This window comes from Garra rufa, chromosome 19 (genome assembly GCF_049309525.1).
Source record: "Garra rufa chromosome 19, GarRuf1.0, whole genome shotgun sequence".
Taxonomy (NCBI): Eukaryota; Metazoa; Chordata; class Actinopteri; order Cypriniformes; family Cyprinidae; genus Garra; species Garra rufa.
This window is the reverse complement of record NC_133379.1, coordinates 20368798-20496728: the sequence shown is the minus strand read 5'-3', so window position 1 is coordinate 20496728 and position 127931 is coordinate 20368798. Positions and strand designations below refer to the sequence as shown.

The 127931-nt window shown below is 36.7% G+C and overlaps 2 protein-coding genes across 2 annotated transcripts; both read right to left on the bottom strand.

Moving 5' to 3' along the window:
- Nucleotides 1–6: 6 nt before the first annotated feature.
- On the bottom strand, nt 7–5318 carry nipal4 (NIPA like domain containing 4). Its single transcript, XM_073824939.1, has 6 exons — nt 5088–5318; nt 4071–4334; nt 3733–3789; nt 3571–3661; nt 866–1026; nt 7–784 (listed from the first exon to the last, which is right to left on the bottom strand). Exons 1-6 carry the CDS (start codon nt 5125–5127, stop codon nt 183–185), a joined length of 1215 nt encoding a protein of 404 aa, XP_073681040.1. The 5' UTR covers nt 5128–5318; the 3' UTR covers nt 7–182.
- A 7097-nt stretch (nt 5319–12415) lies between these two features.
- gria1b (glutamate receptor, ionotropic, AMPA 1b) lies at nt 12416–119390 on the bottom strand. The gene is made up of 16 exons (XM_073825138.1): nt 119078–119390; nt 118794–118928; nt 95218–95457; nt 62896–63080; nt 59018–59071; nt 56365–56523; nt 55898–56065; nt 52411–52515; nt 51950–52060; nt 48181–48387; nt 45400–45866; nt 30155–30353; nt 28344–28591; nt 24027–24141; nt 20416–20550; nt 12416–17034 (listed from the first exon to the last, which is right to left on the bottom strand). Exons 1-16 carry the CDS (start codon nt 119205–119207, stop codon nt 16876–16878), a joined length of 2817 nt encoding a protein of 938 aa, XP_073681239.1. The 5' UTR covers nt 119208–119390; the 3' UTR covers nt 12416–16875.
- Nucleotides 119391–127931: the final 8541 nt, after the last annotated feature.

The following is a 127931-nucleotide window of genomic DNA, read 5'->3' as shown; positions in this document are numbered from 1 at the left end:
AGTTCTTTAAACATTTCCAAGGTTGCTTAAAGTTCATTTAAGCAAAAATAATATATCTGCGTCATCGCCATACTCAGCAGCAGCCAATCCAAATTACTGCATCATAGTACAACAGCCTTCAGCAGAGGAAATCTGAAGATTTTACTAAACTGTATATTCTGCAAATGAGATCTGAAACTATCTCAGCTGATGATGAAGACTCTGGGCCCTTCCTCTCTCATTGGCGGCAGGGTCTCTATGTTCTCTATGAGGATGTGCTTGTCCTCCCTCTTTGACGGGCTCTCTGCCTGACAAAGGTTGCTTCTTAGATCTTCAAAAGTCACGTTCAAGTCTTTGAAGAGATGTAACATGCTCACCCCAATCACAATCACCAAGAAGCCCCCGATGGTGCCCACCACATCCACTCCTGACATGGCTCCCCATTCTTTAAAGAGAATCACGGAGGTGCTTAGGACCACGGTGGTGAAGAAGACGTAGTAGATGGGGTACACCAAGAGCGTATTGAAGGTGTCCAGCGACTTGTTGAGATAGTTGACCTGGATTATAACGGATCCAATTAGGGTCAGCAAAAGAACCCAGGTGAGAGGATGACGGACCACTGAGAGGTCGGAGAACATGGTGCGGATTGCAATGCCGAGACCCTTGACAGAGGAAACGGTGAATGCACCGAGCAGAGAGCAGATGCTGATGTAGACCAATATGTTGGTTTGACCAAAGCGAGGAGAGGCGTAGATGATAAGGACTGTACAAGTGACCAGCAAAATGCTGGCAAACACCAGAAAACCTTTAGGAGGTAGAGAAAAAGCTGTTGTTATCCATTACAACATGTTTTCGGTTCTATAACTAAAGGTATTGTAACACTAACCAGGATCTAGCAGTTTCTCCGTCATTTCTGTAAGCGTGGTCACCTCTTCCTCTTCAGGTGCATGTATAACCATTATAGTGCTTCCGAGTATGCTGAGCATGCAGCCAAGTTTTCCTAGCAGATTCATTGTTTCTCCAAACAAGTGGGAGGACAGTACTGCACTGAGAAGAGTAAATAAACATTAACATTAGTACCTTTCCATTTAGTTCTAATGAAAACACTGGAAGAAACAACAAAAAGCCATAAATATCAACGCACTTGTATTGAGAAACGGACTAAATCTATGATCTCATGACTTCAGCAGATAAGGGTGAATAAGTGCATGAGCTATTCTTGGTATATGTTTATAATAATCATATCACGATGAATTGACTGTTTGTTATTGAAATGATCAATTGACGTGTTCTTTGAACATAAAATGAAATTTAAAATGACATTTTCCAAAAAATAATTTGGGCCTCTGTTGAGACTATATTAACCCTTAAATGGTTTTGTTTGCTGGGGGAGACATTTTGGCAGGGGGAAAAAGAAGTTTTAAAGTTATTTTTTAAATAAATTAATACTTTTATTCAGCAAGGATGCATTAAATTAATCAAAAGTGAGAGTAAAGACTTTTATAACGTTCAAAAGATTTCGATTTCAAATAAATGCAGTTCTTTTGAACCTTCTATTCATCGAAGAATCCAGAAAAAAATGATAGTTTTAGCAAAAAAATATTGGAGGATTAGTTCACTCCTGAATTAAAATTTCCTGATAATTTATTCACCAACATGTCATCCAAAATGTTCAAGTCTTTCTTTCTTCAGTCGTAAAGAAATTAAGGTTTTTGAGGAAAACATTCCAGGTTTTTTCTCTATATAGTGGACTTCAATAGGGATTAACAGGTTGAAGGTCCAAATTGTAGTTTTAATGCAGCTTCAAAGGACTCTACACAATCCAAGCCAAGGAATAAGGGTCTTATCTGAAACAATCGGTCATTTTCTAAAAATAAAGGTAAAACTTTAGAATAGGTAACACCTATTAACTATTAACTACGACTTACTAGCATGCATATTACTAGAATATTGGCCATTTATTAGTACTAATTAAGCACATATTAATGCCTTATTCTACATCCCTAATCCTACCCAATACCTAAACCTAACCACTACTTTACTAACTATTAATAAGCAGCAAATTAGGAATTTTTTTGAGGGAAAAGTCGTAGTTAATAGTTAATAGGTGTTACCTATTCTAAAGTGTGACCAAAATTAATAAATAAAAATATATATGTATATGGGCCATTCTACAAACTTGGTGCAAACTGCTGTCCCCACAACCAAAAAACACATTTAAAAAGCATTTAAGTATTCAAATCTTATATGTTTACTAAGGAGGTGGCTGTCCCAAATCCTAACCCCTAAATATAAACTTATAAAAATGAAATTGAAATCATTTTTGTAATTTTTTTTTCTATTGTTTTTAAACGTATCTTTTTGATTCTTTTTAAAAAGTGAACTTAAATAAGTACATATACACACATACATACATATATATATATATATATATATATATATATATATATATATATATATATATGTGTGTGTGTGTGTGTGTGTGTGTGTATGTGTATGTGTGTACAGCTGTTCAAAACTGCTTACTAACCATGTCCTGGTTAGCATCTTTGAGCTAGCTTCAAAAGCATCTAAAATTTAGTGGAGTTTCGGTAGTGACAAAAGGGAACACATATTCCTTTATTTAGGGGAAATAAACAACATTTTAGTACAGTTATGTAAATTTTTGGTATTATAGTATGTTTTAGTATGCAAGTTAAAATTCTGTGATGTGGTTACTACCAAAGCATTACTGTAACTGACGAAAATGTGCTGTCAATACCAAAACATGGAATATTTTGTCAAAAATAAAGTATACTGAATTATCAACTAAGATGTTATGATAGTTTGTGGTGCAATGCATATTCAGACTAATGAATCCTCAACTTTGAAATGAATATGATTAACTTTTTGACTTTTACAAAGAAAAAATAGATTAAAAATACAACAAATCTCAGAAATTACACTTGAAATATTGTTCAAAATGTAATTGTTATTAATTTACCTCTTTTTTTTATAAAATAGCAAAAAAATATATACATGTTCACAATGTAGATGGTGAATATAACCCTTCTAATTAAATTATTACTACTGTGTATAGTGACAAATTAGGGGAGAGGACAAATATTCCAAAACTTCCTGAAAATACTATATGATTACTACTAGAAATGTGTACATTATTACTTGAATATTATACAATTTGCATACATCAATCATTTTCCTAGATAAGACCCTTATTCCTTGGCTGGGATTGTGTAGAGTCCTTTGAAGCTGCATTGAAACTACAATTTGGACCTTTAACCCACTGATCCCCATTGAAGTTCACTACATGGACAAAAATATTCTTCTTAACATCTGAATCCCACAAGTCTGAGTACAGCACTGTACAGCATGCTGTAGCATTATTTGGAATCTTATCTTGGCCCGATAACTCAAATGTCAAATGTGCTTTAACTACGTAAAACGTATTGCAATTCCGGATGTTTAACATCACAGTCATAAATATTTCAAAATATGCTAGTCCTCTCGCTCACATGCTTGTGAAGTTTACACAGCATTGTGTGGAGCAAACGAGCAAACGTTGGTGAGGGTAAATAAGGGTGGTGCCGTTACCTGATAAGAACACTGAGAGCTCCTAAAGGGGTCACCACTGTGGCTGGAGCAAACATGTACGCAGTGAAATTTGCCGCTTCACCTCCACCCACTGTAAAAAAATACAGGATGTTATCCAAGTCTGTCAGAGTCAACGAAAGATGATTGACAGATTGCACTTACTTGTTAAAAGGCCTCCCCACCACAGCCAGTCCTTCAGGTAGCCATGACCTCCCTCAGCTAAACAAGCAAGCATTTTGACATTTTCAGTTTGTTAAAAAACACAAAACAGAGTCTGCTGATGATTCAAACAAAGAAGGAACCAGTTTCAACTCATTTCACAATTGTTAATCACTCAAGTAAAATAAGTGGCATTTAATCCAATTACCTTCAGGAACAAAACCAGTCACTCAACATACTTAATATTAAAGTGTAAACATTATATAAGGTTTATTACATCAGAATTTGATGGTACATTTGAAGTCTTTGTATTATGTAAATACTGATGTAAATCACCTTACCTGCTCTCGTCTCTCCAGTACTGGCCAAACGCAGCAACGCCTTTTTCTTCAGGATAATGCTTCCTCCTATTAGGAAAGCTGAAAGCACCGCCAGCGTCAGGCCCGTCCAGAAATTGTAGTTGCTCCATTTGTTGATGGTTAGAGCTGCTGTGTTGACTGTAGCGTTTATATTGGAGTTGTCTACACCTAAAGACGTGTTGCCAACACCCGTGTCAAACACACAAATAGAGGCGGACGTGGGACAGAAGATTCGTATTACTGAACCTGATCACAAGAAAAAAAAGAGGAACAACATGTTACAACAATAGGTTAAATTGCAAAGAGTTTTTGTTGTTTAAAACTAAAAATGCCATCTAGAAATGTACACATAATGACATGAAACAGCTAAATCAACATTGCTTAAACAGCATTTCATCACTGACAGATTGGCAAAAAAGGGCAATGAACTTATCACTGCAGGCTGTCATTTTATTACTTTGTATTCAACATTTTAATATATATACTTGTTATTCAAATGATTTACATTTTAGTAGATTGAAAAATAGACTTATAAAAGATATGACAACAGCTACACAACTTGGTACATAAATTAATTTGAATAATATCAACTTTCACGACCATTATCTAATTTCTAAAGCACCTATGTTTATAAATCACATTTTAAAGACAGTTTACATAGTGTTTTAAAGGGAACAATGGAACCAAAGGTACAGGCATAAACAATCTGTCACTGACTGAAAGACTGACATCATACAATGAGTGTTTGTCCTTTAAACAAATATGTTAGCATATGTTAATAAACATTATGTCATTCATATACTCTCCAAATGAGAACACACTGAACTACTATAATGTGCAACTATTACAAATAGCATATGTTATTTAAATCTTAAGTCTCAAGCAGTTTTCACATTACATCCACAAAAAACACTAACACGTAATGAAATCATATTGTAATTTAAGTTATAGGCTTCTACTGACAATAGTCGCTAAAAAAAACAACAACAACAAACTTACCATTGATGCATGAATCGGACGGCAGGTGTATGTCTTTCATTGTTTCACCCACTATTTAAACGAAGGGTTAGAATTACCGAAATAAAGCCATTTAAAAACGAAACATATTGTACGAGAATAAACTACGAGGTAAACATGTCTTTTAATTTGAATATGCCAGGCACCATCCGCGCCCGCGTAACTTCACAGCCCTAATGAACCACAGCAGAGGAAGATACGATACCTGAGTTGCGCGCGCACGTAAAAACGGCCACGAGCAAAGCAGGTATCTACTGCCACGCCCGAGCAGCGCCTAGTTGACACAGGCACGAGCCGCAGTTGCCAATAGAGATACACAGTAATGGCCTTCCTCGTAATACAATAAGCAGAACTCAAACACGGGTAAAACTTCCTATTTAAACATGACATTTCGATTGAGGGGGGAGGACGTGGTGTTACTGTGACAAGCTGGCTTTAAAACTACGTTTTAGGCCTATTGTAGGACACATGCTATATATTAAATTGAAACATAGATCCATAGATAAATAGCCCATTATATTTGATAAAATATCAATTTTATATTTCTCGGAACAGCAGATACCTGATACTGCTGTGGCTGACATAAGTTTCTCCAGAAAGCTGGAGAACCAGTTTGGCTTATAACGGGTTTGTGCAGAGATGAATAAGAAAGGCTTGCTTATATTGGCTGTAAAGTGTTTGTATATTAAAATAGGCAGTTTAGCAGGCTTACTATTTTGATTACTGCATGGGCTTATGCTCATTAAACTTTAATCTCCCTCAGTGATATCTGATATGTTGTTGTTTGTTGTTTTGCAGCTACTGTATGTTCTCCATTTCATTTGGAGAAGGATCATGATGTGCTTGATCGATTCTTTTATGAGAAAGGAGAACTTTGAGACACATTAGTTGTTGTATATGCAAATCACTTTGAACATTTTTTGTCACCATAACATTTTAATAACCTGACCTGTTGGAACAAGATTTGTAAGCAGTTATTCTGTTGCGCTCGGGTGTGTCAAAATCAGTTTTTAAATAGAGCACCTGGGGCCATCGCAGACTGCCTGGAGACTGGTAACCTAGAGCAAGTGTGCTCACATAAGACTCCCTTGACAATGGCTACATCACAAGCTCCACTGAATTTCATGAAGAGATTACAGTGTAAATGCAGGGTTAAACATTAGGTTATATGTATCTTGCGGACGTAAAATAAAATAAAATAAATAAATAAAATTATATATTCAATAAATAAAATATATATAGACTGCCGTTCAATGTTCCATTTATTTGATCAAAAATACAGAATAAGTATGAAATATTATTGCAATTTACAATAACAGTTTTCAATTTTAATATACTTTAAAATATAATTTATTTCTGTGATGCAAAGCTGAATTTTCATCAGCTATTACTCCAGTCTTCAGTGTCACATAACCCCTCAGAAATACAAAATAGAAATCTTTTCTAACAATATAAGTCTTTACTATTAATTTAACACATCCTTGCTGAATAAAAGTATTAATTTCTTAATTTAATTTCTCAAAAATACAGAAAAAAGTAATATTGTGAAATAATTACAGTTTTAAATAATGGTTTTCTATATTAATATATTTTAAAATAGAATTTATTCCTGTGATGCAAGCTGAATTTTTATCAGCCATTACTTCAGTTTTCAGTGTCACATAGTTCTTCAAAAATCATTCTAATATGCTGATTTATTACTTTTATTACCAATGTTGGAAACAGTTGTGCTGCTTAATATTTTTTTTTGAACCAGTCATTCTCTTTTCAGAATTCCTGATGAATAAAAGGTTAAAAAGAACAGCATTTATTCACAATATAAATCTTTTCTAACAATAGAAGTCTGTGCTATCACTTTTTATTAATTTAACACATCCTTGGTGAAAGTGTAAAGTATTATCTTTCAAAAAAGAAAAAATAAATTTACTGACCCCAAACTTTTAGATGGTAATTTATATTGTTACAAAAGATTTCTCTTTTAAATAAATACTTTTCTATTCAACTTTTTATTTGTTAAAGAATCCTGGAAAAATATATCACAGGTTCCAACAAAATATTAAGCAGCACAAAAGTTTCCAGCATTGATAATAAATCAGCATATTAGAATGATTTCTGAAGGATCATGTGACACTGAAGACATGAATAATGATGCTGAAAATGTAGCTTTGTATCACAGGAATAAATTACATTTTAAAATACATTCACATACGAAACAGTTATTTTAAATTAAAATAATATTTCACAATATTCGTTTTTTTTTTTCTGTATTTTTAATCAAATAAACCTTGATGAGCAGAAAAGTCTTCTTTAAAAAGCATTAAAATCTTACTGATCCCAAACGTTTGAGCAGCAGAATATACATTTTATTGAAATAATTTCAAATTATTTGAAATGAGATACAGGAATGAATATATAGACTACATCAGGGATCCTCAAATCTTACCCTGGAGGTCCAATGCACTGCAGAGTTTAGCTCTAACCCTAATTAAACACACCTGAGAATGCTAATCAAGGTCTTCAGGATCATTAGAGAATCACAGGTAGGTGAGTTTGATCAGGGTTGGAGCTAAACTCTGCAGCACATTGGACCTCCAGGGTAAGATTTGAGGAACCCTGGACTACATGAATACTGCAGTTGTCAAATAAAATAAAATAAAAGTTGCCCCGTTACAAAAATAAATAAATAAATATGACCCAGGACCACAAAAAAGGGTCAGATTTATATATAATCTGAAAGCTGAATAAATAAGCTTTCCATTGATGTATGGTTTGTTAAAATAGGACGATTTTTGAGATACAACCATTTAAAAATCTGGAATCTGCGGGTGCAAAAAATCTAAATATTGAAAAAAAAAAAAATCGCCTTTAAAGTTGTCCAAATTAAGTCCTTAGCAATGCGTATTACTAATCAAAAAGTATGTTTTGATTTATTTATATTAGGAAATTTACAAAATATATTCATGGAACATGATCTTTATTTAAATACTTACTTAATATAAAAGAAAAATCGATAATTTTGACCCATACAATGTACTTTTGGCTATTACTACAGATATACCTGTGCTACTTATGACTGGTCTTGTGGCCCAGGGTCACAAATAAGTGAAATAAATAAATAAATAAATAAATAAATGAGTACCTCAAAAGACTACACAATACGGAATAATTCTACAAATGGCCAGTTGATGTCACTGCAGGCTAATGAACAGAAAAGCTTCAACACGGCTGTTCAACTGTCGCCGAAAAGAAAATCACCTGAAGTCAAACCAGGTGATAAAGTTGGCTTATTTTTCAGAGATTTCCTTCAAACGATCCATTTTAAAGGTCACAGAGTAAAATAGGACTTTTGTTTTGTTCTGCCGGTCCATCTAAACAAAATCTCCAATGTGATTATATGGATAAAAGAAGACATTATACATTCATTAGAATCCAGACAGGGCTAAAGAGGGTCAAATAAACAACGTTCACCTTGTTAGAGTTAAAAGGGCCAACACAGTTCAGTTTCATTCTGCACTTGTAGATTCAATCAAATCAATACTACAAATAACAGATGCGTCATGTGTCATAAAGTTGTCCGTGTCATACCTTTCCCATCCTGCCCATCTATTCATACTCATGCAAATGTCAGATTAGCCAACTGAAAGACAGATGAGAATGGAAAAAAAACATGTCACTCATAGCAATACACTGCTTTAATTTGCCTGCGCATGTTCTACTTTAAAGATGGCTTTTGTTCAGTGTGTGCGTTGCACTAATTACCATGATCATTCAAAACGGAGCACTACTCTTGCTTGCAGCCTCCCACACAAGCTCTGAAAAACAATTCATACAGCCACACAGAGAGATGATGTTGGTTCCCCAGCACAGCTACACTTTTATAGGACAGACAGGTAGTAAACATCATTTCAATAACAGAACAGCGCGGGATGAGGTTATTATTAGCAGGTCAGATGCCAATGTCAATCAGCACGAATTAACATCATTAATGACAAGGGCACTAGCCAAATTATGGTCATTATGATTGTCACAGATATCAGACCTCAGCATGTGTGTCATCCATTGAAGGTGTTATGTGAATTGCATACAGCAGTGTTAGATGTTATAATTAAGTCTTTCTCTTTAAAGGCAATGCATCCAGAGTGATTATTAGCAAACACGCAGGACGCTTTGATATTAGCATTCACGTTTTTATTTCCACTTAGCTCGCAATAAAACAATTCAAAGGCAATCTGGCTTGTTTGAATATGAAAGCGGGAGAAGTAAATTATGAAAAACAGCTTACGGACAAAAGTTGATAACAATGAGGCTCTTTCTCAAGTTAAGGCATGGAAGTGCTAGGGTTGGCATGGCAACTGTTTTAGGATAACTGAAAAAGAAATGGGTATTGGGAGTTTTTTTGCTTACAGAATGAAGTTTTGAGTGATGTCAGTCTGGTTTAAAACAGATATGTGTCCATTGTGATACAGATATTTAAAATGGCAGTTAAACTGCCCGCTGTTCTTCTGAAAAGTCCTTCAGGTCCCATAAATTATTTGGTTTTTCAGCATCTCTGTGTATTTGAACCCTTTCCAACAATGACTGTATGATTTTGAGATCCATCTTTTCACACTGAGGACAACTGAGGGACTCATATGCAACTATTACAGAAGGTTCAAATGCTCACTGGTGCTTCAGAAAGAAAACATGATGTATTAAGAGTTGAATTTGAAGTTGAATTTGTCTTCTGGGGAACATGTAAGTATCCTCTGTAGCTTCTAAAGGGCAGTGCTAAAATAAATAAATAAATTATATTTAGGTAAAAAAAGAAAAATGTACACATCCTCATTCTATTCAAAAGTTTACACCCCGGGCTCTTAATGCATCGTTTTAAAGCATCAGTGAGTGTTTACCTTCTGTAATAGTTGTATATGAGTCCCTCAGTTGTCCTCAGTGTGAAAGGATGCATCTCAAAATCATACAGTCATTGTTGGAAAGGGTTCAAATGCACAAAAATGCTGAAAAAGCAAAGAATCTGGACCCTTTAAGTCTTTTCTGAAGAACAGCAGGCAGTTTAATTGTTCAGGACAAGCAAGGGACCCATGAACAACTATTACTAAACAAACAAACAAACAAACAAACAAAACAGCTGTGGATCATTCAGGTAACAACACAGTATTAAGAATCAAGTGTATGAAAACTTTTGAACAGGGTAATTTTTATAAATTCAATTATGATTTTGTCTTGTATATTTTTATAAAATCACAAAAGACTGAAGCAGCAAATCGGAAGTAGCTTTTTCTTTTTCTACATTATTTTAAAAGAGATCAAACACTAAGCTTTGTACTAATCTCTTAGGATCTTTTCTTTTTTTTTGCAAACAGTGATTCACTTCACTGCAGTATGTGTTCTGTATAAATTAACCAACTTGGTTCTGGCATCTAGCTTTCAGCATTTACAAGTTTTTGTCTTAATTTTGACACATAAGAATGTTGTTAACCAAACAATTGGTCCTTCGCAGTAAGTTTGAGTGACAGGCTATGTGACTAATCTGCTGAATCTGCTAAATTCGTCCGACAACCAAACCAGACAGGAGACTAGATTAATGTTAGCAGACTTGAACTTGAAAAATGCTGTGTTTTGGCATCTTTCCGCAGTTGAAATACAATACCAGTCAATTGTTTTTATAGAATACTCTTCTGCTCACCAAGCCTGCATTTATTTGATCTGAAGTACAGCAAAAACAGTACAATTTTGAAATATTTTTACTATTTAAAATAACTGTTTTCTATTCAAATATATTTTAAAATGTCATTTACTCCTGTGATTTCAAAGCTGAATTTTTAACATCATTACTCAAGTCACATGATCCTTCAGAAATCATTCTAATATTTTGATTTGCTGCTCAAAAACATTTTTTATTATGTTGAAAACAGCTGAGTAGATTTTTTTTCAGGTTTTTTTGATGAATAGGAAGTTTAGAAGAACAGTATTTATCGGAAATAGAAATCATTTGTAACATTATAAATGTCTTTATCATCTTTTTTGACCAATTTAAAGCATCCATGCTAAATAAAAGTATTAATTTTTATAATTTCTTTCTTTAAAAAAAAGCTTTTTTCCCCCAAGCTTTTGAATGGCATACCGTATATTGTATTATGTTACAAAAGCTTTTTTATTTCAGATCTTTGGATCTTTCTATTCATCAAAGAATCCTGAAAAAATTTACTCAACTGTTTTAAATATTGATAATAATAATAATAATAAATAACAACAATAATAATAACAATAAGCGTTTTTTGAACAGCAAATCAGCATATTATAATGATTTCTGAAGGATCATGTGACACTGAAGACTGACGTAATGATGCTAGAAATATAGCTTTGATCACAGGAATAAATTACATTTTAAAATATATTCAAATAGAAAGCAGTTATTTAAAATAGTAAAAATATTTCACAAAATTACTGCTTTTGCTGTATTTTAGATCAAATAAATACAGGCTTGGTCAGCAGAAGAGACTTCTTTAAAAAAACATAAAAAAAATTACTGTCCAATAACTTTCTTCTGATGTTCATTCATATTTATTTTGAGCTTTAACTAGTAAAAATGAAAAGATGATTGGTTCACGCGATCTGTCACGTCACATTAAAGAGCAATAAAATGTATTTATTGTTTGAATTTCTTACAAAAATGGCAAAATTTGAAAGCTGAGACTTTCTATAGTAATTTTGGTATGGCTTCCAGCAACTGTTTGTTTACCAACAAGAAACTCAAACAGGTTTGGAACAACTTGAGGCTGAGCAAATGATGACAGAATTTTCATTTTTGGATGAACAACCCTTTTGACCAAACAGAATTGCAATTCAAAAAATTTGGGAACCTCAATATTACCCTAAACACAAAACTTTCGAGCTTCAGCTCTCAGAGATGAATGTCTTCCTGTAGGCACACAATTAGCCGAGTTCAGATAGCACCGAGTTTCCGAACACTTTGCAAATGCACGAAAGCCTCTGGCACTTTGTAAGTCTTGAGCGTGAGCTATTTCTCTGCTGGAAGTGAGTGAGTGAAAGGCCAGGCCTATGGGGGAAACAGAAGGAAGAGAACAAATGTGGCATTTATCGAGATCAATACAGCGCTTTGAGAGCCAACAGAGCTCAAACAAGATGTTCTGTATCAGCGCCGCTCAGTTGTGGGCATGAATTCATCTGATGACGCTGAGAAGAAACACAGAAGATGCATCATCCATTCTTAAAACAAATGCTCAACTAGTTAAGAACAAAGAACAGATAGACACATACGTCAAAAGCAGAAATTTTGATAGGAAACAAAAAGCGTTCAAGTAAGAAAAGGTTTATTTCCGAATACTCCTTGTCAACACGTTGATTTCTTGCTGTTACATCTTGCTGCTGTTTTTAAAAGGTATTTTGTGAGGTGAAAGTGAAAAAGAGGAGATTTTTTTCATAAGTAGGGCTGTCAATGCAAGTGATTAAATAAAAGTAACAGATTTAATCAGACAAATCCATTGCAAAATGAGTTAGCGGACTTAGGAAAAAATGAAAAAATAAAACATTATACTGACTTACAGACAATATATAAATCACATTGTGTAATGTCTATTTAAAGCTGTCATGCCACAATAATGTGTTTTTATAAATAAATTATTAATTCGTTTTAAATGTTTTATTTCTTTCTCAGCAAACATGGATGTACAGTATTCAATTAATTCGACAAATTAATCACGTATGTTATTCGTGATTCACTCGATTTAGTCGATTGACAGCCCTATTTAAGACTAAAAGTGCAAAACCAATCAAAGAAACATCTAAAATACAGAATTTCACTTTAAATACAAGACCAGGAAGAATTCAAAATATAATAAACGAAACGAATAACCCATCGAATGGAAAACAAAGGCCACAAAGCACCGTTTTGTCAGCACAAATGTTCCACGTCATGTTATGTTTGATTCTCTCTATTTTGTACAAATGAAGTCGGCAATAAAAAGGACAGACGATGTGCGAACCGCTGAAGGTTCACTGGCAAAGTATCGAGCAAGGATACAAAGAGAGAAAAGCTCACCACAGAGCCTCAGCGGTGAGAGAAAGTTCTCCTGAATGGCTGAATGAAGATCTTGTGCTTGGAGTATTGACATTCAGTTTTACCTCTGTGCTCCTTTATAGTTTTTGATGACCAATCCATCAGAGTTCATCACTTCCTATGTGATCTACCACTTCTCGTCCTGTTCTGCGCTTGAATCAGTGCGTCCAGTCCTGATGCGGCACCTCCAAATTAAAAAAATTGAGTCTTAGTTTGCGATATATCATCATTTGTTATTGACATCATTTGTTTCCTGTCTATGTATCCAAAAGTGGGATCATTTTATTAGAGCATAAAGCAACGACTGAAGCAACAAGCAAACATCGCCACCGAGCTTTGTTCCTCTCGAATGGATTAGAGTCAGGCTATTAAATCACCCTATTAATCTCACAGCATGAGCAATTTATGTAGTTGTCCGTGTGTCGGCTATTAGCCAGATTTCCATAAAATACTATTCATGGAATTGGTGTTTACACGACGATATTTGACAATGACAATATTATAAACAGAAGTATTAGGGCTCCTAAGTAGACAATCTCCTGGGTGCTCATGCTGCCCTTGAATTTGTTGATATTGTCACATCTGTGTACACCGACCTCACTAGCGGTTGAGTGTGGGAAAGATGTAATATACATATCATGAGCTACTTCAACATAAAAAAGCATGTTATGTAAACCAAGAAAGGAAGACAGAACGGAAGTGGCAAAACGCAAAAAGTGAAGCTGCGTGTGTAGTCTATACCCTCTTTTTTTCTCTCTCTGACGTCTTTAACTCTCAGACTCTATCGAGCAGCATGGACGGGGAAGCGGTGATTGATCCAAAGTGTTGGTAAGTGAAGGGTGAGACTGTGAGCTACAGCAGTAACAATGACAAGACTGGTAATCAGCCTCTCCGAACCTATGGAAGAACTCACCTTCCCTAGAGAGGCTTGCCAATCAAACTGGTTGGAAAGGAAGACATTTGTAGACTGTGCAATGAAGCTGACATACTGATGTAGCATACTTGCTTGCTTTTCATTTGAAGACATCAAACAAACATTCATTCTGTTCATAATTGTTGGTGAAGGTGAAAAAAGATAGTTGATCCAAATAATATAATTCTGTCATCATTTACTCACCCTCATATTGTTCCAAACCTGTATGGTTTTCTTATATTTGTGGAATATAAAAGAAGGTACTTTGAAGAATGTCAGAAAAATGTCAGAATTACGAGTATGTATCATGCAATTGCTCAAAAAAAGTCAGAATTGCGAGATGTAAACTCACAATTGCGAGAAAAAAAGTTGAAAAAAGTCAGAATTGCAAGATGTAAACTCGCAATTGTGAGAAATAAAGTCAGAATTGCAAGATAAACATAATTCATAAGAGACTTCATTTTTCAGATTTGCGAGTTTATATCTCACAATTCTGAGAAAAAAAGTTAGAATTGCGAGTTTGTATCTTACAATTCTGACTTTTTTTCCTCAGAATTGAAGATATTGTAAGATATAAACTCAAAATTCAGAATTTTTGAGTTGCGTGATATAAACAATTAAATAAAAAAATAAAGAAATAAAGTCAGAATTGCGAGTTTAAAATTCATAACTGACTTCATCTTTTAGAATTGCAGGTTAATATCTCAATTCTGAGAAAAAATAAATAGATAAAAAAGTCAGAATTGCGAGTTTTGTATCACGCAATTTCTCTAAATAGTCAGAATTGCGAGATTAAAAACTCACAATTTGTAACTGATGTATATCTCTCACAATTCTGAGAAAAAATAAATAGATAATTAAAAATTAATTTAGAAATAGCTTCAGAATTGCGAGATAAAAACTTGCCATTCAGAGTTGACTTCATTTTTCAGAGTTACAACTTTATATCTCAAAATTCTGAGAAAAAAAGTCAGAATTGCGAGTTTGTATCATGCAATTGCTCGAAAAAAGTCAGAATTGCGAGATGGAAACTCGCAATTGCAAGAAATTGCTAAATAAAAACTCATAATTTACTTAATTTTTCAGAATTGCAAGTTTGTATCTCGCAATTCTGACTTTATTTCTCAGAATTGTAACTGGCTTGATTTTTCAAAATTGTGAGTTTATATCACGCAATTGCTTGAAAAAAAATCACAAACTCACAGTTGTGAGAAATAAAGTCAGAATTGCGAGTTTGTATCACGAAGTTGCTTGAAAAAAAAGTCAGAATTGCAAGAAATAAAGTCAGAATTGTGAGTTTGTAACAAGCAATTGCAAATTGTGAGATGTAAACAATTGCTCAAAAAAAGTAAAAATTGCGAGTTTATCAAGCAACTGCTCGAAAAAAGTCAGAATTGCGAGACGTAAACTCACAATTGTTCGAAAAAAGTCAGAATTGCGAGTTTGTATCACGCAATTGCTCAAAAAAAGTCAGAACTGTGAAATGTGAAAACTATAGTCAGAATTGCTAAATAAAAACTCACAATTCGTAAATGAATTTTTTCATTTTTCTTATTTGTTATTCAGTGGTGCAAAGCGACTTCCATACAATAAAGATTAAAACATTGGGGAAAAAATTGCATGGGGGGAGAAAAAGAGACATTTTTCAAAATATCTTCTTTTTGCATTCCACAAAAAAGGTCATACACATTTGGAACAGCAAGTGGGTGAGTAAATGATTATAGAATTTCCAACTTTGGGTGAACTATCCCTTTTAAAATACTTTATGTATTACCAGATTAATATGCAACTATATAGTAAGCACTTAATAGTCAACATCCTAACTCACCCAACCTTTGAGTTTAGTCTATTTGTCCAACCAATGGCAGACAGAAGCCATTCATTTTCAGTTCACCCAAAAAGGAAAATTCGCTAAGAATGAACTCACCCTCAGGCCATTCAAGATGTAGTTGAGTTTGTTTATCATCGGAACAGATTTGGAGAAATTTAGCATTCCATCACCTGCTCTCTAATGGATAATCACAACATAATCCGCACCACTCCGGTCCATCAATAAATGCAGCTTTTCACTTTACAAGACATTAATTGATGGACTGGAGTCAATGTGGATTTCTTGTGGATTAATGTTGTTTTTATCAGCTCTTATTCTGACGGCACCCATTCATTGCAGATGATCCATTGGTGAGCAAGTGATGGAATGCTAAATTTCTCCAAATCTGTTCTGATGAAGAAACAAACTCATCCAGAGTCCATGTTGGACAGCCAATTTTCATTTTTGCATGAACCATTTCTTTAACTATCTGAACAATGATGGTTGAAAAATACTTGATTTTGACACATGAGAGATGTGTGTCGAAGATATATCATAAGACAGATACAAATAAATAAAAAAAATAATAAAATAAGCGCAATCGGAAACTGTTATTCGGGGGAAACGAGACACTGAAAAAACATTGCAGTTCAACTCTCAGTAATTTATGAGATTGAGGGGAAACCTCTCAGTTTTGTCAAAAATGATGCTCATACAAAAACACCTCACGCATGGTCTCCTTATTGCACCGGAGAAGTTCCAAAACCAAACAAAAACACATCTTAATATTAGAAAAGTAATTTTCCTCCCTCCTTATCTAATTTGATTTGGAGCCCAGAGTGTGTCCATGAATCCATTTGGCAGTACTTCAGTGGCAGGTGAGCTGTGCGCTGCAGTGTCTCTCACGTCCTCTCCTACGCTTTCCATCGGTCTCCTGATGTCCCCTGATCTCGAAGAAGCTGATGGCCGTTTACATCCCAGTAGTGCTAAGGCCCATAGCAGCCGCCTGGCCCATACATGGCAGAGTCTGTGCCGCTTTAGGGAAGTCATGCGCCATCACGCGTCCGTTCTCACCTCCGCTGCCCATCCTAGTCAGCGTGGAGCTGAGCATGGCTGCATCAATGATTTGCTAGGAGAAAAGAAACACAAAGAAGCTGCTCAGACACACTGGTGCACGTGCGGTGCGCTTCTGAAGCCGGCTAACTCCACGCACCAGCTCTGACCTCAATTACGCGTAAACACATTTCATTTGATCTGAGGATTTGCTTCAGCCAGTGCAGGCAATGATTCATGATAAGAAATGGTGAAAAATAACAGCCATCAAGTGCGGCAGTGATGAGACCAGTGCCACACTAACTCGAAGCCACTCTCTCATGTAGCAATTTTACATAATGAAACCCTGTAGGCTTGAAACTGGAGCTAATGGTGCGGATGTTGGCTTGTACATCCTTGACGAATAAATGATTTAAATCCAGCACACTTCAGTGGATTGCTGGGGATTATGTTGCTCGGGCTGATGCAGACTAATTGGCCTGCAAGCAACAACGATTTGTTGCTCTGATATTCTAAATGTGGCTGTTCTGTGATTGTAATGTCTTAACACTTGAAGAATGAGGAGAGAAGAGTGGCATGTCGCTGAAGAAGAAGTTGTGACACAAAATACATGGTGAAAATACTTGGCAGTGTAACACTCAAAGAAATAGTTCACCCAAAAATGAGAATTTGCTAAAATTTACTCACCCTCAGGCCATCCAAGATGTAGAGGAGTATGTTTTTTTCATCGGAACAGATTTGGAGAGATTTAGCATTACATAATTCGCTCAGTGAATGTGTGCTGTCAGAATAATAGTGCAAACAGCTCATAAAAACATCACAATAATCCACTAATTGACATAACTCAAGTCCACCAAGTAGGATCTTCTCAAGCAAAAAGCTGCATGTTTATAATAAAACAAATCCATCATTAATTTTTTAAAGAATTAGTTCACTCTAGAACAAAAAGTTCCTGATAATTTACTCACCCTTATGTCATCTAAGATGATGTCTTTTTTCAGAAAATATTCCAGGATTTTTCTTCATATAGTGGACTTCAATGGGGATCAGTGGGTTGAAGGTCCAAATTGCTGTTTTATTGCAGCTTCAAAGAGCTCCAGCCAAGGAATGAGGGTCTTATCTAGCGAAACCACATGTGATCTTTCCAACGTGATGTGTGAAGTCATAGAGCATTTTATGGTTAAAGAATATATACATTTCTATTTTTTTTTTTGTAGAAAATTATCGATCGTTTTGCTAGATAAGACCTTTATTTCTTGGCAAGGATCGTGTAGAGCCCTTTGAAGCTGGATTGAAACTGCAATTTGGATCTTCATCCTATTTATTCCCATTGAAGTCCACGATATGGAGAAAAATCCTGGAATGTTTTCCTCAAAAACCTTCATTTCTTTTTGACTGAAGAAAGAAAGACATGAACATCTTGAACATTATCAGTAAATTTGAATTCAGGAGTGAACTAAACCTTTAACCTCAAATAAGTCCTCTATCCTCTTAAAATAAGTCCATAATATTGCTTTTTCCAGTGAAAAAGTCATCCCATGTGAATCAGGATATGCACCGTTCGTTTGCAAGCAGACTCATATCAGAATTGGATTTGTTTCTTACAAACATACAGCTTTTAAATAAATAAGACATTAATTGATGGACTAGAGTCATGTGGATGTCTTGTGGATAATGGTGATGTTTTTATGAGCTGAACTCTAATTCTGAGAATATGTTGGCACCCATTCACTGCAGATTATCCACAGTAATGCAAAAACAAATTTCCAAATCCAAACAAATTTATCTACATCTTGGAATACCTAAGGGTATGGAAGCCTGTTTCCGCCACTGAATTAAACTTTTTAAAAAAGGTAATTGCGACTTTTTATCTTACAATTCTGAGTTTTTTTTCTCAGAATTGCATGATATAAACTAAAAATAAAGAAAAACTCTCAATTCTGACATATAAACTCGCAATTGAGTTATAAAGTCCAGTTTTGAGGGGAAAAAAGACTGATATGTTTTTCGAATTGCGAGTTTATATCTTACAATTCTGACTTAATAACTCGCAACTGCATGTTATAAAGTCAGAATTGCGAGTTTGTAACTTGCACTTCTGAGAAAAAAAGTTAGAATTGCAGGATATAAACTCGCAATTCTAAGAAAAAAAGAATGGTGATAATTCTGACAAAAAAGTCAGACTTGCAAGTTTGTATCATGCAATTTTGAGAAAAAAAGCCAGAATTGTGAGATGTAAACTCGCAATTGCAAGAAAAAAAATCAGAATTGTGATGGTGGTGATCCTTGGATTCTTTTTTACCTCTCTCACTATCCTCCTGGCCAGAACAGGTGTCACTTTTGGCTTCCGACCACGTCCTCTGAGATTTTTCACAGTGCAGGACGTCTTGTATTTTTTTAATAATACTTTGCACTGTAGCCGCTGGAACTTCAAAACATTTAGATATGGTCTTATAGCCCTTTCCTGACTTGTGAGCAGCCACAATACGCAGCCACAGGTCCTCAGTGAGCTCCTTTGTCTTAGCCATGACTGTCCACAAACCAACAGCAGAGAGCTTCTGTTTTTAACCTGTTAAGTTGATTAAAACAGCTGTTCCCAATGAATCAGGGTAATTAGGATGCTTTAGAACAGCTTGGACTATTTGGAATAGAACTTTGGATTGTCCCATAGACTGTGACAGTTTCCAAAGGGTATGAATAATTTTGGACATGCCACTTTTTGTTTAAATGTAAATAAAAGCTGAGAAATATTTTTTTTCCACAATGATGCCTCTTGTACATCGTCTTATTATCTTTTGGGAGAAGCCTGTGTCATTTCTGGTCAAAACAACTTGCTGGTTGAATAAAAGTAACTTTAAGTCAGAATTTGCCAGGGGTAGGAATAATTTTGGGCTTGACTGTATATTTATAAAATATATATATTTTTTATGTTCCACAGAAGAAAGAAAGTCTTATTAGGTGTATTTCGAGTCACACTCCAAAACTTCCTGTTCCAATATGAAATATCAACACATTTTTTTTGCTGTTCCTGGACGCTGTCTGAAAAAAATATTTAGGCAACACCATGTGTTTCATAAACCATGTCTTAAAAATTACTTCTCAGATTCCCTTTGAAGGACCTTAAATGAAAATTATGAGTCACCACATGGGTTTGTGGGTAATTAAATCTATATAAGTCGCTGTATTCTTAATTTTGTAAGCATGCGAGAGCAATGCGCTCCAGGATTAGAGAGAGGCGCAGTGTGTGGTATGATGTTTACACCCACCCACAATTACCTCTTAAATGCCAACACGTTGCTCTGCCAGATCCCCCAGAGGAAGTGAGGTCAGTATACGATAGCAGTTATAAAACATTATAAGTGCCAAACACAAAGCCCATAATGCGGACAGATCTAAATATTGCGCTATACTGGGCTGTAGATGCTGAACATTGTGGATTATCATGGTTTTTACACACCTTCATCCTTCGAGACTCGATTCTGGATTTGTAACAGAACTCAACCAGGGCCACCAGCATGGCCAGCCCAAGTCCTCCAATCAGAATGTAGAAAACTCCAGCCACATTACTGAGGCTCAGAGCGCTGGTTTTATCCTGCAGAGCAGAGATGACAATCAAACACTCGCACTGTGATCTGTCGCACAAACACATAAACACAAATCTACAGGAGAGCAACAAACATAAATTATCTCTTTCTATCACAGCTACTTAATAAACACACACAATAATATTTACAGCTCTAAAACATAATGTACACATAAACAAAATCTAGATACTTATTTATTCACTATATATTTAAATTGATAACTCATAATATTCATTCTGTCACAGTATATAAATGACTCAGAACTGCCTAAATCATGCAAATGCATGCATCAGTCGCAAGCTTGGAACAAACAATAATCTTTTCGTAAATTCTGGCTGTCTCTGCATAGTGGTTTAATGTTCAACAAAGCATTATAAGTATATTTAAAAAATAATCAAATATTAATCAAATCAATAAATCTCCCTTTTTGCATTTTAACTATATCTATACCTCTTGTATTAAACATATACTTCTTTATTTAAACCATGCAGGTCTTGATTTCTGTGTTTTAAGGTTTCTCGTCCAAAGGTCATCACTGAGAGCCTTTGGCATCTCTCTCAGTCTCTGGTGGCAGAGACGTCATTTCAGGGGTGGTGGGAGTCAATGACATGCATCTGTTTGGCGACCATATTGAGGTCTCATCCATTGGCATGCACATTGTCTTTGGACAGAGACAGCATTGAAGGACTCTTAAGGGGAAGAGCAATCCAGTTAGAGGGCATTTCATGGCAACGCTTTTCTCTCCAGACTGCCATTTACTCATGCTGAGACAGATGGATGGTTTGTTGTTATAAGGAGGGGTTTAGGAGAAAGCAGATACCATGAAGAGAAAATAACATTAAACTTTTACTGAGCATCTCCACCTTTTAAACCGGTTTGTTTTTGTTTTTGAAATTATATTGATTTTATTTGTAAACAAATGCATTGTCCATAAAACGTATTCATAAAAATCAACTAGAATGCAAGGTGGGAATATCTCTTTTCTTATTACTTCTATTAATTTGTGTAAAAATCTACCATACTAGTGTTCGACCGATATGTGTTTTTCAGGGCCGATGCTGATATTGATTATTACAGATCATGTGAACCGCTAACCGATATTTTTCAACTGATACATGTCTGGTGTAAAAAGGAAGAATTATGTCAAAATTGAGAATAACAAGAGCTCTGACAAAAACTTTCTTTAAATGCTTTTAAAAGTTTTATCTCCAATTTGGTTTTGAAAATGGTAATACCAATAACCATAAAAAAAGCTTAATATCTGCACTGATAATCGGCCAGGCTGATAATCAGTTGACCCCTACATCGAACTAACTTTAGTTAATATGCATCTGAAATGAGCATAATTTCATACTATAATTATAATCGGTACCAATACTGATTATTACAGATCAAGTTGACCAATTTTAAACCGATATTTAATTTAAATGCTTTTAAATTATTTTATCTGCAAATTGGTTTTGAAAATGGCAGATACCGATAACCATAAAAAAGCTTAATGTCAGAGCCAATAATCGGCCAGGCTGATAATCAGTTGACCCCTACACCGGACTAACTGAATATAGTTAATATGCATCTGAAATTAGCATAATTTAATACTATAATTATAATCAGTACTGATGCCGATACCAAACATTACAGATCAAGTAGACAGAAAACCGATATTGTGAACCAATATACTGTATATGTCTGGTGTAAAAATGCAAATTAATGTCAACATTAAGAATAACAAGGGCTCTGACAAAAAAAAACGTTCTTTAAATGCCTTTAAATTATTTTATCTGCAAATTGGTTTTGAAAATGACGATACCGATAATCATAAAAAAAGCTTAATATCTGTGTAGATAATCAATCGATCCCAACACCGGACTAACTGAATTTAGTTAATATGCATCTGAAATTAGCGTAATTTAATACTATAATTATAATTAGTACTGATGCCGATACCAAATATTACAGATCAAGTAGACTGAAAACCGATATTGTGAACCAATATACTGTATATGTCTGGTGTAAAAATGCAAATTAATGTCAACATTAAGAATAACAAGGGCTCTGACAAAAAACTTTCTTTAAATGCCTTTAAATTATTTTATCTGCAAATCGGTTTCGAAAATGACTATACCGATAACCATAAAAAAAGCTTAATATCTGTGCAGATAATCAGTCGATCCCAACGTCGGACTAACTGAATTGAGTTAATATGCATCTGAAATTAGCATAATTCAAAACTATAATTATTTAGATATTTATTAGATTATCTATAATTATAGAACAAGTAGACCAATAACCGATATTATGATATTTAAATGATTTAAAATTATTTTATTTGCAAATTGGTTTTGAAAATGATGATACCGATAACCATAAAAAAGCTTAATATGATAATCAGTCGACTCTTACACCGAACTAACTGAATGTAGAATAATTCAATACTGTAATTATAATATTCTGGTGTAATGTAGTCATTATCATCAATTTTGTGTATTAATATTATATCCGATTAACAGTTTAAAACAAATGCGACTGCTAAAATGTATTTAAAAATGTAAAAATAAATATTCTTAATGTACTCTTTGGGTACCTACCAGAAAAAAAAAAAATACTGAATGGATATGAAAATATAATGAATAAATCCAATTGTGGTGGTTACTTAAAACAATTACATCCCAACACGCTGAATAATAGAATTATATTTTTATATACATTTTATATTTATAAGTGACCTTGCATAATAAATAATAAAGCATAATAATGAATCTCATGAATAGCTGTAATCACAATTACAATAAATTGTAATACTCATCTATTCACTGTTACACCTTTAGAAAGTATACAGCATTAAAACATGAAAAACAAACCTTATAGTGCATTTAGTTATATTATTTATAAAAAGATATAATGCATTATATGATACACCTAAGGTGCATTACAAGGCATAATTAATGCATTAAAACGACTTTTATAATGCTAAATATTATAATATTATTATAATAATAACATCTGAATGCGAACTCAGATTTTTGCTTGCATAAGATGTCAGCTGGTTTTATCCTCAAACTTTTATCCTTAAGTGCATGAACTTATTGATGAATGCATGAGAGGTTTGCAGACAAGTTTTACGCACAAATACGTATGAACGCAGTGAATAAGACGTAATGAGCGAGAAAAGTCAATAATTTAGAAATGCGGCGAGCGACGAACCAAATGCCCATGCAGAAGCACTGAAGTGAGTGAAGAAAAAAAAAAACACGTTGCCTATTTCTATAAATACACCACAAGCATCACGTCTATTTTGTAATGTGGGAAGTAATAAGGGCCAGACAGCAACATGATGACAGAGCGCACAAGTCTCTGGGTAAATGGCAGATTGGAGACAGAGCGTTGGCTGTGGCGCGTGCCTGAGAGAGAAGAGGACAGGGCCTTTAGTAAAGCGCTAAAGCTGGATCTCTAAGTGAGGGAAAGGACCAATGAGTGAACTGACCTTTCTGGCGGAGTCCTTGCTTCCACACTCCCCCTTATCGTACCACCATTTGTTTTTCAGTTTGTCTAAGACGGCTTGCTCATTGAGTTTCAACACCGCTAGGTTTACGGGGATTCTTCAACCAGGAAAATAACATAAATAACATTACCCATGTTATCTTATGTTATTCAGCATTTAAGCAAACATACACCCATAATTATGTTTTGATGTGTTCTAAATGTCTACAGATAAATAGAAAAGAAAAGAAAAAACAGGAAAAAAAAACATAGAACAGCACAGTCACAGAGTTTGAAAACTGTCACTGCCAAAGTGATATGCATTAATACTCCATCTAGCTTTGTGACCTTTCTCCCTACGGCAAGATGTGTATTACTATATCACTTTGGGTAACCGGCAAAAGATCGAAAACACTCGGATTTGCACAATTTCGACTATGGTACTCAAACGACAGGGTTATAATTGACCGCCAATCATTCAAACATCTCAATCGTATTCAATAAACCACTTCCGTTTGGAAAACTGTCAATTAGTGTACAATGCCAGCCAAAGTGTTTGTTAACTGAAGTTGCCGGTTACCCCCCCAAGGTGGTGGTTACCCGCCGGATAGCTCATATTGGGGCTGACCTTGGAATCACCTCCTCCGCTGCCACACTCTCCCTTGTCGTACCACCATTTGTTTTTCAATTTGTCCAACAGGCCCTGCTCGTTCAGTTTTAACACTGCCAGGTTTACTGGGTTTCTTGAAATGATAATAAAATAAGCTGGGTCAGCATTGGTGATATGATACGGCGAGGCAGAGGTTGTGTCAAATAAAAGTGAGTCTATTAAGTCGTAGAGGAAGTGAACAGAACACAGAAAACTGATCTGACTGTGTGCCTGGCTCTGCTGGGCTTGTTGATGTAATATAAGTTGTCTTGTGTTGTGCTAAAGTGTAAAAAAAATGTACTGTGACCAAATTATAAGAGATTTTACCAAGCAAGGCTTGGATTGTGAGTGAGGAGACGGGATGAATTAGCAATGCTCTGGATTTAAGCTCTTTGTCACAGTGTGGTCCGGTAAGAGGATTCCCAGATTAAGTCAATATTACTGTAGATTAGCTCTAGCACGCAATGGTTGTGGTTGAAGGACACTGTATGTTACATATTTTGGGCAATCAAACCCAGAGCATTCTTAATGCGGCCCGTTCTCACTTGTCTCGGTAAAATCTCTGACTTCTTTCTGCACCCCTCGAGACTGGGGGAGAAAGAGGCCGGTGTGCTTATGGATGACTAAAACAAAGCCAGACTTCATCCATGAACATTAATCTGAAATCTGCAGGGTACACAAGACAACAAAGATGTCAGGAGGGATAATGATGGGGGAGACCATCTCAACATCTGAAATGGAGCACATGAGAGGAGATTCTGAGAGAAAGATGGTGAAAAAGTCGATCTGATTTATGTTTATTAGCTTTGGACTGCTGTGTTTTCTACAGTAGGAGTGAAAAATTGTGTTACAGTTTAAAAGGCCTTACTCTAGGAGTTCCCTTTAATGTTTCCCTGTATGTGTGTGTGCCTCATTTTTGTACAGGTTGCATTACATTGATCAAAAGTAACTATTTATTATATTGATACCTGACTATAAATGTGACCCTGGAACACAAAACCAGTCATAAGGGTCCATTTTTTAAATAAGATTTTTACACTATCTGATTTAGCCAAAATATTGAGAAAATTGCCTTTAAAGTTGTCCAAATGAAGTTCTTCACAATGCATATTACTAATCAAAAATTAAGTTTTGATATATTTACGGTAGGAAATTTACAAAACATCTTCATGGAACATGATTTTTTACTCAATATACTAAAGATTTTTGGCATAAAAGAAAAATTGTTCATTTCGACCCATACAATGTATTGTTGGCTATTGCTACAAATATACAAATATATATATTAAGCCTGGTCCAGGGTCACAAATATTATATTTCAAAATATTACTGTTTTTATTCGTGAGCAACAATAGTGTATATATTGTTAAATGGATAATTCCGAAAATGACAATTTCCCTATGATTTACTCACAGTTGGTTTTTAATATAACTCTGACTGTATTTATCTGAAAGAAGAAAGTCATATACACCTAGGATGGATTGAGGGTGAGTAAATCATGGGGTAATTTTCACTTTTGGGTGAACTATGCCTTTAAATTGAGTCTAGATGTTGAAAATAACTCTTGGGAACTGTTTTCTATAGTGTAGTGTTCTATAATATAATGAGATGCAAAAAGTACGAAGAGATATGGTGTTCACACCTAAACATTAAAAATGTTTGTCTTGATGATGGACTCGTAAGACGCAAGAGTACAGTTTTTGCTGATGAGAGTTGATGGTACAGAACATAAACACAGACAATTATAACTAATTTCAGTCAAACACAAAATGAGAGGTTACAGAGGAGAGGCTTCTTTGGAAAATAATAGGCTCAAACTTTCAAGCAAAGACAAAGTCTAATTTTACTTTAGTTAAAGAGATAGTTCACCCAAAAATGAAAATGAACCCATGCTTTACTCACGCACAAGCCATTCTAGGTGTATCTGACTATCTACTTTCAGACGAATATAATCAGAGCTATATTTAAAAATGTTCTGGCTCTTCCAAGCTTTGTAATGGCAGTGAATAGGTGTTGAGATTTTGAAGCTTAAAAAACTGCGTCTATAAACCATAAAGCAACTTTTTGAAGCAAACCAATGCCTTTGTGTAAGAAAACGCTATGCATACATCCTATGTCATCCGTTGGAATGCCACTGTCTTGTGAAGGCACATACGACAGTTAGCGGAAGCTAGAGATTACGATTAATAAAGTTTTAAATATGGCTATTTTCTTACAAAAACACACGATTCAACACCACAGAGCCGTGCGGAGTACTTTTTATGATGGATGGATGCACTTTATTGGACTTCAAAAACTCTACAGCCATTCACTGCAATTATAAAGCTTGGAAGCTGGACATTTTTTTTTTTAAATATAACTCTGATTGTATTCGTCTGGAAGAATAAAGTCATATACACCTAGGATGGCTTGAGGGTGAGTAAATCATGGGGTAATTTTCATTTTTGGGTGAACTATCCCTTTAATTTAGCATTAACAATAATGCATCAATTAATTTTTTTTTAATCTTGTAAATAATAAGATATATATACACTGCAGCTCAAAAGTTTGGGATCAGTAAGACTTGTAATGTTTTTTTAAAGAAGTCTCTTATGCTCATCAAGGCTGCAATTATTTGATCAAAAATACAGGAAAATATAAATATTAATATTAATATACTTTAAAATATAATTTATTCCTGTGATGCAATGCTGAATTTTCATCCGCTGTTACACCAGTTTTAAGTGTCACATGATCCTTCAGAAATCATTCTAATATGCTGATTTATTATTAGAATTATCAATGTTGGAAACAGTTGTGCTGCCAAATATTTTTTGGAACCTGTGATTCTTTTTTTCAGGATTCTTTGATGAATAACAAGTTAAAAAGAAGAGCATTTATTCAAAATATAAATCTTTTCTAACAATGTAAATCTATGCTATCACTTTTTATTAATTTAATACATCCTTGGTGAATAAAAGTATTAATTTCTTTCTTAAAAGAAAGAATAAAAATGTACTGACCCCACACTTTTGAACAGTAGTGTATATTGTTAGAAAACTTTTTTATTTTAAATAAATGTTGTTCTTTTGAACCTTCTATTGATCAAAGAATCCTGAAAAAAGTATCACAGGTTCCAAAGAAATATTAAGCAGAACATCTGTTTTTAGCATTGATAATAAATCAGCAAATTAGAATGATTTCTAAAGGATCATGTGACACTGAAGACCGGAGTAATGATACTAAAAATTTAGCAGGAATAAAATTCCATTTTAAAATATATTCACATATAAAACCGTTATTTTTAAATTGAAATATTATTTCACAATATTACAGTTCATTTCTGTATTTTTGATCAAATAAATGCAGCCTTGATGACCAGAAGAAACATCTTTAAAAATCTTATTGATCCCAAACTTTTGAAGGGCAGTGTATATACAATATAAAAGATATAGCTGAAGTTTGCAAATTTATATATTAAATGCATACTTCTTTGGATACTTGAAATGTCCTAGCCCAGTTTAATATGCAGAGACAACTCTAAGCAATTAGCAGGAGAAACCCAGACACACTTCAGCTGCAAGTCATAATGCCCTCATCTCTCCAGTGTAAACTCTCAGACTTTTAATGAATCATAATCATTGTCAAAAAAGAAAACATTTTTGGTTAAACTATTAGGAGACTCAGATGTACCTCAGGGCAGATCCTTTAGGTGTGGCTACTCCATAGCCCTTTGAGTCCAGGTTTCCGCCCACCTTCATGGTGTCACATGGCTTGCGCTGCTCAATGTATTCGTTCATTGTGGACTCCAGCAGATAAGCATACTTCCCTTTGGACTTCCTCACCCGCACGACGCCTTCGTCTGTCGTCTTCACAAACACAGTAGGCTCTGCAGACTTCATGTAGGACCACATCTTCTCAAATACTGCGATTTTTGATCTCTGAGGATGAGGACAGCAAAGCCATTTATAATGTTACAAAAGATTTCTATTTAAATGTAAGTAGTTCATCCAAAAATAAAAATTCTTTGATTAATTACTCACCCTCATGTTGTTCCAAACACATAAGACCTTCATTCATCTTCTGAATTCAAATAAAAGTGATTTTTGATGAAATCTGAGAGCTTTCTGACCCTGAATAGACAGCAACGGTACAACCACGTTCAAGGCCCAAAAGGTCCCTTACTAAAAAGTATACTTCAAGTTTATTTTATTAAGTATACTTAAGTAAAGTTCATTTTTGAGTATACTTTATGTAGTAAGTATACAAATATCAATGTACTAGTAGTATACTTGCAAGTGTACTATTTCAATACTCCTTGGGACTAAATTGGCCTACTTTCTAGTATATAAGAAACATGAAGTATAGTATCAGTAAACTACTAGTTTAGTAGTTTTATACTGCAAGTATGCTCAGAAATTTTCATGATAATCAAAATGTAGATGGAGTCGATCAACACCCCTAACCTTGACAGTCATAATTACCTCTTCATGGGTCGACATTTTATTCCATAACGTTACACAGTTTGACATATCTATGGTTTTGATGCTGTTTTATGTCTGACGATTGTGTTAGATTACATGTGGAAGCATCCGTTGTTTCGGTTACTTCTTCACTTGTGTTTTGGAAATTCTGTACATCAGATGTGCAATAGCGCCCCTTGTGTATAACAATAAAAACACAGATTCTCAGGGCACAAGTATAGCTTAAATATTTTAGACTAAGTCTAAATGCAAGTCTTTTTTAGAAGTCTAAGTATAAGTCAAGTATACTTAAATGTCATTTAAGTATATTTCTGAGAAGTATATAAAGCACATTTCTCAGAAGTACATAAAAAGTAGACTGAAAGTATACTTTCCTATTTTTTTTGTTTAAAAAAGTATACTAATAGCACACTTGCATATACTTCTTTTTTGTAAGGGGTAGTAAGGACATCGTCAGTCTTTTCTGTTTGAGAAGAAACTGTTGAATAAAGTCGTTATTTTTGTAGCTTCATAACATTACGGTTGAACCGTCACATGTCACATTGACTATTTTATCGATGTACTTGCTACCTTTCTGGGCCTTGAACATGGAAGTTACATTGCTGTCTATGCAGAGTCAGAAAGGATTTCATCAAAAGTATCTTTATTTGTGTTCTGAAGATGAACGAAGGTCTTACAGGTGAATTTAAAGTGGCCAAGGTACCTGATATCATAGTCTTTAGAGAGTAATTTCAGGACGTTCAAAACAATTTTGGTCAATTTTCTCCCTGTATACTCAATGTACAGATAAAATGTGAAAAAAATGTACATTTTATAGCTCACCAGGGAGGCACCCTCATCTTTGTACCTTATCTACTTCTAAAGGGTGCTTATTAATACCTGGAGGCTGAATATTGGTTACTTAAAGTACTGATATGCACATTTTAGTGGAGGATAAGGTTCAAAGCGAAGGCACAATCTTTGAGAATACTGATAAAAGCATAATAGTTTCTATAGCATAGTGAAATACTTTCCTCTTACCCTGAAGAACTCTTTGGTGGATCCTCCATCCAGAGTCCCATAGGCAATCTCTGTTTGCTTAGCCAGATCCTCGGCACTCTCGATGGGTGACACCATCCTTTCCACAGTGAGGAAGGCAGCCAGGTTGGCTGTGTAGGAGGAGATGATAATCAGAGTGAAGAACCACCACACACCTCCAACTATACGACCAGAGAGAGATCTGTGGGGGGGAAAAAGTACAGCATAACAACAAAACAGGTGGTTAATAGCCTGGAATATTGTAGTGATCTTCTCTATCAAATTAGACTCATAATGAAGAGTGATATTTTTAATTTGATTTTAATTTCTAGCTGTGCACAAAGTGGAAAGATAACAATTAATTAATAAATTAATTACTTTATCAGCAGGCATATATATTTAAGAAAGGCCTTCCTAATGGTTAATCTACTTATAAATCTGATCCTGATCAGAGTTTAAACAAAAGTGAAGCCATTTTCAGGCATCAGTATGGCCGAATTTAATTAGCATCAGAACTGTATCATCAAAATGTCTGAAACAACTTATATGAGCTTAATGAAAAGACTGGAGGACTGCTGCGGTTACTAAGAACTTCTTAGAAATAAACTGTGAAATTGTTTCTTTCCTTAAAAGAGAAGCTGGATGCATTAAAACTCAATACACTACAGATATACCCACACGTACTGAGAAAATATGTTTTAAAGCACATTTTAGAAATTACAAGCATTATGAGAGCCTCCGGCATGCAAGAATGATTCGTAGTATTTTAAAAAGACGCCACAGAAATTCAGATTGTTATTTTTCTTTTTGGATATATTCAATGGTGCAATAGCATCAACATCAAAAGTGATTTAAATTGAGAAAACAGCTTGTTCTAATGGATTCAAGTAATGCACAAGTCAGCATTTCTAAGCTGAGTAAGTCAAACGAATGCAGAGAAAATGCCTCCCTGAAGTTGTAAGGCAAAATTAACTTGCTTTTGTAAATAATAATAATAAAAAAATGAATGCATAACGCCTCGTTTTTGTTCACAAGACATGCCCTGGTTTGATCTGTGACTTCTCAATGCATGTCTATTGATCTGAGTGCCTCAAACATTAAAAACCTTTCTCTTCTTTCACCGTTCCCTTTGAACGAAAGTCTTATATTTAATCAAAGGGCCTGTTCTGCTGAGCTTGCACTAAAGTTCTACTTTCCAATACTTGCTGTGCACAATTTCACCCCTTTTCACTTTCAAGGGAAATATATTCTCTTCACAGCTTCCAATGATATTATCAGCTATATTAAAGGCGCCAATAAACCACTCTGAATTTTATAGGGAAGCAAAATGTCTTGCATTATAAAAGGGAAGTTGTTGGAACATTGTTGGAATGTTAATGCATGTTGATATTGAATGTTCAATATACTGTAGATCCGAAACAGAAATGATAGTTCATGCTTACTAATAGGGTCTACATTATTTCGTATTGTCAACTGTGTCATGAAGCTCTAGAGGGTGCAGGCTAATGGGTTGTTAATGCTAATAGATGATATTCACAGCGTTAAAGTACTTGGCACAAGCCGATTGGTTTAAGTTGCATACATAGCCAATGAGCTTGCTGGTTTACATTTAAATGGCTGTTTTAGCATTTACTAGAGCAGTAGCAGCATGCTTTTAGAGTTCCTCTGAAACCCTCCACCTCCCCAGCTCCACTTGTGTAGATCTGCTACTGGTTATTATATATGCTATTTGTGCAGCAGCAGTATGTCCTAAATACTCACTGCATTGCAGCAGCAGCAGCAGCAGCAGCAATAATCTACATCAACAGCAATAACCAACAGCAGCAGCAATTCAGCAGATCTATTCCGCCAAGACCAAATACGTTAACATTGCCATATTACAATGCTAAAATCTTCAGAGTTGTCGTGATAGAACTACAATCTACTTCTATTATCTTAGAAAAAAACAGCAAATCTTCATCATGTCAAGACTCAAGATCACAGAAAAGAAGACAAATTGATGAATTGTTTGTGCAGAAAAACAGTCAGTGTTAAAGGATGTAACGGTATTATCAATATAATGGTATCGCAATATCATTGTGGTCACATGACTATATGAAACGATATGTCTTCTAGGCAAAAGTGTACTTTTTAAAATATATTTAAACTTCTTATTCTAACATAAAATGTCTTTAAAGTTGTATTTTAAGCTATTATGCTTTGGCACAGTATCTGTCAAAGAAACTAAAACCAGAAGCACAAAATGGCTTAATCCCTTCATCGAGTTTTATTTTTCTGCTTGTTTCAAAGCAAAGCGTGTACTTCGTTCAGGTGATCCGCTCGTGATCCAGGGTTTTCCACACCACAGAACAGCTTTTTTTCCCACGCCACAGAATGTGTTTTTGTAAGCCTGTCAAGCAACTAGTAAATTAAAGCATTCCTTTTTAATTTACAAGGGAATATAAAAGAGTTATTTTTCCAAATAAGTAACACCAGTTACTTTTTCCCCCAGTTATTGATTGAAAGTTTTCCTGTCCCCATGTTGAGAGAAATTGGGAGTAAAATGTTAATTTAGTTCTAGAATAACTGTGAACATGCATTAATTCATCTTACTCACAAAAAAAAAAAAAACAGATTCATTAAATACAAATATCTTTTATGTATTTGATCTCATTTTATTAACCAGTATCTTTGCTTCTGACCTTTTACGACCCAATGCAACCATACTAATAAGCAAAAATTATTCAAAATAAAAGTTTTTCTTTTTTTTATTGCTCAAGAGTGTTTAACTTTCTTCTGCGGTCTACTTTACAGACGTGAATTTATTTTTCCTTCAGCCTGAGGCCAAAAATACAACTTTTTATATTAAAAACATACAAGCAAACACTGCTCAGATTTGAAAAGTAACACAAAAGTAACGTAACACATTACTTTCCATAAAAAGTAACTAAGTACCGTAATTAGTTACTTTTTAGGGAGTAACTTGTAACTAATGTAACTAATGAGTAACTAATGTTGTAATACATTACTTTTACAAGTAACTTTCCCCAATACTGTTTCTGGAAATAATTATTGTAATTTCCCTACTGTAGTATAAAGCTACAATATACCTATGAAATATTCATTTTCATTTATTTTACAGTGAAACTTTTTTGCAATATATGGCTATTTCTGTAATAGGAATAACAATCATTTATAATAGTTGTTATTTCTATTATTATATTCTAAATTGTCATGCTTCCTAAATAACCAGTGTGTATGTAATTTAGACTGAGACAGTATACCACAAATAAAAAGAGGGTTGAGTCCCCTTTAAAGTTCAGTCAGTTCACTGAATTTAACTGACTTAAGTTTTCTTAGTTAATAATATGGGTGGGAGCTCTTAATTTTGAACTTTAAAAAAGTCTTTACTTGTCTTTTTTTGAATATTGTAATAAACATTATATCATGGACTTCATATTCAGATATTATCATATTGTGAGATTTTTATATTGTTACATCCCTAGTCAGTATTAAACAGTAATACTGTAAAATAATATTACAAAAATGTACTTTATTCATGTGATGGCAAAGCTAAATTTTCAGCATCACTGCTCCAATCTTTAATGTCACATGACCTTTCAGAAATCATTCTAATATGCTAATTTGATGCTCAAGAAACATCTTTTATTATTATCAATGCTGCAAATAGCTGCTTAATATTAAAAGAGGATAACCACTGTTGAGTAAAAACATGGGTATGCCTCAACTCTCTGCTTTCTTCATCTCAACATGTCTCTCTCTCAATCTATTCTACTCTGCTTATCTTCCTCGCCTCTCTCACCTGTCTCATCTCCCTATTTTCACATCCGCTCAGCTGTAAGAACTGTGATACGAAGTTGACTTTCATTCACTATGTCAAACAGACGAGTGCAGCTGTACGTCCAACTTCATAACCATCAAAGTCAGTAGTGTGTTTGCAAACAAAAAGTATCACCACCAAAAATTCTTGTCTCTGAGTTTTTTGTGGATTTAGGCATCTAGTATAAACAATAATTCAAGCTACAGATATTTATGCATTTGCATTTTGTATCCTTAAAGTAAGAGAGTTTTTCTTCCCATTTTGCCATTTGAACCACATGCAACCACATGAAAAACCATTTGAACACATGCAACTTGCACATTAGAAGAACACCGGCAGTGCTAATCCCCTAATGAATACTCCAAATGAATTATCAAACTAATCCGTAGAATATGGGTCACTCCTACACTGAAAGTGAAGAAAAAGGTTCTCATGGACAAACATTCTTTCAAACACGTCTCCATGGAGACACGACGACTCACAATAGAGCTGTAACAAACTAAAAATAAAAGTCTCCTTGTCGTTCCACATTGTAATTCTGCAAAATGTCCGTTCCCTTACAGAGACTTGGACAGCAGCTGTTGGGAACGTTGTGACATGCTGATCATCTCTTCGTACTCTAGTGTCACAGTTCCGTTAAACACTGCAGAACATTTCCAAACACTCGGGATGGCAAGGTCACCTCGATAGTGGGAAAGGCCTGAGTGAGACTTCACTCCAGGCTTGTATGTATGTGTGTTTGTATTTTGAAATTACACTAATGTGCTTCTGACCTAAATGTGTGACCTTAACGTAATGTGCACGTGACCTGCTAGTGTCATTGCGTATGGAGGTGTTTGTAAACGGGAGAGTATTTTTGTACAGTGGAAAGGGAATCTGGACAAAGTTGAAGTGACAGTCGGAGGCCCGCGGGAGGAAGGGGGCACCACGGCGCCTGGGTTGAACTGTCATGCTCGCTGCAAAGTCTGATGGTCTGACCCCACGCAAACACACACACACACACACACACACACACAAAAAACACACTCCACATTTCAAATATTGCTCCTAAGGCTCACAACATGTATCGCTTCCTCAGGGTTACTACTCGCTTTGTTTCTCTGTCACACACACACACTTCTACATGCTCATATCCTGGAGTGCACTTGGATTATTCTTCAGCAGGTGTGAAGAGACAGATCATCGGCCTCCAGGCTAATTTAAATCATTGGAAAATTCATCTGGCCTTTATGCGACAGCTTTTCTAGGAGTCACATCTACACCGTCCCTCATGTGAGCACTTTTTATACCACTAGATTCGCAGTAATAGTTCAGTGTAGGTCATTCTATCTACTGTAATAAGGGCATTGGGTTTTACTAATGAAAACACCTATGACTAAAATAACTTATACTTTCACTTCATTTTCTAAGGTGTCAGGATTTGGCTGATTAGCATACCCAAGTTAGCTCCTGCTGGTAGATGTTGTAACTACATCTAAAGTAAAAGTATTCTGCTTTTGCTCTTTGCTTACAAAACTTGCCATGTGCTCTGGTGAAATTAAATTTAAAAATATAAAATAAGTAATATATAAATATCAATACAGTATATATTCAATTAATGACAGATGATAGAACAATAAAATGACAGACAGAGAGAAGGATAGACAGAATGACAGACAAAACGACAGATGGAATGATACACAGACAAGACAACAGACAGAAAGATAGATAGACAGAACCATGGGCAGAAAGAATAACAAAGACAGAACAAAAAACAAACAGGACAACAGACAAAATGATAGAACGACAGACAAATAGACAGATAAAACGACAGGCAAAGCAGTAGACAGACAGGATGATAGACAAACAGGATGACAGACAACGATAGACAGCACAATATACAGAAAAAAGACAGACAGAATGTTACACAGAAAGAATGATAGACAGACATAACGAAAAACAGACAGAATGACAGACAGAATTATAGACAGATTTACTGACAGACACAATGTTAGACTGACAGAATGATAAACAGAACGACAGACAGAATAATAGACAAATGGAACAACAGACAGAATAACAGATAAAAAAGAACAATAGACAGGATGACAAACAGAGCGACAGACAGACATGACTAAAGACAGAATGACAGCACAATATACAGACAAAATGACTGACAGAATGATACACAGACAAGACAACAGACAGAATGATAGATAGACAGAACCATGGACAGAAAGAATAACAAAGACAGAACAAAAAACAGACAGGACGACAGACAAAATGATAGAACGACAGACATAATTATAAACAGATAAAGGCAAAGCAATAGACAGACAGGACGACAGACAGAATGTTACACAGAAAGAATGATAGACAGACAGGACCATGACAGACAGAATGATAGAAAGACAGGACAACAGACAGAATGTTACACAACAGACAGAATGTTACACAGAAAGAGTGACAGACAGAACGACAGACAGAATAATAGATAAATAAGAACAATAGACAGAATGACAAACAGAGCTACAGACAGAAATGACTAAAGACAGAATGACAGCACAATATACAGACAAAATGACAGACAGAATGTTTCACAGAAAGAACGATAGACAGACAGTATGATATCAGAATGATAGACAAAGAATGATACACAGAGCGAAAAAGAGAAATACAAATAGACAGAACGACAGACAGACAGGACAACAGACAGAATGATAGATAGAATGATAAACAGACATGACGATAGACAGGGTAACAGAGAAAAAGATAAATAGAGTGACAGACAGACAGACAGACAGACATGACTACAGACAGAATGATAGACAGACAGGATGGCAGACAGAATGACAGACAGACAGGACAAAAAACAGAAAGATAGAACAATGGACAGACATGACGTTAGACAGGGTGACAGAGAGAACAATTAATATGATGACAGACAGATAGGACAACAGACAGAATAATAAATAGATAAATGATAAATGATAGACAGACAGCACAATATGCAGACAGAATGACAGACATAATGTTACACAAAAAAGAATGATAGACAGAATAAACAAAATAATAGATAGACAGGACGACAGACAGAGTGATCGACAGACAGGACAAAACAAACAGAATAATAGACAGACAGAATGATGCACAGACATGACGACAGACAGACAGGCGACAAGGATAATGATAAACAACAAACAGAATGATAGACAGACAGAACCACAGACAGACAGAACAACAGAAAGAACAGAATTATAGAAAAAACAACAGACAGACTGACAAAATGACAGACAGAATAATAGACAAACAAAACAACAGAATGACAGACAGAGAGAACGACAGACAGACAGGATGACAGAAAGAAAGATAGACAGACAGCAAAATATACAGACAAAATTACAGAATGTTACACAGAAACAACGACCACAACAGAATGACAGAAAGATAGAACCATAGACAGGATGACAGAAAGAATGATGGACAGACAGAACGATACAAAGACAGAACAAAAAAACAGACAGAATGATAGACAAAATGATAGAACGACAGACAGAATGATAGACAAAACGATAGACAACAATAGACACAATTATAGACAGACAAAACAACAGACAAAACGTTAGACTGACACAATCATAGACAGAACAACAGATAGACAGGATGACAGACAAAAAGACAGACAGACAGACAACAACAGACAGAATGATATACAGGACCACTGATAGAATGATAGACAGCACAATATACAGACAAAATGACAGAAAGAATATTACACAGAAAGAACGATGGGCAGACAGCACCACAGACAGAATAGACGCTAGACAGCACAATATACAGACAAAACCAAAGACAGAATGTTACACAGAAAGAACTATAGACTGACAGGACCACAGACAGAATGATAGATACACAGAACGATATACACAACGATAGAACAATAAACTGAACAACGGACATATAGTACTTCACTGGTTGTGTTACTTTATCCTTAATTAAAATAATGTAAGATTCAGTGATGCAGAGCAGAGAAATAAATCACATTAATGAAGGAATAACCCAATTAACGCTACAGTGCTCAAGATCTGTGTCTCAAACAAAGAATTTATGCAGATGAACAGACGGTTTCTACTAACAGGTGGCTTTTAGCAGTCAGAATCTAAAAAGACAGTTCACATAAGCACACTGTTTACATAGCCTAGCTGCTGCAACACTCAAATGTGCCATGAAATGCTACAGTGTTGATGCTAGTGGACGTGACAGTGATAGTGAATTATATGCATAGTAAACAGTCTGCAATTCCCACTTGTGGGTGAACCACTAAAAGAGGAGCAGCGATCGTTGAGTCATTAATTCATATACCATCAGAGTCGTGTCATGCTGCTGTGCTTCAGTGATTCTCTGCTCACATTTTGCGGCTTGCTAATCATCTGTGCCATCTCCTCATGACTTCAGACTACGGCATAGCTCGAATCGAGTTAATTGCTTTGATTGCCCGCATGCTTACAGTAGCTTCTCTATTTGCTATCCGTCTCGAGAGACGTCAAAGAGACTTTGTTTTTGGCACCTTTGTAAGAAATGATGAATTAATGAAATCCCTTTATAAGCACCTCATCAGAAACTAATCAGAGAATCAGGCTAGATGAGGTAACAGAGTTTCATGAAGCACTGGCACAGATGAGCTAGAGTGAATAACAATGTGAGCAGTCAGAGCTCTGAGTGGCAGCTCTGACATTTGTCGAGGACAAACAAGTTTCCTGTCAGAGATAAATACTGTAAGCAGCCTGGTGCCTTCTGTCCGGCCCACACAATCCTCATTACCAAAACACTTTTTTAAATAGTGGTTTCCGAGATGGCTGACAAATAGCCTCACATTCCAAAAAGCACAGAGAACAAGCACCTTTATGTACAGTAACATCTTGAGAGAATTAAGATGTTCAAAGTGTTATGGATACAACTACCCACTAATACAAGAAAACATGTCTAAGGCTGTAAATACATTTTTTTAATCACTACTTTTGTCTTTTTAGAGAAAAAAAACATCTAAACATCCTTATCTGCCTGTGCATCTTCTAATATGACCACCTGTTCACAGTTAAAATATTATCATTTTAACTGCATTATCAGTATTATCAAAAGTTTACATCCCCCTTTCAGAATCTGCAAGTTTAAGTTTACATCCCCTTGATTCTTAATACTGTGTTGTTACCTGAATAATCCAAAACTGTGTTTTTTGTTTAGTGGTAGTTGTTGATAAATCCCTTGTTTGTCCTGTATATGCAACTATAACAGAAGGTTCAAACACTCACTGATGCTCCAGAAGGTGAAAACTTTTTGAATTTGAAAATCAGGGTAAATTTAATTTATTTTGTCTTTTGGGAAACATGTAACTACTTTCTGTAGCCTCTGAAGGGCAGTACTAAATGAAAAAATATGATATTTAGGCAAAATAAGAAAAATTTACACATTTCCATGCTTTTCAAAAGTTTTCACGCCCCAGTTCTTAATGCATAGTTTTTCCTTCTAGAGCATCAGTGAGTGTTTAAACCTTCTATAATAGTTGCCCCTCAGTGTGAAAAGATGGCTCTCAAAATCATGCAGTCATTGTTAAAAAGGGTTCAAATACACAAAAATGCTGGAAAAACATTTAGCAGATTCTGAAAGGGGGATGTAAACTTTTGATCTCAACTGTAATTGATATTCAGTACAGATTACTAATTAAAATCTCCTGATAATACCTGATATTTATGTCATATTTACCTGATGTTCATGTCATCAGTCGAAAAGAAGGTTTTTTAATTTTACTTAACAGATAACTTAACAGATAAAATATATAATATAATATAAACATTTGTGGTTAAATTTTTTTTTTCTCACTTTTTAGAAAATGACCAATTGTTTTGTTAGATAAGACCCTTATTCCTTTGTTGGATCGTGTAGAGCCCTTGAAGCTGCATTAAAACTGCAGTTTGGACCTTCAACCCATTGATTTCCATTAAAGTCCACTATATGGAGAAAAATCCTGGAATGTTTTTCTCTAAAACCTTCTTTTCGACTGATGACATGAACATCTTGGTAAATATCAGGTATTATCAGGAAATTTTAATTCTGGAAGTAAACTAATCCTTTAAGGATTAATAATATGTACTGTATATCAATTACAGTTAAAAATCAAAAGTTTACACCCTCCTTTCAGAATCTGCTAAATGTTTTTTCCAGCATTTTTGTGTATTTGAACCATTTTTAATAATGACTGTGATTGTGAGATCCATCTTTTCACACTGAGGCACTCATATGCAACTATTATAAAATGTTTAAACACATAAGAAGGAAAAACTATGCATTAAGAACTGGGGCGTAAAAACTTTTGAAAATAATGGAGATGTGTACATTTTTCTTATTTTGCCTAAATATCATATTTTTTCATTTAGCCTTTAGAGGCTACAGAAAGTAGTTACATGTTTCCCAAAAGACAAAATAAATTAAATTTACCCTGATTTTCAAATTCAAAAAGTTTTCACCTTCTGGAGCATCAGTGAGCATTTGAACCTTCTGTAATAGTTGCATATGAGTCCCTCAGTTGTCCTCAGTGTGAAAAGATGCATCTCAAAATCATACAGTCATTGTTGGAAAGGGTTCAAATACACAAAAATGCTGGAAAACCAAATCATTTGTGGGACCTGAAGAATTTTTCTGAAGAACAGCAGGCAGTTTAACTGTTCAGGACAAACAAGGGACTTATCAACATCTATCACTAAACAAAAAAACACAACTGTGGATCATTCAGCTAACAGCACAGTATTAAGAATCAAGGGGATGTAAACGTTAACTTGCAGATTCTGAAAGGGGGATGTAAACTTTTGACCTCAACTGTAACAAACAAAAAAATTGTAAGAACTCTATAAAATACACATTTGGAGGGCATGAAAGACCGGACGTGTTTCCCTATCACTGTCTGAAGCCCTTGGGTAAAAAGAACATGATGATTCAGCACCACGTCAGTTCAATCTAAGACTTCATAACCATGAAAACCAACTGACCTCCCTCAAACACTGACTGCATATCAAGGACTTCCTAATGATTTCATAACAGCCTCTCGCCTGCCCAGAACTTCAGAATTTCTCCTTTAGCTCAAAGGGGAGAGGTGATGGCGTTTTCCATGGAAGTCCTCAGCTAGCATGGAGAAACACTGTCAGGCTGAGTGCTCCGGTGCAGACAATCACATCTGTCATGGAACGCTCTCTGGCAGTGTAATCTAATTTGAGTGTGTTGCTTGCTTCCCTCAAGCCAAGGATATACATGTCCAAGCAAAATGTCAAACACTAGCAGAGAAGCCAGCACACCCAGAGGCTCAAGGCCAGTCTGCACATAATGAGGCTAGAGGACCCTATCAGGGGTGTCAGCACTCGCCTAACCTATGGTTACACTTTCCTCATGACTAATGCTAGCGACAAAAAAATTGTGTGAACAAGCGCCAGTTCAGTCAAGGAGATGGATTCAAATAAGGTTTTAAATGTGTAGCTTAACAATTATATAGCCTAAAACAAATATAAATATATGTTTGCAGCCATTTAAATTCCAATTTTGCAAAAATATGGTACAGATAACAAAAATAAAGGTATACATTTATATTATGTTGAATCATTTATATTTCTTAATGGTTTTGAAAGTCTCTTATGCTTACTAAGGCTTATTCGATCAACAATACAGTAAAAAATTGTAATATTGTGCAATATTATTACATTTTAAAATAACCTTTTTTTATTTGAACATATTATAAAATGTAAATTATTCCTGTAATAGCAAAAGCAGTTAATGTTGTAGTTCAATGATCATGCAGTTATTGTGTCAAATAAAATAAAATAATAAGTAAAATAAAAAAGTAAAATAAGAAAAATTAAGATAAAATAAAAATGTTAATATATTATACTGTATTATATTATATTATATTATATCAGTTATTGTTGTAGTTCAATGATAATGGAGTTATTGTGTCAAATAAAAGAAAATACAAAAATAAGTAAAATAATAAAACTTAAAATAAAAATAATTTATATTTTATTATATAAGTAAAATAAGATCAAATAAAAAATTAAGATAAAATAAAAATTTAAATTAAATTAAATTAATTTAAATTAAATTGGATCATTAAGATTTCTTAATGGTTTTGAAAGCGGTCGCTTACTAAGGCTGCATTTATTAGATCGACAATACAGTAATAAGAGTAATGTTGTGAAATATTGTAATAATATATTATATTTTTAACATATTGTAAAATGTAAATTATTCCTGCAATGACAAAGCCAGTTATTTTTGTAGTTCAAAAAATAAAAAAAAATTAAAATAAAATAAAAAAATAAATCCTTAACACACAAAACTAAACATTCAAGGACCTTCAGTGAATGGAGGAAGTGAAGCTTTAACTTAATATGCAGGTTAAATTAAATTAAATTACATTAAATTACATTTTTTTTATTTAATTAAAAAATGAAATTTACATTTACAGACTTTCAGGGTAATAAAATAAAATAATAAAGAAAAAAAGAAAAAACAAAGAAAAAACGAAACTAAACTAAACTAAGCTAAACTAAACAAAAATAAATAATAAAATAAAATAAACAAAATCCTTCAACATTCACGGACCTCCAGGGAATGGAGGGAGTGAAGCTTTAACTTAATATGCAGGTTAAATTAAATTACATTAGGGCTGCAACAACGAATCGATAAAATCGATAAAAATCGATTACTAAAAGCGTTGGCAACAAATTTCATAATCGATTCGTTGTGTCGCGCGACGCAGAGACATTTGGTTGTTATTATATATATTTAAAAAAAATTGAGCGCAGAGCGGAGTGGACACATTCGGTCTCTCTCCCGCACTGATGCCAGCAGAGTTCGGCACCTCATATGCTGTGTTTCCATCCAAAAATGCGAATTTAACTTATGCGCAAAACTGGAACATTTGAGCATAAAGCACCGTTTCTACATTATGTATATATGCTGCCCCGATTTGTATCAAACATGTTTGATATTTAAGCCTACTTTGGCTAGCGTACTTTCACAGCAGCCAATGCTCGATCGCAAAACAGCTGCTGTACGGGTCGTTGGATAGTGGAGATGGAGAAAACTACTTCTATAGTTTTTGTAACACTGTCTGTCTGTATAATGTGTCGAAAACATACCACAACCGTGAGGAGAAAGAGGAGCTCTGCTGAGGTGAAATCGTCTCAGTTTTGAATAGGGCTGTGACGGTGGCACGTTGTTTTTTTTATATATAGCCTACACTTCAGTCAGCTAACAAGCAGCCTAAAAACGCTAAAACAAATCAAAGAAATAATATATTTAATTAAGAAAGTAGTCTAAGAGTATTAAATAGGTTATTAAACAAACATTCCTTGTAAAAATGTCCGACAGCTCATCAATTTTTGGCCGACTGAATTTCCAGTCCGACTGTCTTTTTTTCTCTTTCTCTTCCTCATTACACAGCTGCTGATTTTAATAGCAAAGTGATTACATTTATTTTCGTTCCTTTAGTTTATAAAGTTAATTTAGAGATATATTTGGAACACTTTTTGTTTGTTAAATTCAAGTTTTTGTTTTTTAAAGTTATACCTAGCAAACAGCGGCAGACAGATCAAAAGCCTGCTTAATTCATCGCGATTTAAATTAAAATCCATTGATATAAAAAACTTAAAACATATCACAATATTAGTTTAATCATTCAATCAAGATAATTCCAAAGTTTGTGCGGAGAGAAGCGCGCTTTGCAGGACATGGAGACGCCAGTGCAATGTGGAATTTCTTTTTTGCTCATAAAGGTAAGAGTAATTTACCACCCTGGCCGGAACTGTAAAGGGTCTACCTTAGTTTGTGTGTACTCACAGTATCAACAAAATGTGCTCTTAAAGAAAACAAACAGAATACGCTTGATATCTTTGGTTTAAACAGGAGCGCTTCACAATAATTAACCGAAACCCAGGTAATTGCCTCACAAACACAATATCTATAGAAAGCTTTAAATTATTATTTTACTATAAAACGAAATAATTAAAATCGAAAACAAAACTCTTTCATTAGCTAATCCATAAAGATGCATTAGGCATTAATGAGCAGATGGCAGGATCGTCAATTTCATCTTTGCAACACTGAATCAGAAAATACTAGTTTATTAATAAGTAATTCGAATATTTTCTTAATTTTTGCCTTGACACATTCATGGTAATTACTTTTGCTGGGGCTTTGAGGCCAGTTTTGCGTGCATTTGAATGCGGAACTCTTCCAGCTGGTCGCTGCTGATGGCAGGACACTAAACACCGCCATGGCAGAATGAATGTAGCAGAAAGTTAGTCAAGTTATCCCGTTCCAGCGTGCAAAGTCACATGACTTTTTTAATGCGCACTGAGGAATTTAATTTGAGAGGCTTCTTGATGGGAAATGCAGCATGTACACCACAGCAAGCCGCTGTCTTGACAGATGGTAATTTTAGTTTATTTATAGTCTATATATTTGGCAGATGTAAAGCATACATGTGTATGTTTTTTGTGTTAGTCCATTTTTATTTTATTATTATTATTATTATTATAACAGTTCAAGGAGCAACATGTTCGTGCACTTTCTAAAGATTTTAGTTCTGTTTTTGAATAAAGGGTTGTAAATCCCTTGTTTTTTTTTTTTTATCCGATTCATCGATTAATCGAAAAAATAATCGACAGATTAATCGATTATTAAAATAATCGTTAGTTGCAGCCCTAAATTACATTAAATTAAATTACATTTTTTTATTTAATTAAAAAATAAAATTTATATTCACAGACTTTCAGGGTAATAAAATAAAATAATAAAGAAAAAAAGAAAAAACGAAACTAAATTAAACTAAACTAAGCTAAACTAAACAAAGAAAAATAAAATAAAATAAAATAAAATAACAAACAAAATCCTTCAACATTCACAGACCTCCAGGCTTTAACTTAATATAATATAATTAACTTAATAAAATAATAATAATAATAACATTAAAATAAAATGAAAAACTTAAATATATACATGCATGTAATGCACATAATAAATAGTCACAGTACACGCACAAATATTATGTAAACATTAATCACAATTAATTCTGATTAAATTCAGTTAAAAAACTTGTCTGTTTTGGTTATAAAAACCAGTTGATAATCTTATCTTTGCCTTCACTTCAAATTCAACCTCCCTGTTCCTTTCTTAATATATTCTGAGGCATCCTTTTTCAACACGATCTGCATTTCAGATGTAGCTCAGGGATGCTGTACTGCAGCAGACGATTAGGAAGATCATCTTTATTTTACAACCCATTTTCTCCATCGCAGATGTTGTTTGTGGAATATGAGTCAGCCAAACGAAAAAGCAGCAGTGGAAGATGAAAAAAGAAAAATGATAATGATGATGAAAATGGCTTTTTTTCATTTCCACCTACCTTGGTGAGATATCACATCCTTGCTGCATGAAGGCTCCCAGGGAAAACCACAGGCTATTGAAGATCCCAAACTCATTGGTGTGTTCAGGTTGCTTCTCCTGCTTCTCCTCTCGCTGGTTCTGATTCTGGCCGTGCTGATTCGGCGACTGGTTGGGGTCTGGTGACGGAGGTTGGTTCTGGTTCTGGATCTGCTGCTCCGTTCCTTCCTCTTCGTCATCCGCGTGCCACTCGTACGGACTGAAGCGACTCACCAGGAAGAGAACCACACTCACGCCAATGTAGGCAAACACAATGCACATCCAGATCTCGTACGCCAATGGGTCCAGGAAGGAGAAGACGCCTGGTTTGGACTTGGTGGGCTTCTTGATCATAATGGATATACCTAAGCTCATGAAGGGCTTGGAGAAGTCGATGACCTCCTCTCTGACCAAAGTGATGGTGAGGGGGGCGACAGCCACGTCTGCTTTCTACAAGACAGAGATAAAGTGCCTAGTGTGATTTACTGTTGACAATCATGTTTTCTCAGAAAGTGATGCAATCAAACATTCACAATATGTTTTACGAAGCTTTGAGATCCAGTTTGCATACAACAAGGCGGTTCCTCTGTAGGTTTCCAGAGCGCACTGGAATTACAAATCAAGCCCAAACCAACAAAAAGCTTTATCTGCCATTTTAGAAGCAGCTGAACATATAAATAACTTCAAGTATTATGAATCACTACAGAGTCAATGTTGCATCCTCAAGAGAATCCCTCATACGCTATTGCTCTCTATGCATCATATTTTTTTTCTAAGAAGAAGAGAAATCTTACGAACGCCGCTCGACAACACTGAGCTGCGGTGTTCGCATTTAGCCCGATGAAGACAGACTACATCTGACACTGCTTAGCATTCCAAAGCCACTAATGCCGCAGCCTTAGGGTAAAAATGCTTTGAATAAAAAAATTGAGTGTGTATAAAAGCCAACCTCACATGCACCTTATTTTTGCTATTTTGAATTATATCTTGCTAATTGGACTTTGTTAGGACTTTTTGTTTTGTTGCAAAATTTTCAGAGAGTCAGACATTGCACTAACATGCTTTGACAGTAAGGAAAATGTACCCTATAAGTGATAAGAGACAAAAAAACTTTTGTTCAACCTGAGGTTTGGATACACTGTGTCCTGTTCTCTGTTCTGCAGCAGACTTTGCCAGCACTTTGCTATTTATTTCAGAAAAGATTTTTGTCATTGTTACAGATCTAGACCGGACCTCCAAGGAATGGAGGAAGTGAAGCTTTAAGCTAAAGCGGTTGTTAATGTACACTAGAGATATATGAACGTAATATGAAGGTTTCAATAAAATAAAATAAAAGCTTTGTTCTGTGTGATCTGTGTAATCTAAGTGACTGTTTATGTACATTAGTGATAAATCAACTTAATATGCAGGTTTCAATTTATAAATAAAAAATAAAATATTAAATTAAAATTAAATCAATTAAAAAAAAAAAAAATCTTTACGCTAAAGTAACTGGTAATGTACACTAAAGATTCATAAACTTAATATGCAAGTTTCAGTAAAATAAAATAATATTTTTTAAAAATAAAAGAAAAAATAAAAGCTTTAAGCCAAAGTGACTGTTAATGTACACTAAAATCAAATATTAAAAATAAAATTAAATAAATCAATAAAATAAAATAATGAAATAAAAATATAAAATAAAATAAAAAGTTTTAAGCTAAAGTGACTGGTAATGTACACTAAAGATTCATAAACTTAATATGCAAGTTTCAGTAAAATAAAATAATATTAAAAAATAATAAAAGAAAAAAATAAATAAAAGCTTTAAGCCAAAGTGACTGTTAATGTACACTAAAATAAAATAAAATATTAAAAATAAAATAATACAATTAAATTAAATCAATAAATAAAATAATGAAATAAAAATATAAAATAAAATAAAAAGTTTTAAGCTAAAGTGACTATTAATGTACACTAGAGAAAAATTAAATAAATAAAATATAAAAAATACAATAATACAATTAAATTAAATCAATAAAATAAAATAATAAAATAAAAAGCTTTAAGCTAAAGTGACTGTTAATGTACACTAGAGATACATGAACTTAATATGCAGGTTTCAGTAAAATAAATTAAACTAAATTAAATTAAATTAAATTTTTTAAATTTAATTAAATTTAATACAATTATAAAATAAAAGCTTGAAGCTAAAGTGACTGTTAATGTACAATAGAGATACATGAACCTAAAATGCAGGTTTAGATAAAATTAAATTAAATTAAATTAAATTAAATTAAATTAAATAATAAAACAAAAGTAAAATAAAATGAATTTAATTTAATTTAATACAATTATAAAGTAAAAGCTTGAAGCTAAAGTGACTGTTAATGTACAATAGAGATACATGAACCTAAAATGGTTTCAATAAAATCAAATAAAATCAAAATCAAATAAAAAAATTATAAAATAATAAAATTAAATTCTAAAATTAAATTAAATTAAATAATAAAAATTAAATAAATAAAACAAAAGTAAAATAAAATGAATTAAAATAAAATAAAATAATAAAAATTAATTAAAATAAATAATAAAAATACATTAAATTATCAAATAAAATGTAATTAAATAATACAAAAAAAATACAAAAAAATAATAAAACAAAAGTACAATAAAATGAATTGAAATAAAATAAAAAATAAAATAAAGGCTGGAATAAATAAATTAATAAACAAACAAATCCTTACCACACAAAACTTAACATTCACAGATAACAGCTACTTACGCCATACACTAGTTCTCCAACCATCCCATTCCACATCATAGTCTCTGCGTCTCTGGCTCCATACTTTCCGTCCCCCACTAGTTCTAGCCTGTAGGAATAGCCCACGTGCTTGGCAATCTCTGCGGCCAGCTCCACGCAATAACCTTCGTATTTGTCATTACCCACTAACTGCTCGTGGTTCTTCTTCAGCATCACATATGGAGACTCCTAAGGATAAAGAACACAGTGCAGGTTAATTTAACATTTCTTGTTTTGCGTGGTAGCAAGGGCCAGATCAGTCTACTTGTTTGATTACTGTATGATTCAGAGCTGAAGAGGCTTGAAAGAAAGTCTTGCATCAGCGACATCAAATGTTTTCTGCATTTCCAGCATATTTCTCAGCTTATATATTATTGAAGAGTTGCATTTCAGCTCAGTTCTGTGCATCAACATCAACAGAAAAAAAAAACATCCAACAAAAACAAAACAAAACAAGAGAAGTACACTGAAATGTGTGTGTATGAGGAAACACAGGTGCATGGGTGTAATATTACAGTGCTGTAGTCTATTATAAAAGACAAATCAATACTACAGCTGTCTAACCACAGTCAAAGAAAAATCCTTAAGGGAATGAAGGTATTTCTTTTTGGAGTTCCTCTGAAATAAGATTAATAGCCACTCAAAACTCTGAGTCAGCCCACAAACTGTGCCCGTAATGAGCAGAACAGTAAACCCAGCAGGGTTCAAAAGATTCACACTACCTCTCACCTTCCTGAGAGGATGGTGATTCACCCCAGAGGAAGAGAACAAACTCCTCTGAGTGAAGGATCATGTGGTGACAATTTTTACAAATTTGCATCATTTTTTACCATGAAACAAGTTATATAACCCTCCAGGAGCACCAAAATATCATGGTGACATTAATAATGTTTTTTATGTCTTTGTTGTATGCTCTAGCAGGTTTGTGGCTACTAAAATGGTAGTGACTAAATCTGACTGAGCCACTCGGTACTTCAAATACACAAAACCAACATTAAAGAACTAATGGTAAAAAAAGCAAATAACCGTCTATATCAACAAGTGGCAGTAGTTTATATTTGTCATTCAAAAAAGGAAGCTAAAACTTGTATTGCGGATATACAAACTGTAAGCAAAGCAGGCTTGCTTACCATTTTGAATATGAATCATGCTGATTAGTTGGTCTGAACTTCCTACATTCCAGACAGCCATGTCGTTATTAAAATATTTGCATATTGGAATGCTCAGATGAAAAATGAGAACAGCCTCTGTGTTCATTATTGACTTGGTTGTTTGCATGGTTTCATTACTTTCGCTAGTCTTCTCGTGCACTGGTTCGCTAAGTTGAACAGCCAATCGGAGTCAACTGAGCTGACAGACATTCAGAGAGTGATTAAATGGATAGTTCATCTAAAAATGAAAATTCTGTAATTAATTTCTAAACCATAAAACATTTGTTAATCTTCAGAACACAAACAAAGATATTTTTAATGAAATCCAAGAGCTTTCTGACCCTGGATAGACAGCAAAGCAACTGACATGTTCAAGACCCAGAAAGGTAGTAAGGACATTGTTAAACTAGCCCATGTGACATCAGTGGCTCAACTGTAATTCTATGAAGCTGCAAGAATACTTTTTGTGTGCAAAGAAAACAAAAATAACGTCTTTTTTTATGATATCAGTGATATCAGTGGTTTAACCATAATGTTATGAAGAAACAAAAAACAGAGCTCCTTCTACAGCAGTGGTTCTCAATCCTGGTCCTGGGGGACCCCTGCTCTGCACATTTTGCATGTCTCTCTTATTTAACACACCTGATTGAGATCTTCAGCTTGTTAGTTCAGTTCATGGATCTCTCTCCTAATGAGCTGATCTCAATCAGGTGTGTTAAATAAGGGAGACATGCAAAATGTGCAGAGCAGGGGTCCCCCAGGACCAGGATTGAGAACCACTGTTCTACAGGAAACAAATGTAGGCGCCTATTATTTTTCTAACACTTTAACTTTTTAGTCATACTGTCACGTGGTTATGTCTCATCTTTTCTTGACTTTATCAGCAGTTTAATCCATCTTGTAGATGTCCTGGGAACTAAGTTTAACTTAAAAGTGGGAACTAAATATCTTTTCCACCTTGAAAACTATATACAGTCACAAAGAATTGCTTATTACACAGAATCTGTGCCAATATCATGGACCATAAGCATCACTTGGCCACTGAGTGTAGTCTGGGTTCCTTCTTAATGCATCCTATAAATGTTGCCATATGTCTTTCACAAATCTAGTTGGTTTTTCTTCATTAATGAAATGCAGTTTTATAGGAGGTGTTGAATTTTATCTTTAGCTCCTTTCATTCTTTATGATCATGTAGACAACAGGTTAAGTAAAAATATTAATATGCAACAGCGCATTAGTATGGCAAAATGATAACTGACCCCACTTGAACTAAGGCGCTAATGAATTTAGCATAATTTTAAAGCTAATAAAAGTAACAAAGCACAAAGCTTATCGATTATGCTGCGATTATTGGACGAAAAGTGCGCTTCAAATAATATAAAGTTCACACATTAACAGAACACAGCGTATAGAAGAAGCCATAGTAAGTGCCCATATTCACACAGCTGACAGTTTTACCTGTTATAGTTTGTTCAAGTTGTGCACGAAATAGACACTGCTATTCTGCACTTGGGGTTGCAAATGCGACAGTTTTAGTCGCAGTCTGAAGCCCTGAAAAAACTTTATTCAACAATTTCTTATCTTCCATGTCAGTCCTCGACACATGTTCACAAGAGTACCACGATGCATAAAGAAATTGTTGAATGAAGTCATTGTTTTGGTTTTCTTTTATGGTTGAATATATTAACAATGTACTTACTGCAGTTCTGGACCTTGAATGTGTCAGCTGCATTGCTGTATATGCAAGGTCAGAAAGCTCTCGGATTTCATCAAAAAATATCTCAATTTGTGTTCCAAAGATGAACAAAGGTCTTTCGCTTGGAATGACATGAGGGTGAGTAATTAATGACAGAATTTTCATTTTTGGGTGAACTATCCCTTTAAGTGTTCACTGTATATAAAGCTAAGGTGTAATTTTTTGATTTGAAAAAACGTTCTGTCCATTTTCAATATAATTGAAGCCCATTATATAGTTAAAAGAAAAGATAATAGAGACTACATAGCACATTGTCACATACAGTGCCTTGCAAAAGTATTCATTGAGGCTGTAAAGGTCCTTCAACTGTGTACTGAGTTAAGGGTATGAATACTTATGCAATGTACTTATTTTAGTGTTTTATTTTTAATAAATTTGTAAAATTTGTAAAATCTGGTTTTTGCTTTGTCATTATTATGGTGTATGGAGTGTAAATTGATGTGGAAATCAATTTAAAAAGTAATTTAAAGCAGTTTAACATAATGCTGCAACAAAACTAAATGTGAAAAAAATTAATACTTTTGCAAGGCACTGTATCTTGTAATGAGACTTTATATTTTACAACATTGATTCTATGTCTTACAATGTGACTTATAACTGCCATAAAAAATGCACAGACAGCTATAAGCTCATTATCTACACACACACACACACACACACACACACACACACACAAACGTAAAAATTTGCACACCATTTCATCTTCATGACACTGATGATTTGTAATTCACACTTAATGTGAAACATTGCCTGAACAGATGAACAGAAAAAGCTTTAAAAACAACAAAAACCACAACTATTGATGTACTATCTTTCCAACTCAAGTCAAGTACTGAAAACTCACCAAGATGGTGGTGACTACGTAGGTCCTGTTTTGCAGTCCAAACGTCTCATTGAGCATATTGGTGTAAGTAGCTGTGCTCACGTACTTCTCATGTTGGTTCCAGTAGCCCACCTGCAGGCAGAAGGGAGGAATATCACAGCAGTGCACAGGAATTTCAGAGCCACTATTTTTAGAATGTTAAATATTCATATTGACGGCTTAAGAGGAGCTGTAATCACTTGAAATGCATACGCGGCTCTTTAAGCCTGCCTGTGACTAACACTTAATTTTGCTTTCATCACAGCTAGTGCTGAAGTTTCAGGTGCAACCTCAGGTTAATCATTCCGAATCAAATTTATGTCAGGAGAATGTCAAGCATGATCTGTTTTCTAAAATTTCGAGTGAGAAGTCAGAATGTGAAGTCATTGGGATGGGCTGGTTAAGTCTGGACACTAAGCAGGGAAAAAAACGACTTGATTTACTTTCTTAGGTCCGTTTGGGCCAAATTCCATCACGCTGACTGTGAAGTTGGTCCGATGTCCTTTTTCATTAAACTGAACATGTCCTGTAAGCCCTTCAAACTGCACCTACAAAGAGAATTACACATAATCAGATTGTTAATCATTTAATCTTCATCACTCACATCGAACTTAACTAGGTGTGAAACCTGATTTACATTTTTTTACAGGAAGCCAAATGATACTTATGACTAGGGCTCCACGATTAATCAAAATAAAACTAAAATCAGTATAACTTACTGTGATTATCATAATGACTGTCATTTAATTAAATAAATATATGCACTGTGTCTTAAAGGTACAACAGCATTAAAAAACTAAACATACGAGGTTAAAGTACAAATAAATAACATTTTGAGAATAAAATCTAAATATTTTGAGAATAAAATCAAAATGTTTTTAAGAATGAAGTCGAATTTATGAGAATAAAATTATAGCAATTAAAGTTATAATACTTTGAGAATATAGTCTGCACATGCAAATGGCCCAGATTGGGAGCACCAGGAGAAGTTTCCAGGCCACCGGAATTTATTTGAATATATGTGGGATTATTAACAGAAATTATACCATGTGTTAAAACTCGCAGGGACAGTATGCTGGGAAATAATATTTCATGTCTTCGATTGCATTCATTAGGCCTATTTGTAGTGTGCCATCCACCCAATAATAGCAATAAGCTTTGTGCTTTTAGTACTTTTAATATCAAACAAAGTCTCAGCTTTCAAATTCTGTCATTTTTGTATTGAAAAACAAACAATGTGTCTTGCAATAATGTGTTTTTCATGCTCTTTAATGTGGCGGGACAGTTTGCTTTATTCATGCCATTTATGACGTTCGTTTACTTAAATTATATTGTTCTCTCTCTCGAAAATTCCGCAAAAAACCTCTGTGGCATCCAATCTTTCGTTCCTCATGTTTTTAATTAAAAACAACAATAAAATGTTCTAAACATATGTTAATAATAAGTTATTTTGTCTTTTCTGAGATATATAAGTGACTATTCACAAGCTGTTTTATTCATGGTATAATACAGTAAATGATTGGAAATAATATTTAACATCTTCCATTTATCATTTGTACCGCACCAGCCACCCAGTAATCGCAATAATTTTGTGCTTTCATGCTTTTAACATAACAAAGCTCAGTCAGTTTTATCACGAAATACAAATTATAAATGCGTTTTCCCTCTTTATTCTAAGTTTATAGCATGATACAAATGCGAAGGAGTGATGACAGTCCAGAAATAGAACAGAAATAGTTTAATTTAATGAAACAAATGTCCCATTGTAATCGGAAAGATGATTGACTCACATGCGGCTTAAACTAAGGCAAATACAGCGATCTGTCACGTCACATTAAAAAACACCAAAAACACATTATTGATTATGAAAACTAAGACTTTGAAATATCTTCCGGTACTCCCAATCCGGGCCATTTGCATGCGAAATAGGCTAGAATATATTCTCAAAATATTATAACTTTAATCTCATAATTGCAACAAATTAATCCTCGTAATTTTGTCTTTATTCTCAAAACATTTTAACTTTATTCTCAAAACACTCTGACTTTATTCTCATAATTTTGTGCCACTAAAACTCCATCGTATAAAGGGAAAAAAAATAAAAATCACCCCATGATTTGCTTAATATCAAGCCATTCTAGGTGTATATAACTTTCTTCTTTCAGACGAATACAATCAGAGTTATATTAAAAAAATGTTCCAAGCTTTATAATGGCAGTGAATGGCTGTTGAGATTTTGAAATCCAATAAAGTGCGCCCATTCATCATAAAAAGTGCTCAATGCCATTATAAAGAGCCAGGACACACTCCGATTCAGAAAGAAGAAAGTCATATACATCTAGGATGGCTTGAGGGTGAGTAAATCATGTTTTTTTTTACATTTTGGGTAAACTATCTATTTAAGTGCGGCACTGTGTTCCTTTACACACAAGCAGCTTATGATCCTGTGTTCAGTGTCTCAAAGCGACAATAAATGCTCTTCCACATGAATTCATCTTTGCATTAGAGCTACTCATAACATGAATTAGGGAACACAACATGTGCCAAACCTATAATGAGAAGTGCTTATAAACCAGCTGTTGTCAACAGAGAGAAGCTTAACGGCCTCCTTGCGCCAAAATAAAAGCTTGATGGTTTAATGTTATAAAATAAAGAAATCAAGAAATGTTATATTTTTTAAATTTATTTTTAATATAATTTTTTTATGTTTATTTTGTAATGAGTTTATTTAGTAATTTATATATTTTTATATACCAATTTTTTATATAATGTTTGTGTATATTTACATATATACTATACTATAATATTGAGCACAAACCTGGAGCTTTAAAAAAAACAAAAGCTAATTGAAAGGGATAGTTTACCCAAAAAAATAAATAAAATGTTTGTCTGCTTACCCCCAGGGCATCCAAGATGACTTTGTTTCTTCAGTAGAACACAAACAAAGATTTTTAACTCAAACCGTTGCAGTCTGTCAGTCATATAATGGCAGTCAATGGTTATCAAATCTTTAAGAGTAAAAAAAATGCAGACAAAACCAAATTAAACCCTGCAGCTTGTGACGATACGTTGAGGTCTTAAGACGCCGGCTGTTGTGCACATGCTCCATACAGTTGAACGTTCCGGTGGATCATAGGTAAATAATGATATAAATACTGTTTAGTTTCTTGCACAGACCGATCGTTATGTGTATTAAGACCTCAAAGTATCGTCACAAATCGCAGGGTTTTATTTGTTTTTGTCTGTGTATGTTTTTTTTTCACTTTTAAAGATTTGGTAACCATTGACTGCCATTATTTGACTGACAGACTGCAACGGTTTGAGTGAAAAATCTTCGTGTTCTACTGAAGAAACAAAGTCACCTACATCTTGGATGCCCTGGGGGTAAGCAGATAAACATCACATTTTCATTTTTGGGTGAACTATCCCTTTAAAAAGTTTAGGCAATTAGCCTTTTTCTTTCAATTGTACAGCCATAACTGTGCATTAAAAACTGCCATTTTTAAAAGCTAAAAAAAGCCAGTTCTGGGAGGTAAAACTGGCTCTGCACCAGCCACTGAAAACCTTTTGGTCTTGAATCAGAAACTCAAACTCAAATAAACGTAATAAAAAAAAAAGTAAAAATTAAAATAAGAATTTACGAAGCCCACTCAATTGATCAGCATTATGTTAATATGTATGCAGCGCTGCACAGTGGCTGTTTTCTGTTTGTCTAAAATGAATGTATTTACAATCAACATCTATATATGATTGCTAAGAATTTCATCAGATAGTGGATGAAACAAAAGCAGTCTTTGATTGCATAAAGAGGCTGAATCAAATTACTTTGTTGGTTAAGATGACCCTGATGTGCTGATGTTTGTTTGTGGGCAGGCTATATAGTAACAGTATAGTAACTTCCAAGTCAGTAAACCAGCACTCTTTTGTTACCTGCTGTAGGGCTCTCTGAATGTCGATGCCCTGGCCCCAGGGTGCGGGAGGGTTAGCCAGACACTCTCCTGCATTCCCCCTGCGAGAAATATCAATGCGCTGCTTCCTCAGGTTCTGGAAAGCAGTGGCCATGACAGTCACCCCGTCATATGTGAGCGCTCCAGTGTACTGAGACACGTCCCAAATGAAAAGCAAGGGGAAAAGGACAAAAGAATTCATTCACAACCTTTGGATTTCACTTGCTGGCTGAAAAGACCAGCATAGTGGGTCACCAGCAAACATTGATGTCTTTCTTAACTAGTTTAAGTAGCTAAGATTTAATCCATTCACCATCTTCACCTCTCAAATGCATTAACCAAGCAAGATCAAAATGGAAATTCAAGGTATTTTCAGAAGGGCATACACCTTTTTAAGTTCATCGTGAGAGTTTTTAAAATCATATTTTTATGGCTAAGACCTTGCTTTACCTTGAGCCTCCTTTTGGGACTCTTCAAGTCTTTACTGTCAAACTCCAGCCAGTCTTGTATTGTCCTGCTGACAGTAGGGTTTGTGTAGTTCATGAGCTGGAAGCCTGTCACATTGGCACCTCCTTTCTTGAATTCTGTGAGATTAAGATCCAGAAATCCCTGAAGGCAAACACACCAAAATCTTCATTTATTTATACATCCTTCAATCCTGCTTTGATGCACAGACCAACTTTTAACATAGCAAGTTTTAGGACTTTATGTACTCTAATGCAAAAAGAATAAGCAATCATTTTTAATATTAGAATTGTGTTAGGGAATGTTTTTAGGGTAATAAAATGAGATTAAAAATCTATTACACTTTCTATTGCAGCAATAAATTAAATTTAAGAAAAAATAGTATTCAGTTCTGTGTCAAACAGAACACAATATAAACCCATAATTAAAGTCAGAATACTTTTTAGATCTAATTACATCTTCTTAGACTAGATTTTAGAAAATACCCATTAGAAAAGGCTTTATGGCCCACTTATGGCATTATATCAGTATAATGTGGTGACATACACAGATATGCATGCTGGGTAAATATCACAGGATCTGTTTGATAACAGCTAATTGTATCTGTGTTTATGTGTATGTTTGCTGATCTGGGTGACCGACCCATGCGGCGATGAAACCCCAGGGGACTCTATAATGCAAAGTGTTGCATCCTTGCTGCTTTCATCATAATTGGTTATGGGATGACATCTTTTTTCATCATCGCTGAATTGGATTATGTGCATCGAAAAAAGAGTGTTGTTTGGAGGATTTTCTTTTCTTCACATCACAGAACCCAATTATATACTTACAATGTGTCCTGTGAAGTCACAGTTCAGTGATGTATTGCAGTTTCTTTAGTCGGGCAATTACATCTTCTGAACAACTATATTTTTGTAATATTAAGATATTAAAACCATTATGTTTTCTGAGCAACTATTACTCCACTGAACTCCTTAATGCATTGGCAGCCCTAAAATATTAAAATCATCCTGAACAATTTAAACTACTAGAAAATAAATAATATAAAATAAAATAAAACATTCAAACCTAGCAAAGACAATCTAGGAAATATCTGAAAAGTAAAATAAAATAATAAATAAAAATGTTGAATGTATTTAAAATTTTAAAATAAAAATGTAGAATAAATAAAATAAAAAATATAAATAATTTCATTTCATTTATTTAATTTTTAAGAGAGCCAATGAAAGTAAAATAAAATAATAAAAAAATATATTTAAAAATATATATATTAATAAATAATTTTAAACGACCACATACAACCTAGGAAAGATCTTAAAAGTATCGTCATGGAGTGAAAATTAAATAATAATAAAAAAAACAGAACAAAAATAAATAAAAATAAATAAATAAATATTTAAATCAATAAAACTTTAAATACAAAAAATATTAATAATACATGCTAAACTACCATAGACAATCTAGGAAAGATCTGAAAAGTATGGTCATAAAGTGAAAATGAAATAATAATTAAAAATAAAATAAACAGAATTTATTTAAAATTTAAAAATAAAATTTTAGAATTTGTTTTAAATTTTAAAATAAAATTTTTGAATTTGATTTAAATTTTAAAATAAAATTGTTGAATATTTTTAAAAAACAGAATCAAAATAAATAAAAATAAATGAATATTTAAATGAATAAAATTTAAAATAAAAAATATTAATAAATCATGCTAATACTACCATAGACAATCTATGAAAGATCTAAAAAGTATGATCATACCGTTAAAGACGAAAAAAATCTAAAATAAACATATTAAAAAATTAATTTGATTCAAAATCATATCTAAACATAAATATACAATGCTTCTTGTGTCAGTCTATAAGCGCTGTATCATTAGTAAATTTTATTTTATTAGTATATTAAATAAAATAAAATAATTAATAAAAATATATTAACAATACATTCTAAACTAGGAAAGATTTTAAGAAAGTATGGTCACAGAATAAAAATAAAATATATATTTTTTTAAATTAAAACGTTTTAAAAATGTATTAAATTTAAAAATCGTATCTAAAGATAAATTTACAAAGCTTCTTGTGTCAGTCTATTAGTGCTGTATTATTAGTATGTTTCCTGAGCATAGGAAGAAAATAAAAAAAGGAAGCCAATAAAGAATAAAATTAAGTTAAATTAAATTAAATTGTAAAAAGATTAATTTAATTAAATAAAAAGTGCCATATCATTCACCCATTAGTCCTAACTGATTTGCTGAAAGGTGGACATATTATAATGGATGCTACACCCCTGCCACACACTCCTACTCACAAGGATGCAAAAAGAAAAGGCATCTAATGCCTTCTAGAAAGGGAACAAATGCTAATTCTGTCAGCTCAGAGGGTAATCTGCAATCTGTCTGCATTGTGTGCCGCATTTAAAAGCATGCACATTCCCCAGTCTCCCCAGTCACACTGAAAAAAGGGAGAAAAAGTAGCCATGCAATGTAAAACACCACCATCAATTTGTCTGAGCGTTCCCTTGCGATTCCAGTCAATGTTCAAGAGGTTAACTGACAATACATCTTAAGTAGCCTTAAGGCTCATAGTTCATTCATGCAGACCAAAGAGGGCTGAAGGATACAGGATGCTCCACTTACCAGGTTTGCTAGTATGTAATGGTAGTTCTTCATGTTCTTTTTTTGCGCCGCAATCTGAAAGACAAACGCAACACACGTGAGAGCATAAAAGCACAACCCCCTCTCTCTCTCTCTCTCTCTCTCTCTCTCTCTCTCTCTCTCTCTCTCTCTTGCCGTCAGCTAATGGCAGGCCTCTTTCATTCGACGCCAATTAAAGTATAATTTTTAGCCTGGCTCTCTAAATAGCAATGAATAGGTCCCATCATTCAGGACTTAATTGCACACCCTCCCAAGCTCAGTAAGTGTGGAATATCTGTGATCAGAAGGGGCAGTCGGAACTGCACGAAATGGAAGGGAGGAAAGAAGGATTTGGCATCTGTCACCATAGGAAGTCCAATTATAGGACTTAATGACTACATGTGCATGAAGACCGCAAGAACACCTGTGAACGGCAGCAAGCCTCTGGAAGCACACCGCCAGGGTTAATTGTATCGGATGCTGATTTCTGATCATTGGGTTTGGCAGTGGTTTCTTTGTGATCTCGTCTGGATGGTGAATAGTGAGAAAGGTAATTGCCTTGGTGTGCCTGAAGGAGGAATTCATTGTTTCTCAAATCATTTCTGGGAAAGACATGACATAATTTTAAAGTGTACTGAACAATTATCTGCTATCCAAGAAGACAGGTAATGTTCCATTGTGAAGTCAATAGAAAATTTCTAAAAATCAAGTCAGATGTCCCAGAACAACTTATTTAGTGTCTTATTTACACTGTGAATTATGAAACCAAAATAAAGGACTTTTGACAACTACAACTAGAAATGAATTGGAAACTTGGAATTGTTTACCAGGGGCATTTTTTACATTTGTGAGGGCAATTTTTATAATCACCTTATTATAAAAAGTCATATGTTGTCTTTAATGTCACATACTTAAAGGAGAAGTCCGTTGTGATATTGACCTAAAGCAGGGTTCCTCAAATCTTACCCTGGAGGTCCAATGCGCTGCAGAGTTTAGCTCCAACCCTGATGAAACTCACCTACTTGTGATTCTCTAATGATCCTGAAGACCTTGATTAGCATTCTCAGGTGTGTTTGATTAGGGTTAGAGCTAAACTCTGCAGTGCATTGGACCTCCAGGGTAAGATTTGAGGATCCCTGACCTAAAGTGTAATGAATCATGATACCGAGTGTGAACTTACCTTTCATAGCTCATCTCGGCTTGTCCCCTGCACTCCGAAATCTGGCCCAAGTTAGCCGATGCTAACAACAGGTTGTCTTTGAGTGTGCATCGTGCATCGGACCAGCCATGTAAATAAATCACTGTTTTACACCATTTACGAGGCACAAAGTAGCTCCACACTTCATTGGTAGACTTCCAAGGGCCCTGACATTTAAAACAGGACATTGAGAACTTTGAAAAAGCACTGGTAGTTTATTTACAAGAAGATTTATACAGACAATCCCTTCAGGAAATTTACCGTTCGCCGCCATCTTGAATTTAGTCACGATAAGTCGAGTGACGAGCAGGAAGGAAGCTACAACCTGATAAGTCAAGTGAATACTCGCATTACTTTTGGACTGGAGTTAATGCAGACAGTTGGCAATTACAAGGATGTCGGACGATGAAGCTACTGAGTTTTAGGAAGTAGTAGTTTAGTTTCCTTCCTGCTTCCTGAAGGGATTGTCTGTATAAATCTTCTTGTAAATAAACTACCAGTGCTTTTTCAAAGTTCTCAATGTCTCGTTTTAAATGTTAGGGCCCTTGGAAGTCTACCAATGATGTGTGGAGCTACTTTGTGCCTTGTAAATGGTGTAAAACAGTGATTTATTTACATGGCTAGGCCGATGCCCGATGCACCCTCAACGACAACCTGTTGTTAGCATCGGCTAACTAGGGCCAGATTTCGTAGTGCAGGGGACAAGCCGAGATGAGCTATGAAAGGTAAGTTCACACTCGGTATAATGATTCATTACACTTTAGGTCAATATCACACCGGACTTCTCCTTTAAATTTACCCAATTACTTCAATCATTATTTTAAACTGTTGTCAATAGCAATAGACTGTTTAAAATTGTATCTAAATTATACATGTAAAAAAACTGAAGCTCATACTTTATATTGTAATAATGATTAGTAATCTTGATATAGAAACAATGTAAAATATTTTTTCATTTGGGAAACGTCACATTCTTGCTTAATAGACAAATATGTCAGTCCTTGATGTTAGCAGAGTCTACACTCTTAAAAATAAAGGTGTTTTAAAAGATTCTTCACAGCGATGCCATAGAACAACCATTTTTGGTTCCACAAAGAACCATTCAGTCAAACCATCTCTTTCTTACATTTTTAAAATCTGAAGAACCTTCTTTCCCCACAAAGAACCTTTTGTGAAACAGAAAGGTTCTTCAGATGTTAAAGGTTCTTTATGGAGCCATTTAGACAAAAATGGTTCTTCTATGGCATCGTGAAGCACCTTTATTTTTAAGAGTGTAGCCGAGTGCAAAAACTCACGTTATAATTACTGAAGCTATGACTGAATCTTTTATTTACATCGTATCTGCACTGTGTTGTTCATGATGAGGGAATTCACAAGTGTGCGCAATCATCAACAGCTCCAGTGTTTCAGCGCTGACTAATCTAAGTGCTTCTGATCGGCCAATGCATTCCTTTGTTCAACAGAAATGCGTTTGATTGGTTATTAGGCTCAACGCTGCACAAAACAGCAAGTAAAAGCAATCTGATGCAGTGTGAGCAAATCTAAATATGATTCTACGAATTTACACTTTTTATTCATTTTCACATTTCATTTTAATCGCGACAGCCGTAATATTAATTTGTTCAGGGGCATTTTTGCCTCTTTTTCTTGAATTTATTTATATACCACAACCCCTCATTAATTCCGACCATGGAATAAATGAATGAAGGAATACATTTGTGTTGTACTAAAAAAACATTTTCTGTGTGTGTTAAGACTGTATTTTTTTAATGTTAAAATAAATTAAGTGTTTTGCAACAGTACTAATTGTTAAGACCAAATTTTATTTCACAGACAGCCAAGTTTCCAGTTCAAATTTGCCAGTTGCTTATGATTACTTAATAAGTAATTGGTATTATTTTAGTGAAAATAGCTGGGAATGATTTCAATTTGTATGTTGGTTTTGAATTTATAGACTTGAAAAATGTAAATGTTACCCTGGACCAAAAAACAGTCACGAGGGTCAAATGTTTTGCTGATAAATAAGCTTTGCATTGATGTATGGTTTGTTAGGATAGGACAATATTTGGCCGAGATACAACTATTTTGAAAATCTGGAATCCGAGGGTGCAAAAAAATCAAAATATTGAAAAAATCGCCTTTAAAGTTGTCCAAATGATGATGATGAACTAAGACAAATTGGCGTTCTACGCCAGAACAACAGCATCACATGCATACGTTGTGGTACTCTCATGAACATCCAGTAAAGACTGAAAGTCGTTATTTTTATTTTCTTTGCGCACAAAACGTGTTCTCGTAGCTTCATAAAATTAAGGTTGAACCACTGATGTCACATGGAGTATTTTAATAATGTCCTTACTACCTTTCTGGGACTTGAACTTGTCGGTTGCGCTGCTGTCTATTCAGAGTCAATAATCTCTAGGATTTCATCAAATATCTCGACATAATTTGTGTTCTGAAGACGAATGAAGGTCTTACAGGTTTGGTACGACATGAGAGAGAGAGCAGTTAATGACAGAATTTTCATTTTTGGGTGAACTATCCCTGGGTGAAATACTTTGTTTGGGCCAAACTATCTGGTTATGGGTTAGAGGTTTTACACAGTAAATTACACGCACTATATACATGATATAAAAAATTAAACATGTTCTTAATCATAAGTAACGTATGATTGAGCATTTACCAAGTTTAAGATGGAGCTGAGTCTCTCTAGCTCACAGTCCAGTATGATCCTGTACTCCTTCTTATTATCCAGATCTTGGATGGCTTTCAAGAACGCCGCCTCTGTCAGGGTGTCAAAATTTATGGATGTCACCTGCCAGGTCTTCTCAGCAGCAGTGTCCAAGATCTTTTGCAGCACTGTCAGACCTTCAAAAACAAAACAAAAAAGAAAAAGTCCCAGTAAGAAGTCTCATATGGTTAGAATTGAATATTCATAACAGGCAGCTGCTTGCATGGATACACATTTGTTTCAGGACAATATGTTGAAGCATCTGTACCTCTTCAAAACATCAGTATTTTAAGACCGTGATGCAACTCTGTGAATATCACTTTAGTACTGTAACATCCTGGGAAGTAAAGTCTTGATTTGGAAAAAACCCACACGCTCCGTTGAGTCACATACTCCTGAGGAGAAGCTCTGTTTCCACATTCAGCAGGGGGTCTCTGCTGTTCTGCTCCAGCTCTGATCAACATCTGCTTTCATATCACTTAGAATATCCTGCTTAGAATTATAGACAGCTACACTGAACTTCAAATGTTTCTCTTTTCTTCCGTTAAGGGAAAATTCTGTTTTTTTTTTTTTTTTTTTTTGTAAGTTGAGACGTGTTTGAAGTTGTTTAGTCTGGACACATTTTAGAAAAACCTTAAGCAATCATGGTTAAATTAAAAATATTTGGATATGCAACATTTAATTTTTCACTAAACAGCGCTCTTTCATTACTTCTAGCTTGCTTACGTCTGATTCTCAGCATCACTTCCTCCGGTGCTTATTATCTTTTCAAAGAAAACAGAACCTCACGTTGAGGAACTGCCTTTTGTAATCCGGTAGATCAAAAGCGACTACCAGCAGTTCTATGAACTGTACAGCTATGCTTTTCTTAGAGGAAATTAAATAACGTGATATTAATGGACATCGCTCTGCCGAGAGCCAGCATTTGGAAAGCTTGCTGTGAATTTCATTAGAACTGAACAACCTGTTTTATTGGACATCTCATGCCATGCATGTATGACTAAGCACGCATCGCTTCAGATTATTTGACTTTTTCTGGTTCCCTGCATGTGGTTTGCTCATGTGATGGCTTCTTGCATATGGAGAGACATTAATAAAAGGAAGAACGGCTGATTGTTCTTCAAACAGGAACTATCTGCCGACACTGACAGCTTGTTTCCTGTGTAGCAGACGCACTTATATAATTAGTTTAATGAAAATGATTCACTCCTCAGTAGCATCTGTATTTTTAAGGTGAGTGATTTCCTAGCCTCCTAAGATCTATTGACTATAAATTGAACGGAATTAAGCAAATTCCTTCATTTAGTGGACTGTTACCTGGGTCAGTGATGAATAAAAGTCTTCCATTTAGAGAAAAGTAAAAACGTGTCAAGTTTTTGCATTCACGTTGGTTTTTATGGTTTTGTTAAACATACCATTTTCAACAAAGTTTACATTTTTATGGCAAAAGCATCAAGTAAAAAGTAAATAATACTTGATTGAATGATTACTTAAGCTCTTAACTGTCACTCCCATTTTTGAACAGAGATGTGAAAATGAAGAATTCAAACTTAAATATTTATAATTTTTTATACATTTTTATAATTCATGATTGAAAACATTTTGCAATATGATTTTGATGTACGTTTTCCATGTTAATGCAATGTCTGATTTTAAAATGGTTTTCAAAGGATGATTTTTGAGATTTTAAGTTTTCAAGTGATATATCATTTCTTATGATTTCTAAAGTGTGATGGGGAAAAAGGCAACGAGGAAGTCTGTTTGTGACAAAGGTCAGAACTTCTGTTATGAAGTAGATTTTTGAGGTGCACTCTTGTCATAAATTAATCTATTATTTTTCCTACATAATTTGTAACAAAAAAATTTAAAATATCAATTTAGGAGCCTTAGACCTTTCCAACAATATATAGTTTGTCATGATTCGATTAGAATTTATTTATAAAATGGTGAAGTAAACTTGGGTGTCCCACAGAGTGCACGTTGACAGTAAAGAAAAAATATTTGTATAAATAAACTGTTTAAATAAAAGTTTAATACATATCTTCAAGATACATATCACCACATGGCTTATATTCAAAATATTTAAATACCTCTTTTTATTAAACAGTATTTCATTTTTTTTTTCAAACTACTTAAAGAATTTCATCAATTCAATGAGGATTTTTTTGTTACTTAAAAATATCAAAACTATTTGTAATTCAGAAATTAAAAACAGCATTATTAAAAAATATTAATGATAATAATGCTTAAACATATATATTTTTTTAAATGGCATGCATTACAAAATATCAGCTTTTTCAGAATGAGGACACCAAATGCAAAATTCACTTTTAAATGGTGTTTGCTTGTAATTGTGTCTTAGCAGTGTGTGGACACAACCACTCTACAATGATAAAAATCCATTCACTCCTTTTTTATACTCCCAAAAAACCTAAACAGTCTCAATAATCAAGCCGTTTTGATTTTATGAGCAGTATGACGTCATAGAGCTCAGGCCCCGCCCACGACTGCTGATGCAGGTGTTTTGAATTTGGATGTAAAAGTGAACATCAGAATTTAAATTTTCAACCGATATCAGAGCCACTTAGGACGCAGTGGATTAGTTTTGTTTTTGATGGAACGCACCACCAAATACACAAAAAATGAAAAAGGGGGCGGGGTGAGCAGTAGCTCATTATCATTTAAAGAGCCATGCACTGAAACGGGTCACTGTGAGCAGCGCTGTTTCTGACAAGGTAAAAAGGGTGCCGTTTACATGACCATTGAGGTAATAATGTCATGAACTCTAAAGAATCATACGAACTTGGAAAATGGGCATCTGATGTCCCATTTATATATTTCATTGTCCAGTGTCTTTAAATGTACCTCTACTAATAACAACAAATAGAAAACACAATGTCACTACATGCACTGCAGTGTTAAATCAAACTATTTCAGCATTTTAAGCAGTCATCAGTAATACAAATGCTGATTAAAAGTGCTACGCTGTGTTTAAAAGAGATCTGGGTGGTCATGCAGCACTTACCGACTTCAAAAGACAGTCATGCTGACTGAATTAGGTAAGTTCACTGTCAGGCTTTACCTAGACGAACAGGATCAAAGCCTGTGCAGTTTTAAAAACCAAATTATGACGCTTTTATACAACGATCAGCATTAGGTTGTGCTGGGCTACGATAAGCTTACTGGTCAATATTAAGGACGGATTCTGCAGGCAGCAGAATTTTTAACTTCAAAGACATCAAATCTCCAATTCAACCAGAGGCAAGTGCCTTCAAAGCAAAAGCGAGATCAATACTGACACCTATAATCACACACACATCAGTGTTTGCGAGCAGCACAAATGTACAAAAACACAAACCACCAACCTCGTAATAAAGCCTGACTACGGATTCTGTGGAAAATTAGGCCATGCAAAGTTCAGCAAGTAAGATGTTTGAGCATACAAACTAGCTGGCACATTTAAATAGGTCAGGAAAGCGACATAAACTCAAAGAAATAAATCAGAGACAACATTAATAAGCCAATTTATGTATTTAAATGAATTTGCATTTGTTGTGAATGCTCGGGTGCACTTTCAGTCATGGATTTGGCTCATAATTGGTGCTGTCATCACAGTTGCTCGTACATTACGGCCCAGTCTCCTAGAAGGAAGCTTGGTGTTAGAAAAACATGATTCGTTTTGCTTCACTGTCAAAATATGTATCAAAATTTGTCTATTTTTCTTAACGCAATGTCTATTGAGAAGCTCTTGTGTGATTTTTTTTTCCAAAAGAGGCAAAAATGTTTTTGCTTTTGGCAGAGATTCAACTATATCTAGAGATGAGCAGATAGAAACATTACAAATATAGACACTGATCTTGGCCCACTGCATACTATTAGCATAATACGTTAACAATGCATATAATTAACTAAAAACAAGAGTACAATCTAGTGTAAAAAGAGACTCCTGGGTTCGGTTGTCCACATAAATACTGCTTTCTGCGGGATATTCATTGAAACTTTTGTCACTAGGATGACATTTTGTATAATTCTACATGATTTGGTTACTACCTAGATTTTATTCTTCAATGCTGTCATTTGAGAGGTTTTCATTTCACATATCCCTGTAAAATAACAGATTAAAAGGAGATTTGCTAATTATAGAATGACTAGTTGGATTATTATGCAACGGAAGACAGAATTAGGTTTGTCATTGAAAGAACAGTGAGACAGCCAATGCATTCACTGGCATTCATTAAAAGACTGTGTCAGATTGCCTTTCGAAACGCCTCTACAGCCTTGGCCACACCAACGCTCTACCCTCTCCTGACGCCTGCGTCTCGGCAGCTGTGAAATTGTCTCGTGCCACAGAGCAAACCAGCTTTATCTCCCACCGAGCAGCACTACCCGCAGATAAGACGGAGGGAGAGACGGACGGTGCGTTCTGTCCGTATCCCGCTAGTGCTGCCTAGCACGACTGCGCCGTTGGTGATAAGGCAGGAAAAGGAAAGCAGATGAGTGTAGGGATTGTCTTGGAAGGGCAGAATTGGCTTGCTATCACCTGCTCTTGCTGTGCTTCTCCAAATATCTCACGCACGGGAACAAATTGAATTTCCGTCCGTCTCCTTTAGAGTCCAACGCGTTGTGTTTTCCTCGCTTTCTTCAACAAAGCCGGCTGTGTGTTTACAGGCCCTAACTCTATTATCTGGGTCTTTGAGGAGATAGCGCACATGTGCCCGGCTCATCATGCTTCAGCTCGGTAAACATCTGTGTGAGTTGGCAAGGACAGATTCGGGGGGTTGAGATCACTAAACTGCTGCAAGCTCCACAGATGATGCTCGACCCATCTGCAATGGCTTTGAGATGGCATCTCTGAACACCTGATAAATGACGCAGTAAACATTTTAGTGGGAGGCCAGGTTAGTGTAGCAGTGGAGTAGTGTGGCATGGTAGTAGAGAGAACCACAACACTTTGCCTCAAACAGTTTTTTGCACATGTTGAAAATATCCATTAGGGATAGAACTGTTCTAAAAGTTGGACAATTTTTAACATGACACGTTGTCTTAATATAAAAATGCAGCATGGTAATTACAGCACCACTGTAAAAAAAATAAAAAAAAAATAAATAAATTAAATAATAACAATTTAGTTGAACATGTCAACCTAAATAATTGGAAAAAATCTCACGGCGTAAGATGCTGAAAAACATTGATGCACATGCAGTAGATAAAGACGTCCATCTGATTGACATTGACATTGCAAAATATGACAGAATTGGAAATAGGGAATAACAGCAAGGCAAGGCAAGGCAAGTTTATTTATATAGCACATTTCATACACAATGGTAATTCAAAGTGCTGTACATAAAAGGAATTAAAATCATAATAGCATAAAAATCATACAAATATATAATAATCACAACAATAAAAACAAAATTTAAGAACATTTAAGATGATTTAAAAAAAAGATTTAAAATTAATTAATACAGTAAAATGATTATACATAAAATAATGCAATCTGTTCGGACGTAGCACAGTGCTCATTCAATAAATGCACAAGTGAACAGATGAGTTTTGAGTCTGCATTTAAATGTGGCTAATGTATTAGCACATCTGATCTCTTTTGGAAGCTGATTCCAACTGCGGGCGGCGTAATAGCTAAAAGCGGATTCACCTTGTTTTGTGTGAACCCTTGATATTACTAACTGACTCAATCCTAGTGATCTGAGTTGTCTGTTAGGTTTATATTCAGTGAGCATATCTGCAATGTATGTAGGTCCTAGGCCATTGAGTGCTTTATCAACAAGTAAAAGTACTTTAAAATCTATCCTAAACATAACTGGAACAAGACAATAATTATTAACATTATGGCTAATAACCAATAAATAGCCAATAATAATATTCTGTACCATTTTGTCTGAATAAACTAGAAATAAATCAATTAAAAATAAAGTCAGTCAACTTATAACATTATAATGTACAGTATGAAAATTGCATATTTACAGATGACGCTAGCCCACCTGCAACGAGATTTGAAGCATTTCTAAATATTGGACAATTTTTAACATGACACGTTGCCTTAATATAAAAATGCTGCATGGTAATCACAGCATCGCTGTAAAAAAATAAAAACAATAAAATAAAAATCTAGTTGATCATGTCAACCTAAATATTCTGGGAAAAAACTCATTGCGTAAAATGCTGAAAAACACTGATGAGCATGATATTAAAAAGCCAATAATTATTTTTTGTTAAGGCGAATAATCAATAAATGTCCGATATTGAAATCCTATACTATTTTGTCTAAATAAATTAGAAATAAATCACTAAAATCTAAAATATTTATAGATGATTCTAATCCCACCTGCAACAGGATTTAGGTAGGACTATTTTTAACTTGACACGTTGCCTTAATATAAAACTGCAGCATGATAATTACAGCATCGCTGTAAAAATTAAAATAATGAAAATCTAGTTGAACATGTCAACCTAAATAATCAATAAATGATCGACTGAAGTTATGGTTGCTTGCTCTTCATCACGTTATGTTATGAACACGCTAAGGACAGTTGGACATTGCGGTGGATCAGAGGTAAAAAATTATATAAATACTGTTCAGTTTCTTGCACAGACCGACTGTTTCGTGTGTTAAGACCTCAATGTATCGTCACAAACCGCAGGGTTTAATTCGGTTTTGTCTGTGTATGTTTTTTTGACTCTCAAAGCCGTGGGCCCACTGACTGCTATTATATGGCTGACAGACTGCAACGGTTTGAGTTAAAAATCTTTGTTTGTGTTCTACATAAGAAACAAAGTCACCTACATCTTGGATGCCCTGAGATAAAGCAGATAAACATCAAATATTCATTCTTGGGTGAACTATCCCTTTAAAATTCTCGATGATAAGCCAAAAATTATTTATGTTGAGGCGAATAACCAATAAATGGCCAGTATAAAAATTCTATTCTATTTTATCTAAATAAATTAGGAATAAAAACACTAAAAATTAAAATCTGTGAATTTAGGCATTACAACATTATAATGTACAGTATGAAAATTGCATATTTACAGATGATGCTCATCCCATCTGCAAGTGAATTTGGAATATTTATAATATTTGATATAAATATGTAGCACAAAATGCACCACTGCAGTAAAAAACAAATAAATAAAATCTAGATGTCAAATCTAAATGATTAAAAAAAGATTCTAAAAAAGAGCAGTGGACAAAGACTGATGGATATGGATATCAAAATTATGACAGAAATAGTAATGTCCAGTATAGACATTTCAGTCAATAACAATAAGCCAATAATTATTTATGTTATCACAAAAACCATTAAATGGATGGTATTAAAATTTCTATACTATTTTGTCTAAATAAATTAGAAATAAATCACTAAAAACTAAATCAGTTGTTTATGCATTAGAAGTAAATTTAGGTATTAAAACATTATAAAATACAGTATGGATATTAATTTTTATATTACACTTAACAGTGATAATAAATTAACTTGCAGTGAGCATTAGATGATAGCCAACATAACCCAAATGTGAAAATTGGGAAATAAGCATGCACACTTAAATTTAAAATGTCTAATATCGACCACTAACTGATATGTTACGATACACTGTGCATATAATGAATCAGCATATATAATTTGATTAAAACAAAAAAAACATAAAACATTCTCTCAGATTTGGTGTCAGCACAGACTAAGGATAGTTATAATTACATCTGCGATGTTCTTGCTTTACCTGTGAGCTTTGGGTTTAATGTGCTACATGACATGACATAAACATTTCACACACGCACACACACACACATGTTGGGTTTACATGTTTTATGGGGACATTCCATAGGCGTAATGGTTTTTATACTGTACAAACCGTATTTTCTATCGCCCTACACCAACCCTACACCTAAACCTAGCCCTCACAGGAGATTGTGCACACTTTTACTTCATCAAAAAAACTCATTGTGCATGATTTATAAGCCTGTTTCCTCATGGGGACCTGAGAAATGTCCCCACAAGGTCAAAATTTACTGGTATTCCTATCCTTGTGGGGACATTTGGTCCCCACAACGTGATGAATACCAGCACACACACACACACACACACACACACACACACACACACACACACACACACACACATGCACACACAGGAGTTACTTAAAAGGTTTAAAATAACCTAGAGACTGAGTATTCTTGTATCCAGGCAACAGCGAGCAGTGGTTCTAGAGGTAGTTGTTGTATTTGTGTGGATGAAACACTCAGTGACCTTGCGTTCCTAGTTCAGGACTGGCTCACATCTGCATGATATGTGAATCAATAATGTGTTTCTTGATTGAGGTTTTAATTTCCCTTAACTTTGTATAATCAAGAGTCGGGGGAGGGGTGTCGACAAATGTAATACTGTGTAACACGGTGGGGGGAATCACTGCGCCTGTTGACAGTGCTGTTATTTGTTATTTGCACATGCTCTCTGTGTTGTTTTAGCGCCGATTCACTAAAGGAATTATGCAAATCAGGTAACAGCACAAATGCTGCCACAAAATCTGTACATCGCTGTGCAGCATTTCTTCACCACTGCAATCCAGACGCCTGAATCAGCTCTTTAAAATGCTCGACTGTGTATGCATCTGGATATATGTCTGATTATGATGATCTTCTCCATTATGTGATCAGTAAATCCTGCTATAATCAATGGACAATGTGTACAGATACCTCTTTTAAATGAAGCCATTTGCCAACTGCTTGTGAGCAGTAATAATGTGAAAAATTCATTTCACCAGACAGACAGAACTGTTCAGCTTGTAGTCTTAAAACGGGGAAGAGAATTAGCATTTTCTTGCCATGGGTTCCCTTGGGAACTTCATATGGGTTTTTAGTAGGACTAGGCAGTTTGATACTTTTTAGGCACTCACCAAATTGCCTCTATACCATAGAGTTATCGAAAAATGTTTAGCAGTTCCGTACCAAATTTCAATACCTAAGGGGCTAATCCTGTCAATGTCAGTGAACCAATAGGCATGCTGCATTTTTGATATGCCTAAATCAAGTGCTGGTTAATGGCATCAAGGAAAAAAAACTTACATCCAGAAATGTGGCTTACACATGAGGCTGTAGTGTGTAAGCGCCCCACCGAAACTGATGTAAAACTATGTTTACACTAGTGCATTTTCGTTCTTAAACAGCAATTTTAAATTTAAATGCCAGTTAACTGGCATTTTCACTGCGTTTTAGAAAAGATCTTTGTTCACATTACACCGAAAACACATTACGTGACCATTCATGCACACAGTAGCATCATGCTACATAAGACAATTTATACAATTTATACTACGCTTTTACTCTAAACCACTAGTTTAAAACTTTATTGGGTGTTTATAATAACTTCTGTGTGTTTTGGCCATATAATGATGTAGAGAATTTGTTAGCTCAAAGAATTTAAAATGATCAGTACGTTTGTGTACATGTATGAGACTATGTTTCTCTCATCACATGTACACTGTAAATCTCCACCAGGTCTTTTGACCAATGAATAGAATGAAATGAGTTATTTAAAACATACATTTCAGTCAGGGAAAGTAGTTTAACTCACAGAAAATTGTGTATAATAATCGTCATTAAATATACGCATTTTCCAGTTTCTGATTAGTAACAGTAATGATGATATCGACTTGTTTCTTTGTCCAGCAAATTCTTCAGTGATATCGATTACTCTTACGTCAGCTCATCATCACGGCAACGTGTTTTACTAATCAGAACGGAGTTAAAACAATTGAACAAAATAGGGCTTAAGGTAGCAATATGAGATCGAAACACAGTTTAAGTGACTATTGTAATGTAAGCATTCAGCACAGAGAATCATTATATGTGAATATATGGTTGTTTATTAAACTATTCTACTTACAAACGATCGCACATAGACAACGTACATAAAACACAAATAGACAGAACGCAGGAGAGAGAGAGTGAGAGAGAGAGAGAGAGAGAGAGAGAGAGAGAGAGAGAGAGAGAGTTGCATGGTACAGGAATGAACGGTTCTGATCAACCTGAAATCGTTTTTCATAAAACGCCTTAAACACAGCTATCTACGTTTGTAGAAAGAACGGATACTTGCAAGCTCTTGTTGTTGTGCATTGGTTCCGTATGTGTTCAGTTCAGAAAGTCCTTTTCCAGTTCCTTGAGAGTTAGGCCGCATGGCTTCGAAGAAGGGTGAGTACTTTAGGCCTCATCTCCAATGCTAGGTGAGCCGCCCTTCCCCCATGGACATGGGGGAGGTGAGGGATGACATGTGTCAGAGTCGAGGAGAAGGGAAGAGAGAGGGAAGGGAAGAGGTGCGTGACTTTTAAACCTGTAGGTCGTTCACGCCCACAGTTGGATCTTGTCCAATCCGGTTGATCTGAGTTTTGGAGGGAAGATTGTAAGTCTTTGTATTCCACCATGGTGTTTTGCATGTGGAAGCTGATTGGTTGTTTCGCCACAAAACTTCCAAAAGTTCAATAATACCAATCAAGCAAGGAGTTATTAAGATGCAACAAACATTAACATTTAGGAGATCATAAATGCAGCTCATAGACACCAAACATGATCTATGTATCATCTCGGTTGAATGAGTGATTCTAAATGTGAGAGTCTTAGCACACACAATAATTCACCTATTGCGGATTAATGTTTGAGACAGACATACATAACAGAAACAACAATATAAGAAAAGGTAACACATTGATACGTGTACATTTCTATATAACTGTATGTGGGACTGTATGTCTGAATAAGGAGAGTGTATCTCCCTGCATTCCTGTAGTCTGTAAAGAGTCTTATCTTGATGGTGGGGGGGATGAGTTGGATAGTAGCCAGAGGTCTGGCTCATAGCAAATAGGTGTTAATGGCAGATCGGGGAAGAAGTTATTTAAGGGATATAACTAGTTATTTCATGTCTGATGGGCTCCATGCACTACATTCCCCCCTTTTTGCACGTTTTTGTCCGACCTGTAGACAAATACGAGCAAAACAAATGTGCATGACGATCAGACGTGTGTCCAGCATGCACTGCAGGTAGCGTGGGTGGACTCCGTGGCCATCGGTGCTTCCTGGCATGAGGGTTGAGCCACGGGGTGCTGTCCTTAGATTGTGGTGTGGTTGTACCAAGGTTCAGATACCTAGGCTGGAACAGCAGGTGCGTGGACCGCATCAGATGTTGGGTGAGGATTGTGTGAAGGGTTCTCTCACCAGTTTCAGCAGTTCAGGTGACCCAGGCAGAAAAAGGAGTTCTCCTTGTGAGGGCTCAGTTCCGCAATCGTTCTGGTGCTGACTCGTTAGGTGTGAAACAGAGGGCAGATCGTTTCTTCCGGCCTCTGCTTGTCTAGAGCCTGTGGCAGAAGTTTCTAAGACAACACATGGGAGGTTGTCTCGTGTGGCTGAATGAATGAAAGGAATAAATCTTGTCACTCTCACCGGTTCCTATTGTGAATCTCGCTGGCTGCGGCATGCTTTTGGCTTCCTGCACTCTTTGGATGCAGGTGTCGCGCTCCGGCATGTTTCACTGAAGTACTGGTGAGCAATGTAGGTGGTGACAAGGATGGTCTCTTAGTTGACACAGGGGTGTTGTTTCTGGTGCCATCTGGCGGTAAACGTTCATAGATGTTTCTCGTCGACCTTTGTGTAGGTTACATCCGCATTTTGAGGTCCGACCTGGCTGCTTTGCATTGTAGAGAGGCTGTGTCGTTTGAAATCCGCTGGTTCGAGCTGGCATCAAACTTAGCATATTCTGATGTCCTCTGTCACTGCATGCTGGGCAGTGCGCCACTTTTGCGTTGGTAGTGGCTCTGGTACTCTGGTGTGTTGTGCATGGTGCATCTTGGGCATACATCAGCATTGACCCCCCTTTGTTCCTGGAAAGCTGGGAGCTGTGGCAGTGTTTGGTTATCAAGAACAAATGTGAAGATGTTGTCATCTAGATGCAGCATGTGTGTGACATCACTGAGCTGTTTTTGGCTTAGTGCCTCAGTGTGGTCGAACAGCGTAAGGTTAGGTGTGTTAGCATTGCTTGTGAGCGGTGGCGGCTGCTTTAGCAAAGCTATCTTGTAGGTGGAGCCAGTGTGCGTGGGTATGATGCAGGCGGCGTAGCAGCGTGAGGCATTTGCTTGTGGCTTAGAAGCGATGTTTGGGGTGGGTGGGTGGGGGTTTTTTTGTTGAAAACCTTAGGGTGCCACAAAATACCTCAGTTTTTTACTGGGCCTTTCACTGTTTTTCCACGGATGAGCATGTAATGTTCCTATTGTGAAGGCAATGCTTGTCTGGAACAGGTGTTGATGCTCGGCTGGCTTCTGGTTTGCTATGTTTCAATCTGAGTGGTGATGTTTGAAACTGAGCTTAGCCTACTTTGAGTCTATGCAGGTTAGCAATTTACAGAGGGAGTTCTTGTGAGTTGCTGCGACAGGAGGGTTGATCCGGGTAGCTGTCACTCGTGCTGTGATGTCAGGTGACCCGGCTTAAGGTGTTGCAGTGGGACAGGCTTGTCGTTTTCCACTAGGTACCTGCGCTGGGCGTGTTTTGCCTCGCTCTTGGGTCTATGAGCACATGGGTTTGTGTGCGTGGGATCCTTGGTCTGCAGGCATTGACAGTTATAAACATCACACGTTGGTGGCAGGTCTCTGTGATTCCCTCTGTTTTCTGGTGTGACTGGCACATTGCTGGATAGCTTGTGCAGCGCAACTGTTGTCATCTGGGTGCTGGGCTCTGCTGAGAGCCGCTGCAGGTGTAATCCACCCCCCTTCTGGCCGAGCTGTCAGTGTGGACCAGGGTGGAGGTAGTGGATGGCAGATGATACTCCATTCAGTGTGTGTTAATCATGGATTTGATGGAGCGCAGGTGTCATTTTGGTGTTTGTGTCTTGAGCGCTTGTTTACCTGAGTGGGCAGTTCTTTTCACAGTTCTCCAAGCTTGTAGGTGGTTTCTGTGTAGCCCTGGATGCAGGTAGACTTGGTGTGATGTCATGTGGTTCTGTGCGTGGGAGCATGTACATGACATTAGTTCTACATAATCGTCATATGTGGAGAGCAGCTTTGGCACTTGCAGTTGGTGTCAGGTGCTGGGTGAGGACCACTTCGGAGTGGCCATTTTCTCTTAGGCTCTTCATGACGGAATTGTTTAAAGTCTTTGAAATACCTGTATGGTATGTACACTGCAAAAGATGACTTTTCAGAAAGGGGGTGTGGCTTCTAGAGTGGGCACTGCTTCACATATTCCATTGAATGTGTGTGCACCGTTAGGGTTTTGGCCACACTGTGTTTTGAGCCGAACAGTGACCCCTTTTGGTGAATGCAGGTAGTTTGTTCGCCAGAGTGTAAACATCTGGGCGTAGTCTTATCTAGCAGGGCTTTCTCGCAGTTGAGGGAGTCCTCGTGGAGCTGAGAGAAACAGGAAGTAGCAGGTTTTGCATTGTCTATTCCAGGTTAAGTTCAAAGCACAGGTGTCCTCAGCATTGGCCATGGTTGTCAGGCATTATTGCGATGGGAGCTGTGTACACTTGACATCTGATGAAGTACCTGGTGCTCTTGTAGTTTCGGGAGCTTGTGAACAGTGGCTGAGATGTCACACTTGACCTTTGTGACCTGGCAGTGAACTTCCGATGAGTTGACTGGTTGGCTGGCTGGTTAAGTTCCCGTACTTGAGCCCAAATCTTTGTAATGTGTGGTTTCAACACGAGTCAGCAGGTTGGTGCTGATGAAGAGAGGGCGTGTCCATCTGTGATTTGTATGTGGTGCGTACATGCACGTAGTGCTGATGGTCAGGTGCGTGGGAGCTCCAGGCTTGCATCTTTTGGGCCATGTGTGTGTTTTGGCCCGTTTCCGGTGTTCAGCCTGATGAGAAGCTGTCTGAGTGCCGTGGTCATCTTGTGTCTCTGTGGTTGACAGGCAGGTGGCAAAAATTTGGACATTTTAAAAGGAGGGCATACTGGAGGGTTGTTGTTTTTCATGCCACTCATAATCAAAAGAGTCTGATTTGGTTTTTAAACTCCTGCTGTGGAGGCCTCTTGTAAGATCTGTTCTTTCAATGTCCTTGGAGTCTCTGCTGACTAAGCCGTCGTTGCACTGTTCTGCTTGCTGGATTGTCGTAGTCCATTTTTTGTTTCATGCCTTGAAGACTGCAGGGCCAAGAAGGTTCAGCATTCCAGAGGCCGTCTGCTGAGGATCCATGAGATGCCGTCTTTCGGGTTGACCGACGAAAGTGGTCTGCTCCATGTCGTCTCAGGGTGTGCTGTCTGGTGCTTGGCTGTTTTCTGGCTGTCTGTAGAATCCGCCGAATCAAGCGATCTCCTGTCTGTTCACGTTGTTCTCTGCAAGCATTTGAGTTCTTTAAGATGTGCTGGGTTCAGCTCACTTTGTGCTCCTTTGCGGAGTCGTTGCTTGAACTTCAGCGTAGGCTGCTTGCAGGTGGCCTTTATAGGCTTTGGCCGTGGCATGGTTGTTGTTGTCTGCCCGGGCCATTGTAAAGAGAGCTTCTGCTGTTTAGGAGTGTTCTGCTGTACTGCTCTCTGCGCTCAGTCTGTGGGGGTGTTGCAGACGTGTCTTGAAGCTTTTCTCCTCTCTCCTCCTATAGGTCTTTGTCCTCTTCATCTGCTGTCTCTGGACATCCAGCTGGTCTAGGTGGTTCTGCGCGCTGTCCTGGTTCCGTCGTGGGTGAAGCTTTCTCCGCTGCGGCTTTAGTCAGACGATCTTGTTGAGGGCGTGGTCACTGATGATCCGGGCTGTACGCTGTAGAGGAGTTGATTGGTTCTCTGCAGCTGTAGCTCTTGACTGGATTGTGATCCATTCGCCTGTGTGCGTGGTCGTCCGGCTGTTCTCCGCTCAGGTGCTGTAGCAGGGATGGAAATTAACTTTTTTGTCCACCGGCCAGTGTGGCTGGTGGATTTCAAAATCTACCAGACACTAAATGTTTTTACCAGCCACTTTATGTTTTTAACCGACAATGTTTAGCTGCATGTGAAAATTAATACTACAAGATCTACTATACTTGAGCAGTTTGATTTAATCTCAAGTCTCAATAAAATACTGACATTTTCACCGAATTTTTCTGTCATGATACAGAGCTATCTTCACAACTACACAACTTATAGCCCACATGCTATAACTGTCACGATCCAGGCGGGGTTGAGGAGTGGAGATGGATGAGGAGAACCGGAGTAGGTGAACGAATAAAGTTTATTGAAATAAAACACTGTAACTAATACAAACAAACAAAAACCGGGAGTAAAAGATGAGCACATGAACACAAGCAAACAGAGGTAACAGAATCATTGACGGACAAATGGGGAGTGCACACACAGACTCTAAAATACACTGAAACGGGGGCGTGGTCACTAACAAGATAACAAGATAACAAGATAACGAGGGGGAAATACAAATATGGGCATAGAAGGAACCAAAAGGACTAACCAAAAGGGGGAGAAACAAGGACTAAACCAAATGAACTAGAAACATGGGGGGAAAACACTAGGAGAACTGAACAGGACAGGACAAAACACAGACATAACCCTGACATTACCCCCCCTCCCCCGAAGGCGCGTCCCGCGCCTAATAACATCCAAAGGGGAGGGAGGGTGGGCGCCCTGGAGACCGCTAGGAGGACATAGAGGTGGTCTCCAGGGCGGATTAGGGATTTCAGGTGGCCATGGCGGGTCTGGGGGTTCAGGAAGCCATGGCCGAGTAAACAGTCCAGGTGGCCATGGCTGGGTAATCAGTCCAGGTGGCCATGGCCGGGTAAACAGTCCAGGTGGCCATGGCCGGGTAAACAGTCCAGTTGGCCATGGCTGGGTAAACAGTCCAGGTAGCCATGGCCGATCAGGGGAGTAGCCCCCCCCAAAAAATTTTCTTGGGGGAACTTAGGGTATAGTCCACACAGGAGAGCACGGAAGGGCGCGCAGGAGAGAGCTCCGGCTCAGGAGGGTGCGCTGGAGACAGCTCCGGCTCTGGAGGGCGCGCTGGAGACAGCTCCGGCTCAGGAGGGCGCGCTGGAGACAGCTCCGGCTCAGGAGGGCGCGCTGGAGACAGCTCCGGCTCAGGAGGGCGCGCTGGAGACAGCTCCGGCTCAGGAGGGCGCGCTGGAGACAGCTCCGGCTCTGGAGGGCGCGCTGGAGAGAGCTCCGGCTCAGGAGGGCGTGCTGGAGACAGCTCCGGCTCAGGAGGGCGCGCTGGAGACAGCTCCGGCTCTGGAGGGCGCGCAGGAGAGAGCTCCGGCTCAGGAGGGCGCGCTGGAGACAGCTCCGGCTCTGGAGGGCGCACAGAAGAAGGCGTCGGCTCTGGAGGGCGCTCTTGAGGAGCGGGTTCTGGACGGCGCTCTTGAGGAGCGGGCTCTGGACGGCGCTCTTGAGGAGCGGGCTCTGGACGCTGCTCTTGAGGAGCGGGCTCTGGAGGACTGTACGACCCCAGCGGAGACTCTGGCAGAGCAGGCTCTGGGCGAGCGGTCACTGAAGGACGCTCTGGCGGCGCAGTCACAGGAGGGCGCTCTGGCGGCACAGTCACTGGAGGGCGCTCTGGCGGCGCAGTAACCGCAGGGCGCTCTGGCGGCGCAGTCACCGGAGGGCGCTCTGGCGGCGCAGTAACCGGAGGGCGCTCTGGCGGCGCAGTCACCGGAGGGCGCTCTGGCGGCGTAGTCACTGGAGGGCGCTCTGGCGGCGCAGTCACAGGAGGGCGCTCTGGCGGCGCAGTCACAGGAGGGCGCTCTGGCGGCGCAGTCACTGGAGGGCGCTCTGGCGGCGCAGTCACTGGAGGGCGCTCTGGCGGCGCAGTCACTGGAGGGCTGGGCGGAACCAGCGAAGACTCTGGGAGACTGGGCGGAACCAGCGAAGACTCTGACTTGGCGGTAGCCATCTTGGGTGCAGACTCAGGCTTAGTGGCCATCTTGGCCGGGATTTCAAGTTGGGTGGTCATTTTGGCCGAGGGTTCTGGAACGGCGTTTATCTTGGCCGTGAACTCAGTAACGGCGGCCATCTTGACCGGGAACTCCGGCTTGGCAGCCATCTTGGCCGAGGATTCAGGAACGGCGGCCATCTTGGCCGGGAACTCAGTCTTGGCTGCCATCTTGGCCGGGAACTCAGGCTTGGCGGCCATCTTGGCCGAGGATTCAGGAACGGCGGCCATCTTGGCCGGGAACTCAGGCTTGGCGGCCATCTTGGCCGAGAACTCAGGCTTGGCGGCCATCTTGGCCAAGGATTCAGGAACGGCGGCCATCTTGGCCGGGAACTCAGGCTTGGCGGCCATCTTGGCCGAGGATTCAGGAACGGCGGCCATCTTGGCCGGGGACTCAGGCTTGGTTACCATTTTGGCCGGGAACTCAGCAAAGGCGGCCATCTTGCTTGCAGTATCCGACGTGGCAGCCATCTTGTGAACTGGCGTGGCGGCCATTTTGTGAGCTGACGCGGCGGCCATCTTGTGCGCTTGCGGGTGTGTTGGGGCAGCCATTTTGTCATATGCTGCCCGTACCGACATCAATGGTGGGTCTAGGACGGCAGCCACCAAGATGGTCCATGACGTCGGAGGGCTGGCTGTCAGTGGAACTGGGCTGAGGACTCTGGTTGAGCTTTGGCAGACTTGGGGAAGCGTGGAGGGCTTGGAGGGGTTTAGCTCATTGGAGAAGTGGGTGGAGGACACGGGCTGGTGATGAACTGGAGTGATTGCATGCTTTCGGATGGGAGGAGGATAAGAATCCTCCACATCGACATGAAATTTGGAATTACAGAGATTCAATACATGATTAAGAAAATCCGCTAGGGGCTTGTGGCAATCTTCATTAGTTATTAGATTGAACAAAACATCATCCTTTAGTCCCATCCGAAAGCAAGCATTTAACATCGAATCACTCCAGCTCACCAGATGGGAAACGCTCAAGAAATCCTCCACAAACTCCTCCAATGGCCGTTCCTCCTGCTGGAGGTCCCAGAGGAATTCCTCAGCCCAGTTCATCTTTGTAGGTCCATCAATCTGTCACGATCCAGGCGGGGTTGAGGAGTGGAGATGGATGAGGAGAACCGGAGTAGGTGAACGAATAAAGTTTATTGAAATAAAACACTGTAACTAATACAAACAAACAAAAACCGGGAGTAAAAGATGAGCACATGAACACAAGCAAACAGAGGTAACAGAATCATTGACGGACAAATGGGGAGTGCACACACAGACTCTAAAATACACTGAAACGGGGGCGTGGTCACTAACAAGATAACAAGATAACGAGGGGGAAATACAAATATGGGCATAGAAGGAACCAAAAGGACTAACCAAAAGGGGGAGAAACAAGGACTAAACCAAATGAACTAGAAACATGGGGGAAAAACACTAGGAGAACTGAACAGGACAGGACAAAACACAGACATAACCCTGACAATAACAGCCTAGATATTTTATGTAGCCTAATTTGCGCGCATTGCGAAGTCGCTCTCTAAACGCAGGGTATTAAAGTTGCTTTTGAATGCGCGTGCGCGTTTTACTTTTGGTTTCGTTTTTACTATAGCGAGAAACTCTCGGCAGCATAGAGCGTGCATTATAAAATACAAGAGATTACTTAACAAAACCATTTGGGTGGACACCAACGGGATTTTGAAAAGCGTGTCTCCAGTGGAAATTACGCCCCTGTGTGAGTGGAACTGCCGCCGAGTTATCATCTGATGTGAATGAATGCCGCGTTGTACAGTATATTGAGAAAGACGCTCCATGAATTGCATCTGACAGAATGTGCGCTGTAGCACGAAATACAGTATATTTCTTCAAAAGCAGATTGTAAAGATATTTTAACAGACCTCTTAATGCCTGTGATGTATCGCCACATTTTTTTGAAGGTGTGCCTCCGCTAAAAGTGTCCGCCGTCGTCTTCTTCTTCTTCGTGTATTTTAACGGCAGTTTGCAACCAACGTTAAGGTGCATTACCGCCTCACGCCGTCCGGTTGAAGTATGTTATGTTTATTTACCCGCCACGGTGGCCGGTGGGTGAAGCGAGTTTACCCGCCACAACACAAAATCACCAGCAGAGAGAGGGAGAGACAAAGCACAACGAGCCAATGCAAGTCCGTACAGAACTAATGAGCTAAAATGTGGGCTATGTGTTGCGCACTTAACTGATGTCATCAGATGGTGACGCAAACTAAACGCTTATTATCCTAGCCGTGAAGACGGGGGCAGATAATTTGTGTGGGTAAACACAGGAAAACTATGAGTAAACTTAATGATGAGTGATTAACTTTGGGGCTATTCAGTTTATCGGTGTAGTTATCAAAGATTTCACTGATGTTCAGACAGGTTCAGTCTCTAATAGGGAAGAAAAAACAAAATCAATTAGAAACGAGAGGTGTAAAAGCAAAAGAGAGAAAGTGAGCTGACCGCCAGCCCTAGGGTCGGTGACAGGGCCCGCCGACTGGGGGCACTATGGAGTCGTCACACCTGCAGAATGGCAAAGCTCAGAAAGCAGGAACAGACCCACAAGTTGGGGGAGACTGCAATGAGCTGAGTTACCCTTTTGGGGTACTGAGAGAGTGCAATTTGATCGATTTGGTCAAAGTTTAAATTTTAATTAAGCCTGTTTAATCAAAAATTAAAAATTGGCAAATACAATTATAATTGCTAAAGGGAAAGTTGAAACTAAAGCGGTGAAATAATTCAAATTAAATCACAAAAAAACATACATTATGTTAATTATCATTATGGTTAAAATAACAATAATTAATAATGTAAAATCAAAAAGGAAAAGAGAAGGGAGAGACTGACTGGGACTGTCCATAAGCGTTGTTGCCCAAACAAAAACATGAAATCATGCATAGGTATGAGAAGAGGTGTTAGACAGACTTCTAGCTTTTAATAGAAGGAAATACCTTTTTATGCAGGATTTCAGATTCCACATTGTGTGGATTTAAAAGCGCATCTAAGCGCAGTTACCATGGCGACGCGTTATCGCGGGTGTATATTTCTTGTGTCCGTTTTACTGAACACAGGTACATGTGTGTGTTTGCAAACTTTAACTTAATAGGATGGTTTCACTTTTAAAAGGTTGCTTAGTTACGATGCGTGCACGTCGATCTCGCGTCAGGCTGCTGACACGAGACTTGTGTGTGCTTTGGACAACCACAATGAACAACACTCGATCAAGATTTGTACAGTAATAACGCAAAGTTGTTTCCTATATTAAATCTATTCGATGAGCAAACGGGGTCAACCTTATCAGGTAGCTACGCTGATGGTTTTAACCCAAAGGAGCAAGATAGCTGATTAGCATTGGAATGCACATCAACTTCTTCACGCTAAATGAGGATTCCTTCGCTCAATTTAGGGTGGCTTTAGGACGCGCTATAAAATATTTCTTCGTTTTATAGGGTCAATAAATAAACTACAGTTAAGTTACATCTTTAACAGCGGTTGAGTTTCTCTGTGCGAGAGGCTCAAGCATCTGTTAACGTGTTAAAGGTGGGCGGGTCCACACCTTTTCTTACACACACACACACAAACAAAAGAGACGCGAGTCGAGAGACGAGTTTGAATAAACAAGCATGGAGACACACAAATTATTCCTGGGTCACAAAGTTTAAAACTGCCCGCATTCTCCACCATTATGTAGATAATTTGTTAGCTCAAAGAATTTAAAATGATCAGTACGTTTGTGTACATGTATGAGACTATGTTTCTCTCATCACATGTACACTGTAAATCTCCACCAGGTCTTTTGACCAATGAATAGAATGAAATGAGTTATTTAAAACATACATTTCAGTCAGGGAAAGTAGTTTAACTCACAGGAAATTGTGTATAATAATCGTCATTAAATATACGCATTTACCAGTTTCTGATTAGTAACAGTAATGATGATATCGACTTGTTTCTTTGTCCAGCAAATTCTTCAGTGATATAGATTACTCTTACGTCAGCTTGTCGTCATGGCAACGTGTTTTACTAATCAGAACGAAGTTAAAACAATTTAACAAAATAGGGCTTAAGGTAGCAATATGAGATCGAAACACAGTTTAAGTGACTATTGTAATGTAAGCATTCAGCACAGAGAATCATTATATGTGAATATATGGTTGTTTATTAAACTATTCTACTTACAAACATTCGTACATAGACAACGTACATAAAACACAAATAGACAGAACGCAGGAGAGAGAGAGTGAGAGAGAGAGAGAGAGAGAGAGAGAGAGAGAGAGAGAGAGAGAGAGAGAGAGTTGCATGGTACAGGAATGAACGGTTCTGAACAACCTGAAATCGTTTTTCATAAAACGCCTTAAACGCAGCTATCTACGTTTGTAGAAAGAACGGATACTTGCAAGCTCTTGTTGTTGTGCATTGGTTCCGTATGTGTTCAGTTCAGAAAGTCCTTTTCCAGTTCCTTGAGAGTTAGGCCGCATGGCTTCGAAGAAGGGTGATCTGAGTTTTGGAGGGAAGATTGAAAGTCTTTGTATTCCACCATGGTGTTTTGCATGTGGAAGCTGATTGGTTGTTTCGCCACAAAACTTCGAAAAGTTCAATAATACCAATCAAGCAAGGAGTTATTAGGATGCAACAAACATTAACATTTAGGAGATCATAAATGCAGCTCATAGACACCAAACATGATCTATGTATCATCTCGGTTGAATAAGTGATTCTAAATGTGAGAGTCTTAGCACACACAATAATTCACCTATTTCGGATTAATGTTTGAATCAGACATACATGACAGAAACAACAATAAAAGAAAAGGTAACACATTGATACGTGTACATTTCTATATAACTGTATGTGGGACTGTATGTCTGAATAAGGAGAGTGTATCTCCCTGCATTCCTGTAGGCTGTAAAGAGTCTTATCTGCTTATTAATACATAGTAAAGTAGTTGTTAATTTTAAGAATTGGATAGAAATTGGCTAGGATTAAGGGTTTAGAATAAGGTGCAGAATAGGACATTGCAGAATAGGACATTAATACGTGCTTTTTAAGTAATAATAAACAGCTAATATCCCAGTAATATTCATGCTAATAACCAACTAGTTAATAGTGAGAATTGGATACTAATGTGGTACTGTAACGCTGGTTACCACCCAGTCTTAATTTTTTTGACAAATAATTTGTCATAATTTTCTTCAACAACATTTTTTCACCAACGAAAAAAAGGCAACGAAACAAAAACTTGTTTTGTATCACAAAAACTATGATAAAAAATTGGTTGACATTTTCACCAACTAATAAAAACATGGTGAAAATGTTAGAGAGGGACGATTTGGAAAGAAATTCATTCAGAACAAATCTGCTGCGTGTTTAGGAGGTTAGATTTTCGTACATTTGAACTGTAGTATAGCCTTATTGATCTATCCGGTCAGAACAAGCTACAGTAGCATACATTTACTGCACGCTTCATAAAACGATTAAAAACATTAATATCTGGGAGTAAGAGAAGAGCAGACATATGGTTAAATTGGACGATGCAAAAGAGAACTCAGTTTGGTCTGGTTTTCTGAGTGCACACACCGAAGGAGAGCCTCTAACAGTACACAAGTACTCTTTTGCATCTCATGAACGGAGAAATACACACAAAATGATGTTGAATTGTCCGTTTTGATGAGTATTCACGTAAACACACTCGGTTACATCTTATGTGAAAGTAAACAGTTGGGAAAATATCGGACGTGTATCATTACATTGCATTCGGGACAGCAGCCTAATTTAGTTGCTATTGTCTGTGGCATTGATATTAATCAAGCAACAAAAGCAAGACAGAAAATGAATTTCTTTAGTAGCCTTAATAAAGATTAATCTAAATTTATTTATATAAATAAATGTCTGCTTGAAAAAATGAAGAATGTGGTAAACAAGTTGTTATAAAGAATACATAATTAGCCTATATAACCGGTTTCATTGAAAAGAAGACCACGTTCTTGTTTCTTTATCAGAAGTGGTTTCATTTAATTTTCTATAAAGGCATGTCGTGTGTCAAAGCAGTTGAATCAGATAAAATCTTAATATCAAACCTACTGTATATAATGAGTTTGGCCATTTTAGAGAAATGCTTAATAAATGCATTACACTGTAACTAAACCCATTAGATTTTAGCTGACTAAATCTACTGTAGATCTACTGTATGATATTACTCAACTAAAACTAAAACAATTCAGATGAATAAAATTTGACTATAAACTAAATAGCATTTCAGTCAAAAAACTATGACTTAGATTGTCAGTGTGGAAGTATTTTGGACTCGTCTGCAGGAAGTGCCAGTCAAAAGTATGGTCTATTTGTATGCCTTTGTACAGTTATGATTATAAACTCACTCTTCGCCTCCATTCACTTGTATTTTAAATATGAGTCATTACTGACTTAAAAGCATTACTATTATATTTTCTAAATTTCTGTACCCTGTAGACATCACGATAATACTGTTATCATGAATTATTTTGGCCAGGAAAACCATGCAGTAAAAATCTGATATCATGATATCAGATAGCCCTACTTGAAATATTTGGTTTAATTTTTTACATTCAGATTGGCTTTTTGTGTACCGTTGATTAAAATTAGATGCTATTGTATTATGTTTAAAACTGACTATAATTAATAAACATGACGATGAAATACTGACTAAATTCACTGAATATTTTCATCAAAAGACAAAAAAAAAGCCACAAAGATGTGAGTTTTCACCATGCTTTACGAATTGATAACAATTGTAGTCCTAATATAAAGACTTCAGTATTTAGAATTGCGGTGCAACCATAATTTATGTTGTAGAACAAAACATTAAAGTCTCTTCAAGTAACCTGAACCACAGACCTTATTTTACTCACAAATCGAAGACTGCTATTCTAAAACCCCTTTAGGAAATTCCCAAGGGAAGCCATGGTGAATTAGTCTTCCGGGTTGGTCTACAAATTGATTTCATGACTGAACAGTTCTATAGCAGAGTTTTCCAAATAGGGTGCAATCAATAATGAGACTAATTTACATAGAAATGAGGCATATTTGTGCTGAAAATAATGACAATGACTTCATTTAAATATGGCGCAATGCTATACCAATGCATTTAGCACCTAGTTAAACTGGCTTGTGGGTGATTAACAAATAAGGCTGGGTTTTGTGGCAAAAATACTGTGCACAACATTGGCAAAAATGTTAAATATATTCACTCACTGGCCTTGCTCTGTTCTGGTCACGGAGAATGCACTAATGATTAGGGATGCACCGATCGTGATTTTTCATGGCCGATTCCGATACCGATTTTTTACAAGCAAGCTGGCCGATTCCGATACCGATTTCCGATTTTTTCAAAAACAAGAAGTTATGCAAGTAAACAACATAAACAACATGTTTATTTAGTATTTAACAGGCCAAACTGGCTTTGGCTATTGAAACAATAGCATCTGACATCTGAAATTAAGTAAATAAAAAAATATTAAATTAAATACAGTTTAATAAGTAAAACATGTGCTTTTAGTAAAGTAAAACAGTAAGCCAACAGGCAGTTTAATGTAAAATAATAATAATCATTCTTAACAGAACAGACTTTTATTTTTGGCTTTTCAAAAGTAGATGCTTGTTTTTTTTTTTTTTTACAAAAAGAAGCATCTCAGCTTTGTCACAAGTGAGTCTGTTTCTTTTTTCATCTATCACGTGAGAAGCTGAGCTGAACAAACGTTCGCTGTCCACGCTTGTGCAGGGTGCGGACAGGTACGCTCGCGCAACTTCAGCGAGCACAGATTGCAGATTGCAATCTTCACGTCCTGCTCACAGATTTCGAAAAACCTCCACACAAGTGACATGTTTCTGAATGTATCGAATGCCGCGGCCCGCGTGCACACTTCCGGAAAAAAAAACAGCCGGGATAAAAACGAAAACCGATCGCGCGTTAGATGCAAAAACCAGCCGGTTTCGATTTTGAAGAAGATTTTTATTAATCGGAATCGAGTATAAACTATGTGATTATAGCCATATATGCATCAAATTATTTCACTATTATAATAATGTGTCTTTCTGGGTGTCTAAGGGCCTGCAGGAGAATGGAATGTGCAGACATTGCAAAAGTCACATATGGTGGACCCCATGATGAAGCTATATGATATGTTTTGACATTAGACAAAATATATGAGGGGCCCACTAGCTAGGCCATGTCCACTAGAGAGGCCAGGGTAAGGAAGAACTTGTTATGTTAGGGGCCTCTAGCTAGTCCATGGTGGAGAAGAACATCTGTTTATAATAATAATGGTAAATCTAAGGACCCTCAAGAATTTAGTTTGACATGTGTGCGTGAGAAAGGCAGGTATAAAACCCTGCCTCGACAAAGCTAAGTTAGTTCTCTCTAGGACCAGACTGCAGAGCCTGTTCTCTGTGGATGCTCTCCTGAAGGGACTCGGCTTGATTGTTTCGGCAATAAAGTCTATTCTTTTGGTATCAAAACCCAAGTCTCAAAAATGTTTCTTCAACTGAAGAAGAGGAAAACCACTTCATATTGGCGTAGTCGGCAGGATTGGAAAGGAGCACGGGTGAAAGACCATTTTGGGCTGTCTGGACTGAGCAACATAGACAGTGGCCACTAAAAAAGGTAAGCAGTTTTTGCTTGCATAATTAGTTTGTGTTGTTCAGCCAGGTCTGCCCAGGATGGTAAGAACACTCAGATATTTGCTCTTCCAAATTTAAAAATAATAAAAGGGGTTTTGAGTCCAAAAGAACTGAATGCATGCATTGATCTGTGTTTTCTGTTGTTTTGGTTTTGAGAAGAATAGGGAATACAGATTTTAATATTTTTATAAGTGTAAAGTTTATGTTAGATGTTTAAAGTGTTAAAAGAGAAGTCCTAGGCAAAAGACCTACAAGAGGTAGGCTTTATTTCTGCAAGGGTTGCCTTCATTGTGTAGAGGAAGTGAATCAATGAGACAGAGCGCAAACTTGCCAGATTGTTTCCCTGTGTTGAGGAAGTGTATCAGGGAATGTTAAGTTGTTTAAGTGTATTTGATTTGTTTTGTGTAAGAGCTGAATATGATCTGTGTTTATTGTTAAGTGGGCCTTGAGGATAGCAATAAACGTGAAGCAGATAAAGTAAAGTCCTATGGATACCGCTCTGTAGAGGAGTAAAGAAGTACAGGGGTCTGCACAGATAGGCAAAAATCCTTCAGAGTACTGCTTTTTTACTATTTTTAAGAAAAGTTTCAGTGAAAGAGCGAGTAGAACTGACAGGTCACTCAAGAAGAGTGTAGAGTAGTCTGTGTAAATGTATGTGTCTGTGTCTGTGTCTGTGTGAGTGAGGAGAAAAAAAAACTCCAGAAAAGGGGGGACCAGATGTGCGTGCCCCTCCCGGACAAACACTTGAGTGTGGTCGGATTGAAGAGAGAGCCCTGAATAATAGGGACTAATAGTTAATAATAAATAAAGAAAATGTTGGTTAAAAATTATAAAAGAAATAGACTTTGCAAAGTACTATAGTAAGAGATTCATTAAAATAAGAAGTATTAGTTAATGATTTATCTTGATAGATGAATAAATAAGATTGCACGTGCTTAAGAACATAATATTTTATATCTAATGACGGCTAAAATTTGTATCTTGTTATCCCTGGAAGACAGTATGGAAATTGATCCATTATAGAGTTTCAGAGATTTGGGGTTGAGTTAACTAAAAGATAACTTGTGTAATGCAATGTGGAATAAGAACAAGATTGGGTGGCCAAGTTAATAGAAATGATGATTTAAAGGCCATAGACATTTTAAAATAGTAAGGGAACTTGGTGAATAAATATATGCTGATATGGAAAAATTCATTCACCATTACAAGATTATTCTGAACAATCTATGTGAATTTAAAACAAAAAATAGAATGGAAATCTTTGTTTCACAATATGCATGCCATGCTTTTGTAGAAAGAAGAAGGATCATTTTGTTTATTGTAGTATACTTAGATAATAAAGATAGCTGTTTTCTGCATTTTGCAAAGAAGAAACTGCTTGCTATTTTCGCAACGAAGAACTTGCTTTACTAAAATAGAATAAGGGAACTGCTGTTTTTAACCAGATGAAACTGACCATTGAAAGATTTGGCTGGAAAGTTAGAGCTGATTGCTCAGACACAACTGAGGTCATAGTTTACTAAGATTCGATTTGATTAATGCAGTCTCTTGAGTGTTCAAATTTCAGATGACTTCGGGAACAGTGCCTTGACAAAGGAAAGCAAAGAACTGGAGGCTGTCTAACACTGTGATGAAGAAGCAAAGACAAGGCTGCGGAGAGAAGAAGGGGGAGGGGCTGATGGACTTTCAACCCCCCTCCTAAAAGAGGAACACACACTCCTGTATGGAGAAAGACTGACTTAAAGCAGGAAAAGGTGAACATTTCACTTGAGACTTTTCCTGAGAATGAAAAGAACATACGGAAATGCAAAACTCTGGCAGAATCAAGCAAAAGCCAGACGGAAGAGAAACAGAGAAACAACAGAGACCATACAACCCAACATCAAGCCTTTGACTGCCATCACAGACTGACGACCCAGTGCAACAGCTAAAGAGCTTCAACAGACTGATGATCTACACAGAAGAACTTCCATCGCTTCCCATCGTGTGCACAGGTGCTGCATATTTAATGATCACTATAGAGACTGCTTCAAATTTGGTTAATTAATTTAATAACTTATTATTGATTATTCACTGGTCTCACAGCAGCTCTTTGAATTCTATGTTTTAACTAACATTCTTGATCTGCTTTTCATTAGGTACCAGTCCAGCCTTATGTCTTAAAGAAAAAGAACTTTTGACAGAAAGAGTGGGTGCTTAACTCACCAATCAGATACAAATGGAGCTGGATTTGGCGTAGAGAGGGTTATTTCATTAACCAACTAGGGGAAATGTACAGGTGAATTATCGATACAAATGCTGAGCTTTTATGGAAAAAAGGGGGGCAGACAAGATGTCTAATAGGAAAAATAGGACTGAGAAAATAATATGTTGGTCACTCCATTTTGTTTAGGGACATTTTGGGGGAGAGATTGAGGAAAAATAATAACCATAAAGTTCCAAAATCATGAAAATTACAAATGCTGTCAACACTGGGGGAAATGAGATAGAAATGTTGATATCCATGGATCCTAGATTATGCAGAAAGCTTTTATGCTCTTCTCTAAGATGCTCATGAGCAATAACAAAAAGTATATGATGAAAATTTAAAGTAGACAAGTAAATGACATTTGAGAAATTACAGTTGGCTCTCAACTGCACAATGCTTAGAACAATTATTCTGAACCAAATAATCTGTTAGATTTTGATGAGGAAAAAAAAAGAGGTTTACATAGCAGCGCTAAATAAACTATGTGGGAACAGAAGTTACCCAGTTGCATAAAATGATGTTTAGAACCTATGGGAAATACAACCAAAACTACACTTAATAGAGGCTGATAATGAAAAAAGCTTACGTTAGTCTATTCAAAAGCTGAGGCTAAAATCGTTCATTCACAATCAGCTAAGGTTGGACAAAAATAAAAATAAAAATGAAGTTAACCAAAAAGGGTGTGTGTGTGAAAGGGAGAGAAAAAGTATGAATGATGGTGTGCAAGGGTGTGATATGGAGTGAAAGATAGTGTCTGACGAGACACTGAGGCAAATCAATTGTTTTGCCAAAACAGCTGTATGCAAATTTGAAATGTGGGCCCACAGGGCAAGTTATGCCCAGTAAAATTATGACCATGGATGAATTTGGTTAAGTTTCCTGGTCAGCACCTTGGTTATTGTTGTGGCAGAAAGAAAAATGCCACACTTGCGCAGCGTATCGCATGGGAAGGCAAAGCAAGCAAGCTTGCTCTGTCCACCCCACATCTAACTTCCTTTTCAGCAAATCATGAGAGAGCTGATTGTGTGTCAAAATGAAAAATATTGTTTTCTGACTGTTAACAAGAATTAAGTGGGTTAAGTGTTTTCCAGGTTGGAAAGCTTATGCTATTGAGCAAGATATGCCTAAGATATTATCCAATGATAGTAGAACTCAGCTTATAAAACAAAGAGAAAACTGAACTTGCAAATTGTTGAGAATTAATTGGAAAATAATTAAAAATAGGAACATTGTTATCTTTAGTATAAAAATGGGTATTAACCCAGCTCATTGTATTGATAATAATGGATATGAGAGCCCAGGGGCCAGGACAGCCCTTAACCCACATGACATTTCCACAGGTCGGACCAAGAAGGACGACAGGCCAGATGAAAAATGAGCATGTCTGATATCACTAATAAAAATTCTGAAAGTTTCCATTTACAGGTAACAGCACAATCAAGGCCAGGAAATGGTTGGCTCCACCAATAAGAACCATTGAGGATGCAGTTATGATCTCAAGGGAGAATCTTACATCAGCAACATGGTTGCAGAGTGACACCTAGGTCCAAATCTCCCACCTTAAATGCGCCAACCAGCTTCAACAACCCTGCACAGCATAAAGCGAGGGATCAAGGGCGTGCTAGTAACGACCCTCTCTTGCCAACGAGAGAAAGACCATCGCAACGGCTCGTAAAGAGTCACCCTGGTGAAGATGTAGGCCAACAAATGGAAAGGAGGAAATGGAAAGAGAATGAAAGTTGAAACAGACAATGAGAAAGAACGTAAAAAGAAAAAGACAAAGACAGAGAATGAAGCAGACATGTAAAATTGTGTCATGAAAGAACTTTTGATATTAGAAAGGCAGGATCTTTTTACTTCTCCCCTAAAATCAAGTGTGAATGAGTGGGGAGGAGGGTTTTTGGTCCTGCAGCTTTACCAAGTGCTATTCTATAATCTGGTCATTAGTAATGAAGCAATGTGACCTACCTTAGTCACCAGCTAGTGATACCGAATTATGAAGCTACTCTGAGTAAAGACATGCAAAGGTGAGACTTGATAAGTCTCAAAGGGGGAAGGTTGAAGATGTTTATTGGTCAAATTGAAGAAAATCAGACAATATGCTTTGCATGCTGAGAAGCTGCTTGAAGAGAGAGGAAGAAGAAGACGAAGGCGACAAAGATCAGTAAAGTGATGTCTGGCTGACAGAGGTAAATGAACATACAGTGGTGTATGGGAGCTGAACACGCAGCGACATCACTGTGTGGGAATAATCTGAGGTCAGTACAGGCCAACGAATGACAGCAAGGAGAAGTTAGCAGGAGTTAGCAGGTGTCACATGGCAGTACCTGACAAGAATTGTACACATTAATTTAAACAGGAAGATGAGGAAAATGAAGAAATCCCTAGAGACAGAACCAAGTCTGCAGATATTAGCAACAAATATGATCGTTCTGATCTTGCTCACTGCTACTCTGATCGAGAAGGCCGAGATGTCCAAGAAGTAAAGGCAGGAGATGAACACTAGCTGGACCACCCAGATCCTGCCCACTCCTATGCCAGCAACATGTGGTGGAGACTGATTAGCCACAACAAGGCAAGAAATCATCTGATCAAGGCGAAAAGTGAAATTGGCATGAAAGTAATTTCACTGCAAGATCACAGCAAATATTCAAGCTTGGGAAGAGACAACCCTGTTCCGAAAGAACATTAACTATAAAATAGCCTTTAAGTTGATAAGTCGAAGTGACAAGGTATGAACTGATAAGTTTCATGAACACTACGAAGGTAATGATGGAGGCATCAAGGAAGACCTGCAAGAACTAAGACAGCACTGCGAAACCAACTCGTCTTGGACCAGCTCACTGCATCTACGGGGGATGTGTACAATAGTGGAGACTACATGTTGTACATATATTCCAGACAATGATGCAGATGAACACATGATAGACCTAGGCATCCATAACATGACTAAAGCAATAGAAAGATTGACCGCAAGAGAAATGAATACTGATGACAATGAATGGGGATAAAACTGGTTTAAAGGAATTATGGTAGAAAGCTGAACACATTAGATTAATTGCCCTCTCAGCACTAGCTATGTTGCAATGTATGTGGACTTGTTGTAATGTGCATGATCAGAAGAGTTGTGAATTCAACATGAAATCTTCAATAGCTCACCACATGGTAATATCAAATGTCATAAGGTTAGATGTAGTAAAATTGGGAGGTAAATGTTTCATAGAGAGAAGCAGACAGATAAATACCCCTTCAGAGTACTTTGGTTAGTCACTGAGTAGAATCTTAATTAGGAAACAGCACTGTGGGGAAAGTGAGACGTGAAACGTCTCAAAGGGGGAAATATGAAGAAGATTTTTATTAATCGGAATCGAGTATAAACTATGTGATTATAGCCATATATGCATCAAATTATTTCACTATTATAATAATGTGTCTTTCTGGGTGTCTAAGGGCCTGCAGGAGAATGGAATGTGCAGACATTGCAAAAGTCACATATGGTGGACCCCATGATGAAGCTATATGATATGTTTTGACATTAGACAAAATATATGAGGGGCCCACTAGCTAGGCCATGTCCACTAGAGAGGCCAGGGTAAGGAAGAACTTGTTATGTTAGGGGCCTCTAGCTAGTCCATGGTGGAGAAGAACATCTGTTTATAATAATAATGGTAAATCTAAGGACCCTCAAGAATTTAGTTTGACATGTGTGCGTGAGAAAGGCAGGTATAAAACCCTGCCTCGACAAAGCTAAGTTAGTTCTCTCTAGGACCAGACTGCAGAGCCTGTTCTCTGTGGATGCTCTCCTGAAGGGACTCGGCTTGATTGTTTCGGCAATAAAGTCTATTCTTTTGGTATCAAAACCCAAGTCTCAAAAATGTTTCTTCAACTGAAGAAGAGGAAAACCACTTCAATTTATGGCCGGTCAACCGGTGCATCCCTACTAATGATTTGGAGTTATTCTCTAATGACAGTCTGATAATGATTGGATATGGCAAATATGATGTGCCACACAGGAAAAATAGAGCGCAGCCAGTGCTCGTCTATACTCAAATCACACATGAAGATCTTCCAGTGAACTTCAAACAGATTATCAGAACAATCCTGTGGGAATCAGGGAGCCATAAGTAAAATTACTACACCCGAGGCACAGGAAATGTCAAAGTATAACCCTATTACAAGCCAAGCAGAGCACCTCAACAGGATTACACCAAATCATCACGTTTTTCAAACTTTCCCAGCAATATCTTCCAAAACTCCTAAGCCACAAATCACTAAATTATCTGCAGTTCATCTTCATGACATCCTGAGCAACCTTACAGAGTATTACAACATTTTATCATGATTCCAACTGCAATGGCAATGCAGATGCATGGAAAGAAAACAAAGAATTAAATATTCACCTCACTACTCATATATTTATTTTCCATTATTATTCTTCGAAATGGCATGTTAGTAGGATAAAAGCTTACCTGAGTCTGAGCTGTACATGTAGACAAACTTGGTCCACCTGTAGTGCTCGACAAGTGCGATCAGAGCATCTTGGAGCTCAGGTCTCAGCTGGATGACAAACTGGTTGTTGGTATCGATGGGGAAGCTGGGCGTGACGAAGCACACGTGCAGAGCGCCACAGAACGACATCAGCATGTTCATAGTCTTCCTGTCATACAGGCCGATGATGGCGTAGACTCCTTTTGAGAACTGGGAACAAACTGGGAAGAGCACAGGAGAAGAAATGTAAGACTAATGCAATGCAGATTTGCATTATAAAATACATTTAATTTCTGATAATATTGTCAAGTTGATTGCACAGATACTATTTGAACTGAACTGAGCTGGACGATGAACTGACTTTAATTGAAAAATTCAGTGTTTACTATTGCCCTCTTGCATTATTGACACTATTTTCCTGTTTAAAAGGATTACTTCCTGAATACAATTTCCTGATAATTTACTCACCCCCATGTCATCCAAGATGTTCATGTCTTTCTTTCTTTAGTCAAAAAGAAATTAAGGTTTATGAGGAAAACATTCCAGGATTTTTCTTCGCTTTAGTGGACTTCAATGGTGCCCAACAGGTTGAAGGTCCAAACTGCATATTCAATGCAGCTTCAAAGGGCTCTACACAATCCCTGCCAAAGAATAAGGTCTTATCTAGCAAAAAAATTATATAGTTTTTAACCACAAATGCTTGTCTTGCACTAGTTGGACTTTATGCACTATGTGTGACGTAGACAGAAGTACCGACCATTGTTTACAAAGCTAACGTGCAAAGAAAGTCAAACACCCTTTACAAGAAAGGTAAAACAACGATGATATTGAAGTTGGAGAAGAAAATTAGATAGTTTTTTTGCCCTACCCTACATTCTTTAACTGAATTACACAGACAAAGAACTTACAGCATGTAATTTGTCCAACGTGATTACACAATGCCTGAAGACATGCATGCAAATGGCTAGTGCAAGACAAGCTTTTGTGGCTAAAAAGTATGTAAAAAATGTTTTTCTAGAAAATGGCTGATCGTTTTGCTAGATAAGACCCTTATTCCTTGGCTGGGATCGTGTAGAGCCCTTTGCAGATGCACTAAAATGGCAATTTGGACCGATTGGGCACCATTGAAGTCCACTATATGGAAAAAAATCCTGGAATGTTTTTTCTCGAAAACCTTAACTTCTTTTCGACTGAAAAAGAAAGACATGAACATTTTGGATGACATGGTGATGAGTAAATCTCAAAAAGTATTAGGAATTTTTTATTCTGGAAGTAAACTAGTCTAAACTAATACTATAAAGCTGCCATAACTCAATCTGTATTATATGAAGTGCTGTAAAGTAAAGTTGACTTAAATTACAATTTGCCAATGAAGTAAGTAACTATAAAAAATATTTTTCTTATATCTAATGGCAGGGGTTTTCAACCTGGGTCCATGGAAAATTTGATTTTTACAAAAAAACGGGATATAGAATATGCTCCAGCAGAATAAGGAATTAATATGGCCCTAAAAATTGCTAAAAAAAACCCACAATATGCTAGTAATATGCATGTTAATAAGCTATTAGTTAACAGTGAGAACTGGAAAAGTGTTTTTCAAACTGTTTTTAGACTTGTCAAAGGTAATGTGCTATTTAAGATTATTTAAGGTAATTTATAATTATTTAATATTAAGCAATTTTTGGAACAATTTGATGTGATAAGTATTATGCAATATATTTAGGTTTATATCTACTGGGTAAATCAAAGAAAAATGCTAATAAAAAAGGGTAACACTTTAAAATAAGGTGTCTCTTGTTGACATTATTTAATGTATTAACTGGCATGAACAAACAATTAACAATGCATTTATTATTAAACCTTTTTTTTAAATACAGTCGTTCACTGTTTGTTCATGTTAGTTCACAGTGCATAAACTAATGTTAACAAATTCAACTTTTAATTTTAATTTTAATATTGCATTAGTAAATGCTGAAGTTAACATTAACTAAGATTAAAATGGCATAGAAGTATTGGTCATTCTTAGTTCATGTTAATTAATGTAGTTTTTTTTTTAAATATTTTTTAAAGGGACAATGCACATTAATTAACATAAGTAAACAAGTTTACTATGTAAATGTGCCAGATTTTGCCATTCAGGTTAATTTTCATCTGCAGTCCCTGTTGACTACTGAACCTTATCGTAGGTTCATTAGAGTTACAAAGTAAAGATACTTAACACAAATGTAAATATTTTCCAAATCATATTTTAATAACTTGATCTGGCTTTACAGTCACAACATAAAATTTATTTATTTTTTTTACTTGAGAAAATGCATAATATGTTTCTTACACATTGTAAATCTTAATCGAGGGATGCACTGAAATTTCAGGCAATATTTTGTTACAGTACATGCCAATAATTATTACACATCATTTTCAAAGCAAAGCAAAGTGTATCCAGAATGTTCGGTTTCGGCTCAGAATGTTTTATTTTGGTACATCCCTAGTTTATTAAATGTCTTAAAAATAATAAGTACAAAAGATTGAGATGTTTAGGAAGGTCCTTCACAGAAAAGATGGTCATATTTGGGAAGCTTGGCATCAAACCTTCTGAAAACCCCTTGAAAAAAAGTAAACGGATGTCATTTTAGGGATGTTTAGGCATTTTTACTGGAAACAAAACAAAAATACTGACAAAAACAATGCAACATAAAAATATAAACATATTTTGCAGTCTTCACATCCAGACAAAAGCATCAGCTCATCAGCAATATAAATCTTGTGATTTTGTACTGTACTTCCAGCATTTTCAATCAATACCTAGGGGTGACAGAAGCAAGCAAGCCCTGGGTAGTCAATACGTTATCTAAAATTCTGTCATGATCACCCCCAAAGCACTTCCTCCTGAAAAACAAGACCTCAATATGTCTTGCCCTGCATTCTTCTTTGTAATTACAGTGACAGTGAAACCTCCACCCACCAATCATCTCTGCTCCAGCCCCCTCACAGCCAGCTAAACCCCATGTGCTTAAGAAGCACATGGCAATTGATTTTTATTGCAGTACTCCAAAAGGGGGCCTGTTTCATGTATTTGCGAGTCCTTTGTTGCAGACAGTGTCAAATTTGTGTCTTCTCAAACAGAAAAGCTCCAAAACATCTCAGAAAAACTAAGCCTAATGAGTTTCCTACAATTTTCACCTGAACTCCAAACTGTATCCTACTGTCACAATCACCAGCTGGAGTGCCCGGCAGCCCCACTAGAGGGCACTCCAGTGTTTACCCTTTATGTTATGTGTTGTCTCAACCCACCATGCTTCACCCTTGTCTGTGTCATGTTTTCATTGGTTCCCCTGATCCTTGTGTCCGTTCCCCATTGGTTGTTTCTGTCATGTGACCCCTAGTGTTTGGTATAAAGCCCTCCCTTCCCCCTCTGTCTGTACTGATCGTTGTTTAGTGTTTAATCTTCCTAGTTTCTAGTTCCTGGTTCCCGTGTTTCTGTTTTTCGACCCCTGGACAGTTTTCTCGTTTTGACCTTTCGCCGCCTGCCCCAACCTTTGATTGTCTCTGGATTATTCTTTCGGATTTCCCTTGTTGTTCCTGTTTGCTGGTGTTCGACTCATGCCTGTCTTGACTATGTCTTTTAATAAAGCTTTGCACATGGATCCACACGTCAGTCTCCAGACCCCCATTGTTACAGAACGATCAGTCACACCCGGATCCAGCAGCTTTATTCACCAGCATCACAAAATGGACCCAATCGACCAGCTTCTGCTCCTACGACAGCGAAACCTCCCCATTGAGGAATATGTTCACCAGTTCCGTAAGTGTTCATCTCAAATACCATTTTACGATGAAGCGTGGCTTAAGGCCTTATTTCGTTATGGACTTAATGAACCTGCCAAATCAATGCTGCCTGGAGGGGAATTTAACTGCTCGCTACAGGACTGTATGCAGTATGCGTTGTTGCTATGTGGCTCACCGCTAACTGTGGGTGTTTTAGAGAAGCCACAGTACAAGATGTCTGCCAGCCTAGAGCCACAGCACAAGATGTCTGCTAGCCCAGAGCCACAGCACAAGATGTCTGCCAGCCTAGAGCCACAGCACAAGATGTCTGCCAGCCTAGAGCCACAGCACAAGATGTCTGCCAGCCCAGAGCCACAGCACAAGATGTCTGCCAGCCTAGAGCCACAGCACAAGATGTCTGCTAGCCCAGAGCCACAGCACAAGATGTCTGCCAGCCTAGAGCCACAGCACAAGATGTCTGCTAGCCCAGAGCCACAGCACAAGATGTCTGCTAGCCCAGAGCCACAGCACAAGATGTCTGCCAGCCTAGAGCCACAGCACAAGATGTCTGCTAGCCCAGAGCCACAGCACAAGATGTCTGCCAGCCCAGAGCCACAGCACAAGATGTCTGCCAGCCCAGAGCCACAGCACAAGATGTCTGCTAGCCCAGAGCCACAGCACAAGATGTCTGCTAGCCCAGAGCCACAGCACAAGATGTCTGCTAGCCCAGAGCCACAGCACAAGATGTCTGCCAGCCTAGAGCCACAGCACAAGATGTCTGCCAGCCCAGAGCCACAGCACAAGATGTCTGCTAGCCCAGAGCCACAGCACAAGATGTCTGCTAGCCCAGAGCCACAGCACAAGATGTCTGCCAGCCTAGAGCCACAGCACAAGATGTCTGCTAGCCCAGAGCCACAGCACAAGATGTCTGCTAGCCCAGAGCCACAGCACAAGATGTCTGCTAGCCCAGAGACACAGCACAAGATGTCTGCCAGCCTAGAGCCACAGCACAAGATGTCTGCTAGCCCAGAGCCACAGCACAAGATGTCTGCCAGCCCAGAGCCACAGCACAAGATGTCTGCTAGCCCAGAGCCACAGCACAAGATGTCTGCTAGCCCAGAGCCACAGCACAAGATGTCTGCCAGCCAAGAGCCACAGCACAAGATGTCTGCCAGCCTAGAGCCACAGCACAAGATGTCTGCTAGCCCAGAGCCACAGCACAAGATGTCTGCCAGCCCAGAGCCACAGCACAAGATGTCTGCCAGCCCAGAGCCACAGCACAAGATGTCTGCTAGCCCAGAGCCACAGCACGAGATGTCTGCCAGCCTAGAGCCACAGCACAAGATGGCTGCTAGCCCAGAGCCACAGCACAAGATGGCTGCCTTTCCTGAGCCTGCTCACAAGATGGCCGTCCTTCCAGAGTCTGCTCACAAGATGGCCGTCCTTCCCAAGTCTGCTCACAAGATGGCCGCCCTTCCCGAGTCTGTTCACAAGATGGCTGCCGTCCCAAAGCCCGCTCACAAAATGGCCTCCGTTCCTGAGTTCCCGGTCAAGATGGCTGCCACGCCAGAGCTACTGCACAAGATGGCCGCCACGCCAGAGCCTGTTGCAAAGATGGCTGCCGCCACGCCAGAGCCTGTCGCAAAGATGGCCGCCGCCACGCCCGAGTCTGTCATCAAAATGGTGGCTGCTGCATCAGACCCTCACTTTCCATGGCCTATCAAAGACTAATATCCAGCTTGGAGGACCCTCCACTGCTGTCAGCCAGAACGGTCGGTCTCTTACAGTCAGCACCTGCCAAGCCAGCGTTCGCCAGTATCACATCAGCCAAGCCACAGCCTGTTCACGTCACAGTCACTGCTCCTGACAAGTCAAGTCAAGTTCCAGCTGCTATTCCTGTCAAGTCAAGTCAAGTTCCAGCTGCTGTTCTTGTCAAGTCAAGTCACGTCACAGTCACTGCTCCTGTCAAGTCAAGTCAAGTTACAGCTGCTGTTCCTGTCAAGTCAAGTCACGTCACAGCTGCTGTTCCTGCTGAGTCAGGTCAAGCAGCACTCCCTGAGTCCAGTCAAGCAGCACTCCCTGAGCCAGGTCAAGCAGCACTCCCTGAGTCAGGTCAAGCAGCACTCCCTGAGTCAGGTCAAGCAGCACTCCCTGAGTCAGGTTAAGCAGCACTCCCTGAGTCAGGTCAAACAGCACTCCCTGAGTCAGGTCAAGCAGCACTCCCTGAGTCAGGTCAAGCAGCACTCCCTGAGTCCAGTCAAGCAGCACTCCCTGAGTCAGGACCCGCCCTGGAGATCTTCTGCGCCTCCTGTTCCGCCCTGGTGGGCTCCTGCTCCGTCCGCTCCGCCCTGGTGGGCTCCCGCTCCGTCCGCTCCGCCCGGGTGGGCTCCCGCTCCGTCCGCTCCGTCTGCGCCACCCTGGTGGGCGCCTGCTCCTCCACGGCCTCATGGACCTGGCCCTCTGTCGTTCCTCTGCTCCCCCCACCGCCCTCCAGGACTGTCTGTGCGTGGTCATTTTGGAGTGTCTGGAAGCCACTCCTTAAGGGGGGGGGGCTATGTCACAATCACCAGCTGGAGTGCCCGGCAGCCCCACTAGAGGGCACTCCAGTGTTTACCCTTTATGTTATGTGTTGTCTCAACCCACCATGCTTCACCCTTGTCTGTGTCATGTTTTCATTGGTTCCCCTGATCCTTGTGTCCGTTCCCCATTGGTTGTTTCTGTCATGTGACCCCTAGTGTTTGGTATAAAGCCCTCCCTTCCCCCTCTGTCTGTACTGATCGTTGTTTAGTGTTTAATCTTCCTAGTTTCTAGTTCCTGGTTCCCGTGTTTCTGTGTTTTTCGACCCCTGGACTGTTTTCTCGTTTTGACCTTTCGCCGCCTTCCCCGACCTTTGATTGTCTCTGGATTATTCTTTCGGATTTCCCTTGTTGTTCCTGTTTGCCGGTGTTCGACTCATGCCTGTCTTGACTACGTCTTTTAATAAAGATTTGCACATGGATCCACACGTCAGTCTCCAGACCCCCGTTGTTACACCTACCTTATTCCCTTTACTTTAATAGTGTAATTATATAAATGTCCCTCTGGGACATTTCACCGCTCCACTGTCTTCCACATTGCATACATTAATAATAATGCAGGCATTTTTACATATGATTATAGCACATTTGTAATAAAACACTATATGAGGGCCTCATTTACCATACATTTCAAACTCAGCGGCTAAAACTCCAAAGTGTTTTCAAGCTAAGACCTTCCATTCGTTCCACCTAATGTATAATTCCAGGGGAGATTCGTAGCATTTGCATTCAGACATGTTGGTTCCCTGGGGCTTTAAGCATGTGAATGAGGGATGTGCCACAGTTGTGACATACTTCAGCTCCAAATCTTCCCTTCAGGCGAGCAAACTTTCAAACCAGTCTCAGAAAACAACTAGCAGATAGCTTTCTCCGCTTCTCTTCTACTACAGTCGGCACTATTTAAGCCTCGTTCCCCCTAAAAATCACCCCTACAGCACTGATAGTGAGCATTGACAAATGTACTGTTGCTCGTAGATGTTTATCCTCTAAAACGGGCGATAAAGAGTCGATGCAAGGCTACACAATGCATTTATCTCAATCATTTAAAAAGATAACGCAAGATTTCTGCATGCACATCTTCTTTATCAGCGTTCTTCATGCCTACCGCAGATAAAAGAAAAAGGGAAACAGAATTTTTATGCAGTGCTGGTTGGAAGGAGTATCAAGGGTTTGAATCTCTGTGTTCGGGGATAGAGAGTGTGTGTATGAATGTATAGTCTGGTTGGGGAGGAGAAAACAAGTTTCCTGCCTGCGGTGATCTCCATGATGCTGAAAGATGTTTGTGACAGGTGGGTCCAGCGTGAGTGATCTCGTCTGATCTTCAGTCACTGCAGTGAAGATGAGAGGATCTCCACTGCATCAATCTGTTTTAGCAGCCTCTGTTCTCCTTGCCTTTGGTTATTGAGCAGCTGAGGTAAAAAGCGTGTTTGAACTGATGTGCAGTCCTGTGACATGGCTGAGAAACCAAAATAGTGACAGGAGGCATTTATGCCAGCCATGGTAAATAAGAGATGTGTTTTGACTGCGATGTGTTTACTTAAAAATTAACATTCTGTCATCAGTTGCTTACTCTTGTGTCTTTCTGACTCTTCATTTTCTTCTATGAAACCCGAAAGAGATTCTTTAGGCAGAACGTCCAACCTTCACCTTCTGTTTTTCTTAGAAAACAAGTGGATGGTTATTTTTACTGACAAGCTGCATATAAGTGGTCCATATGACTCATGCACTATATTCCAAGTCTGCTAAAGGTATACTATACACTCTAAAAAGTGTAACGGGCAAATGTTACCTTATTTCTCCCCAACCTGATTTTTAAAGATTACTTTGCTGTTGTAGTCAGGCTGATTTAGTGATAATAAAATCGTATTTGTAAATAAAACCAGTTTAGTTGTTGCCCAATTTTACAGTGTACGTTTGTGTGGCCAACACTAGAATTTAAGCTGTCATTTATAAAAATGTGTCAGATTTAACATCAAATAACACCAAACACTACTGGCATATGTGTCACATTTGAGAGCTACAGTATGGCTGAGAAAATTATCCGCAGCAACGCAGCTTTGCCCGGTTTCTTACAAAAAAATGTCCTCTGAAGAATATTAAAACATATATTAAAGCAAAAAATGTTTTTCTTACTTAGATTTTTTTCTTCTTGTTTTCACCCGAAAATCTAAAAAGTCTTAAATCAAGAACGATTTTCTAGATGAGGAAAAATTATTTTGTTTTCAGAAAAAACAGGTCAAAGACAAGCGCAATAATCTGCCAATGGGGTACGAAAAATAATCTTGTTTTCTGTTTGATTATTTTGCTTGTTCTAAGCAAAAACTCACTTAATTTTGACTTGTTTTTCTTGAAAACAAGAAAATAATTTTTACTTGTCTAGAAAATCCTTCTTGATTTAAGAATTTTTGATATTCTTGCTGGAAAACAAGACAAAAAATCAAGTAAGAAAAGCATTTTTACAATTAAATAAATTAAAAGTCTTGGAATGGTACAATTTTTTTATGTTTTTGAAAGTCACTTGTGCTCATCTAGCTTGCATTTATTTGATCAAAATTGTAAGTTATATAGGAATCTGTTTAAAATGATAATATTGTGAAATATTATTACAATTTAAAACAACAGTTTTAAAATAGAAATCTTTTTGTTAAAGGTTGTATCAGCGATTTCTAGGCTAAAACATAAAGTGTCAATTTCAGCTGACCTTTCATCACGATCCGCTCGCTGCCTGACCCATAAATTGTCTGTGAAAAAACCGCGTCTCTCTGGTCAGCCTAGGGTCCGAGATATGCCAAAAAAACAATCGGCGCTATCAACACACCACAGATAACCAAACAGTGCTCCAACCAATCAGCGTCAGGGGTTTGGTGTTGTGGACTTTCCTACTGGTGCAGGGATGTGAGGGAGGCGGGGCGAAAATCCACAACACCAAATCCCTGACGCTGATTGGTTGGAACACTGTTTGTTTTTGTGTGGAAAGGTTGGTAGTGCCGATTGTTTTTTTGGCATATCTCGGACCCTAGGCTGACCAGAGAGACGCGGTTTTTTCACAGACAGTTTATGGGGCAGGCAGCGAGCGGATCGTGATGAAAGGTCAGCTGAATTTGACACTTTATGTTTTAGGCTAGAAATCGCTGATACAACCTTTAAATTATAATTGTCTTAACTGTAACTTGATCAATTTAAAACATCTTTGCTGAATAAAAGCACAAATTTCTTTGAAAAAATTACTGACCCTTAACTTTCCAACAATATTGTGGAAAGTAGTAGATTTTATGGTGCTGTTTTTGCTCTTGGCAATAAAAATCATTACCTGGGTTGTTAGGTTTATTTCTATATCCTTTTCACAACACATCTCTGCAAAAGCAGCTTCACAGAAAATGAATGAATGTAATAAAATCACAATGTTAGCGATTTCTAAACCACAGAAAGCACAATTTCTCCACCACCCCCCTCATGGTGCATGTCGACTGGCGCAGAGCGAGCGGGCATTTGCATTTCATTCCTATGGGAGTTGAGCTTCACGCTTGTGCGGAAAAAGTGTTGATAACGGCCAAAAGTACAGAGATGCTCAACTTCATGCAAATAGCTGATCTCTGTGAGAGGCAGGTAAAACATCTGTCATGAGTTTTTAAAATATGCTGATTGTGCTTGCATTTCTGCTGTATTAAGTGCTTAAAGGGCTAGGTCATTCTAAAATGAAAATTTTAGGGTGTAAAATGTCATTAATCACTCACCCTCATGTTCTTCAAAACCTGTAAGTCCTTCGATCATCATATGGAACACAAATTAAGATATTTTTGATGAAATCCGAAAGCTTTCTGACCCTGCATAGACAGACACAACTGACACGTTCAATGCCCAGAAAGATAGTAAGGACATGGTTAAAATAGTCCATCTGACATCAGTGGTTCAACTGTAATGTTATAAAGCTACTTTCTTCTCTTCAGGGTCAATCCACTGCCATTCACGAGAATGTACACTGCCGCTCAAACATTTGGGATCAGTAAGACTGGTCATGTTTTTTAAAGACGTCTCTTATGCTCATTAAGGCTATATTGGTTTGATCCAAATTACAGAAAAAAATAATATAAAATAATGATTTTGTTTGAATATAATTTAAAATATAATTTATTCCTGTGATGCAAAGCTGAATTTTCATCAGTCTTAAGTGTCACATGATCCTTCAGAAATCATTCTAATATGCTTTATTATTAAAATTATCAATGTTGGAAACAGTTGTGCTGCCAAATGTTTTTTTGGAATCTGTGATTCTTTTTTTCAGGACTCTTTGATGAATAACAAGTTAAAAAGAACAGCATTTATTCAAAATATAAATATTTTCTAAAAAGGTAAATATATGATATCACGTTTTTTTATTAATTTAACACATCCTTGGTGAATAAAAGTATTAATTTCTTAAAAAAAAAAGAAAGAATAAAAATGTACTGACCCCAAACTTTTGAACAGTAAACTTTTCTATTTTAAATGAATGCTGTTCTTTTGAACCTTTGTTTTGAAGAATCCTGAAGTTCCAAAAAATATTAAGCAGCACAACTGTTTTTAGCACTGATAATAAATCAGCATATTAGAATGATTTCTGAAAGATCATTTGACACTGAAGACTGGAGTAATGATGCAGCCTTGATGAGCATAAGAAACGTCTTTAAAAATCATTAAAAACTTACTAATCGCATACTTTTAGGCAGCAGCGTACCTTTCCATGCCTTTAGTTCCCTTGCTATCTATGGACAGTCAGAAAGCTATCGGGTTTCATCAAGAATATCTTAATCTGTGTTCTGAAGATGAACAAAATTCTTACGGGTTTGGAATGATCATTTTTGGGTGAACTATCTCTTTAAATCATATTGTTTACAAACTGGACACATTAAAGCTGTTAAATATTGCCTTTGGACATGTATTTCATTGGCTGGCCTTGTTTAAATTTTAAATAACCTTTGTGTTCTTGTTACTGTTGAGTTTCAGAATTTTAGTCTGGGCTGTTTTTTATTGTTTGGCGTTTACCCATATTCATATTGTTTTGTCTGGTTTTAGAGACATGTTGATACAGCTTTCTAATGAAGCTATAATGGCCTTTTAATTGGTTTACTAAATAGCATTCACAAATGTAAGGTGGGTAAAGGAAATACTGTCCAACCATGAATCCAAATCATATTATTGATCGAAAAATCAGCCCTAATCACTACACTCTTAAAAATAAAGGTGCTTTAAAAGGTTCTTCAAGTGATGCCATAGAAGAACCGTTTTTGGTTCCACAAAGAACCATTCAGTCAAAGGTTCTTTAAAGAACCACCTCTTTCTTAACTTTTTTATAATCTGAAGAACCTTCTTTCACCACTAAGAACCTTCAGTGAAACGGAAAGGTTCTTCAGATGTTAAAGGTTCTTTAAGGAACCATTAGGACAATAAAAAGGTTCTTCTATGGCATCGTGAAGCACCTTTATTTTTAAGAGTGTACCCACTTTTATTGCATGGAAAACAGAAGCTTGTTAATTCGGCATCAGACTTCCTTGCATGCTTCACAAAGAAAATTATATTATTATCCACCTTATTCTTCAACATGGAAGTAAGCCTATGGGCGAGTCTTGCAGTTCATTAAAGGAGTAGTTCACTTTCAGAGCAAAAATGTACAGATAATGTACTCACCCCCTTGTCATCCAAGTTGTTCATGTCTTTCCTTCTTCAGTCGTAAAGAAATGGTGTTTTTTGAGGCAAACATTTCAGGATTTTTCTCCATATAATGGACTTCTATGGTGCCCCCGAGTTTGAACTTCCAAAATGCAGTTTAAATGCAGCTTCAAAGGGCTCTAAAAGGAAGAAAGGTCTTATCTAGCGAAACGATCAGTTATTTTCTAAAAATCATTTACAACTTATAAACTTCTTAATCTCAAACGCTCATCTTGCCAAGCTAGACAAGATGAGCATTTACGGGTTAAAAAGTATATAAATTGTAATTTTTTTTTTAAATAACCCATCGTTTTGCTAAATAAGACCCTTCTTTCCTCGGCTGTGATCGTTTAGAGCCCTTTGAAGCTGCATTTTGGAAGTTCAAACTCGGGGGCACCATAGAAGTCCATTATATGGAAAGAAATCCTGAAATGTTTTACTCAAAGGGGGTGAGCACATTATCTATAATCTATCATTTTTATCTATAAATTTTTGTTCTGAAAGTGAACTACTCCTTTAACCACTATTGGGAAAAAACAAGAAAAACAACAATGTGCAGTAAATGGTAAAACTGTTTGCACTACAAACCAGTGTGTTCATAATTAAGATAGTACATTAAAATAATATGGTAAGACACACCGATTTGCAATATCAAGCAACAAAGTGAAAATAAAATAAAATAAAATGTACAAATGGCCCACTCTTATGGAAAAAAAAATAGGTGGATAGGGCTGAAATGACATCGGAATGAGTTAATGTCAAAATTGTAATTTTTAGGTGAACCGTTCCTTACAAAATCAAATCCTATAGCATTAGGGCCCTGCGTTTCACTCAGAGAGAAAATACCTAGATCATTTCAGAGATTACAGCCAAGCGGGCTCTTTTTGTCACCTAACAGAATCAGATTTTGTCCCTGGTGTCCTCTAAGCTGCTTGTAGCCTCAGTCTTTGCAAGATGATATATCTGATAAGGTACATTTTTATCACTGTATCATTCCAGCCCAGTGAAGGTCGGAGAGCATGTAGCCCCACAGACCCATATTCTGAAATCACCACAGCTAACCCCAAGCCGCCTGCGCCATTCCCTCTGAACTGCATCCAGTTCCTAACGGCTAATGAAGCTAATGACATACCCGTCATCTATAATCAACGCTGAAGCATCCAAAGTTTACTGGTATCAAAGAAGCCATCCATATTTCACAATGCTTCATTTTAAATGCATCTAATTGCTGGAAGTTCTTGCTAATAGCTTTGCAGATGATGCTAATGTGGCTGTGTGAGCTATCCTTGGCAGACTTCTTCGGGATATTCAGGCTAGCTATCACATCAAGGCACTCGCTGTCTTTCAAGTCTTCCATCACTTGTATACAAAGCTTCGAATTAAGGCAGCCACACAGGTAAAAGCTCTTCAGCGGTCTATGTGAGTTCCACAGGGAAGACACACAAAACAGTGTTTGTTCCTGAACTGGCTCTGACGTGAGCTTCAATGGGTCTCTTTGGAGCCCGCCTGATTGACATGCTGTGGACATTTGGCCCGACTGCATGTCAATGTGATGAAAGGACTGATACGTGCTGAAAGGAGGACCACGGGGCCGAATGGGACTAATGCCAAGAACAGACTGTCATAAAGGCTTGCGATATGGCAAAAGCAGAAACGGATTCTTAAAATAATTCATGTATGGGAGAAAATGAATCTGTCTTATTCACAATGGACAAAAGCCTGTTTAGCAAGTTTAAAATGATGCGATGATGGGGTTTTATTCAACTAGAAAGGCATGAGGAGAAACACTCATCGCCATCATGACAGACACTGACTGGTTATTTCAGCTGTCACTGGGAGGTCGACTGCTTGTAGCTCACTATTCATCAGCGCAACTGACAACTACAACATTAAACCAAAGGTGCTCGCAATTCTTCAGCATTAATATTGTATGGCCATTTTCATCTGGGCTGATATTGCGTTTGAAACATCCAGGGGCCAATTCTGATAAACTGTTTACTGTCAAACACTGTGATGCATTTCAAATAAAGGCTGAAATATAGCATTCAAACAACACTTTGCTTATAGAGGGATAGCTGAAAATTACATTTTTGTCATCATTTATTCCCCCTCATCCTCAAACCTGCGTGACTTCCTTCTGCTGAACACAAAATGTTTTGGAAAATGTTTCAAATGTTTTTATCCTTGCAGTAAAAGTCAGTGGGATCCAATCAACATTGGGCCCTACTGACTTTTATTGTATGACATTTTTTAGGTTTAAATGATACTAACGTCACATTCCCTGTCATAAACACTCTACATCATGGGACCCCTATAAGTGAGCTTTCATTTCTGTAGGCTATGATCCCATAAGCACTTTCACTATTCACCTTCCCTTTCCTGAAGAAAGTATCACTTGCAATCTGCACTTTACAATCTGTCCACTGTAGTCCAATCATAACACTCCATTCTAGGGCTATCACTAACAATTATTTTGAGTAATCGGTCGATTATTCTGAGTATTAATCGAGTAATCAGATCATTTAAATAGACCCAAGCGAACAATAGACTCTAAAATGACTTAAAATACATATGTGACCCTGGACCACAAAACCAGTCTTTAGTAGCACAGGTATATTGGTAGCAATAGCCAAAAACACATTGTTTGGGTCAAAATTATCAATCATTAGGATGTTATGGGAAGATCATGTTCCATTAAAGACATTTTGTAAATTTCCTACCATAGATATATCAAAACGTAATATTTGTTTAATAATATGCATTGCTAAGACCTTCATTTGGACAACTTTAAAGGAGATTTTCTCCGTATTTTGATTTTTTTGCACCTTCAGATTGCAGATTTTCAAATATTGTCCTATCCTAACAAAACATACATCAATGGAAAGCTTATTTATAAATCTCAATTTCAAATAAATGACCCCTTATGACTGGTTTTGTGATCCAGGGTCACATATATAATATCAATGAGGCAACAATAATTGGTTCAAATAAAAATAGGCCTATGAAAGCAAGTAATAGTATGGTTTCACTGAACAAAACATTTAAAATTTATAATGTGATAAAACAATATAATCATAAGTTTTGTAAATTATGTATTATATAAACTCCCAGCAAAGGATGCCAATGGCCGGACAATTGTTTTTACACTTTACAGGGCGATCTAATCCTTGTTTAATGCTGACTAAACATCTAATTCAAATGTCCAATTAATATTTTATAGTGTATTTTAACGACGGTAGGTGAAATATTAGACTAATTTCTTAATTAATACTACTCGTATGTATCTTTACAACCTATTAACTTTAGTTTGTCAAAATATCATGCTCTTTCCTGCTTACTAAGTCCTTCTCTATATTATTTAGCAGCTTTCACACATTTTTCTAGTGGTTTAGATAGCATAAATTAGCAGAAAAACATATTCAGTAGTACATTAACTGTGCAATCCATGCTGTTGTTTACATCAGAGTATCTCTAATATGGCTTTGCATCCGGGTAACAATCAACAGTTAGCATATTTAGAAAGATAATGATGTATTCTCTTGAGAAGCACATAACATATATATATGTATAAGTATATAAATAAAGTGCATACATTTATTTAATTGAATCACAGCCTTTGTGAAATCACAATAGCTCTACTCTTTATTATGATTTTAAAATGGTTTTCATATTTGGTGCAGCATTAGAAAATGATCTAATAATGCTTTTCACGGATTCTCGTCCATGGAATGTGCCACTTAAGATATTTGGCAGGTTAATCGACACAGGCAAAACACAATCAAAGATTATTTTATAATCAAGTACTCAAATTTAATCGAGAAATCCTGACTCCATTCCTCTCTATATAAAACAGCCCAGCTGAAAAAACAATAGAAACCATCACAGAAATTCTAATGGTTTCCACTACAAATACCATTGCAAACAATCAACTTTTAACCATTAAAACCATTACAAAATGGTGTCCTGTAGTGTGTTTTAGGACATATTCCATTAGGATTTAGTGGTTTTAACAAGCCACCAACATAAGGTGACAAATTACCAGTAGACAGGCACCAATACAGTTTCCAAAAAAACAGTACAATTCACAACTTTGTGATGGTTTCTATTGTTTTGTTTTTTCAGCAAGGTGTATAGTGTCTTGCCATATCAGTTAAAGTCCTCAATTATCAGAGCTAGTAACTCTCCTTTATGTGACAATTTTCCTTTCTAGAAGAACACCTGTCCTACTCCAGCTAAATAATGTCAGTTCCCTCCTACATAAGTGAATTTTCACTATAACTCCCTTTGTGGCTCTGCTCCCACATGCATACATCAAAACCCCTGAAAATAATCACTTTGGCTATGATGCAATGAATAATAGATTAAATGGATCTATTTGAGTCGTGCTAAACGGTTACTGTAGCTCTTCAGAGTCAAGGCAACTTCAGCAACCGGTTCAGGCACATATCTAAGAAAATAAGAGTTTGTACTGCCGTGTGTGCTATTTCTGCCATGCTTGTCATCTAAGTATTATAAATATGATAACAGATAATGATTCGCAGTAATGGGAACACATCTAAATGTCTTCTTTGAAAAAATATAAAGCTTTTACATGTGTTATACAAAGACATAAACATTTCATGCGTAACAGATAAGGCTGTATATTTTCTTTGCTCTTTTTCGATTTTTAGATGTTATAGAAAGTGAGAAATGCTATAACATATGAAGTGAACATCTAAGAATCCTGGTATGCAAAAGCATATCTTCAGAAAGGCATCTGACCACATTGCATTTGTAGTGTAGACATTACTCTGTCCTGATGTAGTCCCAGACAACAAGGACGACCTATACTTCTGTCATTCAGCAATTGCACTAAAACAGCGGTTCTCAGCCCTGTTCCTGGAAATTGTTGTGGGTGTAAAATAGAGGGGGCTACAGGACCAGGGTTGAGTGCCACTGCATTAAAACAAGAGTTGGTTAGAGGCGCTTTAAAGGAAACGGACCATCTGAACCCCCTCGAAATCCAATCACAAGTGACTCACAGGAGACTCATCTGAGATGCATGTTAATACCAAGTGTAAACAGTTTTCAGTCTCAGCTGACCACTTATGATCGCATCACTCAAGACGGAAGTTAATACCTGGTGTAAAGAAAGCTTAAGACAGCATCATTGTGGAAATGAGCATATTATAAACATGCTGATTTTGAAGTATTTTAATATCCTCAATGGCTGTTTAATATAGTTAATGTCATTTTATGAAGGATTAGTTGACCCAAAAATTAAAATGCGCTGAAAATGTACTTACCCTCACACCATCCAGAATGTAAATGAGTTTGTTTCTTCATCAGAACAGATTAGTTGCTTACCAGTGGATTCTCTGCAGTGAATGGGTGCCATCAAAATGAGTTTAAACAGCTGATAAAAACATCACAATGGCTTCAGTTCATCAATTAACATTTTGTAAAGTGAAGATCTATGGGTTTGTTTAATTGAAACAAATTCATCATTGAGGCAATATACCAATCCATAACCCATAACAACGTTTTCTCTAGTAAAAACAAATCATGTTGTTCTCTCACATCATAATCCACTTACACTCTTAAAAATAAAGGTGCTTTAAAAGGTTCTTCACAGCAATGCCATAGAAGAACCCTTTTTGGTTCCACAAAGAACCATTCAGTCGAAGGTTCTTTAAACAACCATCTCTTTATAATCTGAAGAACCTTCTTTCACCACAAAGAACCTTTTGTGAAACAGAACGGTTCTTCAGCTGTTAAAGGTTCTTTATGGAACCATTTAGATTAAAAAAAGTTCTTCTATGGCATCGTGAAACACCTTTATTTTTAAGAGTGTAGAGCTATTTTAGACTGTTTTTGCTTATAAACAGTGCTTGATCTGTGCATATTTCATTCCTGAATCAGACAAGATAACTTTTTTCCTGGAAAAAGCAATATTATAGAAAAAGGAATCATATTTTAGCCAGAAGCAATGGTTTGAAGTAAGAAAATTTTAATGATGAATTTGTTTATTACAAACACACAGCTTGTTGGTGTTGAACTGGAGTCGTGTGGATTACTTGTGGATTTTTGTGATGCTTTTATCAGCTATTTGAATTCTTATTCTGATGGCACCCATTCACTGCAGAGGATTCACTGGTGATCAAACTCAACTACATTTTGGATAGTTTGAAGGTGAGTACATTTTCAGCTAATTTTCATTTTTGGGTGAACTTTTAACCTAAACACCACTTACTAATCTGTTAATTATTGGACAATTAATTAGCCAATTAATGGACAGTAAAGATAAAGACCCAAACATGCTCGAAGTTTTAAATTAGTAGTAAAATACTCTGTACTACTATACTCCCAGTAGGCACCGGACATCAACATTATGTCAGGTTGATGTTGGACCCCAACGTTAGATAGACGCTGCATTTTGGTTGAGAATGAAAATCAGGATGACGTCAGTATTTGACATCAATTTGATGCTGACTTAACATAATATTTTGGTAGGGGTGGGGGAAAAAATCGATTCACATATGAATTGCGATTCAGTCTTCTAGAGATTTGCATCGATTCACAAATTAAAACATCAATTTTCTAGTTAATATAATACAGTTTTTTACAATCGTTTTTGCACTAATAACAGAACCGTAATGTCATTTTTCAAAACTCTAGACACATAATTCACAACCAATAATCAAAATGCACATTTTTCAAACCACTTAACACATTTTTCAAATGCTTGGATACAATACATATAAGCCAAAGTTCATTTGTTCATTGAACTTAAATCACCTGTTCAAAATGACACAACTTAACATCAAAGTATTACTATTTCAAAATGCAACTCACACATTACATCTGAGATGAGTGTGCATTCATTTTGTTACAAAGATTGAACTATCAGTTGATACATCTGCTTAAAATGATAAGTAACTGTTGCATTACCCTTGAAGCATAGCTTTTATGGAAAATAGTGCATGTTTCAGGATAGATCATTTGACACCAGTTACCACAGAATATGACCCAGATGGACTACACTACACTCTCAGAAAAAACGGTACAAAACTATACCTTTTAGGGTACAAGTAGCTGTCACTGGGGTGGTACCAAGGGTACAATTTTTTGGGTACATAATTGTACAATAAGGACCCATTGTGTACCTTTAAAGGTACCTTTATATGTTTTGTTGCCCAGGAACAAAATTGTACCTCTGCAGTACTTTTTTTTTTTTACCATGTATCTATGGATGTCATATTTCATTCTTTATCAGATATGGTTTCTATGGCCCCATGTACCTCTTTTACAGAACACATTTTCATATTCAACATTACTGAATGCACGATGTAATTTTTATGTTATTGCTTTTGTGGTTTTAATGAGTTAATGGCTACCCTGGTAAAAAAAAAAAAAAAAAAAGAATGTATATAGAACGTTGGTACACAAATTAGCCCTGCTGAAAAAAAAACATCCAAAACCAGCCTAGGCTGTTTGGCTGTTTTTAGCTGGTCATAGCTGGTCAGCAGGCTGGTTTTAGAGGGGTATTGGCCACTTTTCTGTCTGTCTGGAAACCACCAGCTAAAACCAGCCTGACCAGGCTGGGAGACCAGCTAACACCAGCTAAGACCAGCCAACCAGCCTGTAAACTGTATTCTGTACCCTGCTGAAAAAAAAAAAAAACAGCTAAAACTTTGAATCTAAATTTTTCCTTTAGAAAACCTATGCTGAGATTTATTTTATCAGTAAATTCCACATTACAGTATTTCAATGATACCACTGTGTCTGCACTGTTCTCAGTCTAAAGTAAAAAAAAATGAAACCTGAATCACATATTTTGTGCAACTATATTTAATGATTGTACTAGCAAAAACACATTGAAACTATGGGTAACTTGTGTATGGGTGATCTAAAGTAATATTCCTATAATATTTCATAATAAATTCATTTTTTTGAAACAATGCTTCTGTTAATGCAAGGCTTCTTTAATGATATGAACGCAATGTGCAAAGTTTTGAACACTGGACAGCCCGTGTTACAAATAATGACTGTTTTGAGTTTTGTATCTAGAGTTCTGAAAAATGACATTAAGGTTCATTTATTAGTGCAAAATCGATTGTAAAAAACTGTAATAACAACATGAAAAACAGCGAGGGCAATTGATCTTTTGTTATAATGGGAAGTATTAGGAAAGGCACGGATACAGAAGCTACTAAAGGGACATGGTTAGGGCAATATACCAATCCATAACCCATAACAAAGTTTTCTCTATTAAAAAATAAAAAATGTAAAAAGTCCATCTCCTGTTGTTCTCTCACATCATAATCCACTGACATATTTGTTTACATTCTTAAAAATAAAGATGCTTTCAAAGGTTCTTCACAGCAATGCCATAGAAGAACCATTTTTGGTTCCACAAAGAACCATTCAGCCAAAGGTTCTTTAAAAGAACCGTCTCTTTCTTACCTTTTTATAATCTGTTTTTGTGAAACAGAAAGGTTCTTCAGCTGTTAAAGGTTCTTTATGAAACCATTTAGACAAAAAATGTTCTTCTATGGAATCGTGAAGCACCTTTATTTTTAAGAGTGTAGAACTGTTTTGGACTGTTTTTGCTTGTAAACAGTGCTTGATCTGTGCATATTTCATTCCTGAATCAGACAAGATAACTTTTCTACTGGAAAAAGCAATATTATGGAAAAAGGAATCATATTTTAGCCAGAATCAACGGTTTGAAGTAAGAATATTTTAATGATGAATTTTTTTATTACAAACACAGATTGCTGCTAATGGACTGGAATCGTGTGGATTACTTGTGGATTTTTGTGATGCTTTTATCAGCTATTTGAATTGTTATTCTGATGGCACCCATTCACTGCAAAGTGCATTGGTGAGCAAGTGATGTAATGCTAAATTTCTCCCAATCTGTAGAAAGAAGATACAAACTCAACTACATTTTGGATAGTCTGAGGGTGAGTAAATTTTCAGCTAATTTTCATTTTTGGGTGAACTTTTAACCTAAACTCCACTGACTAGTCTGTTAATTATTAATTGGCAATTAACGGACAGTACAGAAAACAGACCCAAATGGGCTTGAAGTTTTAAACTTACTCTGTACTACTATATTCCCAGCAGGCACTGGACATCAACATAATGCCAGGTTGACATTGGACCGCGACTTGGACCTCAACATTGGACAGACGTTGCAGTTTGGTTAAAAATGAAAATCAGGATGACGGCAGTATTTGACATTAACTCTGACTAAAAACAACAAAATATCAACGTCAGTTGACGTCAGTTTTGGATCAAATTATTGTTAGACATTGAATTGACATTGACGTCGCAACCAAAATTGAACCAAATATCAATATCAACATCTTATGACGTTGTGTGCCTGCTGGGCTGTTATTATAGTGGGTTGGTCATTTTAATCAAAATATACTCAAATCACTGCTTCACTCATAACAACCAAAATCACATTCGAAGACACCGTTCCCTTGAACATATCAATTATATAACAAAAACACTGATTTTCTTTTGTTGTGTTTCTTAAAGCCCCATTCATTGTTCTCTAGTCCTGGTTTGTTCTTGTGGCAAAAGAGGAAAATGATCAAATTATAATCAAACTGAATTTTGTTGCACTTCCTGGCACACAAACTGCTCTAGTGCTCTCAGGTTTTGTTCTGGGAAGGTGTATGTAGCGATTAGAGGATAAGACAGCAGCCATGCACAATCGCCCTGATGAGCGAACTCTCTGCAGATGCAATTAGCTCCATATAATTACTTTCACACTTCTCTGTGACAAGAACATACGGACTCAGCCCTTACTTTGTGTGTTAAACTTTCCTTTGATAGCCTCCCTCTAACAAGACCCTCTCCGGTGTCACCCTATAAAAATGCCCTAAGGACTCCCCTAAAATGGAAAACATCGCTCCAGCCCCAGTTTCTCTGCTCAGCCTCCAGTAAACAGCAGACTCTGCTTTGAGGCACTGAGACTCACTTAAAAGGGCACCACTGATGTGCACATGAGAGAGGTTTGTCACACGTACTCATCTGGGAAAGACTATAGCACATATGAACTTGACAGGATTATCAGCCTACTGTGCTAGTGTCGAAATATCTGAAATATAACATCTGAAACATCTGAAATCTCTTTTCCCTATCAGAAGCTGTTTGCATGCTAAGCATTATAACAGTGTTGTACGTCGCTGGCAGGGTTGAACACAAACATGGAAAGGTTGTCTGTGTCAATCTCAGACATCAAAGGGCACATTTGTGACTGACAGCCAGCTGAGCTAGGAATGAGGATGTTTGCTGTGTTCGGCTCACCTAAAAATGTATTAGCAGTCTACAGGATATGTTTCATACGCTCATGATAGAAAATATGCTGTCAGTCAAATCTGCAAATACACTGTAAAAAACAACTGTGGTGCCAGAAATTTGCAGAATAGAAGGTGCTCCAGGCAATGTTTCAACAGAAAAAAATACTAGTAGTAGACTAAAATAATGCAATCAACAACATAAAATGCATATCCTTATGCATAACTATTTAAGAAAATATTAAAATGTAATGTAAAGGTTTTGTAGGGACTTCTAATTAGTTACAATAACTAATATATTTTACTGTAAAAGTAAATGTATTGACTTGCTAAATATAATATTGTTTTGCACCCCAAATAATATGACACTTAATGCAAACAATACAGCACAGCAGTCATGTTAAAACTAATATGTGACCCTGGACCACAAAAAACAGTCATAGGGTTTTGAAATGTTTTGAAAGCTGAATAAATAAGCTTTTCATTTATGTATGGTTTGTTAGGATATGACAATATAGCTGAGATACAACTATTTGAAAATCTGGAATCTGAGGGTGCAAAGTAATCAAATTATTGAGAAAATCACCTTTTAAATTGTCCAAATGAAGTTCTTAATGCATATTACTATTACAAAATTAAGTTTTGATATATTTACAGTAGGAAATTTTGACCATACAATGTGTTTTTGACTATTGCTGCAAATATACCTGCGCTACTTAAGGTTTTGTTGTCCAGGGTCACATTTAATTTACATTTTATCTTTACATTTTACTGTGTATTTATTTCATGAAGGACGCATAATAAAATGATCTATTTTGTAAACATGTAAAGGGCACATGGTCATGAAATTAATGAAATGAAACAAACTACTGTGGCAAAAGAAGCATTTGCAAATGTGAAAACACAGCACTGTCTCCTGTCAAATTCAACCTCAGGTATTCTAGGACATGTTGCCAGCTTTGCAGTTCCACCTGACATCTTGATGTGATTCTTGACAGTAATCCAGCTGGGTTTAAGACTGTGTAAGAGAAGACACGTTTACAGCAACAAAATGTCTGAGGTTCTGCTACTTCGCTAAGCCTACACTGTTTCACTGGCATAAATCATCATGTGCAGAGTCGTTCAGAATTTCAGCAAAGCAACAAGCGTGATGGAAACAGGTCGTGTGCGCACTGCAGAGGTTTGGTTTTGGGAAGAGTAACAGACCTCTAAGATATACGTGAATACACAACTTACAGGCGTATGTCATGGCAAAACTGCTCCCCGTGTCCACCATGTCCACTTGTGGTACCAGTTTAGGAACATCATTGTGTTGAGAGAGCGCGAAACGGAACACGTCGTATTCATGGGAGTCGGTTGGAAACAAACCTCCTGTCGAGACGACAAAAAAGTCATTCAGGAACAATAACATGCACATGAAACATTTAACCCCAAATGGCTAACTGTACCTCATCCTGTGCGACGGAAACTTTAAATCACTGTCAGGACACGGTTATAAACGATAGCCGCTGAGTACTCACCTATGTTGATGTTACTTGGGAAACTTGAACATGAACACAAGCCAAGCAAACCGGTTAAGAGTAAGACGAAGCTTTGCCACATATTTCCGTTTGCATTTGAGAAACTGACAAAAAGCCAAATGCCAAACATATATCCCAAAGTCTTTGTGTCTTCACTCACACTGAGCCCATAGCGGTAACACGGAGCCAGCAGAGCGCAGTGAATCCCAGTCAGTCCTATTGGTAATAGCAGTGGCTGACTGAATAAGCGTGTCTCTGACAGCTCTACTCACAAATGAACACACACTCTCTGTAGTGTCAGCAGAAGAAGGAAAACGCGGATCTTAATCGCTTTCTTAACACCATCACGCGCGCTCTCGGTAAGCCGTTACGCTACTCACAGTAGTAGAGCAAATGACTGGGTAAACTTGAAGCCGTGCGCAGACTGTACCATTTTATAACAGCTTGGTTTCTCCAGTTGTGTAGCTATGTGCGATTGTTATACTCTAACCTACATAACATATCTGTAAGAGCATTAAATGTGAGCCTTGAGTGTGACAAACAGTTAAAAGCTCATGAGCAACAGAAAATTAAGCGGAATAATTGTGCAATCGATGTTATCCAACAAGAAAACAAACAAATTTAAACACCGCATGCTTTTCTGTATATGGGTCAATGACAAATATAAATATCTGAGACAAAAGGTTTAAAACGTACAGGTTTTTATAAATACATTTCATGTTGATGTCATACGTTTAAAATGTATATGTATATTTTTTACAAAAAATAATTTGACTATCATGTCAAAGCTAAGTAGTAAAATACTTTAATTACACCTGAGTTTACAGAACATAATCATTATTTTCAACATATTTTTGTATTTTAACATTATGTAGCATGTATTTCAATAGTATATATCAAATAGGAATAAATTCTGATCAAATTGAATAATATTATGTATCTTAAAGGGAAAGTTCACCCAAAAATTCTGTCATCAGTTACTTCACCCTCATGTTGTTCCAAACCTGTAAGACCTTCGTTCATCTTTGGAACACAAATTTAGGTATTTTTGATGAAATCCGAGAGCTTTCTGACCCTGCATAGACAAGGTCCAGAAAGGTAGTAAGGACATTGTTAAAATAGTCCATGTCACATCAGTGGTTCAATCGTAATTTTCTAAAGCTACAAGAATACTTTTTGTGTGGACAAAAAAAAACTTTATTCAACAATTCTTCTCCTCTGCGTCAGCCTAGCGCCATTTTAGAGAGTATCACGATGCATACAAGTGCTTTCCTTGCATGTAAACAACACATGCTGTTGACGTCGAACACGTGTGCATCGCGTTTTCTTAACATTTAGAGGAAAGTGCGCATATGCGTTGTGATATTCTCCAAAATGCCGCTAGCCTGACACAGAGTAGAAGAATTGTTGTTTTTTGCACAAAAAGTATTTGTAGCATTATAAAATTAGAATTGAACCACTGATGTCACAAGGACTATTTTGTCGATATTCTTGATACCTTTCTGGGCCTTGGAAGGACCCTTGCTGTCTATGGAGGGTCAGAGAGCTCTTTGATTTCATCAAAAATATCTTAATTTGTGTTTCAAAGACAAACAAAGTTCTTACTGGTTTGGAACAACATGAGGGTAAGTAATTAATGACAGAATTTACATTTGAACATACCCTTTAAGCTCAAATTATGTATTTTAAATTTAGTTTAACTAACTGACCTTCTAGAGTAAACAAACTGAGACGCTTAAAGGGGTCATGACATGAGAAACCAAATTTTCCTTGATGTTTTGACATTTAAGAGGTCTTTGTATGCTCATCATCAATAAAAAAGCATTTATGTAATAACCCTAAAAAATGTCTCGTTTGGATCCGAGGTGTAAGGTGATGGTACTGAGGCGCAGTAGTTTGCATAAATACTGCCTCCAGAGCAACACATCAACGAATAGTCATCTTCTCAGCATAGACCCTGTCCACTGGCATTTAGTCGCTTAACGGCTGACAATTGATTATGCTGAATTCAAGTGTTGCGTTGCGTCAAAAGCAAAAAACAAAAAACAAAAAAAAAAACAATAATTTCCTGCTATCTTGTCTATTCTGGATACACAGATGTGCATGCACTTTCTCACACGTGCATAAGTCAATTTGACAAATAGAGTGAAAGAACGTTCGCTTTGACGAGTTTGGTTTAAACAGCTCGGTCGTACAGATATCAGAAGCGTAAGGAACGAGCGGATAGTTTATTTATAATGGCATCCCGGATCGTATCATTTGAGGATTGTTCAGAGCATTTTGTTTTGTAAACGAGGCACAGTCTCATGGAGAGTTCACAAAGAAACATTTGTTATAAGATGAAGCAGTAGCTCTGACTGCAGCTGCATCTCAAACTGTAAGTAAAATGATTTCATAATGCTTTGTCTGGAAATTACTATTTTTTTTTATCATGTTGTCAAAACACTCACAAGCAATAGTGAGGGGGCGTTGATACTGTGTCCTATGCAATGACATTAGCCAATCATAACAGTGGCCAATTACTGAGAAGCCTTTAAAGACCCGCCCCTTAAAACAGGTCGTTTTAAACAGAGGGTCAGAATGAGGGTTGAAAATAACCATTTTTCCAGATATTTATGTTTTGTTTTTGTTTTTTTTGTGCAAAAAACTTTATTAACATTATAAGTAAACCTTAAGGAACATATTACGATAATAAAAAAAAATACATGCCATGACTCCTTTAAAACACACACACACACACACACACACATCATCATCATCATCATCATCAGTTAGGTCAGTTCCAATACCTGTTTAAACTTACGTAAAATACCCAAAATTTACCCAGTATAACTCTGTGAAAAAAGGCAATCGTTTTAAGGTTCATACTCACTCTAAGCCAGTGCTTTGAATAATAACCCGGACCTAACATTTCTGTTCATGAAACGTATTTCCTTTTGGAATGAAATCACATAGTGCAGTCCATAAAACACTCATAAAATGAAATGATGTTATGAAATCAAATCTAAGATTTGTATCAATAATCACATTGCCCACAATACCGCAGAGAATAGCACAGATTGCCTTTACTATTCCATGAAGTAATAAATGCACATTGTATTCACATCTATATTACATGTACTGTAATGTATTGCAAACGAAAACTGCCAGCACTTTCTGAATTTAGGCTTTTTACACTGTTCTAGTGAAATGCATACAGTAAGTAAAAAATATCACATACACTTAATTCCATTATTTTAACTAAAGACAGAGATTTATTTTAGTTGTAATGGCTTTTTTTCTCCAGTGCACCTCTAAGTAGTTACTACACCTTTTATCTATTTCCATTCTTACTCAGTTATCCAAGTATGCTTTTAAAACTACAGTGGTTTAATATAATCATAACATTTGGCTGAAGATGAGTGCCGTCCACTGAGATTAGATTACATTAACAGTGACATAGCCCTATATAATTAAGACGGCACAAATGGCTTCATCAACTTCAGGATGTAATGACATTAACATCCATGACACAGACCAATTACAGTGTGGTGGAGCTCCGGTCCCCCTTGGCATACCAACAGAAGGAGGAACCCCGCTACTATTCCCATGGTTTTTGAGTTGCACTGGCAAGTGCCAAGAAAATCCCTTACGGGAATCAGGAACACGAGTTACTGCAAGTTAGCTGAAACAAAAAAAAGAATGAATTATTGAACATCCATAAATAATACATTAATGCTGTAAATAAAATAAGTTTTAGGTTTAGTTGAGTGCATGTTATGCATTTTCTAAACTGGGCAGCTTCAGAATTTAATTAGCTTTGTTTGAGGAAAGTTTTTTGTTAAATATAAAAAATACATATAATAATATAAAATACTGGCTAGCTGTGGTTGTCAGAACTTTACCACAAAAAATACAATGACAATATTACAAGCAATGAAGTATGTTTATGTGTGCTTGACTATGTTTGTATGTGCATGTTAGTGAGGCATGTGTATGTGAACACACAAACATAGTCAAGCACACATGGGCTCACACTCACTGAAAAGAAAATGGGAGAAAGAAACATTTTGATAAAGTAAAGTAGCCCAATGTTAAACTATTTATTACAGACAGCATGAAAAACAGAAAGGATCAGAAAGAACAGAAGAGTGTCAGAAAGGAGCATAAAGAAAGGAGATAGGATGCTTGCCAGGAATAGGGCAAGAAATACAATCGGTGGGTAGGGGAGAGGATGAAAGGAGCATTGGCCGAATATAGGGAGACAGCTGAGAGAGGCCTAAAAGCAAATGTACGCTTTCTCTACGGCGTGACACTGATGTTTTAAAGGGGTCATCAGTTCATATGATTCTTTAGGGTCTTAATGAAAAGTCTCTAATATACTTTGATTAAAAATTCTCAATAGTAGTGTAAAAAAACACCCTTTTACCTTGTCAAAATCAGCTCTGCAAAATATCAGCTCATTTTAGGCATGGGCCCTTTAAATGAAAATGAGCTCTGCTTGCCCCGCCCCTCTCTGCTGAGGGATTACGAGCTGTAATGTTTACTTTAGCCGCATTTAGCTGTGTTTAGCCGCATTTAGCCGTGTTTAGCAGCAAAACTTGCTAACAAGCACATTATTAAGAAATGCCATTTGCAAAGATGCATAAAAAAAGCCTTGTACTCACTTCTGCTGCTGCATCACGAATGATTCACACGAACATAGATGCATATGTAGATAGGGATCGGTGCTTTCCTTTTAAAAATGAAACTACTGCTATGTTCATGATTACATCCAACAACAGAACACCTCAATCGCTCAATTAGAGTATTCCCCTGCACCTGAGTCGACACAATGGTGATGGTATTCGGACTGTTTCAGCTCGGTGAGGGCGGGTCTAAGGTAAAAGGTTCATGTCAATCAACTGTGTTTCGTCACAACGACAAGAAGCTGAGAATGATCTGATTTTAAAGGGGATATTACTTTTAAAGATTAAAAAAATACCACTGGGTGGATTTTTATCATTGTAGGGTGGTTGTATACACAAACTGCCAACACACATTAATGTTCAAACAACATGGAAAAGTTAGTTTTGCATCCGATGACCCCTTTAATGTAATTCAGATTGCTGTTCTAATGTATTTTAAATGCAATGTTACACTATAAAAATGAATATAATTAAATGTGTTTTATCAGAAATGTCTCTATTTCACTTTGCATTTAGACTGGCCCATTTTTGCTGATCATCCGGTCCATTTTACCTGAACACGGCTATCTCAAAAAAAAAATGGGGGCAGCTAGCATTTCAAAATCTGTAGGGCCTCAACAATTATATTTTATTACATCAATTCAACAAAAAATATTAAAAACAGTCCTTATTAATCAAAGGAACACAGTTAAATGTCATACATAGGTTTTTTGTTAGCATCCCAAGTGATTACCCAAAAAGTGGCCCAATTTACTTGATATCACCCTATTAAATAATTAAATACACTACCAGTAAAAAGTATTTGGACATTAAGATTTTTAATGTTTTTAATGAAGTCTCTTCTGCTCACCAAGTCTGCTTTTTTTTTTTTTTTTTGATCCAACAGACAGCAAAAACTGTAACATTTTAAAATATTTTTATTATTTAACCCTCTGGGCCTCCTCATTTAGGGGTCACGCTTGGCTCCCTCGCAGTCAAAAGTGACCGAAGCCTTAAAAAGTAACTTTTTTTTTTTCTTCAGGAAAATCAATTAAATACATTTTTGTTCAATAATATTTTGTGATTATTATTTAGAATTTTGAGCATTTTTTATGAATCTATGCAATATTTATACAGTTTTAATGAACAATTATAATTATTTATAATTATATTTATTATTATATTTTTTAATTTAATTATGTATTTATTATTTTTCAATAAATACAACATTTCACATTAAAATAGAGTAAAAGCATTTAAAATCCATTTTTTTAAAATAACTGTTTTCTGTTTGAATATATTTTAAAATGTAATTTATTCCTGTGGTTTTAACGCTGAATTTTAATCACCATTACTCTAGTCATATGATATTTAAGATATCATTCTAATATTCTGAATTTGCTGCTCAAAAACATTTATTATTATTGTTATAATTATTATTATGTTGAAAACAGCTGAGTGTATATTTTTCAGGTTTCTTTGATGAATAGAAATAGCATTTATCTAAAATAGAATTTTTTTGTAACATTATAAATGTCTTTATCATCACTTTTGATCAATTTAAAGCATCCTTGCTAGTAATTTCTATCATTTCTGTACGGACTCCAAGCCTTTAAAATGATATAGTGTATAATGTTACAAAAGCTTTTTATTTCAGATAAATGCTGACCTTTGGATCTTTCTATTTATCAAAGAATCCTGAAATACTAATAGTAATACTAATAATAAATGTTTCTTGAACAGCCAATCAGCATATTAGAATGATTACTAAAGCCTGGAGTAATGATGCAAAAAATTTTAGCTTCGACAACAGGAATAAATTACATTTTAAAATATTTTCAAATAGAAAGCAGTTATTTTGAATAGTAAAAATATTTCACAAAATTACTACTTTTCCTGTATTTTGGATCTAATAAATAGAGGTTTGGTGAGCAGAAGAGACTTCTTTAAAAAACATTAAAAATGTGTTCAAAAACTTTTGACTGGTAGTGAATATAATAAAAATATTTATAATAAATGTATTGATTATATACTAAATCATATAATATTATATTTTAGTCTATACAGAACATTATACAGAACAGTCTGTATTTTATAAACTTAATTCTTCTGAGCATATAGTGTTGGATACTGCTGGAGGTTTAGAATATGAGAGCTGGCGTGAACAAGATTTCTATTTTAGGTAAAGGTTTGATTTTCTTTCTTTTTTTGTCTCAGGTGCTGTAAGTCCTCGACGAAATGTAGTAGGAAGAACCAGGCAACACTACATGGCCACGTAAATCTGGCCCTGATGGATCAACACGCCATGGAATCAGAACGGTGCACTTACATCCTGGTTACAAGAGGATCCATCCTCTGGTTATTCTTGTAAGCGCTGGCACAAATTTTACTGCTGCTCTTTGATTTTCCCCTCAGAGAAAATCTGAGGATATTTCACATCTTAGAAAATCAGCTAAGAATATGTACAGTCAGAGAGCTTAAATCCACCATGCTTTGTGATTCTGCTAATCTTCATTCAAATACCTGCGTACCAGAGTTAAAAGAGAGAAATGCACAATCAGCTTTTTCCTGACAGCATCCCTATCTCCTAGCTGTCTAGAAAAGAGCTTTATTTGGTTTATTTATCTTTAGGCAGTCAAACGTCTTCTGAAAAGTTATCAAGTAAACCTGACAAAGTAAACAAATCAATTGATTCTAAGCAACCAAATGCTAATGAATAAATCTGTGAGAATAAACAGCCTAAGGTATCCCACATTTACAATGCTATGTATAGCAATTTGTCCTGAAGTTCACAGCAATTCTTTGACATAAAGGTACAAGTGAATTAAATATTTAGTGAGTGAATAATGCAGCACAACCTAAGGTTAGTTGACAGTTACTATTACAGAAGCCTTGATTGTGCATTTGTGTTCTTAAAGGGGAGTGCTCTCAAAGAAAGACCCAGGCACAGCCCCTAAGCCCAGGACGCTTTTCCCCCATTAGTTGTTAAAGGTGATGAGGCATAGCTAATTCATCAGCACTTGAAGTAACATTTGCGTCTCCATTTTAGCTTAAAAGCTTTTCACCTTTGAAAGTCAGACAGGGAAGCAAGAGGTCTTTCAAGAAGAAGCACTGAAGCCATTACCATCATTATAGAACAAAGCCCTGTGGAAAGAAGGGAGGAGAAAAAACATCATTCCCTTCATATTAATTTGGCCAGTGTCTTAACTGTCATGCCCTGTTTTCATAAAAGTCAAGGGACGAGGCAAGCGTTTGACCCAAAAAGATGAGAGCGGGTTCTTTTTTGAATTAGGACTGTGAGAAACAGATTTTGATTTTGTGTTCTGTTCTCTACATTAAAAAAATTATTCTCGGGCTGAAGTTAATTCAGTTGGCTGAGCACTGGAAATGGGTTTTCTTAACATTAAATTAAACTGTGAACTCTGTTCAGATACCTGGTGTAGCAGAAACTAAATTAATTAAAACAGCAAAATTAAACATGTCAAAGTAAGTTAATTTACCATAAGTAAACATGGTAGCTTATATGAAAATGGAAGGAAGCACAAGAAAACGGTTTAACACGCTAACAAGCTAATGTTTTGTACCCATTGTTAAAGGATTAGTTTACTTGCAGAATAAAAAATCCTGATCATTTACTCACCCCCATGTCATTCTTTCTTTCTTCATTCGTAAAGAAATTATAGTTTTTGAGGAAAACATTCCAGGATTTTTCTCTGTATAATGGAGATCAACGGGTTGAAGGTGCAAATTGCAGTTTCAATGCAGCTTCAAAGGGCTCTACATGATCCCAGACAAGGAAAAAGGGTCTTATCTAGCGAAAACGAACAGTCATTTTATTAGAAAAATACAAATGTATATACTTTTTAACCAATAATGTTCGTCTTGCACAAGTAATCATACACGCGTGGCGTGTAGGCAGAAGTACCGACCTTTACAACAAAGGTAAAACAACAATGTGAAATGAAGTTGGAGGAGAAAATTAGATGAGACTAAAACTAGCAGCATCAGAAATTATGTAGAAAACTTTTTTTTTTTTTTTACATTGTATAAGCTACTTTTATGTAAATATCCTATGTAAGCAGTATTTTACTGTAGCATGTAGTAGAGTCAGAAATTAACGGGGGCTTGTGGCAACAATTGCACTAAAATAAAATAAAATATACAGTCAAGCCCGAAATTATTCATACCCCTGGCAAATTCTGACTTAA

Bases quoted from the DNA above. Each gene is read 5' to 3' on its own strand.
- gria1b (XM_073825138.1), bottom strand. From the start codon at position 119,207: ATGTTTGGCATTTGGCTTTTTGTCAGTTTCTCAAATGCAAACGGAAAT. The intron at 56,066-56,364 runs GTAAAGCAAGGT...GACGTGTCTCAG, and splicing joins GTCCCAAAAGGAGGCTCAAG to TACACTGGAGCGCTCACATA. The intron at 28,592-30,154 runs GTAAGAGGAAAG...CCTCATCCTCAG, and splicing joins CCACCAAAGAGTTCTTCAGG to AGATCAAAAATCGCAGTATT.
- nipal4 (XM_073824939.1), bottom strand. From the start codon at position 5,127: ATGAAAGACATACACCTGCCGTCCGATTCATGCATCAATG. The intron at 4,335-5,087 runs GTAAGTTTGTTG...TCTTGTGATCAG, and splicing joins GTCCGATTCATGCATCAATG to GTTCAGTAATACGAATCTTC. The intron at 3,790-4,070 runs GTAAGGTGATTT...TTGCTTGTTTAG, and splicing joins TACTGGAGAGACGAGAGCAG to CTGAGGGAGGTCATGGCTAC.